General features: G+C 38.9%; 3 protein-coding genes across 4 annotated transcripts in view; all 3 read right to left on the bottom strand.

Moving 5' to 3' along the window:
* Nucleotides 1-19,068, bottom strand: part of dus1l (dihydrouridine synthase 1-like (S. cerevisiae)) — a 43,112-nt gene extending 24,044 nt beyond the window's left edge. Inside the window, exons 1-9 of the mRNA XM_028818795.2 lie at nucleotides 18,940-19,068; nucleotides 14,745-14,991; nucleotides 11,257-11,365; nucleotides 7,370-7,420; nucleotides 6,091-6,203; nucleotides 5,467-5,549; nucleotides 5,011-5,114; nucleotides 1,618-1,762; nucleotides 898-994 (exon numbers count right to left, since the gene is read on the bottom strand). Of these exons, the coding sequence (XP_028674628.2) occupies nucleotides 898-994; nucleotides 1,618-1,762; nucleotides 5,011-5,114; nucleotides 5,467-5,549; nucleotides 6,091-6,203; nucleotides 7,370-7,420; nucleotides 11,257-11,365; nucleotides 14,745-14,981 (939 nt within the window). The 5' untranslated portion in view covers nucleotides 14,982-14,991; nucleotides 18,940-19,068. The remainder of the gene's footprint in view (nucleotides 1-897; nucleotides 995-1,617; nucleotides 1,763-5,010; nucleotides 5,115-5,466; nucleotides 5,550-6,090; nucleotides 6,204-7,369; nucleotides 7,421-11,256; nucleotides 11,366-14,744; nucleotides 14,992-18,939) is intronic.
* A 16,025-nt stretch (nucleotides 19,069-35,093) lies between these two features.
* fasn (fatty acid synthase) lies at nucleotides 35,094-114,984 on the bottom strand. 2 transcript variants are annotated; one of them, XM_051936481.1, is made up of 42 exons: nucleotides 114,628-114,984; nucleotides 92,647-92,786; nucleotides 91,255-91,407; nucleotides 90,549-90,722; nucleotides 89,332-89,532; nucleotides 86,980-87,102; nucleotides 84,069-84,184; nucleotides 83,458-83,592; nucleotides 82,073-82,535; nucleotides 80,201-80,388; nucleotides 79,633-79,822; nucleotides 78,905-78,999; nucleotides 78,507-78,641; nucleotides 77,226-77,429; nucleotides 76,242-76,357; nucleotides 75,730-75,905; nucleotides 72,770-72,961; nucleotides 72,600-72,680; nucleotides 71,204-71,389; nucleotides 64,083-64,262; nucleotides 63,344-63,547; nucleotides 60,047-60,357; nucleotides 59,542-59,928; nucleotides 57,096-57,260; nucleotides 56,716-56,834; nucleotides 56,468-56,622; nucleotides 54,101-54,304; nucleotides 52,896-53,046; nucleotides 50,200-50,378; nucleotides 48,806-48,925; nucleotides 47,655-47,773; nucleotides 46,792-47,019; nucleotides 46,466-46,667; nucleotides 45,999-46,150; nucleotides 45,815-45,906; nucleotides 45,331-45,728; nucleotides 44,420-44,608; nucleotides 41,921-42,148; nucleotides 40,687-40,907; nucleotides 39,743-39,841; nucleotides 39,108-39,359; nucleotides 35,094-36,585 (listed from the first exon to the last, which is right to left on the bottom strand). In XM_051936481.1, the coding sequence occupies exons 2-42, from the start codon at nucleotides 92,771-92,773 to the stop codon at nucleotides 36,448-36,450; spliced, it is 7,548 nt and encodes a 2,515-aa protein (XP_051792441.1). In that variant the 5' UTR covers nucleotides 92,774-92,786; nucleotides 114,628-114,984; the 3' UTR covers nucleotides 35,094-36,447. The 2 variants fall into 2 exon arrangements, with proteins under 2 accessions (XP_051792441.1, XP_051792442.1); XM_051936482.1 differs by having other exon boundaries at nucleotides 114,632-114,984.
* An 11,995-nt stretch (nucleotides 114,985-126,979) lies between these two features.
* ccdc57 (coiled-coil domain containing 57) overlaps nucleotides 126,980-144,179 on the bottom strand; it is a 92,661-nt gene continuing 75,461 nt past the window's right edge. The window contains exons 17-20 of the mRNA XM_028819228.2: nucleotides 141,929-142,047; nucleotides 139,876-139,986; nucleotides 137,377-137,542; nucleotides 126,980-127,468 (exon numbers count right to left, since the gene is read on the bottom strand). Of these exons, the coding sequence (XP_028675061.1) occupies nucleotides 127,275-127,468; nucleotides 137,377-137,542; nucleotides 139,876-139,986; nucleotides 141,929-142,047 (590 nt within the window). The 3' untranslated portion in view covers nucleotides 126,980-127,274. The remainder of the gene's footprint in view (nucleotides 127,469-137,376; nucleotides 137,543-139,875; nucleotides 139,987-141,928; nucleotides 142,048-144,179) is intronic.

Raw genomic sequence — 144,179 nt, 5'->3', positions numbered from 1 at the left:
CAACCTGGAATTGTCTTTTTATCTCTGCAGAGGACACTGGGATTTGGCATGTATTTAAGAAGTCAAATGAGGACCCGTAGGGTGTTTGTTTCTCAAACTAGACTCTACAGATGTGCTTATCCTGTTATGCAGTTGTGCATCTGTGCCTTCCCCCATCTTTTTTTATCCTGCTTAGATTCAGTTTGCCATCTTCTCTCAAGACAGTAATGGACACCTTTGTAATGCATCGTCAGTTTCTTGGAAGTCTGTCACATGGTATAACCTTCATTCTGCAAAAATACAAGAGACTGACATGTTTCTTGAGAAAGAGGTTTCTTTTTGGCCATTTTTAACCCAAAACTGCACGTTAGGGATGCCAGTAGCTTGCACCACAAGGAAAGACAATTTACTTGCTTTATTTTCTGTCCTCCCTGGTCATAGGACCTTACTTTATTCTTTGTTAATTAGCATTGCCAAATTTTTATATTTTTTCTTTCTTCGTCTTGTAAAGCACTTAGAGCTACATAATTTGTATGAAAACATGCTATATAAATAAATGTTGTAGTTGTTGCTACTGAACAGAACAACAGGTTTCAGCAGTGTTGGTGTAGTCAGAGGTTTCTGTAATAACCAGTCAACACTTAAGCATGATTAATTAAGGATAATGTAAAGGAGTATACCATTAGGACTGTTGCAGAAAATGGGGCTTTGCACTCATATGGTAGTAATATATTTAAAATCAGTCCTTTCAAGCAGTAATATCCATTAGCAACATCAGTAATGTCTTGGCTGTACTTCTAAATCAATTTATTGGTGTCTTGATAAAAAGGTATCAATTTCTTTTAGAGAAATGAACATTTCTGAATGAAGTGTGTGTATATTTACAGGATGTCTTGATAACGCATGTGGATTCCGTACCTGACAAAGTTTTTTTAGTTCTCTGTTAACTTCTATAATTCCTTCAAGACTTTTCGCCTTTGCCAGCTCATCTCGAAGTGCCTGGTGAATCTGCAGCCTGAAAAGTAGAATGTAAATAACAGAATGTAATGCTTACGTGTCTAAGTACTTTATGAAGTATTAGTATAGCTTTATATTTATGGTAGATGGGAGTCATAAGATTAAAAAGATATGGTGACTTTGCTACAAAGTAAACACATGGAGTGATCTTCAAAAGAGAAATTCAAGTAATAAACAAGTAAACCCGAGTCCCCCAAACCCCAAATACAGTTTAAAGCTGCACTCTCCAGAGATACGAAGTAAGCTCCTCTGTATAATTGTTCATAGTCTTCATTGGCACAGGCTGGGTGGGTGCATATGTGATTGTACCCTGCAACTGACTGGTACCCCTTCTTGCACATTTTGCTTCTGGGACAGTCTTCAATGCACAAAGGCAATGTAAATCAAAAAGTTTACATACTGAATGGATGAATCAAGATAAAAACGATAATAAACCATCTGTTGAATGCAACTGTAGCTCATGACGTGTTGCTAGCTGACTAAATACAATTTAAAATATCTGCACTACAAATGTAGCTCTGTAGTGTGGCTATTTTAATAGAAGCACACAGAAAAGCATAGAAAAATGTAACAAGTGAAGATGACAGGATAACAAAAAAGCACTGCAACGTTAAGACTTACGTGTGGTGCCACAACTTGAAAAGGTGAGCCCGGACATAAGAGAGACTGCAGGGGTATTTCTGGACAACTTCCAAATATTCCTCAGCCATTTCCCAAACAGGAGGATTTCTCCCCTCAAACAGGGCTGGATTATGAAGATTACCTTCTGCAGAACCAAAGGTGAGGCTGTTGAAAACATGCTTAAATATTATAGAGGCATTTTCTACTGGGCAGGGTGAAAGCTAACAATTCTGCCATCACTGATCCTCAACACAGCCTTCACAGACAAAGGGAGCATTGAAATGGCAGATGTTGTGTTCTGCCAAATTTCAAAAGTGTGCAAAAGTTATGGCAGTGGTTCACACATGATGATGGTCTTAACTAGAAAAACATTAAGAAATGCTAATCTTAACTATCACCTTATTTGTTTTAATTACACAAAAGACTCAAATGCCTTTTACCAAATATTAATGTATTATGACAATGGCTATCATACTAATTTAATAAAAATATGAATTATTGTAAAGTATAACCTCACAATCAAAAAAGCAATGCTATTATGTATTGTTCTTTTAAAGCTTTCCCTATTTTCATGTGGGGTCCCTACCATGTTATTATTATTTATCCTGTAAAAACAGATTTGCATATGATATTCTTTGCTTTCATTTTCTTGGATAGAAAAACTGTAGTAATTTTACCAGGAAAAACAAATATAAAATTAACAGTAATGCTATTATAGCAAATGCCACAAAGAAGTGTATAATCATCACTTAGTTGCTAATAAAGATGAACTTAACGAATTGACATGGCCTTGAGCCGTCAGTTTTTATTATTAAATATTCAGGATGTGTCTTTACCCAAGGTAACTTATAAGATCAAGATGCATTATATTTGTTTACGACACATATTGGTTTTCACAGTCTGAGCACAGGCAGATAATCTGCATTGAAGGCTGAGACATCAACAGTACTGTATGTCTCTTGCAGCATGTTTACACTTATACATTTTGCAAAATTGCTGAATACCACTTCTATACTAACTGATCATTTTAGTTTAATTATGAGTCTTGTCAGCTTATGGAGTTAACCACCTGTGAAGAGTACATAAAAGTAAAATGAAACTGAAGTTCAGAGACAGACAAAACCCTCAGCATCACATAATAGTGAATGTTAAATAAAAAGTAAGTCTAATTCTACCATAAGGGGTGTTTTTGTTATTATTAAGTTGGAAGTTAAATTGCCATTTCTTAAAATGATTTTTTTCGCCCAGAAGTTAACACTTTTGTGATTGCAGAAGCATTTAAGATTCTCGATGGTTACAGTTACCGTTCAGCTGTAGTTTTAACTCACATTGCTCTTAAAATCGAGGGGGCAGCTTGATAGTTTACAAAAACAGGGAGAACGCAATTTAATTTAAAAAAACAAATTATATGATTACAGTGCAAGGTGTGAGAAAAGAGCAAAAAAATCTATATACAAAAACTGCCTTAGACACCCTCTATTCAGGGGTCTCTTCAAGAAAGCAGGTTTAGTGCAAAATCCGGTTAAAGTAAGTCAGGATTCATGGACAATAGGCCAACTCCATTCCAGAAAACATGAATTTAGTCAAATCTGTGTTTCTGGAACAGCTTAAGCCAGAATTACGTGATCCGTGAGACCAAAGATGCAAATGCTTTTGGAATGGGTTTAGGATTTTTGCCTGATTACTAGAAAGAAAGATTTGATGAAACCCAGCTCAGTCACTGGGGCAACCAATGCCCTGAAACTAACCTGCAAATAGCAGGTTTAACATGAAGGATTAACTTTTTGAGGTTGTAATAATTAAGAAGAGCATCCAATCAGAAGATCAAAGGTTGTAAATGTCTGGTCAGAAATGCTGATCCCAACTGCACTATTTAAGAATCAGAAAAAGCAGACGAAATGTTGAAAATGTCATGTTATGTAATTACCAGATAATATGCGGTTCAGTGAAGAAAATACAAAATCTCTCACGGTCATTACTAGAACAACCCTATGTATGCTAACACTTAATTTTGTGGGTCTTAGGCCTTTTGCTATCATTGATATTACAAAAATGGAATGCAACAATTTAACACAAAGTTTACATGGATTTCACTGATCGGTTGATTTACACATTTATTCTTGCAGTGATATCCCTCCATATCATCTCCCTTTCCTTGGCAGATGTTGCTGCGGTAATGCTTCTCTTTTGCCAGATATACAGGTCATTTTCATGAACCACCACCAGCACCGCTTGCTCTGCTGGCTTGTCAGTTTTTCCTTCACAGACTTGTCGTCCATGGTTGATCGGCTGTTTAATGCTTGACTCATAAGGGCTTACAAGTTTTGCCATGAATGCACACATATATTGAGAAGAACCTATCTGGGATTGTGTGAGCGAACCGAAATCCGGCGTTCTGAAACAGACTAGTCTACTGGTATAAAATCACGCTAAAGTATGTTGTAATTACTTCTGAGATCTAGGATTATTTAATGTCTGTTGTTGAAACAGGCACTAGATCTCCTTTTATCTAACAATAATGACAAAAAAATGTAATAAAATGCGAGATCTGTAGTTGGACTGCTAGGTAATTACAACAGACAGTATTTGCAACAGCCATAGCTAATCAGATTGTCATTGTACAAGCTGAATCTAGAAAAAAAAATTGATTGGATTAAAATGGCTGTCAGCACTTCAGAAATAATTGTGCTGCCTTCAGTGAGCTGTCTTCTTCAAAGTAAAGCAATTACTTAATTAAGTTACTCTTCCCACATGTTTCTACATGTAAGCAGAAAAAGTTTTGTTTTTTTTGTTCTTGCTGAATTGTTCCTCTGGAATATGTACTGACTGTAGCTTAACTTCACACAATGAAAAGTAGAACTTATTTTTATAATGAAAAATAATCAAAAGGTATGGTTGGCCGAACAACTTCTGCAAATGTCTATTTTTTTCAGGTGTGGTAATAGAATCTTATTTGGACATAAACCCAGAATATGCAAACTTAAGAACATGTTCATAATAAATAAAATTTACAACCAATACCCCACCCCCCAAGCACACTGACTTAGCCCCCCACCTAATTTTTTGCTATATATTGCCTTTGATTCTTGCAAGTCTAAGCATTATCCTCTGATGAAGGCGCCTGGCAGGGGCTGAAAGCTCAGGAATAAAAACTTTATGATACGTGATTCATTTTCTCCCTATGTGGATCTCCAGCTGCAAATATGTAAACCGTATCACAGACCTTCTCTTCCATAATTTTATATATATTATATATATATATACATATACACACACACACACACACACATTATATATAAATAACAAAGAATAGCAGTTAAACATTCACATTGTAGTCAGTGATGACAGCCTCCTACACACAGCACATGAGGATTCACTAAGAAAAAGATGTACCTGCACTCATTACACCCTGAACCCCAGTCTCCTGGAGGCAACGCTCCACATCAGAAAGATACTGGATATTACCATTTGCAAAAACCGGGATATTCACTGCTTTCCTGAGAAGATAAAAATGTCAAACACTTCTTTATTTGGTTTAGACTACTGCTAAATTTAAAGTTACAAATGATGAACTTTAAAATTACAATTCAGGGAAAGGAGATAATAAAACTGTTTAAAATATTACTACTGTGCAGTCAAAAGTAGAGACAGTGAACATTGCAGATTCACTGCTGTAAATTTATCTCCACAAAGAAAAGATTAACTTGGGGCAAGTTAACCAGCACTCCTGTGAAAAACCCATGATAAATTAATAAACAGCATTTGTTAAATAGAATGATCATTTACGTATTCATTTATAATTCTTTAAAAATCAATGAAAAGTACTGTAAGTGGTTAGCTGAAACACACCTCACAGCTTTAATATGATCCCAACTTGCCACTCCAGTTAATGGCCCCTTCTGTTCCTTAGTTCGTCCATGAACTGTTAACAACTTCATGAAACCAAAAAAAATATGAAGAAGTTAGAGCTCAGTCAGATTCCACACAGACATATGTAAAAAAAAAATAGTTTATTAGAAATTCTAAATTGAACCAATAGCGGCAAGTGTGGGTTTGCTATGTGACCTATCAAGGCCCTGTCCAGTCCGCCATGACATCTGTTGCTGACAGTATAAACTCTACTGGATATGCAGATTCAGAAAATGGGTGGATGGAGTTATATTTTTATGTGATATACGGGCCAAAAAAAGCAATATTTCAATGCTGCATTTTTGATAAGGATTAAAAATGTAAGATGGAATATAAAAATGTTCAGTTGCATGTGGGTATGTTTACAGTGGTTCTGAAAGGAAGTGAAGTTCATGATCCTATTAGAAAACAGAACAACATTCTATAAGTCATAAAGGAAATGGGACTAACAGTCAAGCATGCTTGTGCTGTTGATGGTGTGACAGTGCAAAGTCAAAGCCTTACAGGTAACAACTGCTCATACTGGCACAGTCCAGGTAATCTCACAAGAGAGTAATACTTTACCTGGCATCCAGCTTTTTCCAGCATTTTCGCATACTGCACAGTTTTATCAATTTCTGGAAAGACTCGAATTTTGCAAGTGACAGGAACAGAGAGCTTCTCATTGGCAACTGTGACTAAAAAATACATAAAAAAAGAGTGAAGACTACAGTAGTGGGGGAACATCTCTCCTTGAAGACAAACGAGAGAAGACAAAAGGTTCTGTAAATATACATATAACTTGCCAAAAATTAAATATAAGAAAAAAAACAATTTCATAATATCAGTAGGAGGTATAAATAATTTAAGTACAGACAAGTCAACATTTGGATTTGATCACACGCACATACAAGTATACTATATAAACTTATTTACAGATTATTTTCATCTTTTATTCTCAAATTGTCAAGGCAACTGTTAAAAAATGTATAAAAAAACACAAACAGGAAGACATTTTGCATTAAACTGGTTTGTCTATCACAGTGCACTTTCACAAATGCTCCTGCAATCACTTATGCCAGGTCATCTTAGACCCTTAACCTTAAAATTAAAACCCACAAAAATGTTGGGACAACATAAAAATTACACACAGGCAGTGACCAGGCCTTGAGTCAAACCCAGTTGTCTGGAGTCAGAAGACGTCAGCACAACACACTGCACCGCTCTGTCACTTTAGCTATTTCTCTTGACTATTTATCCTGCATTACAGATGGCAAAAGAAAACAAAACAAAAAACTACATTTAAGATATTTCAATGTACATGGGATTAACTAACACACTGCCCATGAGTTCCCTTCTTTATACAGGTGTGTTCCAATACTACCATCACCTACGCAAAACAAAATTAACCTTGTAGGATTATTCAGGGGCGGCACGGTGGCGCAGTGGGTAGCGCTGCTGCCTCGCAGTTGGGTGATCTGGGGACCTGGGTTCGATTCCCGGGTCCTCCCTGCGTGGAGTTTGCATGTTCTCCCCGTGTCTGCGTGGGTTTCCTCCAGGCGCTCCGGTTTCCTCCCACAGTCCAAAGACATGCAGGTTAGGTGGATTGGCGTTTCTAAATTGGCCTTAGTGTGTGCTTGGTGTGTTTGTGTGTGTCCTGCGGTGGGTTGGCACCCTGCCCAGGATTGTTTCCTGCCTTGTGCCCTGTGTTGGCTGGGATTGGCTCCAGCAGACCCCCGTGACCCTGTGTTCGGATTCAGCGGGTTGGAGAATGGATGGATGGATGGATTATTCAGAAAAAGGAGTGTATTAACACTACACTGAGAAAATTAAGACAGTTGAGTGGGGAAAACGTGAAGCTTACTCATTTTATGAAGAAGGCTCCATTCATCTTGAAGAAATGCTCCATAGTGTCCTATAAACAGAAGACAAAACAATATTAAATGTAAACTGACCATTTCTAATTGGAAAAAACACACACACAAAAAAAAAAAAAACCTACCTTCTTTATCTGAGTTTGAAGAAAGGGGACTGATATAACATTCAACTAAAAGAACGTGACACCTTCCTGCTCAAAACTAGGAAAAAGACAGCTACTCCTCACATTCAAGCTGTGCTCATTGCTCAACAATGATTAACATGATCACTAGACAATGGTCAATTTCAGACTAGGTCTCTGTTACACATAGAAAAGAATTTGCTTTCTTCCACAAAAAGAGAGACGGTGCACTTCTTAAGCTCAGACAAAATAAGCACAGACTGCCGGTGCCAAACATTTTACTGGAAACTTTGCAATTGCTAATAGCAAGTCTCATTATTCACCGTGCTGGATAAACTCTCAGAGAAATGTGTGAAAGTAAGCATCTCTGACATGATGAATCAAGCTTGTTTAGTTTAAAATTAACTCCATGGTTTGTATGTTTGGCTCAACCAGTTCACAAAGACAAACCCCTCCATCTTCTAACATGATTGTTTAATTAATTGTAATGGAGGATGGAGAACAGGACGCTTTGGGTGCCTTGTGGAAACTGATTTCAGACAGGACACTTGTCTACTGCTGGAAACACTTGAGTACACACCTTTACTCTGTAACACTGCTCTGTGAATCCAGAGGCCGGAGTTTAAATCTTGCACTAGTTACTGCTGTATGGAGTTTGCATATTTGATCCTGTTTCATTGCCATTTCTTTTGATATTCTACTCTCCTGTGACCTCTCCAGGGTTGTTTTCTGCCCGGCTCCCATGCTGCTAAGACAGACACTTTTCCTCTGTGACCTTGTATTTATTGCATTGTCTGTTTAAGGCAGTTTTGTTAGGTTTTTTATAATTGCCAATATAAAAAAAAGTTGCATGCCAGACACCTTGAATTGTATCCATATGTAGGTAATCCACTTTGACAAAGAACATATGAAGTCTAATTTGAAACTTGGTCTGTAACTCTTTCAAAACAAACAGATATCAAAGTTATTTTCTAGGAAGCTGCACTAATCTTAGCTTGATATCGTACCACTCACTTGTGGTCTTAACTAAACTAGACCATTTTTTTTTGTATTTTTGTAAAGCAGGGCTCTTCAGGCTACTCTCTAATAATCAGATAATTATTTGTAACTTGTTTTATGCACTTCACACAAACTGCATTCAGAAGAAAACAAAAAAAGTCATAGGTTCACTTACATTATTTCTGCACAAGTAAATTAACAAAAAAAAGTATAAGAACCAATGTTTATAGTTAAAATGTATTGTAATATTTAACAAACTGCACTTTCGGTTCACAAAAACTTTCAAGTAGCACTCAATGCCAATTACCGAGTAAAAGCATTTTTTTATTTTGAGTTATGGATCTCAGATGTTGTTTTTACAAATGACAGAGATAAACAGTCTATCAAACCAGGATTCATTAACCAAGAAATACTTACCTCAGTATATAGATATGATCTTTTTTATTAGAGAGGAAGCAGAATGCTATTTTGGGCACATAATGTCCAAGTGTTCCTTATCAAGGGGGGCACTCTAAATCTAAATCAGGGACTGCCCAAGGTCAGAACCAAAAAAGCTTAATTGAAATGTGGTATCCACTGCAAGAACAAATCAGTAAGTTGCCTTTACCAAACCACGGCACCTTCAAAAGAAGAAATAGGACACCTGAGGTAGCAGACACCTAGGTGGATAGCCATCTGCATAGACTAGTGGGAATGGGCAGCAGAAGTGTAGTTGGATGATGAACACCTGCACGGATACAGGAACAAGTAGTACTGTGAAACAAAATGATGATGGACATTTGCTTCATGGCAACTCAGTCCAAAGCTGCTGGAATTATGCTGGGTCTGGACGACAGAACAGGTCTATTGATTATGCAAAATTTATCCCACATTCATACAACGCTTTTAATGTCCTCCAGGAACCCACATATTAAAAACAGGTGACAGCTGAATCGAAACAAATGAACAAAAAGAAAAGCTCTACACTAGATGTTTACTCATGAATGTCTATTTTAGCTAAGAAGCCATTACCAAGTCACATTTTCTTTGGAGTTAGAACTTGACTTTTTATGTATTTTATGTAAGACAGGAGTCATTTTTTTATTCATGGCTTATGTATTTGTATATACTTTCACATTTTAAAAAATAAATGCTCTAGCTGCTAAACTTTTATTCCTACTTAAATTAAAAGGACTTACACTTGGATGGGCCTAATTTTCACCTTCAGTTTGGACCACAAGAATGATTAAATGTTTTGTAATATATTTTTTTCAGCTCTAAGTACTGTTTAACATTTCAGTCTGTTTTCTATAAACAAAGAAGAAGAAGAAAATTCTCTATTGGCTCTGAAATGCCTGGAAAGACTTAAAAACTCAAAACATGCACACTAAGTTAGACCCAATTCAATCTGAAGATTATATTTAAGAATGCAATGGACAAGGCCAACTCTCTGTCTCTAAATATTGCTCCGGAACATCTTAATGAGACACCAAAATTAGGGTGTCAGTTGTTGACTCTGCCTTTAACACAATTGCTTTTTTTTCCTCTAATCTGTCCTAGAAATGTAGATAATGTATCTGAAATCATCTTTGAGTAAATCGTGCATTTTCTAATGTGAACTCATGCCACGAGCATTTGGGCCACTGCAGTTGTCTGATGGCTTCACTGATGCAGGGTCTATATACAGTATGTCTTGTATTAAGTATATTACATCTCACATTGGTTAGTACAGTTTGTAACTTTATTCTCTCTTTATACTGAATATATCTCCTTTTAACCTCTTCTTCTAATACTGTAATTACTAAAAAAATTTACTTTGCTGGTTACAAAAGGCAAGTGAAACTTAGCAAGACAAAGAAATTTACTGTACACATTAACAGGCATAGAGAGAATGGCCTGCCAGAACTGCAAAAAAACACCCTCACCAAAAAGATTTCGGTTTGGGTACTGAAGAAGCGCCCCTAGAAGTCATTAGGCATTTTAGATGCCAGATCTACAACAAATTGGGACCCACAATAACAGCTCAAAGTGAATAAAGCTCGATAAGCACCTTCATTTAAGAGGTGCCTGAGGAAACTCAGAATGACTATGATGGTACTTTTGGATTTTTATTGCTACACTATAGAAAATGTAACACAGCCACACAGGACAGAGAGGAAAATAATACATTTAATATATCTGATCAGAAATAAAATCATAGCATGTAACTTTACTTCAGATACTGAGACCTCCGATTCCTACTACTGCAACCGAGACTAAGTCGCTATGATTCTAACCTAATCAAGAACAAACTTGACCTCACATTTACAGGCTGGCAAGCCACAGCACCAGAGCCAGACCACTGACCCATTAACATGGTCACGTTTGAAGGTCATACTTTGTGCTTTTTTTTTTTTTTTTTAAAAACATTCTCTCCTATCCGGCAACACCAAAAGATTCAAATTTCCTTTTTATTTAGTACTAAGAGAATACAGACTTGTAAGACAAATGGTAACTAATTAAACTAATATCTAATATAATGATTGTGCACATGTATATACTTATTTATGGATACCTTTTTTGAAACATCTTAACATTATAACAAGCTATCAAAATTTAACTTTCTAAAATCATACATGCAAGTACTGTAATATAATTGGACATCTGAATACAATGAAATACAAATGTTAACATTTTTTTTTCGTAACGGATTAATGAAAATCCAAAAGTTAAAAATACTACTGATGATAATATGGTGGAGTCAAATGTGCATAATTTATTTTAATTTGTCATACCTCGCTTTGCAATCATCTGAGGACAACCTATATTGAGGTCGATGGCATCACAATAATCCTGGGCTAAAAGAGCTGCCTGGACAAACACATCTGGGTCGTTTGCACAAAACTAAAATTAAACATAGAGATGTTAGTGAAGCAATAAATTGCTTATTAAACCTTGATAAACATGACCACAAAGTGCTTGCAATAACGTACATGGAAAAGCACATTTTAAAATAAAACAAATAAAAGGCTTCTAAAGAGGTTGAGCAAGGAAGACAAAGTCAACTCAAAGGCAGTATGACAACTGCCAGGTTTAATTGTTGTACAGTTCAGTTGCTCCTCCAGTAGTTAAGAAAACCCACCTCAAGCATATGAAATGTATACAAAAAACGGATATTCCTCTGGCCATGTAAAACACACCTCAACCACATAAACTGCAAATTCAATAGTCATAAACCTCCATTTAATGAAGCCCACATGAAGTGTTGTTACAAGAGATTTTTGCTTCTCAGTTCCCTGATGTGATACTTGGTGTCACTGCTACATTGCCAAGCTACTGCTCCTACCCGCAGAACATTCAACAATAAAAGGAATTTATCTTATTCTCATTACATCATATATGTATTTAGATGCTCAGGAAGATAACAGAGACCATTTGACCTAGGTCATCAGAGCTGTGGCTTTGTCAGTGATTGTGTCTGTCATAGCAAACTGTGGACACCTTTGAGGTTTATTTTCTTAAAGAATGTTGTTAACAGAGTATTTGTTTTACTTCCCCCCACTGTCAACTGGCCATATAAAATGATGTTACTGAACATAAAATGTTATGATTTGCTTCTATGGCTTATGTCTCACTGTACATAAGCATAAAGAAGAGGGACGCCTCACGCCTGGACAAACTGGTGAGGAAGGCAGGCTCTATTGTAGGCACGGAGCTGGACAGTTTGACATCCATGGCAGAGCGACGGGCGCTGAGCAGACTCCTATCAATCATGGAGAATCCACTGCATCCACTGAACAGGATCATCTCCAGACAGAGGAGCAGCTTCAGCAACAGACTGCTGTCACCGTCCTGCTCCACTGACAGACTGAGAAGATTGTTCCTCCAACACACTATGCGTACTCTTCAATTCCACTCGGTGGGGGTAAACGTTAACATTATTCAAAGTTATTGACTGTTATACAGTGCATCCGGAAAGTATTCACAGCGCATCACTTTTTCCACATTTTGTTATGTTACAGCCTTATTCCAAAATGAATTAAATTCATTTTTTTCCTCAGAATTCCACACACAACACCCCATAATGACAACGTGAAAAAAGTTTACTTGAGGTTTTTGCAAATTTATTAAAAATAAAAAAACTGAGAAAGCACATGTACATAAGTATTCACAGCCTTTGCCATGAAGCTCAAAATTGAGCTCAGGTGCATCCTGTTTCCCCTGATCATCCTTGAGATGTTTCTGCAGCTTCATTGGAGTCCACCTGTGGTAAATTCATTTGATTGGACATGTTTTGGAAAGGCACACACCTGTCTATAGAAGGTCCCACAGTTGACAGTTCATGTCACAGCACAAACCAAGCATGAAGTCAAAGGAATTGTCTGTAGACCTCCGAGACAGGATTGTCTCGAGGCACAAATCTGGGGAAGGTTACAGAAAAATTTCTGCTGCTTTGAAGGTCCCAATGAGCACAGTGGCCTCCATCATCCGTAAGTGGAAGAAGTTCGAAACCACCAGAACTCTTCCTAGAGCTGGCCGGCCATCTAAACTGAGTGATCGGGGGAGAAGGGCCTTAGCCAGGGAGGTGACCAAGAACCCGATGGTCACTCTGTCAGAGCTCCAGAGGTCCTCTGTGGAGAGAGGAGAACCTTCCAGAAGGACAACCATCTCTGCAGCAATCCGCCAATCAGGCCTGTATGGTAGAGTGGCCAGACAGAAGCCACTCCTTAGTAAAAGGCACATGGCAGCCCACCTGGAGTTTGCCAAAAGGCACCTAAAGGACTCTCAGACCATGAGAAAGAAAATTCTCTGGTCTGATGAGACAAAGATTGAACTCTTTGGTGTGAATGCCAGGCGTCACGTTTGGAGGAAACCAGGCACCACTCATCACCAGGCCAATACCATCCCTACAGTGAAGCATGGTGGTGGCAGCATCATGCTGTGGGGATGTTTTTCAGCGGCAGGAACTGGGAGACTAGTCAGGATAAAGGGAAAGATGACTGCAACAATGTACAGAGACATCCTGGATGAAAACCTGCTCCAGAGCGCTCTTCACCTCAGACTGGGGCGACGGTTCATCTTTCAGCAGGACAACGACCCTAAGCACACAGCCAAGATATCAAAGGAGTAGCTTCAGGACAACTCTGTGAATGTCCTTGAGTGGCCCAGCCAGAGCCCAGACTTGAATCCGATTGAACATCTCTGGAGAGATCTTAAAATGGCTGTGCACCGACACTTCCCATCCAACCTGATGGAGCTTGAGAGGTGCTGCAAAGAGGAATGGGCGACACTGGCCAAGGATAGGTGTGCCAAGCTTGTGGCATCATATTCAACAAGACTTGAGGCTGTAATTGCTGCCAAAGGTGCATCGACAAAGTATTGAGCAAAGGCTGTGAATACTTATGGACATGGGATTTCTCAGTTTTTTTATTTTTAATAAATTTGCAAAAACCTCAAGTAAACTTTTTTCACATTGTCATTATGGGGTGTTGTGTGCAGAATTCTGAGGAAAAAAATGAATTTAATCGATTTTGGAATAAGGCTGTAACAACAAAATGTGGAAAAAGTGATGCGCTGTGAATACTTTCCGGATGCACTGTACCTGCCTTGCACTTTTTAACTTGTACTGTGTTTTTATCACTCTTTAATTTAAAATTGTTTTTATCAGTATGCTGCTGCTGGAGTATGTGACTTTCCTCTTGGGGATTAATAAAGTATCTATCTATCTAATATATGTTGCCTTTCCTATCTATCTACCTATCTATCTGTCTACATTTAGTGTAATTTTCATGTTTTTGTGTATAAAATTACAATTTACTGTCAGTACACTACACTGTAGATGGAAATATGTGGAAGCACTGCGAGTCTGAAATCCGTGAACAGTAAAACGATGTACAGGTACATGGCTTTACAAAATAAATAGCACTGAAAATTGTCCTGTATCAAGTCAAGAAGTAACTTTTCTCCTTAGTGAACATAACCATGCTAAATGGACAGCTAAAATAATCTGAAATGTGAAAAGTACAGAATAATGCAAAAAAAAAAATCTAATATGAGTAAAAACTATTTATAGCAGTAAATGTTTCCAGATGCTTAGAAGCACAAGTAACTTCTTCGCAAGACAAATAAAATGAAGCCACCTTAAAACGGGTACCAAATTCTAAATTTTCCTATGGAAATAAAATGTGCTAAACAATTCACTGTGGAGCACTGCTAAAAATACAAAAAACAGAACTCTCAAAACAGCTTGAAATGTGATCTAGATACAAGCAGACATACTCACCTGAGCAATGAGGGGGCGATCCTCTGCACACACCTCATTGTAGAGGTTTGCTTTCCGGTAGTTGCTGTCACGTATAAATACTTGGGCATGCAGCATCGGTGTGTAGCACAGCTGTGCCCCATGGCGTCGGCTGAGCAACCTCCAGGCAAGCTCACTCTGATCCACCATTGGAGCAACTATGTAATGAGCCTCCTTCAGTGTGGTTCTCCAGAAATCAAACCCCTGTAGTTTTGCCATGATGTCCAGGCTGTTGATAACAATACATAATAAATATACTCTCAGTAATATTATATATATATATGTATGTTTATATATATATATAAATCCGAGAGAGAGAGAGGCTGTGGGCCGAGGGGAGGGGGAGGCGGGACCTCAGGAGTGGGGAGCCGGGTGGGGTCCTCCTCACTCACGCACCAGCCTCCGTTCGAGTCGCTCTACCTCTCTACATGTGTTGGAGAGCACCTCGCCTCCGCTTACCTAGCGATACCTACTTGTTCAGTAGACAGTATCATCTAGAGATTGTTAAGGAGTAACGTTTGACATTTTTGAGTGAGAGATCAGAGCTACGTGTGATTTAGAGGGTAGCCGCTCATTGGCAGAGATATCACGGCCATGTGCTTTTCTCCCCACGTGGGGGACGCTCTCCCATCAGAGCTGAACACGATCAGATACAAGGCCAATGTTTGACCTTGGAGCGTACTGTACCTACCTTCCGCTTGGCCAGAGATACCTTATCACCTTTTTACATTTTTGGCAAAGAGATCACAGCTACATTCTCGCCCCTGATATCAAAACCAAAAATATTGTATATCAAGAGGACCTCGGATACAAAAGCTATCAATATAAAATCCTTCTCAATACAAATTATTATAATTTTTTTATTGATTTTTAAAGTTTCTCCTGTTTCACTACTATGCAGGTGGAGTCATGGGGGACAGCTAGTAGGTTATATAGTTACTTATTATAAAATGTAACATGTTACGTTTTCTTCTATTTCATGAAAAATTGAATATTTCACTGGCCAGCATTTGTTATTAAAGCCTAAGCCCAGAGCCGATTCATGGCAATATTTTGATGTGTGAAAGCAAAAATTAACTACAACTTCACATGCTGAAAGAAGGAAAAATAGATGTTTTTTTACACTGCCGATTGATGAGTCACCCATAGTATGAGCTGGCATTCCAGGCCAGCTGTAGAGAAGCCTACACAAACAGCCAGCCTGTCCGAATAGCATTAGACTTGCAACTCCTTTGCAGTAAGGAGACTGTGGAAGATTGTGGGTTCGCTTCCCGGTTCCTCCCTGTGTGGATATCGCTTTGAGTACTGAGAAAAGCGCTATATAAATGTAATGAATTATTATTAATTATTATTATTATTATTAACTTGTGCATCAACATGGAGTGAGCTACCAAAAAGAACAACGTAAAACCGCAGTAATGCACTGATACTTGGCATTGGCAAGCACCGCAGCGGCATGGCACTGCAGTATCAAATAAGTCAGTCTCAATGCTTGTGCCTTTGTGATTAACACTTGAAAGCAGCAAGATGTTTATTACAATTTCTGAACAATTTACCATGCAGGTGAGCTGCACATACTGTAATTTAATTTTGCAGTATGACAACATAAAGAACATTATAAAATAATAAATCCATCCATTTCCTGTAGACAAGCAGAAGACCCTTAGTGTTAGGAAACCTCTGACTTGTGCATCTGTCGTGGGGTAATTAGGTGACCCAGTAATTGCACTAATTCAATTCTATTGCCTTAATTTGAACTGACCTGCTATTTAAGACTCCGTACCCTTCTTTATTTTCTCTTTAATTATCAGCCAATAAATAAAAAGATACAAAACTCATGACCACCTAACCTACGTTCAATACTGTATACAATGTCTGAAAATAAAGAAAGGTAAAGGTCACAGTAATGTTGATCTGCTCAGGTCATCAAAACATTTTGATGGTGCTCTTAGGAAAAAGAAAAACGAACAGTTTTGGAAATGTCTGCTGTGGCAGAATTATAGCACCAGCAAGTCATGGAATTAAATAACGGGTTTAATTAACAACAAGAGCTGGCTTCTAATTAAGAAACTGGTTGCAGTTTGAGGCGCCAACTTAGCTGGTCATCTGTGGACTAACTTCACATCTCATTTTTGTTTGGCTGCTATTTAAGGAAAAAAGAAAAGAAAAACAAGTCGGAACACGGAGTCTTGAAAAACGGGAATTAAAATGAAGGGAAACAAAGTAACTCAACAGCAGAAATTGGTCACGGATTAAGAAATTGGCAGGAAGGAAATCCTGCAGCCCTCCAGAATCAGAGAGGCACACACCTGAACTAAGTATTTCACTACATATTGCACCGTGTGTTTGCCAAATAAAATTTGATTTGACGCGACTTTCATAAACTTTGCCCTCAATGATTTTAAGGCTCCTTTAGAAAAATGAATGGGGGCGTCTCCAGTAATTTCTGTCAAGCACTTCTGTCTGAACTCAACGTGTAACCTAAGTAGCAGAACTTCTCTACAATCTTCAAAACAATTGCATTGCTTCTATACAAATTTTCACTCAAATCATCAGCATTCTGCATCCAAATATACCTGTAATAATTCCTGAATAAATGTATGATCAGTCATGTAGAGAGAACTTTATTTGTCCCCAGAGGGAAATCTGGCTTTTGACAGATGCTCAGTAAAAAAAAAAAATCAATAATATCATTTGGACAAACAACAAAACCGTTTCAAAAATTCACCAGAATGACAAAAAAAGCAAGTAAATTCCTGGCCTGGCAGTTACACTCATAGTGATGCTCTGCACAGGTTGGTATTAAGGAGCTCCATTAGCATTTCTTCACACTTCTGATGAACACTTTGATGGCTGAAAGTATTCAGTGTTAGTAAGTCAGAGTGTGGATGTATAGCATTGTTCATAACTGCACTCATTTTGTCTTCTTTCTCTTCTTTGCTACAGCCTCCAGGGGGTACAGAGTGTGTCCCATAACTGAGCCTGCCTTTTGAATCAGTTTGCTGATTTGGTGGGCCTCTACTGAAGTGATGTTACTGAACCAGCACACTACAGCGGGGAAAATCGTACTGGTCATCAGAGTTTAAGAATATGAAAATAATGTCACAGCCAAAAAAAGAGTCTGCTCTTCCCTTTCTTGTATTGTCCCCTCTTTGTTACAAGATCAGTCCGGCCTGTCATTGATGTGGACCCCCATGTACTTGCAGCAGTGCACCACTTCCACATCCACCCCCTGATCAGTGACTGGGTGTACAGGCTCTTTGGTGCAGCGAAGGTCAATAATCAGTTCCTTAAGTTTTGCGGACGTTAAGTTGCAGACAATTCTTTCTAGATAGATAGATACTTTATTAATCCCAAGGGGAAATTCACATAGAAGCAAAGTTCTCCACCTGACTCCTATTCTCTGTTTCATACACTCTATAAATACATAATCATCAGTAAATTTTTGTAAGTGACATGACCTGGTGTTATATTTATAATATTTATATTTATTTTTATAAATTTATTAAAATTTATATTTATAATCTGATGGGTACAGAGTGAAGAGAAAAGGAGGCAGGACTGTTCCTTGTGGTGCTCCATTGTCTCTCATATCCACAGCCTCATACATAGTTTCAATATATGACAATTAAATATATTTAACTTGAATATAAAAGCCAAAACTCTTTCACCCATAACAAGAATGCTTCCCTTAGGACGTCGCTAAATTTCAAAGCGTCATTCTATAATGAGATTTCATAATGGATATTCAGCTCTCATCAGTATCCTAGGCAGACGAAATTTGCACATGGGCTGCGTGGAAATGCAACGAAATGTCATGATGGAATAACAATCCTTCGGCAGAGAAGAAAACCATTTCAGTAATGACTCGAACTAACTACATATATGAAACTCCGATCACCAGCCTGACTCCTTGTGACCCTCACTAGAACGGTTTTATTTATTTTACTTCTTCATTTAAGAAAACACGCTATGCGTCAAACTACACACACAAGCACGCGCTTCTGCGTCATGTAAAGTTCAGGAACACAAGAACTCGGACAGTGAACAGAGAATGTGCCGATGCTAGTTATCATGGCTCCAAAACTACTATCACAGTTCACCGCTATGTGTCTACTTCTCCGTTCTTCACACCGCACCCCTCATCACACACCAACTTGTCCCCAAGTCTACTCACCAGCCCGAAATTTGACGACGTGCGTCAGCGGAGGAGCTCGACTACTCTGAGTCTGCGCACACTCACGCCGGGCGCTCCACCTGCGCTTCTGTGTTCCTGGTTTCACACTCCGACTTCCCGCCCAGCGTAGGGCGCACCGTCCAAAAGCAGCCGGGCGGAAACTAACAGCTTCTTAGTGAGTTTTATGAGATGGGTTTAACTTGGGTGGAGTATTTCTATTGTTTTATTCGAAGAAAAAAAAAATCGGCGAAGGATAGGTGCGTGTTCGCATTAAGGCTCAATCATACAACGTGATAACGGAAATACAAAAACATGGTTCACTATATTTTTTATGAACCTTTGTAATTGTGAAAGTTTAAATATTCTCGATTGCAACAGAAATGTGTCATTTTTCACCCTTGAAGGTTTGATTCCTAGTAAAGGATCAAAAATAACTTCATATTCTTAAACCACTGACCTTGAAACAGTCTAATATGAAACGTCACATGCTTTTGTTTGAAACATGTCATTTTTAATCCTTTGGGGGCTCTTAGAGGGATAGGACCACCGGTAAAGAATCAAATCTCAAAAAGATGATCATATTCATGACCACCTCGAAACAGCATAAAATGACCCTCCACGCGCCTAGATTGCCGATCCACATTTTTTTTTTAAGTTTTATGAAAATGAGTAAATTTGACCCCTAGCATCCCTTTACGGGGTGACCCACTGGGGTCGGTTGTTTTTATGCACAACTTTATAGTCTTTCTGATCAATTTTGCTGAAGGCATCTATTGGTTTACTCTTGATTATAAGAGTTTAATTTTCCTGAACAAAATATGTTAAAAATGGCATAAAAATGAGGGTTTTCGGGTCTATAGAGCCAAAAATGGGGGGAATCCAAAAAAGCCTCGCACTAGACATCCGGAGGAGTCAAACATTATATCATAGGTGGAAGTTTTCTTGTAACAGTGACTCGGGTTATTTATTAGTAATTTTTACAGTATTATTGCCATATAATATTCTTTCTTTAACCATACTTAACTTTTCCTGTGTTTGGTTTTCAGTGCAAGGCAGAAACTAACCTTGGGCTTTGGAGGAATATTTTGGACAAAAATAAAGAAATAAAATTGGCAATAAAAGTACTGTGAAATGTGGCAAAAATAACAAATAAAATGAAATGTGAGTACAATTACGTGTCACGAAATATACATGTTCTTTATTTCAGTGATATGCACGCAACATGAAACGAAAACTGTCACTTTCACTCGTCAAAGTTGAGAGGGCGGGCTCTAGCAAGTACTGTTTTTTGATTGGTAGATTGACTGCGGAATTCATGCGTGCTCTTTGGTTGACCTGGGAATCCTGCGGCTCATATATAACTGTGCACGTCGGAGACGAGTGCAAGGAAAAGTTGCCCAGAATTAAAGTGTGAGTGAATTAAATTGAAGACTTTAATTAAAAAAAATTCTGAATTCATCATTAGCAGTTTGTATCTAATGTGTCTGCGGAGTATGTGGCACTTGATGGCCCTTGAAGGTTTACATCCAATCTGCTAATGAATCACCATTCGAAACACAGTCCTCACTAGAGCCCGCCCTCTAAACTTTGATGAATAAAAGTGACAGTTTTCATTTCATGACTTATTTCATACTAGCTGAAATTCCTGGCGTTCACCGGGAGGAAAATAGTGTTTCTGTGAAAATTATAATTAAAAAAACACAACTTAAAAAAAATAAGAAAATTAACAAACAATGAAGTCGCACTAATGTGCTTGTCTTGCGGTCTTGTATGTATGTTATCATCCAGTTGAAGCTCGGAACTGGCCAGCTCTTTCATTTCAACAGCAACAGGCGGGCGCAGTGGCGCTCAAACATAAAGAATGCTGGCATTCACCTCCAGTTCGCCCTCTGGTGGTCGCTCCGAGTGTCAACTGGATGATAACATGCATGCAAGATCACCTCCCACCCTACCCAGAAGGGGGTGGGTTAGGGTTGATTTCACCCCACGGTATTTTTAGTCGACCGATGAGAAACACGTGTACCAAGTTTCATGAAAATCACTCCAGCCGTTCGGAAGTGATGCTGGAACATACATACATAGACTTTTATATACTTTATATAGATTGGGTGCGATGTTGTTAAATAAATGAAGAAATTCCTAAAGACATAAGTAACAAAATAATTTATACTCATGTTTCATGTTATTATTTATTGTCACATTGCACACTACTTTTATTTATTTTGTCCAGAATATTCCTCCATATTGGACTTGTTATGGGCCATCATACAATATACACACACACAGTTAAGAGTGTCCACCCATTTGAGACATTGGAATACTGTAAAGATCCCCCCCCCCAACAGACATGAGGAGATGTGCCTGCTTGAGCTCCCTTATTTCAGTTTAAGTAGATCTTTACAAAGACACAGCTCCCCACACCTTCTTAGGAGCAGCACATGTAGTGTCAGTGTCTGCTCATTAAGACCAGCCGTTAAGCTCTAGTTGGCCTTCCAGCCCCACGTGGAGTAGTACAGGTAGTGAATTTTCGTGAAAAGATATAATTGATGATTTATGCTCTTAACAGTCACAACACAGAAACCAGGAAGCAAGAAATTTTAAACAGGGAAATACTTTATATTACAGGCATGTATTGAGAAATTGGCTGTAAAGAAAAGCTAAAAAATTGTGAATGACAACACTAAAAGATATTTTATTCTGCTGTTTACTGCGACCAGCCAGCTAGGATATTTTTAAGATAAACTCGGCCCTCTTGTGCTGTTTAAGTGCTCACCTAAAAATGTGTGGTCTTTACATGGCACTCTTAGGTCATCTCTGAATTAACAATGAGCACCAAGGAGGGTTGAGACTAACATATCAACAAAAGGGGGTTTTGTTGCTAAAATAAAAGACAGAGAAAGTACAGTATGACATAAAGAAGAAAAGACTTTACATTACGTATATTGAAACCCTCTCATGGAGAAACTGGCTGGAATGAACAGCAGAAAACGTCATATTTGATGTCCATAATTCAAGCCACCTTAGGGTCCCCACAAGACAATCAATCCTGCCATTTACCACTCCAGGCCAGCCAGGACAGTTGTTTTGTATCATTGGGTATTCAATTATGACAGTCTGAATATTGGCTTTTGGGGGGCGCTCTTGAGTCATCCTCCAAATTAAGGATTATAAAGACTAAACTAAACAAGAGTGCTTTACTAATAAGACTAGGGGGCTTTGCCCCCTGCTCACTTCGCTCATCAACCCCCTGTGCCCGTGCTACTACTACCCTGTTTGCGGTTCTGCCGCTCACATATGGGAATGTGGATGTACAATTTAAACAGATTTTATTTTTCACGTTACATTTGCATCATCGTGACGTACAACTGCCTGTGATTGCATTTAGTTTCTTTCTCTCTATTAAATTAAACAACTTTTTCAAATGTTCAGCTCTGAGATTTGTTAATTGTCTTTGCAAAAGCTATTCTAATGGGAAACTGTTAACGTTTTAATACGAATAGCATATCAAGATCTCCTTTGGTGTCTAATGTTATCCACTGGAGATGTACCACATTACCGTTCTTGGATACGTCCTTCTTTCTACAGTAATTTGTGTGGTGGAAGACCAGATGGTGTTAACAGTTGTAGATATTCTTCGTGATAATGTAATTTGTTGTTTTCATCTTCCGCACCGTCACCACCAACTGTTTCAGGATAGTCTATTGATACACTTTTAACCAATTTGCTGTGTAGCCAATCAACATTTGTGACGTTAATTCGTTTGACTTCATCGTTTCTCTGTGCTAGGATTGCCTGTGTACTCATTGTTTCTGTTGATAACCCTTCATGATGAAATTCTTCAATAAGATTTGGACATAGTTAGTCTTCTTTAATTGGGAACTTAAAGTGAGGAAAACATTAAAATTTATAAGAGCTGAGAGCGCAGGAAGTGTGTCTGACAAAAGCATTCAGAAGACTGAGAGGTGAGAGGACCATGAAAATGGCTGATAGGAGGGCAGGACTTGAAGGAATCTCATGGCAATATTCTCGTCTCATGGGACTTGAAAAAATCTTTTCCAAAAAGTCTTGTCTCCTAAAAAGTTTTGTTGTGTTGAAAGATTTTTTATATAATAGAGACATAAGAACACATAACACAGGCACATAAGGCACAGTAAAAAAATAAGGAAAATACGACTTTACATTACATACGTAAAAAAACTCTCAGAGAAAATGGGTGGAATGAAAAGCAAAAAATGCTGTAACTGATGTCCCTGATTCAGGAAACCCTGTGGTCCCTTCCACTGAATCACTCCTGCCGTTTACTACAGCAAGCCAGCTGGGACATTTCTAAGACAAACCCATACTTATCGTACCATTATGTACTCTTTTACAACACTTTGACAATGAGACCTTTAGATGGTGCTCTCAAGTCATCCCAGAATTAAAAATGAGCACCAAGAAGAACAAAGTATCATCAAAAAAGCTATTTATTATATAAATGACAATGCAAGGGGATGAACCCAGATGGAACACAAAGTCACAGGTAAGAAAGCACTGAGTTTATTGCCTCTCTGGTGCTCACCATTGAGGAGTGAACTTGTCTTAATGTGTGGGTTTCCCAGTGATACCGAGTGGCCTTGCACAACACTTAAGTATTAGAAGTTACACATCGATATTTGAAAGCAAGACACTGCCAGGTTAACATCCAGTACATGAAGCTGGTTACACTCTATCAGGAGTGGGAATGCTGGAAGTGTCTGTGGGGTTTTACTGCAATATATGCTTTAAATTATTGAGTAAAACCCATCATACATTACTATGGCAGACTGCTCTGGGCCTTGGACTGGCCAATTTAGGATAGTCATCCTCATCCACCTACGCCCCACAAGTAAAGCAATGCATGGCTCTTTAGTAGAGTAAAGTCGGGGTCAGTTCATTAGTCACATACTCTTAATTCCACTGTGACCGGTGCCTCATGCAATGCTGCCTCACTTTTTATTACCTTAAGCCTCTCTGTGCCAAGTACGCCATTACGTTACCCTCCAGCCTGGATGGCAAAAACACAGAGAGCTCAGCTCTCTTGACACTTTCAGTTGATGGAGAAATATTTTTTTTCAAATGGATTCTGTTTTCTTTCTTTAGAGAATTAACCTTCTTCCAGGTTCCCTGGATGTTCTTCAGGACATTCCTGCAACAGAGAATGACACAAATGATCTGTAGTGTTAACTTCTGTATCTGTAAATCACAATCTACATTTGTTTATGTACTTCTCGCTATGCATACAGACATACTGCGGCGTCATCTGTCAACCGAGAAACTGTGCCATGCTTCTGTGATGGTCAGCATACTTTCCTTTCAAACAAGAAATTTGGGTTGAAGTCCTGCCTATTATGGTTTGTTTTTTTCCACCAATCAGGTATTATTGTATTAAGAAGACTGGCGTCTTCTTTCTTAATTGGCGTAATCCGGTATTAAGAGGACTGGCATCCTTCAACATCTGCAATAAGATGCTGCAGATGTTCTATCAGACGGTTGTGGCAAGCGCCCTCTTCTACGCGGTGGTGTGCTGGGGAGGCAGCATAAAGAAGAGAGACACCTCACGCCTGGACAAACTGGTGAGGAAGGCAGGCTCTATTGTTGGCATGGAGCTGGACAGTTTGACATCTGTGGCAGAGCGATGGGCGCTCAGCAGGCTCCTGTCAATCATGGAGAATCCACTGAACAGGATCATCTCCAGACAGAGGAGCAGCTTCAGCCACAGACTGCTGTCACCGTCCTGCTCCACTGACAGACTGAGGAGATCGTTCCTCCACCAAACTATGCGACTCTTCAATTCCACTGGGGGGGTAAACGTTAACATAATTCAAAGTTATTGTCTGTGTGTATACCTGCATTTTTATTACTCTTTAATTTAATATTGTTTTTTGTATCAGTATGCTGCTGCTGGAGTATGGGAATTTCCCCTTGGGATTTAATAAAGTATCTATCTATCTATCTATCTATCTATCTATCTATCTACCTTCACTGTTTTGGTCATGGTCCCAGGCTCAACAGAGTTCCATCCATCCTTTCATAATCCAACCCGCTATATCCTAACTACAGGGTCACGAGGGTCTGCTGGAGCCAATCCCAGCCAACACAGGGCGCAAGGCAGGAAACAAACCCCGGGCAGGGCGCCAGCCCACCACAGAATTCTTATTCATTCTCATTATATTTTGTGTTGCCCTTGCATGTGGCATCATAGTTTATCTTTTTGTATTTTGTGTTCACCTTGTATGTTGCATCAGTACTACCAAGACAATTTCCTGCCTCACGTTAGTGTACATGGAGAATAAAGTGAATTCTGATTCTGAACTTTGACGAGTGAATGCAACAGTCTTTCGTTTCAGGGCTTATTGTGTTCATTATTTGCATTTTTTTATTTATTTATGTTTGTCCAAAATATTCCTCCGTAGCCCAAGGCTGTTTTCTGCTTTGCTCTTAAAACTGTCATCATGGATTCCAGCTCCATAACCTAAACACAGAAAAAATTGAGTACAGTTAAAGAATGAATGTTACACAGCAATAATACTGTAAGAATTACCAATACACAATTTGAAATCATTCCGTTTTTTTCCGCCTGGCAGGCACTTCCCTTCTCACCAGTATGAGAAAATCCCCACATATGACATACTCTTGGACATCTTGTGATGGCTACTTGTGCAAGACGTTGGGCCTGTTGGGTTACCCCCTATTTTTGGCCCTCTAGTCCCAGAAACACCCATTTTAGGCATTTTTGGACCACATTTTGTGCATGAAATTACACCCTTATGACAAAGAGTAAAACAATAGATGTCTTCAACAAAAATGATCAGAAGGACTTGAAGATGTGTGTGCCACAACAGCAGACCCTAGGAGTTCACCCTCTAATGGGATACCAGAAGTCTAAGTTACTTTTACAATCACAAAACTTCCAAAAAAAATTAGAAATCAGTAATGTAGGGGTATGTGATGTTGTTTTATACTGTTCTGAGGTTGCTGATCACAGATATGGCGATACCAGTAATGGCGCAGTGCACGATAACGTGCAGTGAATACACTTGACTTGAACATTCCTAGTTTTCCTCCTCTTTCTCTGTACGTTTATCATTTGTTTGCTCAGAGGTTGATGCGCTTGCTGCTTCCTGAGCAGCTCTTCTGTTCTCCACCTTAGCACCCTACCCTTTCACGTTAAAACTGATTAAGTCAGTTTGTGTTGCAATTACTTAGTACGTTTTCCTTAATTTTTCACTTAAGCTGGCATTTAAGTCTTCAATCTGCCTCAGGAATGATTTAAGATATGAAGAGGAAAGGGAAGTGACGGTGAAGGTGGTAGGGATGAGAATGGCGCCCGTACACATGCGCCACACGCCGCCCTGCTGGCCGCTGCTGAGAGTTGATTCTACAATAAAATAAAAACAGGAATAACCTTGGGGGTCACTCATCACCCCGAAAGTGGATAGTAGACGTCACGTAGTATATGTGTACCAAATTTCAGGTCAATCGTTCATACGGTTTGCGAGCGACAGGTGATTTAAAGTCCTGGACTGACAAACGGACAGCCACGGTAGCGTATTATATAAGATTATTGATATTTGACCGTTTCCCAGTGTTTCTAGCCCCCCTAATCGATACTCTCAGAAGGTTTAAAAATTCAAACATAAACGTGTGGAGTATTGTTATTTCAGGTCTAAGTCAGTGATAATGAATAGGATGTTATTGATCCTTTGCTAACCCTCAATGGACTTCTATCAAAGAGTGAAAATGACCAAGTTCTGTTACAATCAAGAATATTTAGACTTTAAACTATTAAAACTGAAGCATGCATGTCAAATATATGATGTAACTATTCTTTTTTTATTACATACTTCTACCTCATGAAGTAAATCATTATATTCCTTATGAAAATCCCTAATTAGATTGGATTACGCTAATTCGGAGTTTTTTATGTTGCCTGCTGTGTCAGTGAAATAAATACAAGAATAAATAAATACATAAAAAATAACCCTGCGGTGGGTTGGCACCCTGCCCTGGATTGGTTCCTGCCTTGTGCCCTGTGTTGGCTGGGATTGGCTCCAGCAGACACCCGTGACCCTGTGTTTGGATTCAGCAGGTTGGAAAATGGATGGATGGATGGATAAAAAATAACCAACAAAAAACATTTCATGACACAATTATTTATACTCACGCTGCATGCTGTTGTTATTTATTTATTGTCACATGTCACAGTACTTTTATTTATTTGATTTTGCCTGCAAGAATCCTCCATAGAATTTGGGTCTAACAGTCTAGACAAGAGCGGGCCATTCAGCCCAACAAAGCTCGCCAGTCCTCGCCACTTAATTCTTCTAAAATAACATCAAGTCGAGTTTTGAAAGTCCCTAACGTCTTACTGTCTGCCACGCTACTTGGTCGCTTATTCCAAGTGTCCATCGTTCTCCGTGTAAAGAAAAACCTCCATTTTGTGTGAAATGTCCCCTTAAGTTCCCAACTGTGTCCCTGTGCTGTTGATCAACTCGTTTTAAAATAACATTTTCGACTAATTCGCTTCATAGTTTTAAACATTTCAGTCTCACTCAAAAATATCAAAGCAATGCACTAAGCAAGTAAAACCGATATCTATTTTTTGTAGATAGATAGATAGATAGATAGATAGATAGATAGATAGATAGATAGATAGATAGATAGATACTTTATTAATCCCAAGGGGAAATTCACAAATACAGTTTAGAAGAATTGTAGTTGAACTGTTGTTTGAAACGATGCGATACACACTTCGTGCATTTAGACTTTTTGACGTTCATTATAAAAGTAGAAAATATCGATTATTATGTTGGGTCGATGTTGCAAATCAATAGCGCCTTCGAGTTTTTACACAAACTGTAAGTGAAAATTGATGTGAATGGAAAGAAGTGGATTTAATCAGTGAAAACTCTAAAAAAAACTCCATAGCAGCGTGAAAGCAGCATAAAAAATAAAATGACATACCGGGACTGTACGTGCAGCGGGCATCACCAGCGCCGAGCTCCGCAGGACTGCGACTCTCCTGTCCACTGGAAGTTCCGCGGGCGGCGGGCGAACTGCTCTTCAGTTTGGCGCCGAAGAGAACACCCGCCTTCCTAGGAGGTGAGCTCTTTCTGATTGGCTAATTCGCTCTTCCTCTTGCTATTGGCCCAAAGTCAAAATGACTGACATTAATATTTACCAATAAAACAAAGAGTGGCGTTCTCCAGGCGGGGTCCGTCTTTGACAGGTCCTATCGTGGTCCTCCACTGTGAAGTGTGTTGGGATTCTCCCGGCCAAGCAGCGCGACAACCTTTGAAAGTCCATCCGATCAGCGTACGTCCTCTAGCTTACGCTTTCCGCGTCGCTCCACTAGAGGTGTAACAGAAGCGCCGGCTTCACCCGCATCCTCTTCGTCACTGAAATAATCACCATCGTCGTCGTCATCGTCGTCGTCAAGCAAAAGTTCTCCGATAAAAAGTATCAATTGCCACAAAAAACATATGAAGGATATGAGGGTAGGGATGGCCATCAGAAGAACCTTAATCTCCCACAACATTTGCAGATATGCATAGACGTTCAAAGTTCCTCTGGATTTCTCGTCAAACTCTATGTTGAGTTGACCCATTATTTCCCTCAGTACGGCTTCTCGTGTCTGCTTGTTTTCGAGTCCGTTTGAATGATCCTGCTCGACCCCTGCAAGAAGGGGGCGCTGTACCACTCCGGTGAGCAGCAACACGCAAACAACAAGCAGACTCATCATCTCGTACGGAGCAGCCAGGAAACCCGGAATTGACTACAAAAGGATCACACGTAGGAAGTGCAGTCCTTTAACTTCGAGAAGATCCCCTTCTGACAAGGTACCCCAAAAGTGATGGGCGCGAAGCGTCAGAACGCTTAGCTGTTCGACATGGGCGATCCGTTCTTCAGCTGCTCGAAAATCGTACTGCTCGCGTTTTGCACCTGCGTTCACTCACACACTCAACTCGCGATCTTTGTGGCGTGCTTGTGACGTAGTGATGACTACGGCGGCATTTGGGATGAGGAATTCTAGGGCAGGACGGTGGGCGCCGGACCGATCGATACAAGTTAACGTCGCCATTGGCTACACAGAAAAACTGAGTTGGTGTTCTACAATGAAGGAGGTGGTAGCAGATTTGTTTTTACTCTAGAAGGGTTGTCAGATCAATGAGAAAACCGCAAATTTAGAGCCGGGGGGTTTGTGGTAAGGGGGGATAGTTTCATGAGGGAACCTTGCTGAGGGAGGATATATTTTTGCTGGGTTTGCAAGTGTCGAATCTGGATTCGTCATTTGAACCTGAAGCTGAGAAGATCCTCCGAAAAAAATGAAGTGACTGAGTTGGGTCCTCGAGAGTTTCTTAAACTATCGGTCGCGCGGGTTGTCGCCTTTGGGTCGCGAATTCTTCTAACGTTATGTGGGAATGAGTTTGCGAAGTGTGTCGCGGGCGGTTAAAGCATTCGACGTTACTCCTGCTTTGATGATTGGGGGAAACGATCGGCGTGTGTATTGAAGCCACCAAGAAGCACAAGACCTGGGCTTCCAAAAACAAAATAAATAATAAAGAACCCCTGCTCCAGACGATTCGAGATTCTGCGACATACGTATTGGAGTAATGCTGCGCTCCAGTTAATGCGGATGCCGGCGCTGGAAATGACGTCACATCCGAGTTGATTGCGTTCAATTTTGGAAAACCAATGTGGATGCGTTCAGGATTGCCACATCGGAATAAATAGCAGGTGATACGATATTTTGCATATCCAAACATCGTAACAACACGTCATTTTGACAGTATTGTGTGTTAGACTGATTTAATGAGACACGCACTGACCGAGGTGCTAATAAACAGTATAATACAACTACAACGTTTTCCTCATGTTTGCAGTGTACGTCGGCATTTTGAATTGACGTCATGATCTCAAGTCGGATGTAACGGACCAGGCCAAGTTTACGAGTTGGGATTAGGGGGGCATTTCCAGTTGAAAATACCGATTAGGAACTCGCAAATTCCGAGTTCCCAATTCCAATTTGAACCCAGCACAAGGATCATCACAGATTAGACACCCCAACTTTTAAGAACACATTCCGCGGAACGGGGTTTCAACTTTCATTGAAGACGGGAAGTTTTTTTTCATTGCCCCGTGTGTGTATGTGAGCGCGAGAAAGACAGAGTGAAGCGTTTTATTAATTGGAGGTGTTGATTAAAAAGGCTTTAAACTCATGTAAATGAGTAAACAATACTTTCTTTTTTTAAAATTGGGGTTGGTTGGCCTGCCGATGGGAGATTTCGACTGTAGCACCTGGCAGCCTTGTACTGTAGCACTGCATTGCGGTTCCGTGATGGAAGATGCTCAATGGAGTGAAGTGTCTTTACATTAATCAAATAAAGCACACCGTAAGAAACCTTCTGCAAACTGTCCTCGGAAAATTCTCGAAACAGCTAGGGACGGACGGTGAGTAATTTTGGTAGAAGAATGGGCGGATGTGTCACTGCGCAATGCACTGCGTTGGATTCCGATGTCTTTTGTCAGTTCGACCTGAACACGCTGAGCGTATTCACATCCTCATGGTATCTGCTCCTGATCGGCAATTACTGCTCCGCCCACTCATTTCAAAGCAGGCATGTCATTGGTCAGCAGTTGGAGCGGCCTGAGATTGACGGCTCACCGGCTGCGTATTGTGGCTGCTGTAGTCTGCGATGTGCGTGTGAAGGAATGGAGGAGTCTGCAGCTACCGCGCTCCGCAGGAATTCAGCCGTAAACGGGGTGCCGAAGAAGGGTTTGCTGGTAGTGTCTCTTGTTTTTTAATTGATCTTCTAATTTTTTTTCGCTTGGCAGTGAAACTAATATTTTAGGATAAACACTGTTTTGTTGTTCCAAGTTAAAATTAAACTGTTCATATTAGAGCACAGAGTGTGTGTATATGTTTATAGTGTCTCCTATGAGATATGTATATGCAACTTTAATATCTTTGTAAACAATGCATCAAGTCAAATGTTTTAACTTTTAATTTTTTTTAAATTTATTTTGTTTTAATAAAGTATCTATCTATCCATCCCGTTTTGATAACAAAAGCTGCCCCTCATATGAAAGTCAAAGGATTTTTCTTCAGAATAATTAAATATTTAATAATTAAGCTGGGGGCGGCACGGTGGCGCAGTGGGTAGCGCTGCTGCATCACAGTTGGGAGATCTGGAGACCTGGGTTCGCTTCCCGGGTCCTCCCTGCGTGGAGTTTGCATGTTCTCCCCGTGTCTGCGTGGGTTTCCTCCCACAGTCCAAAGACATGCCGGTTAGGTGGATTGGCGATTCTAAATTGTCCTTGGTGTGTGTGTGTGTTTGTGTGTGTCCTGCAGTGGGTTGGCACCCTGCCTGGGATTGTTTCCTGCCTTGTGCCCTGTGTTGGCTGGGATTGGCTCCAGCAGACCCCCGTAACCTTGTGTTAGGATTCAGCGGGTTGGAAAATGGATGGATGGATAATTAAGCTGGTTCACTAACTAGCTTCAGTAACAGAGTTTACTTGTAACGTGACAACACTTTTCTTTACAGGAGTATAGTGTTCATTTATTTTTTTTCAAACTTTATGTTTATTAAGTGTGTAAAAGACTAAACAATAGTTAATTTTTCAAAATTTGGTAATTAGCTTGCCAGTGGGCGATGCTGACCGTAGCGACCTGGCTGTCCTGTGCCTTAAGACTGCATTGCGAGTTCGGGTAGACGTGCAGTGAAAGGCGCTCTGCGGAATGAAGGGTCTTTGCACCCCTTAAATAAAGCCCCTCTGTGCAAAACGGGCCGGGCAGTGGGGACGTTTGGTAGCAAAATGAGTGGATGTGTGACTGCACTGTGCAGCTCTTTGAATCTGTGATGGGAACGTGGCTTGTGACTTTGGACCGATTTTGATCGTCTTGGTCTCCTGGTACACAATCTTGAGGTGTCTGTGGAGTTTGATTTTCCTCCCACATCCCTGAAGTTGGCTTGATCAGAGACTCCAAACTGGCCCAGTGCCACTGTAGGTGTGCTTGTGTGTGCATGAGGGGCATCAGTGATAGACTGGCACCCTGGCCACAGATGCTTCCAACTTTATACCAAGTGCTGCCTGCAACTTCTGCCCCATTGCAGCCCTGAATTTGGGTTGAGTGAGTTTGAGAATGTTGTGTTTTGAAAACCGTAGCCGTTTGCATTGCATTTTCCGAGCTTCTTGTACTTTTATATCACTACCCATTTGCCAGTGTACTTTCACAATTACGAGGCACAGGTAGCACTTTATTTCTCCCATGGGGATGTTTAGCCTCCACAGAAGCTGAAGAAATCCCTCAGTCCATTGTCGAAACCCGCTTATCCAGAGTAGGGTCAAGAAGAAGCTGAGGCCCACCAAGGACCGGGCACAAACCCGGGCCCACTCATTCAAACACCAACACACAGCAGGTCTGGTAGGTCCAGTTAGCCTAACATGGGAGGAAATCTGGAGTACCCACGTGCCACAAGTGACAATGTATGGCTTTTCTATTTCATGCCAGCCAAGCGAGTGTCTATAACTGACAATGGCCTGAATTTACAGTATCTCACAAAAGTGAGTCCACCCCTCACATTGTTGTAAATATTTTATTCTATCTTTTCATGGGACAACACTGAAGATACGACCCCTTGAAACAATGTAATGTAGTCCGTGTACAGCTTGTGTCACAGTGTAAATTTGCTGTCCCCTCAAAGTAACTCAACACACAGCCATTAACAACAAAAGTGAGTACACCCCTAAGTGACAAATGTCCAAATTGTGCCCAATGCCTGTCATGTGACTCGTTAGTGTTACCAGGTCTCAGGTGTGTTATCGCTCTCACACTCTCATACTGGTCACTGGAAGTTCAACATGGCACCTCATGGCAAAGAACTCTCTGAGGATCTAAAAAAACAGAATTGTTGCTCTACATAAAGATGGCCTCGGCTATAAGAAGATTGGCAACACCCTGAAACTGGTGGCCAAGACCATACAGCGGTTTAACAGGACAGGTTCCACTCAGAACAGGCCTCACCATAGTCGACCAAAGAAGTTGAGTGCCACGTGCTCAGCGTCATATCCAGAGGTCGTCTTTTGAAAATCGACGTGAGTGCTGCCAGCATTGCTGCAGAGGTTGGCCTGTCGGTGCTCAGACCACACGCCCGCCGCACACGGCATCACATTGGTCTGCATGGCTGTCGTCCCAGAAGGAAGTCTCTTCTAAAGATGATGCACAGTTTGCTGAAGACAAGCAGACTAAGGACATGGATTACTGGAACCATGTCCTGTGGCCTGATGAGACTATCCATCCATCCATTATCCAACCCGCTGAATCAGAACACAGGGGTCTGCTGGAGCCAATCCCAGCCAACACAGGGCACAAGGCAGGAACCAATCCCAGGCAGGGTGCCAACCCACCGCAGCTGATGAGACCAAGATCAACTGATTTGGTCCAGATGGTGTCAAGCGTGTGTGGCGGCAACCAGGTGAGGAGTACAAAGACAAGTGTGTCCTGCCGACAGTCAAGCATGGTGGTGGGAGTGTCGTGGTTTGGGGCTGCATGAGTGCTGCCGGCACTGGGGGGCTACAGTTCATTGAGGGCACCATGAATGCCAACGTGTACTGTGACATACTGAAGCAGAGCGTGATCACCTCCCTTTGGAAACTGGGACCCCAAACACACCTCCAAGACGACCACTGCCTTGCTAAAGAAACCGAGGGTAAAGGTGCTGGACTGGCCAAGTATGTCTCCAGACCTAAACCCTATTGAGCAAACGGAAGGTGGAGGAGCACAAGGTCTTGAACATCTACCAGATCCGTGATGTCGTCATAGAGGAGTGGAAGAGGATTCCAGTGGTGACCTGTGAAGCTCCAGTGAACTCCATGCCCAAGAGAGTTAAGGCAGTGCTGGGAAATAATGGAGGCCACACAAAGTATTGACACTTTGGACATTTGTCACTTAGGGGTGGACTCACTTTTGTTGCCAGCAGTTTAGACGTTAATGGCTGTGTGTCGAGTTACTTTGAGGGGACAGCAAATTTATACCGTGATACAAGCTGTACACGGACTACGTTACATTGTGTCAAAGGGTCATATCTTCAGTGTTGTCCCATGAAAAGATATTCTAAAATATTTACAAGAATGTGAGGGGCGTACACACGCTGGTGAGATACCGTATGGCCACTTCGTCTGCTTACCAACATGCATGGAATTCTGCCCAATTGGAGCTTCTCGTAACATCAGAGGACTTGAGGCCCCTGGATGCCCGGGTCTGGCCCAGCGTCTGATGCTGCCAGGACAGGCTGTGGTCCCCGAGATCCTGAATTGGATTAAATGGGTCTGAGTGTGTGAAGTGGTTTGTTTTTCAAACCTTTGGAGTTTAAAGACATTTTCTTATTCGTGTTTTTTTTTAGGTCGAGTCAGTCAACAAAGAGCTGCAGAGAAACAAAGACATCCAACAGCTGATTTGGTTATGTGGACATGAAAAATGGAGGACTTACTGACCCGTCCAACCTCCCCTCCACAATGCTGAATGCATTTATGACACCCCAGACTGGATTAGGACCGTCACGTCACATTAAGTCACGCGCTCCAATAACGGCACCACAAGTGGTTGGACTGAAAACCGATGGAAACGGTGGCACTTCACGATCAGGTTTGACGACTTTGGGATGACGAGCCAAATTATTTAAAAGGTAGTTTATATTTAAGGAGGAGCGCACAGAAAGACAAAGTTAAATGAATCTGAAGTTTGTGCATCCATATGGATATATAAATGTAATGAATTATTATTATTATTATTACTTGTGCACAATCCGTCAACTACGTCCAACTGGCTTTCCAAAGAGCCCAGCGTATCTCTCAGTCCCCTTTAACATACAGCAGAATACAAAAATCAATAAAACATTCAAGATCAATAGTAGTCATATCACTTTATTTGGACTAATACAATAAATACTTTTAAAATTACAGCACAGAATTTAAAAATAGAATATAAAAACAACAACTACAGAGGAATGGATCATTACGCCTCCTCTCCTACTGCATTACACTCTACGCACTTTTGAAAATTACAAAAGATCTGATGATTCCTCACAGACTTCATTAAAAATCTCCGACATCAGACCTGCCCAGTTCTCGTGTTTTTCCGTTTCCTTTCCAGCGAGGTCACTGTGACTAGTAAGGCAGAACGATTTCCAAGCAAACTCAGCAAATGCTTCACCGGTGGTCTCATTTGGTCTCGACGGACCCCAGCACTGCTTCATGGCTTCGCTTTAACCGTACGTTCAGAAAACTCGGAGGTGCAGGGAGATGTGCCATGTTAGCTGTGCAACTCTTCTGAACATTTGGTAATGTGGGTGATTATACGCTACAATCGAAACGTCTCCACAGGACAGAGAGGTGGCACATGCCGAGGGGCACGCTGTTCTTTTTTAAAACAAAGATGTTCACGAATGCTTACACTGCGAGGTTCACAAATGTCTCCAACAATGTGAAATCTGAGCCTAAAGTGACACAATCTGCAATTTAAAAACAAGAATATATGAAAAGGTGTCCACTCGTCTTTGCTTATTCCGTCCTACGTTGAACTCAAACACTACTTGTCCATTTCTCTAATACTTTAATACTGACTCAAAAGAAGCACCGTCCAGCGGGGAAGAAATAAAACAATTCGGCATTTTTTCACAAAACTCACTAGGAACCCTTTGTTTTAACTCGGGTTTTCGGGTCTGACAGACCATAAAATTTAAAGGCATGTCACAGAATTTTTGGTTAGTAAACATCCCATAGAGAACAAACAGTCAGATAAGTAAACGGCTGAAGGTACAAAGACGGGAGGATTCTGGGCGTCCGTGTCCAGCGCCAGCGAGTGACTTAGCACTCTTTCCCAAAGATATTTTTGCTGTTTATCGTTCCTCTACGGGGTGAGCGGAGTACACAGTGCAACAGGTGACGCTTATGAAAGCTTTAAGGCCATCACGAAGTCCCATTTCTTGATTAAGTTAATGCAAGGAATTTGAACTTTCGTGGTAGGAGCTCTGATTAATCATTTTAGGTAATAATTAATGAAGAGTATTAATGCTACCTCTCTTTCTGAAGGTATACGGTATTAGGGCAGAATTATAAAGATTGAGAGAAACAAATATATTTATACTTTTTTTCATAAATTATTTCTCCATTCATCCACTATGAACACCTGTTCCTTCCCGTGGTCACATTTTGTTTTTTTCAGTTTACAGACACCTTGATTTATCATTCTTGTTACTTTTTAAAACTTTAGATTAATCTCCTAAATATTAACGTTAGCTCCGGTTCTCAGTGTTAAAATAAAGACCCTGAAGTGCATTTGCGTTGTTTTTTCCTCCAGGCATTGAAAGCTAAAAAGTGTTGGGAGATGAAGGTGTTGTACCAAAAATAAAAAAAACAAAAAACAAACACCTGCTCCCCCCCCCCATACCCCATCCCGCCGAGGTGTCCATGAGCACCCAATGACCTTTAACCCTCTCTAGCACTGACTCGGGGCTCTGCCAGTGAGCTGAGGATGATGCCGGTAATGGACTCTGCGCCCTCTCCCTCCAAAAACGTACGATGGTCTCCTTCAATGACGTGGACTGAAACCTTCCCATCACACACCTGCAGGGGGGAAAAAAACAAGTCACTTGAAAGCTCGGGTTTGGTTTTTTTTAACAAGGAATCGATAGAACTAAACAGGACAAGGGAATAAAAGAGCCATTGTAACCAATGAAACAAATCATTCAATTAAACACTGAAAACGTCACCCAGTTTATGAGAGGTCAGTAGCGCCGACGGCGCTGTCCACTTCTCCACATGTCTGACCAGTGCACAATGACTCTGCTAACTAACGGAATTTGGTGTATAATTCAGCGAGCAGAGCCGACCCTCGGTGGCAGTGGCACAGCAGGCTGAGAGGAGATCAGGCCCGCTCTGTTCCAGATCTCATTTAAATACTAAGCAGTTGTATAAGGCATTTTATTTTCTCTTTCATCATTTGTTTATTTCTATTCAGTATGTAATCATTAGATGCTTCTAATCTTTAAACAGTTAATCTGTTTAAAAGGTTATCAGGTTTACAGACTCTTTATTGTCACTGGTACACAATGCCGTGAACATCTTCCTTGCACGTGCCACTCAACATGTCTACTCTCAGTGAAACAATCCTCCGTTGATGTAGCCACTTGACATGCCAGGGGGACAACTGCTGACTTTAACATCAAATACTTGAATGCTTGGGTATATCAATAAAATGTTTCTAGCATCTGCGGTGGGTTGGCACCCTGCCCGGGATTGGTTCCTGCCTTGTGCCCTGTGTTGGCTGGGATTGGCTCCAGCAGACCCCCGTGACCCTGTGTTCGGATTCAGCGGGTTGGAAAATGGATGGATGTTTCTAGCATTTTGTGATTTTTGGCATACAATACAAAATGTTATTTAAATTTACCGTATTATTATTACTTCTCCACTATTTAGCTGATGTCTTTATCCAAAGTGACTTAAAACATCTTAGAGACACAACTGATTGCATTTCTTTTGTTTTTCCAAACTGGAGCACAGCCAGGTGAAGTGACTTGCTCTTCGTCACATGGTCTTGTGTCAGTAGCGGGATTTAAACCCACAAAGCCCTTCACCGCTGTACCACATTTGCATTTCAGCAATAGTCTCTAACTGCACTTTGTGTTTCTGATGACATCCAAGTCAAAAACCACAAGTGGTCTCCCCTCGACTTTCTCATATTCAGGTATGGGGATGGATATTTGAGAAGTAAACCACAAGACATCCATCCATTATCCAACCCGCGATATCCTAACTACAGGGTCACGGGGGTCTGCTGGAGCCAACACAGGGCACAAGGCAGGAAACAAACCCCAGGCAGGGCGCACACACACACACACACAAAGCACACACATTAGGGACAATTTAGGATCGCCAGTCCACCTAACCTGCATGTCTTTGGACTGTGGGAGGAAACCCACGCAGACACGGGGAGAACCTGGGAAGCAAACCTCCATACTGCGAGGCAGCAGTGCTACCCACTCTGCCACCATGCCGCCAACCACAAGACAATGATTATATTTTTATATTATGTACATTAAAGGACCATCAACAACAAATCAAATTAATAATATATTGAACAATTATTATAAAAGTTTAATAAATTGGATTCTGCAGCTGCATGAATAACAGGTAAAGTACCACTTTTGGTTAGCGGAAAGAGCTCAAAAGTTGATAGAAATCTTTGTTTTGTGCGTAATAGTTGTATACAAAATTTGGTTGACCAAAGTAGTGAGAAGTCAAGCAAAATGACACCTTTAATTGGCTAACTAAAAAGAGTATAAGATGCAAGCTTTTGAGGCAACTCAACTAGAACAGGCCTGGGTTGCCTTGAAATCTTCCATATTGTAATGTTTTTAGTTGGCCAATAAAAGGTATAAGTTTGCTTGACGTCTCACTACATTCATAATGGCTAACACGGTACAACACCCTAGTTGACCTAAGTGAAAGTATACTCAAGATATCGTGTTTACATACATAGACATATAGACACACACACACTCCAAAAATTGTATTTTTGGACTCGGGGAGGTCTAAAATGCTGAGATTCATCAAAATCTCAAGGTCAGATCTTTGGATGATTACAATACTTTCCCTATACTTCATATATGAGAATGTAAAAAGGATCAAATAACATTCCAAAAGTTTTAAAAGTAACCCGATAATATGAGGTACTCGATTGTAAATGGTCTACAAAAATCTCCCTAAAGTAGCTTTTTTTAGCACTGTTTTTAAATGACTATTAAATGTACAATCACGTTCCATTTTTTATGGAATTAGAAGGTGATTTGTTTTTGTGATATTTGAGAAATCATAACTTGTTTATGTGATTTGGGGAGGATACTTTTCTAATGCTGGTTTTGACTGTTGAGAATTTCTAGCTTGTAAGTACGTAGAACAGTAACCTGTATGTCAGCTCATTGATCCTTTATCTTATCATTATGAAAAACCATAAATGCAAAGTTCTCTCATGATTAGATTTCTATCCCTTTTCACACTTATTTTACTGAATTCTGAAGTATAGATTATTAAATATAACTGTATGTAGTTAACGAATGGTAATGTTGGGTTTAGAGTCAAAAATGTACCTCATGAAGTCTGTAGTCTCCCCCAAGTCCTTCTCCATATTCACTGCTGGTCTTGGCTCGGAGCAGTGTGACATTGCCATGGTATTTGGAGGTGGGCACATACTGGTCTGCTGCTTTTAGTTTGTAATAAAAGGATGAGGCAGCAAAATGTAGCGAGTCACGACTCATATTCTTGTGGTTAGCAACTATAAGGTCCACGGCTGCATTGACACGGGCTTCCAAGTCCGACAGAGGAAGCAAGGTCTCTAGTAGCTGAGAAGACAAACCAAAGAAAAACAATACAAGAAATAATCTTCTCAACTTGTAAACTCATTTATTAAAAATGACTGCAGTGAGGTAGAATACACTAACAAAAAAACAGTGCAACAATTAAAGCTAAATGATGTGCAGCAGTCATCTTGTATGATTTCACTTCTGTTGCTATAAAGAAATATCTGGAAATGTTTCCAAAGCCTAAGTGCTGATATACAGGGAAAGATTTCAGTGCAGGAGAAAAGAAACAAAGCTTACAAAACAAAGAGATACTACTGTTTTAAAAAAACAATACACAGAACATTCAGTGGCATTTTTAAGTTAAAGATGCACAGTGCCTGATCTCTTGTGAAATGTGCCAGAGTGGATCAAAAGCTCCTTACCTTATTGTATTCTGTCCCTGTGAATTGCTGAATAAATGCGCAAAGAGCTTCTGTTTCAGCTTCGGATTCTTTACCAGGGGTCAGTTTTGCTCGGTAACTCTTCATAGAATCAAAAGAAGCAAAGATGATTAATGAAAGAAATGCTTCACGGCCTACTTTAATATCACAGAGCTCAGAATCTTAATACATAATTTGCCTGCCTCCTCACTCACTCACGTCCATCCAAAGCCGAATGCGCAGTCGCCTTCTGCGCAGCTGCCCGAAAAACCTTACGAGACCGACATCTAACATCGCGGCAGGCGGCGGATTTACGGCCGCAAAAATTCAAAGAGAAAGGCGACTTCGATTAAAGCTCTAGAGGCCTGAAAGGCGATTTCGACTACAGCTCCAGGCCTAATTACGCATTCTGATTCAATACACCTATATCAGGTTTGTGGTGCTTATACTTATTACTATTCCATATTGTACTAGAACATTCATCATTCAATATTATACTATAGGCCTGGAAAATTCATCAACTAACAGTACAAGCCTGTACAGTAATGAGTAAAGCGGACTACAATCATTATAAAACAACTTCATCGTTACTTATCATTTGTTCTTCATACACTGCTGACACAAACTCGTGCCCGTTTCATCTTACATTGTCGAAACAGGCTCTTTGTTTAGTGAGTTCATAATTTCAATATTTTAAATACTCAATATACACTTATTGTGGAAGAACAAGCTATTATCCAACATTAGAAAAAAGTGTTTGTTATGGGCCTTTATAAAAGAGCATCAAGCAACCATCTTGTTGCTTTTATGATACAGATGTCAAGCTCTTGAAATAAGTTGCACATTTAAGCGATTATTAGGCTGGCTAAGGTTGACTGGAATCAAACAACAAGAACAAATGGTGCAGTAAGTAAGTCCGCATTTACAGTGATAGGATAAGGCCCTACCTGTGTGTATGCAGCCACATAAGAATGAGAGCCATCAAAAAGGAAAAGGGACTCCATGGGATGTGAATCCTGCTGCACCGCTTGGAGTTGAGAGCACATCTCAAAGGCCACACAGGCCCCAAACGAGTAGCCTGCGATCCGATACGGCCCTTCTGGCTGGACCTGCTTCACACATTGAATGTAATAAGAAGCCAAGCTTTGAATGCTGTCCAGAGGAGCAGCTGCAATGACAAGAAACAAAAGGTAGACAAAGATGGAGAATGAGAGATAGTGAGAACATCACTTTTATAATTTCTGACAAGTTATTAGGAAAAAGTGAAAACACAGACATTTTGGAGGTGTGCTAAAACTGGCCATGCCAAACCCCAAAAAATACTCAAGACAGCTTAAGTAGAGAGTTACATAGAATTATTATATTTTTAACACAACTGGGAACACTGCTTATTGCTTAAAAATGTTTATCGTTAATAGTTTGCTGCCTATTTGTGTTTTAAAAGTGTTTCTTTAAACATTAACATTTACAACTGTGTAAATTTCACAAAGTAAACTGAAGTATCTTTTATTTTTGCTTTACATCTGTCTGTTCTCAACATCATGATGCTGTTTGAAATAACAATATTTGAAGTTCTGAGTTAATTTGAGTTGATTCAAAAATATGCAAAATACCCCAATCTGTTTGAAAAGTTAAATATATAATGTTGGATTAACAAATGAATAATCTGAAAGCAACACATTTTGTTTAAAATGGACGTTAATTTGCTGGATCTTTAAAGTCACAAATGAGTTGTTTAATAAATGACTAAAAGTCACTATATTCCAGCCATATATCATTGGAAGTGATTAAAAGCAGGCTGAGCTCGCTGTCCCAAAGCCTTTGCCAAGATACAATGGAAGGCAAAGAGCTGCAACTATGAAAAAGCCAGCTAACCTCTAAGCTCAAGTGACTAAGGACAGTCTGGGAACTTGAGAGGGGGAGAAGTTTTTGCTCATGCATAGCAGGAGTTTGCTAAAGATGACCAGATCAGGACAATTGAATAAAAGGTTTTATTTAACAATGCATGTGTTCTTTGCTATAGCTATTTTGTATTTCCCTGTGCAGCCAACAGATGATTTGTTTGACTCTTCTGTCAAATTCTTGTGTGCTGTAACTGGTTGCTCCACACACTAATCAAGCATATGCAATTAAACTTGAAATAAAGAAAGAGAAGTTGTCAGTAGTAATAAAATGAGTTACCTCTAGTGCACTGTAAGCCATAGCAGGGCACGTTAAGTTTAGAAGTCAGGGTCCGGAAGGCTGCAATAGAGCCCTCTATGGGATGCACAAGGAACAGTGGCCTCTCTGTACCCTCTACGTCATTCAGACACTTGATAGTTGGCTCGTCTGGATTTACAAGGAGGATGCTAAGATCCATCTCAGTGAATGGCACAGATCCTGCTTTCTTCAGTGGAGAAGGTCGGGACTCTACAGAACAGTATGCACAGTAAGCTTAATGGAGGATTAGAAAGTAAAGCCTGATTCTTGATGCATGACAAAACAATCAGCTCTTGATTTCACAGAGTTCTAGGGTAAAACAAGAATGGCAGGACACTTCAATTTTGGAATGAAGTCAAACCTATTGTAAGCCCTACAAAGAAAGCTACAGCAAACACTCAAATTCTGTCTCTTTTAATTACTAATTTATCTACTGTTTTCACCTCTTATGAATATAAGACCACAGTTAGAATAAACCAGGAAAACCAAAGTAACAGAAAACCGAGTATCTGCAAAAAGAGGGTCCAGATTTGAGCCTGTGACTCCTAATAGAAGAGATGTCTGTTAAAACCCACAAGGAAGGCTTCTCATTACTTTTTTAATATTCTGGACAACACAGAAGAAATAAAATTGGCTCTAGTGTGTGGTTGGGGTGATGTGTGTGTGTGTTCACCCTGTGATGGACTGGCACCCGTGTCAAGGTTTTGTTCCTGCCTTGCACCCTATGGTGGCTGGGACAGGCTTCAGCAACCTCCCTACGACCCTGTTTAGGACAAAGCAGTTTAGAAAATGACCAATTGACCTTTCTAAGCATGAAACTTGTGAAATACGCCTTTTATGTTTCTTGATCAGGACATTTGGTCCCATTGCAAATGCCATATGGAGAGGGTAGTCTGATTATAGTTATCCAGTATTTTACTACTTCTAAGATAAATTCCAGCTTCTTCCTTGTCAGAGAAATTACATTCCACATCTCAAGGGCTAATTTCCACTGCCAAGATCAAGAATGTGTGGGTCGGCCCCAGTCTTGTCTGTCACATGGCTGGCACTGCAGCTGAACTTCACCCCTCACTTTGCATGTGTCGAGTCCACATGGAGGCACCATATATGTTTATTGACCAAACCGCTGTGCTCTTTGGGTCACTTGACTGCTGGACACTGACTAGTGAACCCCACTCTCAGTCCTGGCTTCAGGGTCCAAATATCTTTGAGTTTAGTTGACCTACATTTCAATTAGGACATACATAAGGGGTACTAACACCACACACTCACAGATCTCTCTATCATATGAAAAAAATCCTGAGACGAGACAAGACTTTTTTCAAGAAACTTTTTTCCCGCCCTACTCTCAACCAAATTTAACCACACACACAGTCCTCTCACCTCTCATTCGTGTCAATGCTTTTGTCAGACGCAGTTCCTGCTCTCTCAGCTCTTACAAATTTTTACGTTTTCCTCACTTTAAGTTCCGAATAAAAGAAGACGTATTATGTATGAAGAATTTCATCACGAAGGATTATCAACATAAAAATGAGCACCGAGAAATGAGGAAGTCAAACAAATTAACGCCAAAAATGTCGATTGGCTACACAGAAAATTGGTTAAATTCGTATAAAAACACTATACTGAAACAATTGGTGGTGATTGTGCATAAGATGAAAACAACAACTTACAATATTCTGAAGAATATCTACAACTGTTAACACCTACCAGGCAACAAGAAAGGTAATGTAGTACATCTTCCGCAGAAAACATTAGACACCAAAAATCTTGATATGCCATTCGTATTAAAACATTTACAGTTTCCCATTAGAATAGTTTTTGCTATGACGATTCACAAATCACAGAGACAAACATTCGAAAAAGTCGGTTTATTTATTAGAGAGGAAGAAACGAAATTCACTCACAGGCAGTTATATGTTGAGTTGTCACGATGTAACTCCAAACATGGAATCAAAATTCAAAGCGATACTGACGAAAAGTTAATTCCAAATATTTTTAATGAAGTTTTACAGTAAAAGTGTAAGTTTAAAAAGTATTTGCGTGTTAATTTCAAAGCCAAACAGAACGAAAACGTATAACGCAACGAATACCTCTAACGCAACATGAAACATAATTTTCTTTCAATTTATTACGTTTTACTCTTTTTTACTTTGGTTAATTACTCGCTGTAATGTAAAATAGTTAGGTCTATTATGCATATGTAACAATTCCAATGAAAATAACAATCTGTTTAAATTGTACATCCGCTTCCCCATACGTGAGCGGCAGAGCTGCATAGTGGCTGGGGGTTGACAAGCAGGGGGCAGAGCCCCCTAGTTTTAAATAAAAAAAAAAATTAATCAAAACAATGTAAGTTAGTATTCTTAAAGATGTTTTTAAAAATACATTATTCAAGTATGGTTAAATAATAGAAGATACTGGCTTGCTTTTCTTTATAGTTCCTACATTTTGGTTGCTTATCTCTCTTCCTCAACTCACCCTCTACGCTGGTTTGCTTCTTTGACAATTCTCGCAATTTATTGATGGTGAGCTGCCGGATATCCCTCATCGCCATTACAAGATCATAATCCCGCTCAAGCATCTGTCGCACTTCAACTCCCATCAGCGAGTCCAGTCCCAAGTCAGCCAGGGAGGCGTCAGGATTCAGGCTACTCACATCACGTACCCCTAGAAACAACCAAAGGGGTAGAAAACAAATTTAATGGACACAGAAAACCTCTAGTCATTTTTAAGCAACTTCTTTTCAGGTAGTAAAAATAATTCATATCCACGGCACAGCAAAAAACAATCCCTTTGGCAAAAATGCATTTCCATAATTTTAAACACATGTCCTTGTTTATCACCCATTTATGTTTGACTGTTTCTTAAATTTGGGAAACTGTGTAATCCTATGCAGCATCCCACCTGCAAAACATGCAGTGCTCAGAGTAGCCCCAGACAGAGCTTCAGTCCATAACCAGTGAAGCACACAAATGCACACATCAAGGTCATTTAGCAATTAAAATCAGATTCAAAGAAAAACTGCCTAAGCCTATTTGCTCAAACTCTGTCATCCCTAACAGGCCCCAAAATATTAAACACATTGCTACAGAAGCCAGATATGACCTTAGGCTGAAGTAGGTAGTCCAAGTAGAAAAGCAGGGACAATGAACACCCACGCCTACATTAAAGGGACAGCCACCACAATTAAAAACTGTGAAGTAAAGACAGGGTGCTGCTTGTACAACAGCAATAGGGTTAATTTCAGGACTCATTCCTTGACCTTATGGGATCTTGTTTATTTTCCTACAAAGTGGACCAGAACCTACTTTCCATTCTGATTATACTACAAGGTGAAATAACTGTCATCATATACCGACTTATCATATGGTGTGCATCAAGTCACTTACCTAGTATGTGTGCTACAGCATCAACCAAATCTTTATGACTCTTGCTGTCACTTTTCACAGACACAGTCTTCTCTGCCAGTACAAAACTTGACATGACAGGATGTGTCTGGTTGAGGAAACGGTCCAGGACATCCATACATGAACTGATTCTCTGGGGCAGAGTGCCTCCAATCACAGAGTCATTGCCGCCCATGGTCTCCAAAACTACGCCCACATCGCCGATGGCCCCCCACTGCACTGCCAAGCCAGGGAACCCATCGTATTGCCTTTTTTCACAGATCCGTTCCATTGTTGAGTTGGCAAAGCCATAATTACTCTGTCCAGCATTTCCACGGCCACAGCTCACAGATGAGAAGACAACAAAATAGTCCAGATGAGGACACAACTTACGGGTCATCCTGAAAGCAGAGAATTACACAATATTTATCATTCACTAAATCCTCAAAATTCAGCATGTTTTTAATAGTTCCATTTGGAATCATACCTGTCTAAGTGGATAGTGCCAAAGAACTTTGGTTTATTCACTTCAATGAAATCATCAGGGCTGAGATTTTCCAACATGCCATCCTTGAGAACCTAAGCAAGTACAAAATAGTAAGTATTTGACCATTTTTTAAAAATCCAGTCTTACAGGATGTCTCTGTGTTATCAATGTGTACAGCACTCACCATGGCAAGGTGAAACACTCCCCCTACTGGCCCCAGCTGAGCTGCTTCTTCAAGGAGTTGGGTGGCTCCATCCAGAGTGCTAACATCATTGGTAGAGACCAAGACCTGAACCCCCGTCTCTTTCCATTCTCTCACCCTCTTTGCCTGGTATCCTAAAAGACACAGAAAAGGAGTTGTGATTATATTTCAACACAAAGTACCTGTTCAGTTATGTTGCCATATATCAGGGGCCAAGACTAAACAAGAAAATGGACATAATAAAAGTGGGAAATCTCCAAAAATAAATATGAAGAATACAACAAGTGAGACAAAACATTCAGCTTATATAGAGCGTTAACTGTCAATTACGTTAGTGTCCGGGAAACTACTTGTTTTCTAGATATTACAATTTTACTGATTTCATAAATTGATGACAACTTGAACAAGAACTCATTTTCTTTGAATTAAAATGTCTTTTTTTGGCTTACCATTACGTATTCCAGATCTTGAGGTCAAAATAAGCTTACGAGCACCACGCTCTATCAGCCAGTGAGCTAGCTCCAGTCCAAATCCACCCAAACCCCCAGTGATGATATAAGATTTAGAAGCTGGACAGGCAGTGCGGGAGATGGCAGACAGGGAAACAGAACTAGAATGTGGACCAGCTGTAGTATGTTTCTCATTACGGATCTAAAAAAACAAATATTAAGTATTTCTCCGTTTATACTTTAGCCAACTGCATCATTCAGAAAGGGCTAGGAAAGAAAAACAAAATGTGGCATTCTCATGCTCTACATCTCAATGCTAATCTTACCTGCAAGACAACCTTCCCAATGTGTTTGCCTTGTGCCATGTAACGGAAGGCATCCTCCACCTGATCACGATTGAAAACAGTGGTGCGGAGTGGCTTGACCACTTTGGTTCGGATTCCTTCTTTCAACAATTCTGAGACCTCTTTCCATTCCCGATTTCCTTCCTCAAAGAGAGCATCAAGCAGGATGCCATGAAATGCAACATTCTTAAGGAACAGAGCCATGCCTAGGTAAAAAAAAAAAAAAAAAAAGTACAGTAGGTAGACAGCAAGACGAGAAGGTTCATGTTGGTCAGCAGTTGAGATCCTTATAGCTTGCACAGAATCCTGCAGTCTTCAGGGAAAAAAAGTATCAGGGTGAGGAGGGAAGTCATACTCATTTGATCCAAAAGGAGGCTTTTAGTTCCTGACACATATTATATTAAGCACCATATTGTCCATTACATTAAATCTCTCTGTCCATCGTCTGTACCTGCTATATTATATTCAGGGCCACAGGAGACAGCAACTACGCAAGTGGCATCATGTACAAGGAAAGTAAAAACTAAAACTGGACTGTAGTCCATCATAGACAACACACATACATCTTTACACTCACTAATACTTGGTCAATTTATATTTGCTAACCTAATTCACATAGTTTTAAAATGGGGAAAGAAAGACTACATTAAGAAAACCCCATATAGACGACAGCAAAATGTGCAAACTCTACACAAAGATTCAAATCTTGCCTACTGGAACAATAAAGCAGTAGTGTTAATCACTGCTGTGCACTGCACTTCACTTTGTTACTGTATTGTGTTACTCTGATTAAATTGCAGATTTCTTAAGATCATTTTATTGCCCAGTGGCACATACTCACCTAGAGGATTATTATTGGACAAGTCATATTTGCCAATCTCTAAGAATCTCCCATGACGGGCTAGGCAGCGTAGACTGGCCTGTAATTTCTCTTCAGCCAGGGAATTTAGAACAAGGTCGACACCTTAAAAGAAGTGGAAATGTAAACAACATGTATATATGCAGAAGTTTTGGGAAGCATAAAGTGTATCAAAATTCAAATCACAAGGCTTGCTCGGGGTATACTTACACTTTAATCAGTACTACATACAATGCGCTGTAAACTTTTTAGGCCACCCAAAAATATTTTGTTAGCTAGTTATCTGGGTAGTAGGAGTTTTGTTTGTGTACACACCATGTTCACTACACTAAAGAAATGTTAACAATGGACAAGTCTCTTGCAGGGTACTATATATCATTCCTGTTCATTTATTTTCTAAGCTCCCATTTATAACACATTCCTTGTACATAAAAAGAAGCAGTTTGGTAAGAAAATACAGCATGATAAACTACTGTAAGTGAGATAATAAATTAAACAGAGAACGAGAAACTCCACACAGATAATGGAGGCCAAGGTATCACTGTATAGTAATAAAGTAACTACTCTTGTGCTACATATGTACATGGCATAGTATATACACAATATATATAGCAAAAATACCGGGACAATACAGTTATTTTGTTATATATTTATGTAATATATACTCTAGGTGAAAAGGTAAATATGAGACAAAATAAATATAAGAGCACAATGACAGCTTTTATTTCTTGGTAATGTTTTATATATAACATCCATCCATCCATTTCCCAACCCGCTGAATCCGAACACAGGGTCACGGGGGTCTGCTGGAGCCAATCCCAGCCAACACAGGGCACAAGGCAGGAAGCAATCCCGGGCAGGGTGCCAACCCACCGCAGTTATATATAACAATATTGGAAAAAATGACATTTGTTGCATTTACTCCCCTTCAATGTAAGGTGAAAAGTAATGTTTATGACAAACACTGCTAGCTCAAATAATTTATGTTATTTAAAATTTTTAATTGGCGATTTTGATGGTACAAAATCTACAATTTGCATGAATACACTTCTTTTAACACACTGCTAACACTAATGACTAAAAACCCACAGTTATCTTAATAAGATATTTGGAATTGACACATTGCTCTGTACTTACCCTTCCCAGAGGTGGCACGCAGGATATGCTGCTCAAAAGAGGTATCACGTGAATTAGCAAATGAATCTTCACTGAGCTGGGGAAATCTCTCTTGAAGATAAGCTCTCTTCTGAGATGACCCTGTCAATTCAAGGTAAAAAGGGAAATTATAACCTTTCTAAGAATCCATTTATCATTCAGAATGATAGAGGAGGTACAGTAACTAAGACTAAGCAGAACTTCAGTTCAAAATGCCCTTCATGGTCATTGTGAACAGAGCCCAACACTGGTTCCACTGACATCAGTGCCTAATGTTACATAACCAAGTAGTTTTATTTACTGCACGCTCCCAACCTAATACTGAGTAATATTTAAAAGCTTCATAAGAAATAATCAGACACAAATATGACAGCTGAAATAAACCACAATACCATATAAAATTAATGAACCATGAAAATCCAAATGTGTCATGATGATTTGAAGGAACTGTTTAATAAAATCAGAAGGCCTGATCAAGATTTAAGATCAAAAAAGGTGACTGATTTTAGAAAAGAAACTGAAAACATGAGAAATTACTTGCATTGCACTTGTATAGAAAAGGCATCCTAAATAACCCTTCAAATTAACTAATTATGGCAGAGTTTGAAATTTCTAAACTTGATTTTTATTTTTTAATGAGGTGAGGGCTCTATATTCTTAATTGAAGTTAACTCAAGGACTGCAAGCAGCATGTACCCTAACATAACAAAGTGCCATCAAATTATAATAATAATTCATTACATTTATATAGCGCTTTTCTCAGTACTCAAAACGCTATCCTCACAGGGAGGAACCGGGAAGCGAACCCACAATCTTCCACAGTCTACTTACTGCAAAGCAGAAGCACTACCACTTCAGCAAACGTGGCTGGCAGTGCTCACTGCATGTTTAAAAACAACAACATATTAAATAACACTAAGTCATTTTTCATAAACCAATGTGTAGAATTCAGTACAAATACAGAAAAATAATTATAGATGAATCAAGAATTTAATATTCCTGGTAACCAAATGTGCTTTAAAATCTCTCTCTCTCACACACAGCTTGCTTTATGCTTAAAGTGACATTTTGTGGTTTGTCAAAATGTGTTTTAATTGAATGCTAACATATATACGTTATTTAAACAATACATCTGTAAATATGTGTAGGACTCTGAACTTGTAAATGGCTGTATCATTAGACAGAATTTCAAAACTGAACTGAACTTAGAACTGTAATTTTATTTTATTAATTACCGGAGAAACACACACTAAGAAGTTGAATAGTGTGTATAAAAAGCACAAAAGGATAGAAAGTGCAAGCAGGAAGAACACTCCAGTTCACCAAGGCTTAACACCGCAACCGAGCTACGGCCTGGGCTGCTGGAGACTACTTACCCACAGTGGTGAAGACTCTGCAGCCAAGACTTAAGGCAATGGCAATGGCTGCCTGTCCCACTCCACCTGAGCCTGAATGAATGAGAACACTCTCACCACTGCGCATGCGGCCTCGTACGATTAGCGCATAGTAAGCAGTAGTGTAGACTACAGGAACCGTGGCAGCCTCTTCTAAAGTCCTGAAAAAAAACAAAGCAGAAGTCTTATTTTTATCTTATATTATGTAATTGTACTTGTAGAGCCAAATCAAAAACGTGTCACTCATAGCACAAATGCGTAAAATAGCAGTATACAGTCATATGAAAAAGTTTGGGAACCCCTCTCAGCCTGTATAATAATTGACTCTCCTTTCAATCAGAAAGATAACAGTGGTATGTCTTTCATTTCCTAGGAACATCTGAGTTCTGTGGTGTTTTCCGAACAAAGATTTTTAGTGAAGCAGAATTTAGTTGTATGAAATTAAATCAAATGTGAAAAACTGGCTGTGCACAAATGTGGGTCCCCTTGTCATTGTGCTGATTTGAATGCCTGTCACTGCTCAATGCTGATTACTTGCAACACCAAATTGGTGGGATGAGCTCGTTAAGCCTTGAACTTCATAGACAGGGGTGTCCAATCATGAGATATAAAGGTATTTAAGGTGGTCAATTGCAAGTTGTGCTTCCCTTTGACTCTCCTCTGAAGAGTGACAACATGGGATCCTCAAAGCAACTCTCACAAGATCTGAAAACAAACATTATTGAGTCTCCTGGTTTAGGGGAGGGCTACACAAAGCCATCTCAGAGGTTTAAACTGTCAGTTTCAACTGTAAGGAATGGAATCAGGAAATGGAAGGCCACAGGCACAGTTGCTGTTAAACCCAGCAGGTCTGGCAGGCCAAGAAAAATACAGGAGTGGCATATGTGCAGGATTGTGAGAATGGTGACAGACAACCCACAGATCACCTCCAAAGACCTGCAAGAACATCTTGCTGCAGATGGTGTATCTGTACATCGTTCTACAATTCAGCACAATTTGCACAAAGAACATCTGTATGGCAGGGTGATGAGAAAGAAGCCCTTTCTGCACTCACGCCACAAACAGAGTCGCTTGTTGTATGCCAATGCTCATTTAGACAAGCCAGATTCATTTTGGAACGAAGTGCTTTGGACTGATGAGACAAAAATTGAGTTATTTGGTCGGAACAAAAAGCGCTTTGCATGGCGGAAGAAGAACACGGCATTCCAAGAAAAACACCTGCTAACTACTGTCAAATTTGGTGGAGGTTCCATCATGCAGTGGGGCTGTGTGGCTAGTTTAGGGACTGGGGCCCTTGTTAAAGTCGGGGGTCAGATGAATTCAACCCAACATCAACAAATTCTTCAGGATAATGTTCAAGCATCAGTCACAAAGTTGAAGTTACGCAGGGGTTGGATATTCCAACAAGACAATGAATGACCCAAAACACAGTTTGAAATCTACAACGGCATTCATGCAGAGGGAGAAGTACAATGTTCTGGAATGGCCGTCACAGTCACCTGACTTGAATATCATTGCAAATCTATGGGATGATTTGAAGCAGGCTGTCCATGCTCGGCAGCCATCAAATTGAACTGAACTGGAGAGATTTTGTATGGAAGAATGGTCAGAAATACCTCCATTCAAAATCCAGACACTCGTCAAAGGCTATAGGAGGACAGCGTCTAGAGGCTGTTATATGTGCAAAAGGAGGCTCAACTAAGTATTGCTATAATATCTCTGTTGTGGTGTCCAAAAATATGCACCTGTCTAATTTTGTTGTGATGCATATTTTCTGTTAATCCAATGAACTTAATGTCACTGCTGAAATACTACTGTTTCCATAAGGCATGTCAGATATTAAAAGCAAGTTCAGCCAATGAGAAACAAAAATCCAAAGAATTAAGAGGGGTTCCCAAACTTTTTCATATGACTGTAGTACTTTAATAAATCAGGGCTCATTCTGATCTCAAACTAAGACAAACACAAAAAATGTGAAGGTTTATCAGTGATCTTTTTAAATACATCATCATTTCATCTCAAGGAGGCCATATCAGAAAAATACACAAACAACAGAGCAACATAAACCCACACTGGTTGTGACCAATATCCTGAGGGCATACAGCAAGGGAAGGAAAATGCTCTACTATATTTTTGGGCTAAAATGGGAGTATAGAGAAGGTTAAAAATTCTTTAATATTAGTGTGCTAGATACTATTGCTGAAAGTAGTAGTTTCAGATACAATATATAGTAATATATTAAATAGGTAACCCAATAATATGATAATTGTACAAATGAGTAATGCCTTGTAATGAAGGCTGATGATCTCTGTAATTAACAAATCTAACTTTCACTACCTGTCAGGCAAACTTCCTTCACATTATATGATTATGTAACCGCAGAACCTTAATGTAGCATGACTGCCCGTGATCCAGTGTGGCAAACTGACTTTTGTATCAATCCACATAAACACAAGAATTTAATGTGCAGTAAATAAAAGCAGAGGTTTGAAAGTTTGCCTTAACTATTTTAGGGAGTGAGAGCTTTTGGGTTTGAGGTATATTTCTTTGGATAAGGTGTATCTCTTTAGTATGACCATTAGGCAGAATTCATGAGAGGATCACATTGGAATTGGCTGTGGAATAGCCCAACACACAGCGTTATCTCTAGGGCTACTTTCTATTTAATAAGAGCGTACCAGGTTGAAGGAACATCCCACAAAAAGCGTACATCAGCATCAACAACTGTTGCGAGACCTTTGGCTGGAAGGAGTCCCATAACACGCTTGCCTTTGGGGTCATGCCCTGAGAACTCCATTCCTAGCATGCACTGTTGCAGAGCAAGATCTCCTATAAAGAAAAAATAATACGACTGATAACTTGATGGATAAATTACTGTCAAACTCTCCCAGTATTAACCACCATGTGTGACTTTACGCCAACAAATTAAAGTAAAACACAAACATGCTATCATGTTTAATAATAAATAATAAAACCTGCTGGACCCCATGCAATTGATACTATTATCACTTATTTCTATAATTAATGGATTTATTATTAGCGTATGGTTAAATACTATAAAGGTGCTCTCTTTTGTGCTTCAAAGATCAATGGGCTTTGTAGCTTGCTGCATAACTGAACTCCTATATTCAAAACTGAGATAAATACGTAGTTAGCCAAAACTGGGCACCTTTTCGGACATTTCTGCTTCTTACTACTATGAATGTCAACTTACCCAGCAGCATCAACAATGAAGATGCATATAAAAAGCACAAAAGCAAGTGCTGATTTAAATTTACATGCATGGCCCATAACAATCTAGATAAAGGCACCAGATAAGAGCAGAGTTTTTCCAATGAAAAAACTGAAGACATGAGTGCCATTTCACTTCTTTTATCGCAGCACTGGATAAAGAGTTTGGGCACACCAAGTTGGCCCACAGAGTGCTGTGCTGTGTCTGTACAGTTTGTCTCTGCAAGAAAACTTTCTATTAATAGTGAGGTGCAGCTGGCAAGCAGATTGCTGTTGCATCAGTATTTTCCTGGAAATATATAATGCCAAAAAAAAACTATTTAGAGAACTTAATTTTTTTAACACAATCTGACAGAACACCTGTAGGCAAGAGTTAAAAATAATCTTTCCCATGTATTTAAATTTAAGAGCATCATGGGACATAGATACATATATAAAACTTTATAGTATTTAACACATATGTGGAATTTAAGCCTCGCTGTATATTTATTCTTATACTGTATTAAAATGATGAAATAAGGCACAAAGTTAATATTAAGACCTAAAAAAACAGGTCAAGCAAAAAAATGCAAAGAATACGGAACTAAAAATACTTTAGTAAATTAGAAGTCACCAATAATTCATAAATGAATTAATTTCAAATGAAGCTTACCTGGGATAGCATCTGGTGGTAACTTTCCTGTGGCTAGCATGATGTCTCGAAAATTCAAAGAGGCATAGTAGACGTGGCACAGTTGAACATTGGGATTGGTGGTTTTGAAATGACGGAGTGGTGATACAATCCATCGAAGAGACGACAGATCCCCCCTGGTTAAGACATTGACATAGGCCTGCTCTGTGGGCTCCTCATGTGGTTCTGTAAGACGGAGCAGATTATAATACTGGGTAATTTTTTGTGGACTCCTAATCACAGTCAATTTACGTGGGAAAATTACAAGTACAGACGACACTTTACAGTCATAAGTTGAATCTCTACAAAAATAAGGCTGGTATAAGAATGAGGACTGACTTTTACATATATATAAATGAATAGGAAACAAATGGCTACTGAAGCTTGCTAGTCTACAACCACATACTTTAGCACTTTACTAGAGCAGAAATATACAAGTGCACTTTTTGCGATCACAATCTAAGCCAACTACAAGCTTTATTTAACAGAAACTGAATCTTTCAATATTCTTGCACTTACACCATACCGGATTTGAATGGGCATCTTACTCAACATAGTGGACTAGGGATGTAAGGAGATTGTCTACAGAAAGTGTACACTTTTCCACAAAATTTTGCTCTGACAGCCTCAAATTCTGATTTCTACCTATCTACAAAATGGACTTTTGATTGTTCCTCTGGATATTGCAACAACCACCTGTCCATACATTCATTTTATAACACACTTGTTCAGTTTAAGGTCACTTGCAGTTAGTGCCTAAGGCAGGAATGGGTGGGAAGCCAGTCAGTCTCAGATTGCAGTCTTGCACATGCACACCCTTGCTACCTTATAATGGGCTAAATTAGAGATGCAAATTTTTGTGTGTCTTTTGTGTTAGGAAAGGGTTTGAACTCCACCCCTGACCCTTCACTTTACCTGCCATTCTCTTGTTTGGCAATGTTTATTGGGCAGCAGTCACATGATGGAATATCAAAATTAGAGTTTAGGATGGTGGTTTTGCTCTTGAATGTACATTTGTGGCTTTGAAACAGATATTTCCTGCTACTCTCCTTGTGATTAAAAAATATGAGACACAATGAGCTTGTGTTGTATTGTTTATTTTTATTTTTTTTTTTCTGTTTTGTTTAGTGCTTTAATTAGGGCTTGAGTTCCTGTTTTTGATCTTTATGCCTCTCCTGAAGATTTATTTTTTGTATTGTGCCTTTGGAAATGTTTACCAGCATCCTTTTAGCCTTCTTTGTGTATGACCTCCTGCATTATTTCAAACTCTGTTTTTGAATTACAGACTTGTTAAATAATGACTTTGCCAGTAATGTGTCTGCTTCAATGTGAGCTTGCCTGGATCGGCTTTTCCACTTTGGGTTTACACTGCCTGTTGTGCTTTAGAAGATGTGCTGGAAAATCCAAGTTTCTGAGCCAGAACTTTCATGTGAACACATTACTTTTCAAGTTGTGACGTAACACTGAATTTTCACCTCAGTGAATTAACTGTATAAAATAAAAAATGTAACCTGGTAAATCAGAAGTGGTATTTCTGTGGTCAAACTGCATTTGGGGAAATACAATACACCTTTAGTATGTTTAGTTTGCTTTTTGTTTTCAAGAAAAAAATATTTATGGTTAATTGTTTTTTGAAAGACCAAGTAACAAGTCAGGAGCAACCTTGCATTTCTCCCAAAAATCCACCTAGAAACTCATGTGAACACACTGAAGTGGGAAAGTGAAATTTTACAAATCAGAGCTCTGAAAACTCCTGATAGCATGTGAACACAGAATTAGCATGCAGGAAGCGGACCCTACACAGACACCCACTATCAAATAAGTAATAAAAGCATTTTTTCATAATTAAATGCTCTGATAATAGATTTGGTGATGAAGGTACACATAATTTTTAATGTAAAAAAGCTTGCTAGGCAGACACCTTATGTAAAAGTGATTTAGTGTCCCTATAAAGATTTTCAATAAAATTTTTATATGTTCCTTTATGGTTAGCATGGTGCCTGACAGCTCCACAGAGCTGGGTTCAATGTTCAGCTTCATCACTCTCTATGTGATGTTTAGATGTCGTCGCTACTTAGAGTTGTTTTCTCTGTGTACTGCAAATTTCTTCATCAACTACCATATGTAATATTGAGTAACTGGCATCTCTAAATTGACAATGCAGGAGTGAGCGTCTTGGTATCTTTCTGTTGCCCAGTAAAATATTTTCTTGTAGACATCTTAGTGGGCATCCTTAATGCTTAGTTTTACTGATTTCTTAGTCAATACATTTTGAGGTTGCCTCAGATATTTGAACAAGATTGTACTGTATAGTATGTTATGTTTTAGTACACGAATAATGACACTCACCTTGTGACAGCATGACATGTCTAAAGGAGCCCCACTGACCACTGCGAAAGATGTTCATAGTCAGGTCGTGACAGAGAATGGTTTGCATCTCCTTGCTAGTAGGACTGAGCGAAGGACAGACTGATGACTGGTCTAGGCTGGTCACAAACACACACCTGTATACAAAAGGGAATACACCTAAATAATCAATAATGCTTTTAGCATTCTGTATGATATACAGTATCAAAGATTGTAAAAGGAGTCCTCACCTTATTCGGTTTCCTCCAGGCTCCTGTCGAAGACAGTTCACCATTCCAATTATGCCAGAGTTTGCTCGTTTACATGCTGATAGCCAGACAGGGCTACTTGAGGACTCAGCCAAAATGGCCTGTGAGGGGATAGGATAAGTCACTTGTTTTTTTTTTTTTTTTTTTTTTTTACACAAACCTAAAAGAAGAGATGCCAGGTTTCCTCTGAGATGTTGAAGCCTCTATTATTGGAAGATGGGACTTGACAATTCCACTTTAACAAAATCAACTTATTCGAGTGAACAAAACAGAAATCTGTGCTGGCCACCTTTCACCTTCTTGCATGTAAACATTAATTATTAACACTATCGATGATTTTTACAAAGAAATAGATGTAGTACCTTTAGGGGCTCCACCCATTTGAAGTTCGGATTATCCACAGAAAGGAAAATAGGAGTCTTGCTTGGAGCACGTTGACGACACAGGAAGATGACTGAACCATAAAAGGATCTTTTCCGAGCCACCACATCAAGAGATTCAAGTCTAAACAACTCCTCCCACTCAGCCTGGCAATGTGGCACAAAGGATAACAAAGAGTCATATCAGCAAAACTAAAGGAAATGTTAACTGAAATCCATTTCTGTCTGAGAAATTTCCTTAATAATGTTTTGTGTCTGAATACCCCTAGTCTTTCCTTTTCAAGCCCTCCCTGAATAGCTAAAGGTCTTGTTATTATTATGAAAACTCTCTCATTAATATCTGATTCATCTCTCTGTATATTATACTAGGTGCATACAGTACATCCAGTTCTCTGTACATTTGTAAGCCCATATAATTCCAGTAATAGTGTTACAAGGAGTTGTGGCCTATCACCGCAGCAGCAAAAGTAAGGCAGAAAACAACATTTCACAGAATCCCAGTGCATTGCAGTTTTAGAAAGAGAAATGAAACACTGGAGATGGAAATATGCATGTACATATAGATGCAGGTCAATAAACAACACAAAACACAAATCTAAGACGAATGATTTCTTCCTAATTGTATTTCCCATCTAACTCTTGTCCATAGAATTGTAAACTGTTTATCTGAGTGCTTTTTCAAAGTTTGTGGTCTGTTAGCAGAGGAGTTAAATTAACCTTTGTCTGGTTTATTTGGTATGTGAATAGAACAAATGCATTTGGCGTTTCTCCTCCATACATTTCTAAATCCAGTTTCCAAAAACTAGAGTGAAGGTACAGGAAAAATACTTTACAATGTTTAATGGGTCATGGACTGAAAACATTCAAAAGTACAAGAAAGCCTGGGATAGTATTCGTAAATAAATTCCTAGATAAAGATCTGAACTGCCACCTGAAATTCTTAATAGTGGTATTATCAAAGACTTATTTACCAGTAAACTAGACATGATTGTGAACTGGAAAACCTGCTTCAAAATGTAGTAGTACTGGTCTGAACTATACATAATCAGACCTTACACACACAGGTTTAGTTTAGGTTTAACTTGATAACCGATTGTGAAAATCTAAACCAGCACTTTAAAATTAAAATTGCTATGTGATCCTTAAATGCACTTTAACCAAAATGTAATCACTATACTTATAGAACTTATTCACAGAATTATTAATACTTCTTTATTGACAGGAACTGTTCTCATGAGGTGTCATCATCAGACTTGATAAAAAAAAAGTCACACCAGAATACGTCTGATAATTACAGACATTGTGTCGTTTAGATCAATGAAAAAAGAGCTTTGCAATTTTAATCATATTTAAATACTATTAACCTACCTATGCAAATTTATATCTATCTATCTGTCTATATAGATTTATGTACATTATGTAAGCTTAACTAAACACAGTTGTTTCTGTGGATGACTCTGGGTGTAACTTAAACTAATTTAAAATCCTGCTCTTTGCAAATACCAAAGTTTACAGTCAATAGGTGAGTTGGTGCAAAGGGACAAACAAAAAGAGAGAAGTCTGGCCAAAGAAATTAGCAATACAAGGAAAGAGTGATCAAGTGGTGAGTAGAAGACACTACTGGTGGTGTTTAAAAGATTGATGTATGAGTGAGCCATTGACATATTCAGCTAGGGGTGAATTGTATCATTAGGTTTAATGACATGTATTTGTGCTATATTTAAAATATCATTCACACTTAAATAGGCAAATGAAGATGTAGTGCACAGGACTACAGCTATGAGTGTTCTTAGAGCAGACACATACACTGAAGCTACATTTGTTTTATACATAACATGATACCACAGTCAATAATGGTAATGATACCAGGGCAGAGAGGATGCTTTAAGCTGCAAAGCTATTTGGTTACAATGTATTACAAAATGGATGGGAAAAATTCTTGAGGAGGCTCCAAGAGCTTGCATGTTCTCCCTGTGTCTGCATGGCATTTTCATACACGAAGATGGCTTATTAGATTAAGTGGCAGTTCCAAACCATTTATGTGAGTGGGCCTTGCATTGAATGGCACCCTGTGCAGAGCTACTTTGTGTTTTCTGATCACAGCAACTTGTTTTGGCTCTGGCCCACTGTGACCCTGAATTGGATTAAGCAGGTCTGAGAATGTTATGCTGTATACTTCTTCAGTACTTTACATCTGATTTGGGAAAATCATTAGGAGAGGCTGTATTATAAATGCCAAGAGATGGGGTTCCTGAGCATCCATACGACAGCTATAAAATTGGGTATCCGTGGAGCTATATTTAAATATGCCCCATGTTAGTGAAAGTTTGTGGTGGACCTGGAGATTTATGGTGGCTGGGATGCCTATACTCCTACCATAGATGTTTACATTACATGGTAAACAGTTGAGACTGGGCTATGGTATTACCTGTGAAAGAAGTCCTTGTGTCTGTCTCTGCATGGTGAGGAAGGCAATGGTTTCTCCCAAAATGTCCCCTCTCAACAGCGTATGTAACAAAATAAATCCTCCTTCTTTGACAGCACTTTTCAAATTAGAGACAAAGTCAGAAGGGCTGGTCACAGATACCATGAAGGTGTTGCAAACAACCAAGTCCACATTGCCAATATTTCCACCTGCAGGACCACTCAGAGGATCCCACTGGCCAATATCAATTCCTAGGTTTTGTAATGTTTCCTGGTGATCTGACAGTAGGTCAGCAGTCACATCTGTAGCAGTATAGTCAAGCTGTAACATTGGCTGAAGGTTTAGCACAGGTGCCACATGCGTGAACATGTGACCTTCACTTGACAGAACCTGAAAGGGGAATAAATATTTTATTTACTAATCCACTTCATGGTTTGCAAAGTGGTCTGTTATAATGTGCCAACTATGAGAAATGACATTTTAAATTAAACACTAAGTTAAGATTCACCTCAAGCACTTTCATTCTGCCTGGAGGGCTGTTCTCCAAGGCCATGTCCAAGCACGCCCTGAGGGCAGAGGAGTTTAGTAGCCCATTCAGCAGAAGGTCTTCATCCAGGCAGTTTTTCTCTTGTTGCACTGTTTGCTTTAACTCTGACCACAGGTTTCCATTGAGCTCCAGTCCACACAACACAGATAAAAGGTGGACTAGACCTTTCTCAGGGACAGCAGAGGACTGCTGTTTTACCTCCCTGTCCAGTCCTGGAATGAAGAATTTCACCTCCTGCTGTGCTAATCTTCTCTGTAAGTTTAAAATGAGACCTGAATGGAAGGGATGGTAAAGGTTACCCACTAAATACATCTAGACAATTTAAAAAATAATGTCTTTACAGTCGTATATGGTTGTTCCCATAAAATTCTTTCTACTACCAATGCACTTCTTATGATCAATCACAGAAACAGTCCATATGAGGCTTTTTGTTAACCAGTTCACTTTTCATATTTTGCACACTGTAAATTTCTGTGCTGATATACCATGTTTTAAACATATATAATACTGTAATAATATAGAAGGCTTAATCATACCTTTCAAAATAAATACAAGCTGCTCAGTAGTGTACACTGCTTTTTCAGCATGCTTTATTAACTGCATTCTTTCCAGGGGAATCTATATATATAATTCACTAAGTCCATGGCAAGCAAGACGCACGCAAGACAGCCACACCCATCAACTCACAGAGCCCCGCCCACCAACAATTCACTAAACCAGGGGTAGGCAACGTCGGTCCTGGAGTGCCACAGTATGTGCAGGTTTTTGTTCCAACCCAGTTCCTTAATGAGAACTCAATTAATGCTGATGAAGCACATATTGCTTAAGTGACATTTTAATGCTTCATTTTAGTGGTCTCGCTTGTTAAGGTTCTCCAACCTTATATGCTTATTTCAATCTTAAACTGCTGCATTCAGTGTTTTAATTGCTCCTTATTAGCAATAAGATGTAAAACAGGGGTAGGCAATGTCGGTCCTGGTGAGCCGCAGTGGCTACAGGTTTTCATTCAACCCAATTGCTTAATTAGAAACCAATCATTGCCAATCTCAGACCTTATTTAATTTTATGGCTTGTTAGTCTGTGCAATGTAAGGCTTTTATATCGTAGATTTTTTTCCTTTCCAAGGATATCATCCAAATGATTTGAAGCCTAAAACAGATCATTTTCAGTCTGTCACATTTTTCTATTAAGTGTTTTATTAAATCAAACCGTGCATGATGAACACACACAGATGTAATTGGAAAAAAGCTAGCTGGAGAACTGCTGGCTGCTTTGTCTTTTACATCTTATTGATCTTATTGCTAATAAGTAGCAATTAAAACACTGAATGCAGCAGTTTAAGATTGAAATAAGCAATTAAGGTTGGAGAACCTTAACAAGCGAGACCACTAAAATGAAGCATTAAAATGTCACTTAAGCAATATGTGCTTCATCAGCAATAATTGAGTTCTTGTTAAGGAACTGGGTTGGAACAAAAACCTGCACATACTGTGGCACTCCAGGACCGACGTTGCCTACCCCTGCACTAAACAGCCGACCATGGCACGAGAGTGAAAGCATTTGCCAAGAATGTGTTCATTAATCAAGAACGAAAGTCTGAGGTTCGAAGAAGATCACATACCATCGTTGTTCCGACCATACACGATGCCGACTGGCGATCCAGCGGCGTTATTCCCATGACCCACCAGGCAGCCAACCGGGGTAACCAAAGTCTTTGGGTTCCGGGGGGAGTATGGTTGCAAAGCTGAAACTGAAAGGAATTGGTGGAAGGGCACCACCAGGTGTGGAGCCTGTGGCTTAATTTGACTCAACACGGGAAACCTCACCCGGCCCGAACGTGGCTCACAGGTGCATGCGACTGAGGCGGTGTGTGGAAAATGAACAGTCAATGTGACTCACAAGTGCATGTGGACTGTACACAGACAAAAGCAATTCAGGTGAGGAGTTGGGGGCGGACACATGAGCAGGCAGTGCGTACTGAACGATGACTAAGAGATGACTTAAGAAATCGGCAGACTAGAATGGCGGGGGCGGAATGGGCGTCAAGACGATCGAACGTGCCTATCTAGAGGATGTAAATGTGCTAACACGGGTTCCATAGGTGAACCTGCGGAAGGATCATTACCGGTTGTGCCGACCCTTCGTCGTTGTCGGTTAGGACCCGAAACATCTCGGGCCCGCTTCCCCGCCCTCTCCCCAGAGTTCCATATTTGCATTCACTTACAGTGCTATCCTCAAACCCACCCCATTTGGACAACTGTGTTCACCCATCAATACATAATTATGCGGCATATGCTACGCCGCGGTTTGGCTAGTCATTAATAATCTTTAACTACCGTATATTCTATGAACACATGTGCCTACTTGGCCTTTAATGTTCAACTGTATCAGTCAGCTTAGTATAGCTCTTTAGTTGTTCTCCTTGTGCTTGAAATGTTTCACTTCTGTGTTTCATTGAGTTTGGCATAGGAGCTCTTATGACAGTGACAATTTAGTTTATTATTATTAGTATTGGTCATAGTAGTCATCATGGTCACAGGAAGCTGGTATCTGTCCTGGCAGCACTGGGTGCCATCACAAGGCAGGAATCCGCCCTGGAAAGAGCACCAGTTCTTCACTAGGTACAGGCCATAAACACTACCACAATTACTCAAACAAGGCCACTTTAAAGTTATGAATTAAAGTAACACACATAATCATGAGTATTAAAAACAAGAGGGCTTCAATATTCCACACAGGCAGAGTATCTCAACACTTTCACAATGCATCCTGCTCTGTATCTTTGTATAATCTTATTTATATTATTGCCACGTTTCCTTTACATGTTTAATTGAATTTGTACTTTGTGATAATACTTAATGTGATGTTTTCTAAATAAACAAAGTATTCATTTAAAGACATTAATATAAACTACTTAGTATACACTGAATTACTGTATTTTGCTTTTGCAATAGCAAAATTAAGCACACTTATTTACGTTACTGTGACTTATTTGCAATGAAAGTAAAACAACAGTTTACTCTTAAATAAAACTTTTCAAGTAAAGATACTAGAAAGCTTAAGTCTTCCTTGATAACACTGGTTACAGTACAGAGCTATATTGTAAACAGGGTGCCAAGTCCAGCATGGGGTGTGTTATATTAGATACACAGACACATAAAACATCAATACACAGTCTACAGAACTGGAATTTTTCCATCGTTGTGAATAGTAAAATGAAACTTGGATTTTTTGGAGAAAATGTCATTTAACACAGACCTTTGCAATGCTCCAAAATGGAATGAAGGTTCTTATTATCGCTCAAATATTTATCCTCAAAATGTGGCACAAAGCGGAATTCTTCTAGTGTGGGTGGTGACTGCTGCTGTTGACGACGAGGTGCCACTGTAGCATGAAGACTACATATTTGAACTCCACCAGCAATTATGTGGTCAAGACAGTGATTAACTATAACATCAGCAGCTGTGAATACAAAAGGGAAAAGATGTGACCTACTTTGTTTTTTTTTAAATTGTGGAGTTTTAAGTGATGATATCAGAATTTAACACAATAAAGCAGATTTTGCTGACTCTAGATAATTATTTGTTTTAACCAAGGATAAAACACATTCAGCAACATGAAAAAAAACAGATGTGCACATACAGTAAGTCAGATTATTGCTGTTCTTTGTTGGTGTTCTGCTATTTCTGTCATTTGTAAACAAAATTAATAACTTTATTAACTTGATTAATTACAACAAAAGAATGTGCATGTACTGCAGACAAATACATTTAAAAATAAAACAACTGCATACTGATTGGTAGGCACTGTGCAAGTGTAAGAAAAATCTCCCCAAAAATGGATAAATCATTATATTATTTAAATAATAAGTTACCAGCAATGCACTGTACCCTACCAGCATTCTCTCTCAAAGTGAGTATATCTTTTGTTTGTTTTTCCAAGGCTACACACTTTTCTTTAAGCTAGTTTTCAGCCTTTAAAGTGTGGTAAACTGTACCTTTCTGTTCTCCAGAGTACTGCTTCACTCTCTCCTCATGCAACCTTGGGTCAATGTAGACTGATCGAATTCTTGTGGGAAGACGAAGACTGCGTCCAGAAAGTCCCAACACCATCATCTGCAACATTGTATCTAAGAAGGTCACCCAGTTCCCATTCCACTTTAGTTTTCCATGATCTCCTGGTTGAGGTAGTGGAAAAGATTTAAATTTACTGTCAGCAGAATTGCAGCCTGACCACATGCTCTCCAGTACTGTAAGGCACTTTTCTTTTTCTCTTCATTTCACAGTATTTTTCTTGATTGATTTGTACAGCATTTAATAAAAAGTGGCATAGATTATACAATGGCTAAACTCTGGGATTGATGTCATTTGATGCATTTTGAGGAGGATAGTTTATAAAGAGTAAATGGATTGAAAAAGCAACAAAATTACTTACAGGTACAGTGCATCCGGAAAGTATTCACAGCGCATCACTTTTTCCACATTTTGTTATGTTACAGCCTTATTCCAAAATGGATTAAATTCATTTTTTCTTCAGAATTCTACACACAACACCCCATAATGACAACGTGAAAAAAGTTTACTTGAGATTTTTGCAAATTTATTAAAAATAAAAAAACTGAGAAAGCACATGTACATAAGTATTCACAGCCTTTGCCATGAAGCTCAAAACTGAGCTCAGGTGCATCCTGTTTCCCCTGATCATCCTTGAGATGTTTCTGCAACTTAATTGGAGGCCACCTGTGGTAAATTCAGTTGATTGGACATGATTTGGAAAGGCACACACCTGTCTATATAAGGTACCACAGTTGACAGTTCATGTCACAGCACAAACCAAGCATGAAGTCAAAGGAATCGTCTGTAGACCTCCGAGACAGGATTGTCTCGAGGCACAAATCTGGGGAAGGTTACAGAAAAATTTCTGCTGCTTTGAAGGTCCCAATGAGCACAGTGGCCTCCATCATCCGTAAGTGGAAGAAGTTCGAAACCACCAGGACTCTTCCTAGAGCTGGCCGGCCATCTAAACTGAGCGATCGGGGGAGAAGGGCCTTAGTCAGGGAGGTGACCAAGAACCCGATGGTCACTCTGTCAGAGCTCCAGAGGTCCTCTGTGGAGAGAGGAGAACCTTCCAGAAGGAAAACCATCTTTGCAGCAATCCACCAATCAGGCCTGTATGGTAGAGTGGCCAGACAGAAGCCACTCCTTAGTAAAAGGCACATGGCAGCCCGCCTGGAGTTTGCCAAAAGGCACCTGAAGGACTCTCAGACCATGAGAAAGAAAATTCTCTGGTCTGATGAGACAAAGATTGAACTCTTTGGTGTGAATACCAGGCGTCATGTTTGGAGGAAACCAGGCACCACTCATCACCAGCCCAATACCATCCCTACAGTGAAGCATGGTGGTGGCAGCATCATGCTGTGGGGATGTTTTTCAGTGGCAGGGACTGGGAGACTAGTCAGGACAAAGGGAAAGATGACTGCAACAATGTACAGAGACATCCTGGATGAAAACCTGCTCCAGAGCGCTCCTGACCTCAGACTGGGGCGACGGTTCATCTTTCAGCAGGACAACGACCTTAAGCACACAGCCACAACCTGATGGAGCCTGAGGGGTGCTGCAAAGAGGAATGGGCGAAACTGGCCAAGGATAGGTGTGCCAAGCTTGTGGCATCATATTCAAAAAGACTTTAGGCTGTAATTGTTGCCAAAGGTCCTAGAAATTTGATTCTGTTCATCTGGACAAAGTTTTTAAGTGGGAGAAATATTTCAAGACTTATCCAAGTCTCTTCCTCAGTCTCAATTGACTGCAGGTTTCCCCAACCTTATAAACAGTACCTTTGCTTAATCACAGAGACTAGGACCATTGACAAAGGGCCAGTTGATCAGTGATATGCAAATTGTCCACTGATTAGTAGACGTGTGAACCATTCATAGAGGGTTGAGGAATGGCTGCAATCACAGCATTGTAAGATGGCGACAGATGTACCCTTAGGCCCCCTCCTCTGTTCAGAGATGGTCGTTCCTTTTTCACGTAAATGGCCTCCTTGATTCCTCTCTCAAACCAGCGCTCCTCCCTGTCCAGGATGTGCACCTCTTCATCTTTAAAGGAGTGACCACTATCCTGTAGATGTAAATAGACTGCGGATTCCTGGCCTGACGAGGAAGCTCTTCTGTGTTGTGACATGCACTTAGCCAGTGGCTGCTTGGTTTCCCCGATGTACAATTCACGGCACTCCTCCTGGCACTTAACTGCGTAAACTATGTTACTCTGTTTGTGCCGTGGGACCCGATCCTTGGGATGGACCAATGTTTGGCGTAGCGTGTTTTGGGGTTTGAAAGCCACTGAGACCCGGTGTTTCGAGAAAATGCGCCTCAGCTGTTCCGATACTCCTGACACATACGGGATCACTAAGGGTTTTCGCTTAGGCAGTGGATGTCCTTTCTCTCTCATGAATCGCTCGGAGCGTTCTTTAGGTGTCCTCCCTGCTTTGACAAAGGACCAGCTGGGATATCCACATTTACTCAGGGCCTTTTTAACGTGGTGTTCTTCTGCTTCCCTGGCCTCTGAGTCTGTGGGAATGGTGTTAGCTCTGTGTTGTAGAGTCCTAATGACACCTAGTTTGTGCTCTAGTGGATGGTGAGAGTCAAACCTTAGATACTGGTCCGTATGTGTGGGTTTACGGTACACATCCACTTTCAAATGTCCCCCGTTGACGATGGAAATTTCACAGTCTAAGAAGGCTAGCTTGTTATTTTCCATATCCTCTCTGGTGAACTTGATGTGTTTGTCCACCCCGTTGATGTGGTCTGTGAACTGTGGTACCTCCTGAGATCTGATTTTCACCCAGGTGTCATCCACATATCTGAACCAATGGCTCGGTGGTGTTCCAGGATAGGATGATAGAGCCCTCTTTTCCACTTCTTCCATATATAGATTGGCTACTATAGGTGAAACAGGGGAACCCATCGCACACCCGTGCTTCTGCCTGTAGTACTGGCTTTTGTATATGAAATATGTTGATTGAAGACACAGTTCCAAAAGCAGGCACACTTGGTCTGCGTTGAGAGAGGTTCTTTTACTGAGAGTGGGGTCATTCTGTAATCTCTTACGTACTACCTCCACTGCTTCAGTCACTGGGACACAAGTGAATAGAGATGTAACATCAAATGAGACCAAGGTTTCTTCTGCCTCCATAATGACCTCTCTCACTTTCTCCACGAAATCCAATGTGTTCTGAATGTGGTGTTTTGAGCTGCCTACCACCGGGTTAAGAACAGCGGCCAGGAACTTGGAGATGTTATACGTGACTGAATTGATCATGCAGACAATGGGTCTTAAAGGAGCACCCTGTTTGTGTATTTTTGGTAAACCATACAGACTTGGTGTAGATTCCCCTGGGTATAATCTGTGGTATGTGGTCCGGTCAATAGCATTGTCCTGAACTAACTGCTTAAGACAATCTATCACCTTTTTCTTGTAACCACTACGTGGATCTCGCTTTAAGGGCTCATAAATATTTTTGTCACTGAGCAGAGACAAAATTTTCTCATGGTAGTCTGTCTGGTTTAGCACAACTGTGCATCTCCCCTTGTCCGCTGGAAGGATGATGATGTTGTTGTCCTTGCTGAGTGCCGTGAGGGCCTTCCTCTCCTCAATGCTGATATTGGATGCAGGGGGTTTTGCATTGCTGAGACATGCCGAAACTTTTATCCGCAGTTGTTCTGCTTCCAAATCAGCAATGTTGTTGTTTCTGATAGCAGATTCTGTGGCTGTAATCAGTTCCACTAGCGGGATTTGTTTCGGTGTGACCGCAAAATTTAACCCTTTAGAAAGGAAGTTTTTCTCTGCTTGGGTGAGTTGTTTGTCAGACAAGTTCTTCACCCATTTGTCCACATCTTTAGTTTCTGTCTGGCATCCTTCTCTCTGCTGGTTGTGGAGGACACTCCCCATAGTGTGCTGGTGTTTGTGGCGCACAGCAAGTAGATCAAACTTCCTCTTTTGCCTGGTTTTAGACTTTTCATGCTGTGCTAGACGAGCCTTCTCAGTGAACTCAAGCACCTGTTGAAGTGTTTTCTCATCTAGAAGTGAAGAAAGTCTTTGGTGGATCTGCTCCTCTTTGGATTTTAAAACATCAATAGTGAAGTTAGTTTGTCTCACCCGTTCATTTAGCAGCTGACTCTGTGCCTTCTGGAGGATTTTGTTAGCTCGCAGACCTTTTACGGACGATTTCATCTGTAGACTTTTAGGAGTGATCCCGCTCTGTCTACATCTGAGGCTGAATCTCAGATGGTTCCTGTAGTCTGCCATCTTGCATGCTGTTTGCTCAAAGGTGCATCGACAAAGTATTGAGCAAAGGCTGTGAATACTTATGTACATGGGATTTCTCCGTTTTTTTATTTTTAATAAATTTGCAAAAACCTCAAGTAAACTTTTTTCACATTGTCATTATGGGGTGTTGTGTGTAGAATTCTGAGGAAAAAAAATGAATTTAATCCATTTTGGAATAAGGCTGTAACATAACAAAATGTGGAAAAAGTGATGCGTTGTGAATACTTTCCGGATGCACTGTATGTAAGGTTAACTTTAATCCACCACTGTATTCTAGTTGACTTGTAAATAATATAATGTAAACTGACTATGTCATATAATAGACATAAAAGAGGAAAATCTTAAAAAAAATACAGGTCACGAGACTTCAGAAATCTAGGGTCAACAGCAGAAAAGTTTCAGAAATCAAGTCAATTAAAATTTACAATTCTTTGAACACCTCAATAAAGTCTAATTTTTGCATAGGGTAGGGTAACTGTTGTATCATGCAAAATAACCATTTTGTGTACAGCAATTGTTATCACTGGTATTGTGGTTATTCTCAAGATAATTCCAGCTAAGTGACTCATACCGATATTACATTTTTTCAGAATAAGGAAATCTCAGAATTTCACTCACAAATATTACCACAGATGGACTAGCTGTGAGGCCAGGAGTGGTTTACTATCTGACATCCAAAACTACTCACCGCAGTGTGTTTTAAAAAAAGGATGGTGTTATCACATCTGTAACAAAAACACTATTTTCAAATTCAGATGTCTTTTGCTAGAACAGTGAGTCTCAAGTTTGGGGGGGGAGAGGGGGGTCTCTTGTGGCAGTACTTTTCATTCCAATCAACTTCTTCTTTTAATTGGATTTGTGCCATAATTATTAATGACCCTATTTGCCATTTTTTCAACTTTTTATGTACATTTTTAAAATGACACACTAGGCTCAGTATTATGTATAAAAAATTAGGAAGCTTTTATTAATTTGTTTGTCATGAATTAATTTTCTTTACCTTGCTTTGCTCTAAATTAAAAAAAAAAATGCTCTGGTTATTTAATATGTTGATTACTAGTGAGCACACAGTTGGATACAACACTGAGATAGTGGCTCCACTTCAGTATAATGAAAGGAACACATTTCACAGGAAAAAAATAAAAATAATAAAATGGCAAAAAGATACATAAGTATTAAATTGTGGGTTCGCTTCCCGGTTCCTCCCTGTGTGGATAGCGCTTTGAGTACTGGGAAAAGCGCTATATAAATGTAATGAATTATTATTATTACTAGTCATTTAGCCTGTTACAATAACGGGCGCTAGAACAGTAGTGCATAAACATTAGTAGGAACAGTCTATATTAAATGGCAAGGGACTTTGACCTCATTCTTTTTGTTGGTCATATTTTTCTTTCTTTCAGCCTTTCTTTTGTTGATGTTTACTTGCTGAGCTGACCGTTCTTTGTGAGCTGCCGCCGTGTATTGCGTGTCTTTAATTTTCTGTAACAGTAATACTGTCTTGTACATCCATAATATACCTTTAATTTTCTCTGGCGGTAATACAGGCGTGCGCGTCGGTAATATGCCTTTAATCTCCTCTGACAGTAATACTGGCTTGTATGTGGCTGTAATATGCGTCACTGTATTGTGTACCTTTTATTTCCTCTCCGTAGTAATACTGGTTTATATTTCCGTAAAACGCTTGTAACTTTCTCTGACAGTAATATCGCGCATCGCACCGTGTCCAGCGCTTGCGCACTTCACCAGAAGACACACACACACACGGACACCTGGATGCACACAGGGATTTTATTAAAGAGGATTATTATTAAAATGTATGGCAAAAAATACACACTTCTGTATACAGAGTAAGAGCAGAAATATGCCAGTCAATTAAATGATGAGATTAAAGTGGGAATATTACTCACTGAAACAGTGACATGGTGATTAGCACTACTACCATAGACCTTGAGAGTTCAGGGTATGAATCTTAGTCCTGAATGCCAACTCTATGGAGACTGTACATTCTCCCATTTTTCACTTCACATACCAAAGGTAGGTTAATTTACTACTCTAAAATGACTCGGTATGTATGAGTGTGACTGACTGCAGGAGATCACCCTGGCCATTGCTGACTCCCATTATTCTTAAATGTTTAAACAGGTTAGAAAATCTACATATGGATGGATGGCTCTATCTACTTCTTAAAGTAAAAGTCACTGAAGACTGTATACAAGTGGTATTTCTTCTTGCATGTAAAAAAATGATTTACTATTATATAATGCAGTTACTGACCGTGAAAAAAAGACATTACAGTTAAAACTTAATGACAGCCTAAGTTAAAAAAGATTAGGAGGAGATTGGGAGCAGGCATTGATAGCACGTTGCCACAACCACCACACAACAAACTGCCTGGACTGGGACCCGATTGCAGTGGGTGACACCTCAGCATTACACTGGAACAGTGTGAGGTTTTTTATGGTGGCTGGGGTGCCACCAACCTCTAAGTTCTTCCCTGTAAGTTGGAGGACCTGCTTGCAGGGCTGGATGCAGAGTAACATCATATGCAGGAAAAAGCAATTGCAGGTTAAGGGCCTTGCTCAAGGGCCCAACAGAGTAGAGTCACTTCTGGCTTTTACAGGATTTGAACTGGCAACCTTCTGATTGCCGGCACAGATCCCTCAGAGCCAACACTCCGCTCTAAAAAAAAAGATTAGTTTCCCTCTTAATGGTCTGCTTTATTAACCTTTTTTTCTGTAACTATTTGACATCTAGTTTAATACCTAAACAACAAGTCCTAAAGTTTTACCTGCATTGTTAGATTCCAGGATGCCTTGGAAAGTCTTGCCATAGTCATATCCTCGGAGGCGTAGTTCTTTATAGATGTCACTGGCTGTGAGCTTCAATTTTGGATCACAATCTGGGCTTTCTGTAGAGTTATTAATTTGCTTATGGAAATCCTCTAGAGCAGCCTCTTCAAGAATACAAATTTTACCTAGCAAAACAAACAAAAATAAACTTCATATTTGTGAATAGTTCAAAGAGCCACATGGGCGGCAGGGTGGTGCAGTGGTAGCACTGCTGTCTCGCAATAAGGAGACCTGGGTTCACTTCCCGCGTTCTCCCCGTGTCTGCGTGCGTTTCCTCCCACAGTCCAAAGACATGAAGGTTAGGTGCATTGGTGATCCTAAATTATTCCATGTGGGTGTGTGTGTGTGTGCCCTGCGGTGGCAGGCGTCCTGACAGGGATTTGTTCCTGCCTTGCGCCCTGTGCTGGCTGAGATTGGCTCCAGCGGACCCCCGTGACCCTGTGTTCGGATACAGCAGGTTGGACAATGACTGACCGACTGACTGAAAGTGCCACACTGTGTTTTTTTTGTATTGTGTCTTCAATACAACAACAACAACATTTATTTATATAGCACATTTTCATACAAAAAGTAGCTCAAAGTGCTTACACACAATACAAGCATTGAGCACACTGGCATCGTCTATAACTGCAGTAAGACGATGTAATGGACGATGACAGTGTTAGGTTACATTATGGCGCCATGGTAAAAATACTAATGACTGGTAAAATTAAACAGAAATAAAATACAAAAATTTAGGAAGACACAATATTAATAAATATTCACTACATCAGTATTTTAAATCTGCAGCAAGTGAGGACTCGTTACTTTTACACATATATACTACTGACATAGTACATACTGCTTTGTCACATTTCTTGTGAATTAGTTGTGCTATTTGTTTTGATTAACTATTACTATTCCCCCACCCATTTTTTACTTTTCCCAATGTCTGTAGTGAAACTTGCTATGCCTTGGTGTGGATTTATTGTTACAAATGATGAACTTACTTTTAGACGTGTTATTTTATACCATGATATAGATGTATTGTTACAAATGATGAACTTACTTTTAGACAAGTTATTTTCAACAGAAACAGCTGTCATTTGCTAGCAGGGCTATGTCGTTCTGAATATAACTGTACAGCTTTGCATATGCTGCACTTTTTTTCTCTGTGTTTCAACACCATGTTTTGTGTTATTATTTTGCATGCTTCTTAGTAAAACAGTATCTGAAATTATTGTACTTCACAGTGAATTGTTATATTCAAATGTGATAAACCAAATTAATTCCAATAATGGATAATCACCTTATGTTGTTGACTTATGTAGAGAAATAAAAAATATGTTTACATACCGCTAACTGCAAGACTCCCATTCTCTGACACTTCAAATTTATTAGAGGCCGGCATAAGACGCACCTCCAGCTGTACGGAGCCTGTTAAACACAAATGTATAACATGATTAGTCTAAACTTTTGCCAGATAATACCAATATTCTCTCAGAAGAGTATGCTCTGATCCTCACCTGTCTTTGGAAGAATTGTAGCTCTGTGAATTGTCACTTCTTCAAAAGTCACAGGGGTGTTCTCTAGCACTGCTCCAATGGACCTCATTAGCGTTCTCCAGGCAAGGACCAGGTATCCAGTTGCTGGATACAAGACACGCCCATCAATGCAGTGTCCCACCATATAATAATCCGGAGACTCAGGATTCATATCTGCCATAGGAAAGAAAAAAGTACATGCAAGAATAAGCAAACAATCAGCAATAGTCGTGTATTATTTCAGTCTGATTCGGGACGTACACAGCAGCAGATTGTAAGGCTCTGCAGTGGGTAGATGAAGAAGGCCCAGTTCATTATTAATGCCATGCTTTCATACATAGAGAGCACTTACCATCAGCGATACCCAAAGAAAACACTTTACATTTGCTTAGTCACCACACCACCAAGCAGCAAAATGTTTAAATTTTTTCCATTTTACTGTATCATCTGTTGCCAGTGTACTTTTTACCTAAGGATTATAGGCTGCTAATTGATGTACTGTACAGTCATGTACTTGATCTGATCTGTGACTAAGGCTCCATTGTTAAAAACATCTATACTACAAATTTGTCTGTAATACTTAATCTAAAGCAAGACAGGCAGTAAATAAAATCATCAGACATACTCCCAGCAAATGAATAAATGGAAATAGAAAAATATTACATGCCAGTAGGTGAAACAAACAGCATCAAAGAAAAATCCTAGCTAATATGCTTGGTTAAGTTTGAAAGTGAAAGTCTGGGAGGATTAGGAAACAGTGGAACCTGACAGCAATTTTTTTTTTTAAGATTGTTTTCAAAAAGTGGTCATTTGAAACACTGTTCTGGAAAACCTTTGTATATGATTTATTCTATACTGTTACATTAATATTTTCTGATAAAAATTACTTTTAGTAACAGATATTGTACTTTAATCATATTTGTGGGTTTTATTAGCAATGTATTTATCTATGCTCCGTGGTGTCAAGTTATTAGTGAAGGTGAGCTTAAGAAACCGTGGCAACTAACTGGGAAATTTGAGGCCTGGCAGCTCATTCAATCATGAACTAGTAAGTGATGTTGATATTTTCATTAAATGTATGCTGTGGAAGTTTTATCACCTCAGCTTGCTTTACTGAAAGCAACTGTGAATTAGAATTATGTTCTCCTGAGCTTATATATAGCAATTAAGCAACTATTGGTTTAGTTTTGTTTATTGTCCCACATTAAGTAAAAGGGGACAGAATGTGGCCCCTGCCTTTAAGGAGAGAAACTGAGACACTCCAACTAGTGATTAAGCACCTGAGAGGCTTACCTGGAGACCAGCCCCTTTTATGAAAAACAGAATGGTACAATGACGTCATGAATCGCTGAAAAGAATCTGTACCATGGTGTCGATGTAGCAGAAGTTCTGGCTTATCTGACCCCCAAAGTGATTCTTGAACTTAGGCAGGAAGGACCTACACAGTGTATTTAAAGTGCCTCTTGGACAGTGCCAATTTTATTCCAGAGCTGGAAGTGAAGGCTCAACAAGTGAGAGGATGAGAAGTAGCGTCAAAAATGGTAAAAGAATAATAAAGCCAGGTAGTTTTTGGTACTGCAGCCGTGTACACAGCACCCCATTTCATTGACAGCTATTCGGTATCTGGTTAGGAATGCCTGAAGAGGCAGTAATGTTGTGGATTTACACGGTTTACTTGTACAATTATACTTTCTGCTACTTCACAATAAAATTACTAGGTGCTCTGGGATGGGTAGAGTACCACAATGCAAGTGCAACTGCACGTAGTTATAGTTATTATTATAATTACTTATAATTTAATCCACTATTATTATTCTTCTTTCGGCTGCTCCTGTTAGGGGTTGCCACAGCGGATCATCTTCTTCCATATCTTCCTGTCCTTATCTTCTTGCTCTGTCACACACATCACCTGCATGTCCTCTCTCACCACATCCATAAACCTCCTCTTAGGCCTTCCTCTTCTCCTCTTGCCTGGCAGCTCTATCCTTAGCACCCTTCTTCCAATATACTCAGCATCTCTCCTCTGCACATGTCCAAACCAACGCAATCTCACCTCTCTGACTTTGTCTCCAAACCGCCAACATGAGCTGACCCTCTAATGTCCTAATTTCTAACCCTGTCCATCCTCGTCTCCCCCAATGCAAATCTTAGCATCTTTAACTCTGCCACCTCCAGCTCTGTCTCCTGCTTTCTGGTCAGTGCCACTGTCTCCAACCCTTATAACATAGCTGGTCTTACTACCGTCCTGTAGACCATAATTTAATCCACTATAGAGTACCTAATTTTATATTATAAAGAAGATACAGTACATCTGTAAAACAACTATAATACATGCTACCATATACAAAAAGTAAATATACCTTGGAGTTCATTCCTGAATTTAAAGATACTGCTTTTGCTTCAACAACAGGGTTTATGTCACCAGTGGGTGTAAGGACATTATGACATATTATTTACCGCTTTCTATTGTCTGGATTGTGTAATTTTCTGTTCTAGTTATTTTTTGTTGTTCTGTTTCCATCACCATGCTGCTCTTTCAAAATCATTTTGTCTCCTGAACGATGACATTGTCATTACAGCTTTACTGGGTGTAGACATACTGTTGGTTGTGTGCATTGCTTGGTGCCTTACCATAAAAAGGAAAAAAACAACAAACCAACAAACAAAAAGAAAACAAACTAATTAGTAAGGAAGGGAAATGATTGATTTTGTGTCATGAACCTGTCCTTGGTTTTTGGACAATTTTTTTTTTAATTTGTTATTTCATTTTATAACACTTGCCTACATTTACATTTGTGTCATTTATGTCTTAACCTCTGCTCCTTTTCCAGTTTGTCCTCAAAGAAAGCCCTTAATCTCCTAGTCTAAAATTAAAACATAAGCCCCTCAGACCTGCCATTTAATAGCTTGTCCATAACAGTTTTGCTCTTTAAAACTCTTACCAATATTATAAACTGTTGCAGAAGTTGATCCCCCAGAACCAGCTGGAAAATGGTCAGCGCTAGGAACATCCCAGGTCTGGCTGTGATCCCACAAAATATGGGGTGAAATTAGTGGAGTTCCAACAGGCACTGGATAACTTACTGACGGGTAAAGCTTTTTGCAATCAACGTTAATCCTGGAAAAAAAAAATATTGTCTTTCAAAAAGTGCCACAATTTTTCTAAACGATTCACTTGAATCCTAAAGTGAACACTGTGGATTAAAGAAACAAAATGGCATAGTGACTTGCCTACATACACTTCTGACTAGCTAACCTTCTATATTATAAGTATATTGACCATTGAAATGTAAATGTACAATAAATGTGTATTAACAACAAATTGCATTGTTAAAAATGAGTTAAAGTGGCAAAAAACTGATACTTTTCTGATACAGTATATGAGGAATCACATAAGCCATTTAAACATGACTCAAACAGTATTCAGACCAAAGAAAAAGTGTTTTATGCTCACCCATTTAAGTAGATTTTTCCAATATTTGTCAAAAAGAATTCCAAGTTACTAGCATGATCTCTCTTCATTAGTGGTAAGATGGTGCATGTAGGTTTAAGACTGCGTTTTAGAATGGCCTATAATTGAAATAAGTGCTTCCATTAGTAATCAACAAAATTCAAAGCAAATGGTAATGTATTGTATTTAAACCAAAGTATTCTGTTCACATCAGTTTTAACAAGCTTTGACTTTCCACAGGGGGTTCTAAACCAACAGAATATAAATTTCCACATAGGTAACTAGACTAATGTGAAGTAGACCAAAGAGTAATAAAAATAAATAGTACATATCAACAGTGTAAAATGATTGTTTTATATTGTTAATATTATACATTTTAAAATGATTTAATTTGTGTATCTGGCTAAATAATACTTAGGGAATGTAAACACAGGCAGATAGGGATTCCAAAATTAGACTGCATTACTTAAAGTCATTGATACAGAGTAACCTGAGAAAACTTCTAGTTGTTTATTAAACTTTAATGTCAAGAAGGCAATCATGGTAATGTGTCACTGGCTGAAAGAAGCAAGCAAATGTAGCTGCAGTAGAAGACAGAAGGGGAGGTGAGATGGGGACACTGCTTACGAGTGCCTCTGAATTTCAGCTGTAGATAACTTTGGTAGGCTTCTATAGCTGTTGCTCCATACGGTAAACAATGAATGGCTTTTACATTTGCTTTTTTATTGAGAATGTGACAAAACTCTAAAAAAAAATTTTTATTAATTTTTATACTGCCTCAGAACAAAATATATGAATGTGTTTAAAATATTGCTTTTCATGTTAATCAAGATTAACTCAACTTTCTTGCAGTCATACTAACAAATTGCTCACTCCTCATTTTTGTTCATACATAATCATAAAAGGACTTTATCAATAGAACTGTTAGTGTAAGCTATTGAATAATTCAGTAAATTTGTTATATACTGCAAACTTAATTATACATACCTGCAACAAAGCATGAGGTGCAATCTCGACGACAATGGCATTTTCAGGGATCAGTCGAAGTCCCTCCTGGAACAACACTGGGCTTACAAGGTTGTTGACATGGTATTCAGCGGAGGAGTATGTGGCAAGTGGAGAGTCCCACTCTGACTGGGCGATAGAAGTACTAATCCATCTTGGGGAGCGAGGTTTTGGGCTCTTAATCACCTGAACATTGCAATGGTTAGAAACAAAAATGTGTAAAGATAATTACTAATGCAAAACTGCTCTAGTCTTTCCAAATCTTCAGTTGTCTTTCATTAACTGAGAAGTTATAAACACAAAAACATTCAAAGAACTATTCAAGCAAATGTTGTTCTCCTTCGGGAGAGAATTAATAAAGATCGATTGAATTCTTTCCACATCTCACTGGTGGAATGAATGAATGTTGTTGAAATTAATATTTTTTCTAAACTCTTCTACTGTATCTGGAATTTCTTTGTATTCCAGTATATATATATTTTTTTTAAAGGATGAAGATGCCGTTAGATAAATACATAACTGACATATATAAAAAAAGAAGTATCCTTGCCTGAGGAATTAAATAATCAAGAGTTTAAAAAGTACAGAGGTTTGGACATACCATACTTTCAAATATCTAATTGAGTATCAAAATGCAACAGTGCTATTCTGGTACAAAATGTGTGCCTCTCAACCTGTGCTACGAGTTATTACAGAAAGAGAATCTGCCATCTTTTCCTCATTTCAGGTACTACTCTTTGTGCGCCAGTACTGTACATATAATCATTCAAATAGATCTGTTGTAAGTACAATGGTACATTAAACACTTTGTTTATTCTTATATTGCTCATTTTCTAAAAATGTCACCTTTTATCACTACAGAGTCACTGTTACTAAATGACCACAACAGATAAAATTAAGTGCCATGAGCATGAAAAAGGTGCTATATAAATAAAGTGTATTATTAATATTATTATTATTATAAATCTTATATTTTACAAACACTAACAAGGGATATCACATCCACTTTCTGTTCATTCTTTGTCCAGTTTATAGTTGTAGAGAATTGACACCATACCTGCAGCACTGGGTGCAAGTCAGGAACTAAGCCTCTTAGAGAGGGCACCATTGTATCCTGACGCATGCTCACTCACATGAGGACAGTTTAGAGTCACTAACATCTTCTGGGTAGATCATAGGTGCATTAATGACCGAGCCAATTCTCTTTTCCCTAATTAACTTGATTTTTTTTTATAACTGCTTATATAAAATATTATCTATTACCTTTTTGAGAGCATCCAACAAAGATGGTGCAATGGAAGCCATGTAGTATGAATGGAAGGCTACACCAGCACTTCGCACTTCTTTGGCAAAGACTCCATCCTCCTTCAGTTTGGCCACAAACTCCCTCACAGAATCCTGAGCACAATAAAGTAACAGGTTAACATAACATTTTTAAACCCAATTAACTCAATTGAAGATTGTGGTGTCATAAGCCAATCCTAGCAGCCCTGGGTGCAAGGCAGGTAAAAATTCCTGGACAGGGTTCTAGTCCATCGCAGGGCTTTACAAATATCTTTGTTATATCTAATTGAATCTTAAAACATCAACTTGCCTTTAGCAATAATTTATAGTTAGGAGCGGCAAGTTTATTTTACGTTTATAACCCTAAATATTCTTACCCTTGGACCAGAGATAGTGACCGTATCTTCAGAGTTATGACAAGCAGGAACTACCCCTTGAGGACACTGAGCTTTACATTCCTCCCATGTTAACCCTGTGAAACAATATTTGAAGAGTTTTTTCATGTTACTAACAACTGAAAACTCTCTTGCAGAGAGTATAATATACTGTAAACTTTGTCAACAATGTAGCATTCTAAACGTTGTATGGAGTTTAATGGTGATAAATAAAAAAACAAGTCCATCTTAAATATAATCTATGACATACATAACTAGCTTGTGGATGTTAACATTTATAGTGTTATAAATTTGGACTTGTATTTAGAATGATAACCTTCTCTAGTGGTTGCAAGCTTGGGTCTGGAACAATTATCTGGCTACACACTGGTATTCTCACCAGTTTACACTGGCACCCTGTTCCAGGGCTGGGTAACACGTTATACCTAATGCTGTTGCATCCATCAGAAATGGAAGGATAATCGGATAATCACTGTCTTAACTTAACACTGCTACCTTACTCAGCAGTTTTTTTCTTCAGTTTAAAAGTAAAATACATTATTAAATTATTTTATTCAAAGCCTGTAGATTAAGAATTAGTATAAATAAAATATATATATATATATATATATATATATATAAATAACTAGAACTAAACACCCTACAACAGCTAAATTAAAATATACACTGCCTCTACACCAGCTAAACATGCTTTAAAAAGTGTTCCTCACCAACGGCTGCCATTCCACCAGCTGGTAGTTTGGCTTCCTTGATGCTTCGTCCTCTCCAGTAAGCAGCGAGAATAGCTTCACTGTGACTGAGCGAACCGTCAGCATAGCCACATGCCAACTCTCCGACTGAATGCCCCAAAATTCCATTTGGTTGCAGGCCCATCTTCTGCATCAAGTCAATCTGGGCAATCTTGATTTGGAAAAACAATTTCCTGAATAGTTCAAATCATAGTCTAGGGTCTATTGAATTTAATTGACTACTACTAAGAAATAAAAATGGGTTTGGTCTCAACAGGACATCACTGGTTCAATCAGACTAAACAAACAAACAAAAATATGCTGCATTCTTTACCATATAGAACAGGAAACATCGCTCAATGAAAATTTCTCAATTCAATTAATTTAAATACATGTTATCCAGCATGGTAAGACAGGGTAAAAAGTATACATAAACACAAAATCTGTAGGCCTCAACACTGTTGCTTTTAACTGTCATTCTAAAATGTATTTACTTAAGTTTTCCCTGTTCATCATATTTCTTCACATTCTAAATAAAACCGTTACTTACCTGAATAGCAGCAAGGCCAACAAAAGCGTGAACTGTATCTTCAAATGTGTTATCATCCGACTCCATGAGAAGTTTGGAGACTTTCAGTCCTGTATCCTTTAAGGCCTTGTCTGAACGAAGGATTGAATCTCGAAATTCTTCAAGCTGCATTAGACTCCGTCCCATGCCTGACCACTGGGTACCCATACCTAGAAATGCATATCAAGTAAAAGGATAGAAGACTTGTCTCATTACTGTTATCCATCCATCCATCCATCCATCCATTTTCCAACCCGCTGAATCCGAACACAGGGTCACGGGGGTCTGCTGGAGCCAAACCCAGCCAACACAGGGCGCAAGGCAGGGACCAATCCTGGGCAGTGCGCCAACCCACCACAGGACACACACACCAAGCACACACTAGGGCCAATTTAGAATCGCCAATCCACCTAACCTGCATGTGTTTGGACTGTGGGAGGAAACCCATGCAGACATGGGGAGAACATGCACACTCCATGCAGGGAGGACCCGGGAAGCGAACACAGGTCTCCTTACTGTGAGGCACTAGCGCTACCCACTGCGCCACCGTGCCGCCCTATTATTCTTAAGTTCTGCATTATGTTATTTGAAAATGTAATTCACAACGTAACCCTTGAATGGACATAAACATACGTTACATCTCTTAAGCAGAGCCTTTGACTTCCATCCCAGATTAAAAGAACATTATTTAATTTTTTTTTGAGGATTTCTGCCATTACTCTGGTAGTCAATGACAAGCTTTAATGTGTTTAAAGATATTGAACTGCAAAAGCTTATTCCCATCATTCAAAAAAAATAAAACAAAATAGTGCTAGTTTGCAAAAGAATTGTATTATATTGTACCAGTAACAGCGCACTGCACGAATACACTTGACTTGAACATTCCTAGTTTTCCTCCTCTTTCTCTGTACGTTTATCATTTGTTTGCTCAGAGGTTGATGTGCTTGCTGCTTCCTGAGCAGCTCTTCTTTTCTCCACCCTAGCGGCCCACTTCTTCTCTTCTTTAATCGGCATCTTTTCGCGTTAAAACTGATTAAGTCTGTGTTTTTGTTGCAATTACTTAGTACGTTTTCTTTCATTTTTCACTTAAGCTGGCACTTAAGTCTTCGATCTGCCTGAGGAATCATTTAAGATATGAAGAGGAAAGGGAAGTGACGGCGAAGGTGGTAGGGATGAGAACGGCGCCCGTACGCATGCACTGCATGGCCGCCCTGCTGACTGCTGCAGAGAGTTGATTCTACAATAAAATAAAATAAAAAGCGGAATAACCTTGGAGGTCAATCATCACCCAAAAGCAGACAGTAGATGTCACGTAGTATATGTGTACCAGATTTCAGGTCAAACAGCCACAGTAGAGTATTATATATAAAGATTATTTCCAATAATTATTGCATTATTATGCTCTCTTATTATTATTATTTTGTCCAGTTCTTGTTATTTGATTGTATGCTATGCACATCCGTAATCTATTCCTGACTAGCTGTCACAGGACATCTTGAACATGTACATGAACAATGATGCAGACCTCATCAGGCAATACACATTGTTTTGTTTTGTTTTTTTTGAGTGGTGGGAATAAAATTCTGTACTAAACTGACCTCAGTGTTAGACCAAAACACTGCTAGATGGGATAATTTCAGTTTATAGGTATCTTAGATCTGGCTAAGACATTCAGCTTAAGTACAACTGTTCTATCATTTGCAATCATTCTAAAATTTATTTCAGATTTACCTTTGCCATCCTGTAAAACAATTGTTTAAGAACTGAATGTACATTTTTAGGGTCTTATGATAGTGTTCAAGTTTCCTCAAGCTATACTTAAAATGCAGGTGTAAGAAAATAACTAAGACTTACCCGAACATATGTACCAGAGGGGTCTAGGTGTAGGTTGTGTTTGTTGGATCTCCATTATATTAGACTCAGTGCCAGTGAGGGCATAACCTCTGTAGGGCATAGCAGCAGTTGGTATGCCTGATACCTCATTAAGAAGATTCAGGAAACTGACATCGCCAGCATGTTTCCTACCCTGTTCAATTAGGGTATTCACAGCTTCCTCAGTCCGACCACAGGACAGAACAAGTCGTGGTGGAGCAGGACTTTCTAGAGAGCAAACTGGCTGGGCACTGGGTGGCCGCAAAATAACATGGACATTTGATCCCCCGAAGCCAAAGGAGTTGATACCCACAATTCCTCCTATAACCGGTACGGCCTCGGACACCACCTTCACTTTCCCATTGGTTAGTGCAGGAATGTCAGGATTGGGTGTGTTATAATGGATATTGGGAGCCCAAACACCATGTTCCATTGATAGCAGTACCTGGTAAACAAATACTTAATATCAGTATTTTGATCATTCAGTTTTGCAATACATAGTTCATCCAGTAAATATTCATCAGTAACATCTCTGATATCAATGATGATTATTTTATACTATCATAAAGAATGAATATTTCTTAATGTATATACAATATTGTCCTTTAAACTGTTTCTTTGTCAATAATGGCTAATAATAAGTAATTTGTGTCTTTAACAAGCCTTCCTATATTTATGAAATATTTGTAAATGAAACTTAAACTTGTTTGGTGTAAAGACTCAAGTTTTTCAACAAACTGTAGGGTAGTGTGGCATACTGTTACTGAAAAAGTACAGAAAACAAAATTTTTATAATGGTACCATATCAGCATTTCAGTATTATTGGTACAGGAAGTAAATGATAATTTTCAATGACCTCACACTCAGCTATTGCCTATAGCTCATTTCATTTTTCCGATACCCAACCCCATTTCCTTAACTGCCCTTTGACCTGCTGGAGGCCCCACCCTCTTCAGTGCGCAGGAGATTTAATGGGGAACCCTCCCAACCCCATCCCCAGCTTTTGTAAAAAGACTCCATAAGTGAACCACATCTTGTATTGATATTGACAAGGATGAGGGGATTATACGTTAATTCCTTTGGTATCATTTTGGTACGAGTACTAAGGCTATAAAGCTGGTATCCATCCCAAAGTCAAAATTTTACCACCGATCCAACACTACTCCACCATATAAGCCATTTTCACTATATCAAACCAGTGTTTTTCAACCTCTCACATTACTTCTGGCACCTTCCTGCCAGAGAAATTCCACATGGCATGGACTAGTACTTCAGCATCTGGTTTACACATGCCTGCTGCGCAACTACTTTCATTCTCCACTTTTCCTCTCTCTTTGCCAACACGATAAGACTGATGAGGCCCTTACCTTGCAAAGTGCTGCGAGACCAGAGGCAGGCTCTGGATGACCCATGTTGGATTTAGTGGAGCCAATCAACAGAGGTTTTCGTTCTGTCTGGCAGAAGACATTAACAATCCCATTTACTTCTTGAGGATCACCAACCTACAAAGGTAAGGTATTATAAAAAAAATATGTTTTTGAGCACATAAAGGCAATACCAAAAATGCCTATAACAACAAAGCTTAGGCTTGTACTCCAAGATGGAATAATGTTGTATAGTTGTTTAATGAAAATTTAAGGAAACTAAATAGGAATTACATTTTCATTGAATCAGTCCTGTTGGATACTATGTAGTTAGATTTTTTTTATACTCAGATAAATAAATCTTTCCTTCATACCATATTATGGTTTTCCTGTAATATCCGTAATTAAGCATGTTAGCAAGTTAAAGAGGGGACAAGCTGTAACTACTTGTCTTTGAATACACAAAAAGCAGAAATTAATGAAACACACAGGATTGGCATTGATGTCCCACAAGCAAGCTCTCATAAACATATGAGCTTTTAATTTGATTTCACCTTTCTATTCTCTGTAGATTTGTTAGCCAAATAATATACTGTATTCTAATATATCCCCACCTTGGTTCCAGTGCCATGAGCTTCAATGTATTCCACCTCCTGAGGAGCGATGTTTGCTTCTTGGTACAGTGACTGAACTAAACGCTGCTGCATCTCTCCTGAAGGAAATGTGACACCTGCAAAGTGCAATTCTGATAAGAATCTGAGGTCTAGATGTCCCATAAGTGAAGCTTTACCCTGCTCTTTACTCTGCAAATTATTTTTAACTGGCAAAATTGTTTCTTTGTTTATTCCAGCAGTTCAAAATGTAATCACATTTACTTTTGTTTACCATGTCAAGTGAAATGGAAGATGTGTAAATATCAATACCTGTGTTACCTACAAGTGATGAGCCCTGCATTGTTTTGAAGACCACTGATAGAAGACACTGTTTTGTTTTGCATCATTTAAGTACAGATAAAAACAGTTAAAGAAAACATGATAGACAGGTGCTGGCATAAAACAGAACAGTTTTATTTAAAACCACTTAAAAATGCCAGGAAATGTAATTTTGATATTGATACATTGTAAATTACATTGTAAAATCAAAGAATAGCTCAAGTATTGTATGTCACTTTAAATAGAGCACTTTATGGGAAAATATACATTATTAAAAAAATCTAAGTAATAGATGTAAAAACAGATACACTGAATATTTAAAACAGAGATTTTATATTGTGTGCATATGTCAAAATAAACGGCCTTTGCCCTGAAATTACTGATCCCTAAATAATTATATTTTTTAAAATAATTCATATTACACCACCTCTGGATATAAAACCAAAGCACTGCATGAAGAGACATGCAGTTCCTGTGAATTTACCCACACCTTGCATGATTACTTGGAAAAATATAACTGTTTTTGAATTACAGTGCACAAATTTATAAGTGCAGCATAATTTAACTAGCTACATGTATTTAACAGATAACCAATTACAATCAAATACGCTGTCCTAAAATGAATTAAAATACACATATATTAAAAAATACACCATAGTATAAGAAACTGATTGGCCAATATGCCCTGTGACTATCAGTAAATGAGTTTATCCATAACATAGAAATAGTTATATTAAACTTAATAAAACCTAGGCCAAAATTTCCAGGAGGCTCCATAATGTGTTATGCCTTTTATTTTGCTGATGTAAGACACCCTGGCATCCCCAAAAATAACTTTCAAGCTTAAAAAAATTCTTTCACTACTGTTGATAAATATCCTGAGAGCAAACAGTGCCAAGTGTTACATGAGTGAGTAGGGTAAAGGTCTAGATTCTTTCAAGAGAACACAGGAGCATTCATCTGCTGGACTCTCAGGACAAAGAATTCAAAACACTTTACTATGGACAAGTGCCTACGCCTTTATTTGCAATTGAAAACAGGTCAACTTATTGATTCCAAAAAGTGAAAATGAGAACCAATGAGTGTTGCTTCGCAGAAACAATAATGCAAAACGTTTGTGATTAAATTAGTTAGAATTTCATGCCCAATGTTTTAAGGCTTTCCTCTGTTTCACTCCAATTGTCCCATGTTACAAATTTCAGCACCCTCAGCAGACCCTATTAACAACTACTTCCAACACCACATTTACTGTATTTTTGTTGATGACTTTTAAACCTTTTTAAGCTGTCGAGTTATCCTTTTCAAAAACCACTGTGCAGTTTTCAGGTATGGCTGTGCTGTATAGGTGACAGCAATATAGGTGACAAATGCAAATGATGATCCAACATTTAACTGAGAGACAAAAGGAGAATATACTAGACAACCGTCAATGGTGCGCAAAGCGCTAAGCAACATGGAAAAATGCTAAATGCAACCACCTCAGAAATTTACAGTTAAACATAACCCGCGCACAAGGAAAGATCTACACATTATTCCCCAAGCAATTTACACATGCACTGGTATTGACAATTTTATAATGATGTTACTTGAAAAAAATAATGGCACTGGAATATGAAACAAGCATACAGACTTCTCTCCTGCAAGTAGTACACCCACTATTTTACTCTCGAGAATCACTGTCACCTTGTACCCCCTTTATACCCATGTTAAGATATAGGAGGATGTCTAGTAAGGAAGGAATTACCAGGAATACAGAGGCAACAGGGTGGTGCAAGACATGACTAAAACCCAAGAGGGGATTGAATGGGAGAATAATCCAACCACTGGCAAAAAGAGAGGCCCCTCTTCAAGCTAGTGTGGATAGGCAAAGGCTGTCACTTCAGATATATACCCTCCAAGGGCTCCAGGGAAAGGGATACACTAGCAGTATGTCTGTCATGCTCTCTGCTGGGACTATTAGACCTTTTTATTTGTTTCTTTTGTGTTGTTGTGTACTTTATTCCTCTTCAAGGTTTTGTCAAATAAAAACTATTTTTATATATCTTTAACTGCAAAATTATTATAGGTTGAGTAAACATATATGGAGCATTTTTACACATACAGTGTGAACTGCTGCATTTAATGCTCTTATTAGACTGACACAAGTCACTACATCAAAAAGGAGCAACCTGATACAGTATCCTTTTATTTCACCAGTTAATTACATTCTCTCTTAAAAGAACCCTTGCAATTCCCATTCTTGCAGTTTCCTGCATATAATACACTGGATACATAATCTTTTGCTGAAGTCCAGAAGCCCTAACAACATTTACTCTAGTTATTGCACATCTCTGCTCACTGTCCTGGAATGTATTAATATATGATTCACAAAGGATTCTCCTTTGGACTTCTATTAGTTTATAGATTACAATTTCTTGCAAACAACTACTAAGGATGCTAGAAAGGGAACATGTTAGTTATGTATCATTCACATATTGCGTAAGTGTGCTGAAGTAAAGGGAATTCTATAAAATTTGGATTCTTCTCTCTTTTCATATGACTGCTAACTTGGATGCTCAGAACTCACAAAATTGACTTCAAATGAAAGGTTTACCTTGCTCTTTATAACCATCTGTGTTGTTGCCAGCATTTAATACTGTAGCATAAATTCTTCGTGCCATTGATTTCTTGGTAATCAAAACAGCAACAGCGGCTTCTGATCGACAATAACCATCACCTAAAATGCAGATCTCAGTCAATAGATAATATAAACTTTCAACCAGAGGGCATGAAGTTTACTTATGCTGCTTATTTTGCCATTAACAACAAAAGTTTCAGCACTATGTAATGGGAGAAGGTAAGTAAAGGAAAAATTAATAATACTATATGTGCATATAACATATATATACAGTCATATGAAAATGTTTGGGAACCCCTCTCAGCCTGCATAATAATTAACTCTCCTTTCAACAAAAAAGATAACAGTGGTATGTCTTTCATTTCCTAGGAACATCCGAGTACTGCGGTGTTTTCCGAACAAAGATTTTTAGTGAAGCAGAATTTAGTTGTATGAAATTAAATCAAATGTGAAAAACTGGCTGTGCAAAAATGTGGGTCCCCTTGTAATTTTGCTGATTTGAATACCTGTCACTGCTCAATCTTGATTACTTGCAACACCAAATTGGTTGGATGAGCTTGTTAAGCCTTCATAGACCGGTGTGTCCAGTCATGAGATATAAAGGTATTTAAGGTGGTCAGTTACAAGTTGTGCTTCCCTTTGACTCACCTCTGAAGAGTGACAGCATGGGATCATCAAGGAAACTCTTAAAAGATCTGAAAACAAAGATTGCTGAGTATTATGGTTTTGGGGAAGGCTACAAAAAGCTATCTTCTGAAGAGTGACAGCATGGGATCATCAAGGAAACTCTTAAAAGATCTGAAAACAAAGATTGCTGAGTATTATGGTTTAGGGGAAGGCTACAAAAAGCTATCTCAGAGGTTTAAACTGTCAGTTTCAACTGTAAGGAATGGAATCAGGAAATGGAAGGCCACAGGCACAGTTGCTGTTAAACCCAGCAGGTCTGGCAGGCCAAGAAAAATACAGGAGCGGCATATGGGAATGATTGTGAGAATGGTGACAGACAGCCACAGATCACCTCCAAAGACCTGCAAGAACATCTTGCTGCAGATGGTGTATCTGTACATCGTTCTACAATTCAGCGCAATTTGCACAAAGAACATCTGTATGGCAGAGTGATGAGAAAGAAGCCCTTTCTGCACTCACGTCACAAACAGAGTCACTTGTTGTATGCAAATGCTCATTTAAACAAGCCAGATTCACTTTGGAACAAAGTGTTTTGGACTGATGAAAAAAAAGAGCTTTGCATGGCGGAAGAAAAACACCTGCTACCTACTGTCAAATTTGGTGGAGGTTCCATCATGCTGTGGGAATGTGTGGCTAGTTCAGGGACTGGAGCCCTTGTTAAAGTCGAGGGTCAGATGAATTCAACCCAATATCAACAAATTCTTCAGGATAATGTTCAAGCATCAGTCACAAAGTTGAAGTTACGCAGGGGTTGGAAATTCCAACAAGACAATGACCCAAAACACAGTTCGAAATCTACAAAGGCATTCATGCAGAGGGAGAAGTACAATGTTCTGGAATGGCCCTGACTTGAATATCATCGAAAATCTATGGGATGATTTGAAGCAGGCTGTCCATGTTCAAATTGAACTGAATTGGAGAGATTTTATATGGAAGAATGATCAAAAATACCCCCATCCAGAATCCAGACACTCATCAAAGGCTATAGGAGGTGTCTAGAGGCAATATATTTGCAAAAGGAAGCTCAACTAAGTACTGATGTAATGTCTCTGTTGGGGTGCCCAAATTTATGCACCTGTCTAATTTTGCTATGGTGCATATTGCATATTTTCTGTTAATCCAATAAACTTAATGTCACTGCTGAAATACTACTGTTCCCATAAGGCATGTCATATATTAAAAGGAAGTTGCTACTTTGAAAGCTCAGCCAATGAGAAACAAAAATCCAAAGAATTATGAATGGTCCCCAAACTTTTTCATATGACTGTATATATATATAAAATTGTGTAAGACTTTGGAGAAGTAGTGGCTTTGTGGAAAAGTTATGTTGCAGTATTCCTACTCAGTTTGCATTCACCAATAAATATGGAAAACATTTTAAAAGGCATACTACGAAGAAATGCCAAGATGAAGGGAAATCTGTTAACTACTTTTATAAAGTAAATCAGATTTGAAAAGTTAACTTATAAAAAAAATACAGACACAAGTGGTACAATATGACCCTGAAAATGAAGAAAAGGTAAATATAAATGTAAAGGTCAAGGGACTGATAATGTTAAGCTTAGATGTATAAGACTGTCTTAAGTTTTTTTGACAAAATTTACAAAAAACTCAAATAACTCCAAATTTTCAGAACCATACCAGAGGCATCAAAGGACTTGCATGAGCCACCAGGACTAAGCATTCCTAATTTCATGAACTGCACAGATGTGTTTGGTTTCAGAAGCAGGTTGACCCCTCCAACCAAAGCAGAATCACACTGTCCACTGCGTATGGCATGGAATGCATTTTCCAAGGCAAGTAGGCTGGATGAACAGGCTGTGTCTATGGCAGTGCTTGGACCTTTTTTAAAAAAAGAGAAACATTTTAAATGTTTGCTGAAATATTCCAATCACCCAAACTGTATTAAACTAGTGGATTTGTTAAACAAACAGCCTGCATTCTTCACTGCAATGCTACAATCTTGCAATCCTAACCCTTATTTTTTATGTTTAATAAGATAGCAGATAAGAAGTTATTCCTTAAAGCATGAGACTACAGATTCAATCCTCAACATTGTTACACAATAAAATCCACTCACATGCCAATATTCAAATAGTATGAATACCAAAAAGATTGTGCTTCAGCTTATTAGATAGGTATATAGACACTGATTATGTAAAATCATGTTTTTAATATTAGGTTAATGATTTTAATTCTGCTGTACTACTAATGTAAAGAGAGGCAGTGACACAATTAGCTATGTGTAAAATGCAATTTAGCAAAGTGCAATAGGTCAACGATTTCATATGTGCTCAACTTCAATCTAAATAGGATAATTATTTTCAGTAGTAATACTTCCAAAGTATTTCTTACTTTAAACAATATTATGAGCTCCCATTTTGTAAAAAAAAAAAATCTGTGATCAAATTATAGAAGGTTCAGGAAAACAATGGATTAAGACAAAATTAAAAAACAGCCTTGCTTTTGTATCATTATTTTGATTGATATGAAGGTAACATGATAATAGTATAATTATAACATTGCACACTCATTCATAATTTGTAGTCTATGTCTAAAAATTTGACTACTGCAAACTGTAAATTTTATTTCATATAAAAAAGTCAAAATTGATCCACTAGTACTAACATAGGATGAAACTACATTAAATTTACAAACTATAAAACAAGATTGAAAATGATATTTTTTGAATTCTGAAAAGCCCTACCTTGCACTTAGGTTCTCAGAGCTTAAATATCTACAACTATATTCTCACTTAGTGTATCTAACATGTCAGACATTTAACCAAAATTGCATCATAAGTTTTAAAGCAACATTTTAATAATGCATAATAAAAGAACAAATTAAAAAATAACAACCTTTGAAGTCAAAAAAGTAAGACAGCCTGTTGGCAAACATGGCACGCTGACACCCTGTCATGCTGTATCCCAGCAGCTCTTCAGGGTCACGACTGAATGCTTCTGCTGCTTCTGAGCCGCTGACACCAATGTATACTCCTGTATTGGAGCCCCGCATTGAGACTGGATTAATACCTGCAAACGCAAATAACAATTATGCTGAAAACGATTCGCAGGCTTATTTTCACACTAATTTCTGCTCAGGTACTAGGATAGTGGGTTACTTTAGGAACAAAGGAAATAAAATAAATTACAATCATATTTTGTTTTCTTATATACCTTCTTATATATAATCTTATATACCATAGTGCATGAAAGTGTAATTATCAATGCTGCTATAATAGGGTTCAAATCTGATCCCAATCACTGTCTGTGAAGAGCTTTTACATTTTATGGATCTTCTCCATATACTGTAGCTTCCTCCCTCATCACAAAAATGTACACTACTTCACAAAAGGAAATTGACCCTTTATGAATATGAGTTATGCACATGAGCCCATGTGAGGCCTGTAATGGACTTCTTTACACATATTGCTGTTAGGATAGTCTTCAGCCTCATGATCCTTGATTAGAATATGTGGGTTCATAACAATAAATGAATCATTGAATAAGTAAGTATAACAGAAGTGAAAACTGAAGCAAAATCTATCTCCGGTGGGGTGCTCACCTCCATCCAAAATCGCCTCATATGAGATTTCCAGAAGTAAGCGAAGCTGTGGATCCATAGTGTGTGCCTGTTTGGGATGGACTCCAAAAAAGGGGGCATCAAATTTACTAATTTCCTTCAATTTCCCATTTCTGCGGGGTAGGCCATACAGTCCTAAAAGAAGAAATGAAGTCATTGAGCATGCACCTTCAATTAGTTATACGACATTAAGCCACCAAACAAGATATTATTAAATAAGGCCACTAATTGGTTACTCTAAATTGCTAATAAAACAACTCATATACATACGATGAGCACCAAAATGATTCAAAATTGCAATTAATTAAAAGTATTGGCATGGTTTCAGATAGAAAGTTTGGATTATTATATATTATATATAAGACGTGGAAAGAAAATGCATGTTGCCAACCCAACTTTTATCTGACCACTGACTTTGTCCCAATCTTCTTGTGTGTACTTGTGTTACTACCAGTGTTTTAAGAACACCTTCTGAAGTTCAATTATTTGCACCACAAACTCTGGTAAGGCACTGAGATGCTCAACATTGACATAAGACAAAAGATCTAGAAGAAATTTTGCTCTGGTGCATGTGTAGCCAAAAAAGAGATTCAGCAATCATCTGAAGTTATGCAGATGGAATAAAATAAATTAATAAAGCCATGATATTTCCTTTTAATTGTCTAATTCTAGAGGTTTCTACATTATGTAGAAATCAAGCAGGAGTCAATTATCTTCAATTATTCAAGTAGTATGAGAATCAAGAGTCATAATACAAAATTATTTTATATAGTGCCTTGTATAATGCTTACTCTAACAAACTACAATAAGAAGCAACAAAAACTCACAATTAACCCTTCTTTTCTACAAATGATAGCATCAAAGGACACTACAAAGAAATTAACACCTTAATGACACAAAAATGATGAAATTATACTTCATAACAATTAGATGACTTTTAATTAATTCCACTTTTTTCACAATTTCATGACTCATTCCTATATAGCATTGCACTTTTTCATGCAATTATTTATGTCATCATTTTTTTTATCTGTTAAGTTTGGCACCAAATGGTGTTCCAAAAGGGACAAAAGCAAGTGTAAAATTCAAAATGTACAATAAAACAGATTCTAATTCAGATTGCTAAAAATCTGATCAATAACTTCAGATTGCTAATTAGAATAGTACTACAGTAGCTAATCACATGACCATGACAAGAGCTGTCACCTCCAAATTAAAATCCATTTTTGCAGACACCATACTTCTAGACTTGTTTGGTGACTTTAAGAAGCACTAAATTTATTTAACTTTTTAAATATCAGAAGAGTTACTTTAATGACTACTGACCATCAAATATTGACCTCTGAAAATGGAAATGATGAAATTCTACTTTACCTGGCTTCCATCTTCTGTCATCTTCTGTTACCATGTCAACTCCATTGATAAGGTTTTCCCAGAATTCCTGGAGGTTATGAGACTCTGGCAGTCGTCCTGATATTCCAGCTATGACAATATCTTCCATTTTTTTGTTTGTCCTATAGGCAGGAGAAATAGAAATGATTTGAACAGCTAAATACAATTCTAAATTACATACTGTCAAAATCATCCAGTAATAACAAAATTTAAAAGAGACAGAAGTTTATGCTAACCTTTTGTTGATTTTCAAATGAATTTGTGTTATCTTTCACAGTGCAAATTAAAAATCTAAATCTGATGTAATAAAGAGAGACTGGATGCAAGCTGCTATCCACACATAATAATTTAATGCAGATAGGCTGTGCCTTTGAGAGAAACAGTCAAGAGAAGATTAATACAAAATGCAAATGAAAATATAAGCATTCCATCTCTCCAAACAGGCATTATTTTTAAACATATAATATCCCTTTTATATAAGTAGCTACTGGCTAGCCTAATTTGAAAAAAAAACACTCATCATCACATTCTACAAACATGTCTCTAAGTTCAGCTAATTCTTCCCGAGAAATTGCTCAAACTGAAGCAATTTTGCAATTACTGATACCCAATATCGAAAACAAGGAAAGGTGGAAAAATATTACTGAATGTAGCCTAAGTTCTAATGCACTATAGTCCATATTTGAAAAACTCAAAAAACTAACCAAAATTGAGTCATACTCATTAACACTAACACCATATTTTTAATATATGTATAAGGTCAGTGTTTTTGCCAGGTTTCATTTCTGATTTTACATATGTGATCTGCGTATTTCTCATTGTAAAACATTCTACTTTAATTGCAACACACTTGCTCATTACCACACTAGTTAAAAGGCCCTTGGCAACGATTCAGCCATGCCAGCATTTGCCAAACTATGAGCACATTGTAGTTGTGCAACTGCAGCTCCAACTATCAGTAATCCCCTACAGCTCTTAGCAGTGACCTTAAATATCTTTATATATGTGCAGGACATTTTTGTTGTGTTGCAACATCTGGACCAGCAGTTCTTAACCTAATAAACTGTCAGAGCTGCACAGATTACTGAGGTACCCATGACAAAGTTTAAAGTTTGCCCTATGTTTAAAAAAGGACGTACTCTGTACAAAATAATTTATTTTCAAACTGAACAAACTAGTCAGAAAATAAATTCCAAGTGAAAAAATGAACTACTTAATTCATTCAGTGTCCAGGCAAAGAAAGACAGCTGCTTCTAAACAACTGAATTCTAACGTAACAGTGGACAATACTGTGAAGTCACTATAAAAAGTTCCTTCACTTCAAGAGAGAAACATAACTTCCTAAATGAGGCTACTCTCTGAAATCTAACCCTCTGTTTGGATAGCATATTAATTATGGAAAATAATAGGAAAATCCAGGAATATATGATGTACAGAGAGGTCTATTATAGCCAATCTAGGCTATTTAGCTAAGGCCCTTAGGCAAGGAGATTTATAAGGTCAAGATACTTTCAGGTTTTGAAGTGTACACTACCCTACATAAGCCTTCATATGTGCCTGGAATGAGACAATTATCTGCACAAGATGCAAATCATAGGAGACAATTATCTGCACAAGATGCAAATCATAGTCCTACAAATATTTGGAACAATTTAATTTAGATATACTAATCAACTAGACCATGTTTTAGTACAAAGGATGGCGCTGGAGTGCTCAGTATATACTCCATACAGTCCATTTCCTTTAACCACTGATTGCACCCATTAAAGGGTTAAAAGGACTCCAAGTCCTTCCAGACAGCAAACAAGTCTGAATAGCGTACCTCCACAGCAGGGGTGTCAACCCGGAGGGCCATAGTGACTACAAGCTTTTGTTTTAGCCACATTCTTAATTAGTAACCAGTTACAGCTGCCAATTTATCCAACTTATTTTTGCCTTAATTATAACTGATGTTCTTAATGGTGTTTTTTTTTTTCTCAACCGGCAGCCAAACAATAAAGAGATGCAAAGTAAGATAAATGATGGCCTTCTAACTCAAGGATCTCAGACAGTTATGGAGGGCCACCATTTTCACTCCAATAAATCCCCTATTTAACTGTTAATGAAACTCTTTATTTAATTTTATGGTATGTAAGCATTGTCATTCTGCCACGCCAGCCACTGCCAAAACTGATTTTCTAAGTTCACAATCCAAATGCTTTGTGGTGTAGACCAATATTTTATTGAGACAGATATTGTATTAAAGACACATATGTAAATGGAATCAAAGTTAGCCTAGTCATCTCTTGGCCCACTTTGCATCTAATTATTGTTCGGCTGCTCTTTAAAGGAATAAACATTTAATATGCAAAGTATTTAAAATCAAGGCAACTCAGCATGTTCCATTAGCATTAATAATTCATGTACAAATAAATTTTCAAATAAACCTTTACACTGTGCCACACACTTTATTGTTTGCTTTCTATTTGCATCATCTACACCGTCACACTATTCTATATCTCATTCATACATCACGCTCTTTGTCATTCCCAACACCAGGGGTTGGCGAGCGAAGCGAGCAGGGGGCGGAGCCCCCTAGTTCATTAATAATGAAGAAAGCAGTTGGAATCAAAACCTGCAGCCGGCTGTGTCCTTCCAGGAGCTCAGTTTGACGCCCTTGAACTACAGTGACCAAGATAGGAAATGAGCAATGACAATTCCATTTCATGGCATACTACACATCATTTCCTCTTTGTATTTTATAAACCAGGCTTTTAACTTGCCTAAATTTGTGTTAATTAAGAAAAAAAAGTTGGCTGAACAAGCTATTTTTAAGAACGGTTCAATATAGTAATAGTTTAAAAGTAAATAGCTTAATAGTTTGATGCAGCAATATGGTAGTGTTTCAGATTTGAAAAACAGACTTTGCTTACTAGAGGTCATATACAAAACTCTTTGTACTATCAAGTCACGTCAAGTTGGGGAGCATGCACTGGTACAGTGTGTTACCGCACCCACTACACGACGAAACAACTTGGGATCCCGGTTGGCAATCCCCCAGGCAGACATACAGTCCAATCCCACCCTCTGGAAATGACCCTCTATCTGCCGCAGCCAGGTGTTACGTGGGCGACCCCTTGGCCTGGTCCAGACACTCGGGTCCCCAACAATGAGGATCTTACAAGCCGGATCACCCTCGGGGAAACACGCCACATGGCCGTAGTGCCGTAACTGATGCTCCCTCACAATGCAGGTAATGTGCCTCATTCGGGACTCCATGAGCAACACAAGGTCAAACCAACGGTACCTAAGAATTTTCCAGAGAGACACAGCACCAAAGGAGTCCAGTCTTTGTTTCAGGCCACTGGACAGCGTCCATGTCTTGCAACCATATAGCAAAACGGGAAGCACCAGGACTCTAAAGACTTGGACCTTCATCCTTTTGCATAGATATCGGGAGCGGCACATACCCCTTTCCAGCGATCTCATGACCCCCCCATGCTCTCCCAATCCATCTACTGACTTCATAGGAAGAGTCACCAGAGACATGAATGTCACTGCCAAGGTAAGTAAACCTCCCGACGAGGTCGACACTCTCACCGCAGACAGACACACTGCTGATGGCCGTGCCCAAGAGGTCATTAAAACTTTGTACTATATGCAATTTAAATGTGGAAAAACCTGCAAGTTGGCTGATAGATACAGTGGTCTGTGCTGCTACAACATGCAATACCAGAGTCATATATTCTAAACCATGTCTAGATACCATTTCTCTCCATGTGGATGATGATCTTTCTTGAAGGGCTTTGTTTTTTCACTCAAATCCACAGAAACACATGGCAGTTTACCTTACAACTCTAAATTATCTCAGTATGACTGAGTGTGAGTTACGTATGTACAGTACGTGTCCTGTGAGGAACTAGTACTACGTCCAGGGCTGGTTCCTGCTTTATACCTTATCCTTGTCCCATAAACCTTAAACCTTATAAACTGCATTCCTTTAATGTGGATAACAACATTTTTCACAACTTCTACAACTTTGTGATGGCCAGTGCAATTTTCTATGCTTTGGTGTACTTGAGTTGGTAACACCACTTGAGGTGAGGCCCATTGAATCAACAAGTTAATTAAAAGGGCAGGCTCAATTGTGGGATGCACTCTGGGCCCCCTGGAGGTAATAACAAAGGAAAGAATGAAAAAAAGAAAAAGTGCCATCATGAACAATGCTGCACATTTTCTTTATGATAGCACAACACAGAGAACTTTAAGCCAACAAATTATTCAGCGGAAGCGTTCCAGGAAACACTTCGGCAGCTCCTTTATACCAACAGCAATACGCCTTTATAGAGCTTCACTGTGACTGCCAAGTCAGAAGCTTTTCTTTCTTTTTAATTTTCTATCTATATAGCCATTCTGGTGTGTGTACATCTACAGGTATCTAAACTTGAAGAGAATTTGAAATACAAATGAAAAAACATTTCATGGATGGTACAACTGTTAACTATCCATTGGTACAGATTAATCTTTCTTTAAATTAATAATTGGTCTCCTGAAAAACCTGTTTTTCTCACTTTGATACTGTTAGTGAAAAAATAGAAATAAAGACCTCTATTGGCAATGAGTTTCTAGTATGGTATACTATTATAAACTAGGGGGCTCCGCCCCCTGCTCGCTTCGCTCGCCAACCCCTGGCGTTGGGACATGAGAAAGAGTCAGATGTATGAATTAGATATAGAATAGTGTGCAGCTTTGGATGATGCCCATAGAAATAACAAATAGAGTGTTTGTCATATATTAATGTTTTATTGGAATATTTCTTTGTATACAACATTAGTAGTAAAGATGGTGTCTTGTCCTTGAATGAGTCTTCCTTGGCATGGATTATTTAGAATTTTAACTTTAACGTCAGATGAACGGCGAACACGTGAGAAGGCAACATAAAGTTGTCCATGTCCAAAAACGGGCTCAGAGAGGTAGATGCCAACCTTGTCCATGGTTTGTCCTTGTGATTTGTTGATGGTCATGGCAAATGCAGGTTTAATGGGGAACTGTCGGCGTTTCAATGTAAAAGGTAATTCTAGCTCAGAACTTGTAAGGTCAATTCTAGGAATGAGAACAGTATTGTTAGCATGTGATCCTGTAAGAACTGTCGCTTGAATAACATTGCGTGTCATGGTGTTGACGACTAACCGTGTGCCATTGCATAAACCCTGTTTTGTGTTAAGGTTTCTTAATAGCATGATTATTGTTCCGTTTTTAAGGGCAAGGTTGTGTTGTGGTAATCCGGCAGGGTTAATAGTGTTCAAATATTCTAAGGGGAAATTTATATGTTCATTGTCGTCATTGGACATAATACAGTGCGTTGTGTTAACAGGGGTATTTGGTCTAATGTGATTGCTGTTCCAAATATCTCTTTTACTAAGTCGTCTGAGATAAAGGATTGTGGAATGGAAATAATATCTGGGTGAAGTCCATCTGTATTTGTGAGTGTACCATTTCCCAGTTGTATTAGCCAACTGTTATATTCTGGATCTGGACATCGCATGTTTTGTACCAACTGTATTGTTTTAAAGCAATGCCAATTGTCTGCGTATTTTAAGGTGGACTGAACAATAGCTGAGCGCATGGCATGTGGAACAATAGCTAAGCATTGTCTAAAATCTCCTCCTAATAAAAGAACTTTTCCTCCAAAGGGAATATTATTATTCATCAATGTTTGTAGAAGTTTATCAATGGTGTTGAGTAAGTGACTGGATGCCATTGTACATTCATCAATAATTATCAGTTTTGCAAGACGGATGTCTCGGGCATTGCTACTGTGAATGTTCATAGTGGATACTGATGTCTCTGTGATTGGGACCGTTATTTTGAATATTGAGTGACATGTACGACCATTTATTAACAGATTTGCTGCCACTCCGGAGGGTCGCAGTCACTGTTAATATGTTTCCTTTTCTGCAGTTGAACGGTTAATAGTGCTTTATTGTAAGGAGATCCACCTATGCTGACACCTATGCTGTCTAGTGTGAAGGTGTTGACGTTCACTTTAGAATATGTGGCTTTGGGTGTCACTTCTTATGGATGTGTGTGTGTGTGTGTGGGGGGGGGGGGGTGAGGATTGTTGTTGCGCGAGCGTCTTCTTTCTTTTTGTGTTCCTGTGTCTTGTTTGAATCCCCCTCTTTGTGTGTGTCCCGTCCGTTGCTTGTAGGGTCTGTGGGGTGGGCTTCACTCGCCAACCCCTGGTGTTGGGAATGACAAAGAGCGTGATGTATGAATGAGCTATAGAATAGTGTGACGGTGTAGATGATGCAAATAGAAAGCACACAATAAAGTGTGTGGCACAGTGTAAAGGTTTATTTGAAAATTTCTTTGTACACGCCGTTTAAGTGTAAAAGGTAATTCCAGCTCAGAACTTGTAAGGTCATTTAAGATGGTTATTGTTGTGATCAGAGTCAAGTTTGTCAGAGCTTAGAAAGAGTTGTGTCTCTCCAGGAAGTAATGGAATGACTTGGGTATTTATGTTTTCCACATTAATATTTTTTGGACATAATATAGTGCGTTGTGTTAAAAGGGGCATTTGGTCGTGCCTTGCTATTGTGCGCTCGTCTGTTCTTTTTTTTTTGGTGTGTTTAGTTTCGTGTGCAATGTGTTTCATGCTTTCCCCTCGTTTGAGTGCTCTTTAATGTTTTTTTTTCCTTATTTTGGTGCTTGTTGAGCCTCATTTTTGTGACTCCTTTCTGTATGTGCTCACTCCTGTTTTCTGTGCTCTTGTCGGACTCTTTTTGCGCCTGCGTCTCTCGCGGACCCTCATCCGCCTCTCTCGCCCTCTTTTGTCCGCCTTTCTCGGGTCCTCAGCCGACTCTCGCGGACTGTTTGTTGCGCCGGCGCAGTACGTCTTTTTGCAGCTACGGCCCATGGCCGGATGTGCCTGCGTCCATCATCCGGTTTAGCATTCTCGGTTAGTAATATGGATTTCCACAGCATTGACAATGCTGATATTAATTTGTCTAATCAATTGAGATGCATTTCATCAAGCACATAATATACATCATTTTGGCTCATTTTGTGGTTAAAATATATTAAAGCACATCACTGAAATAAAAAGCAAAGATAACCACTACATGTTTCACAAACATGCTTCAAGACTTTTAATCACACATGCATATTACATATTCACTGAAATTACCTTAAATGACAACTACCTTTTAACCCCATCAACGAGAACATGTCAACAATACTCAACAAACCCTACCCAAGAGGAAACTAGACCCAAAAGCCGGATAGTAATACATGTTACAGGCCATAAGGTGTTATTTTACTTCATTTCACTTTCTACCTGCTTTTCCTAGTGAAGGTTGTCATGGCCATGTGCCAAGCTGACAACTTTTCTCAGCTGTTCCTGCAGAATTCTCAAAAGCTCTCAGGTCAGTTAGGAACTGTTGGATGTGTCCCGGATCTGTCAGCGCTCCTCCGAAGGTGCTCTGGTGGCCTCCAAGCTCTACTCGCACAGAGAATCAGCATTATTATTCCTCCTATATTCCCGTCATCTACAGCGAGCCTACCAGTAAGCACAGGACATCCATTTCAGTCTTTCATTACCCAACACTGCATGGGGGAGGATGGTAGTGTAGAGTGACCAGTAAATCAAAATCTTCTGTTAAAATGATGAGGCAAAATGTACAGACAAAAAAAGAATACAATACATATCACTCTGTAGTCAACCAAATAAGTAATGCAAAACAAGTATACGAGTCAGAATGGAAAAAGTAGAGGAAAATGTAATTGGAAATGATTACCTCATGAATGGTCTGACACACAAAATAACATAGGACATAAACCTTGCACTAGCAGAGTTTAGTGTTTTGTTTTAATCTATTCTTGTTCAATCTCACAACCAAATTAATGTTATGACCTGCTAAAGCCTTATGAAGAGCACACACTAAAAGTAATTACACGTTTTCACAAAACACAGATATTTGAATAACACTAGTTGATGAACAGCCATGCCTTTCCAGAGTAAACACAAACACACATACTAATGTATTCACAGCGATGCACAAAATGCACAAGACACATATCATGACCATCAGTTCAAATTAAACAACACCCATTTTTAAAACCTGCAGCATCAATAAATTGAGGCAATGACAAGTAATCCAGGACTTAGGAACAATTAAGCATTGTCCTACACAAAACCAAACAGCTTCCCACGATCCTACATGCATTAGCAGAGGAGTGAAAATTACTAATTGATGGGACACATGTTTCAAATTAAAGGTGTAAGGAAACATTGTGTAGCTAGTCACAATTTGCAGCTATCACAAGTTTCCACACTTAAAAAGAACAGAAGGAACTCCACAAAGAATCTGTTTATGTAGACAATTATTTTTGTGCTTTACAGGTAGTAGAATACAAATCTTTGTGGCAGAAGCTCATGTCCACCACAAACATTACTTGTAACGTGTTCCACAACTCTAAGTTTTGGTCAAAAAATAGCAATGCCCAAAGACACCCTTCATATGAAGTCCTCGATTCTGGAATGAGAGCATCTGTAAGAACACAATGCTAAAATAAATGATAGCTTGATTGTCAGTGCAAAAATTAAACTCGCTCAAGATTTACATTACATACATGTTTAGACTAGAATGTTTTTACTAAAGTTGTCAGCACATGTGTCACGTCATAGTTGGACCTGTCATACTGTATTTCCAAAATGAAGCTGACAATATACTGTGTACGGAAATGAGCTTCTAAGAGTCATTATGCTGAAGCACCAGGTGGTATTCATCTGTCAAAGCATTTATATTTAAATAAGATATATAAAAACAGGAAACAATATATAATATGAACAATATGCATATTTATGGCCCATAAAACAAAGTAAACAATCTATATCTTCCTTCAGACCTGATCATTGTAAAAACCTGCATTTTTATTTAACTAAAATTCTGTTATCTCCAATAGTATAGGGGGTAGACCAACACTTCCCAGCTGGCAGCTACAATGTAGTGGCAGATGCAGGTCCTAATATGTTGTACTGTTTTCTAGAGCTTCATAAACTACATGTATCAAATACAGAGAAACTGATGAAAACAAAGAAAAGCTTCCTATTCATTTTCACAATATTCTAAAGCTTACTTAACCTAAATAAGGGTCACAGGGACCAGGGCCTATCCCTGCAGCATGGGACAAAAGACATGAAGCAGATAACGAAACCGTCCATCACAGGGCCTACTACTGCACATACTCACACCGGTCCAATATGCATTAACCAATAAACCTAACAAGACCATGCTTTGGAACATGGGTGGAAAACCATATAGACACAAGGAAAATATGTAACCTTCAAACATACAAGGAACTGAACACAGGATTCAAGCCAAGAACATATGATCCATGGGGCATCAGCACTACCCATCAGCCACCATGCCATCTGCATTTGAAGTTTTCATCACTTTCTGCCATCCACATTAGTTCTTTAAACATTTCCCCATAAATAGCTTACTTTACAAAAACACATACAATGAATTTCTCAGCTTTAACATACAGAAGGGGGAGTTCATCTTTCTCCCTAAAAACACCTAGTGAAATTTCTTAAGTAATCAAAATGTATGCATTGAAAGCAAGATTCTTATAATTAATTGTTCAGTATAATGAATAAATACAAGAGGGCAATGGGAACGTACTGCCCATATAAGAACAGAGCAGCTTTGAATAATGGATGTTATTACACTTTGCTAGTCCACTAATAAATGCTATAATGAGGAAGGAACAAAAGGGAATGTGAAGCATACGGTGTCTACTGTTAGGGATAAACAATTTAGTCAATGCGGCTACAGCTGTTTGCAGGTACTACACACTTAATCTGTGACAATTTAATGCCTGTAAATGAGCTCCTTGCCTAATTAGTGTTACTGTATACCTACCGTATTTCTTTAGAATACCTGTCTGAGGGTGTTTTCTGCTTTTCAGTAAATTAATACTGGTCTAAGTTGTATGTTTATATTTTAAAATCACAAGACAGTATTCAGTCTCTGACATTTGAAAACAGCAGTTTACTTGTGCCTAAAAACATATAATGGACTGCCAAACTAAATCATTCTCCCCTGCCACTTATCATAAAAGCTGGTATCTTATTACTCCCTATACAGTTCCAAACACAGGTCAATTATAAAATGAAGATTAATTGTATATGGGTATGTAACAAAATAATGCAGAATATAATAAACAGATGGAAATATTTCACAGAAAACATACTTTTAATGTGGAAGAGATTTTTTTAAATTCAAAAATACGAAACAGTTAAAAGGCGCATGTTAATTAATACATTAATGTGGTGGCTAAAGTCACATCTGTGTTGTTTGGGGATAACTTGATGATGTTTCTCTCTTGTCCTAATCAAGACTGTGATCTCTGGCATTTACTGTAGCGGTTATCAGGCGAGTGTGAAGTGGATGGGATTAGAGTTAACACTTCCAAATATGAGGTAATGGCCATCTCTCAGAAAACAGTGTCTTGTTCCCTACAGATAAATGAGCACCAGCTGCTTCAAAGTGGAAAAAAGTTCATGGATCCTGGAATCTCAGTCGGGGTGGAGGTGATTATCAAACTGGCCAACAAATTGGTGCACAGCAGTTTTGTGGACATATTTCAAGGACCTGGTGGTTAAAATGGAAACTAGGTCCTGGGACCAACCTTTTAATTTACCAGTTGATCTACAGTACATCCTCTCTTCACAAACAATCACAAGTTCTGGGTATTGACCAATGAAACGAGACTACAAATATAAGCTGCCAAAATGAGCTTGCTACACAGGGATTTAGGGCTCATTCTCTGTATAAGCCTTAAATACTCTCGCTCCATCTTATATTTCGGAATGTCTTACACCTTACACTCCAAATCATAACCTTAGATCTTCAAATGAGTGTCTGCTTATTATTCCGAGAGCTAAACCTAAAAGAAGTGGTGAGGTGGCCTTCTGCTGTTATGCACCTAAAATCTGGAATAGCTTGCCAATAGGAATTTGCCAGGCTAATACAGTGGAGCACTTTAAAAAACTGCTGAAAACACATTCATTTAACATGGCTTTCTCGTAGCTTCATCTTAGTTTAATCCTGATGGTCTGTATATTCAATTAAATATCATTATTCATGGTGACTCCAAAATCCGTACTAACCCCTACTTTCTCTTCTGTTTCCAGTTTTCTGTGGTGGCGATCTGCACCACCACCACCTGATCAAAGCACCGTGATGTCCCTACATTGATGGATTAAAGGCCAGAAGTGCACATGACCATCATCAACAAATTCTTCCATGAGAACCCTGAATACAATGAGGTCATTTATCTTAGGTAGAATGCCTAGAGGGGGCTGGGTGGTCTCGTGGCCTCAGACCCCCTGCAGATTTTTTTTTGTTTTTTCTGTCCTTCCTGGCCATCGGACCTTACGTTTATTCTATGTTAATTAGTGTTCCCTAATTTTAACTCTTATTTATTGTTTCCTTTTTCTCTTTCTTCATCATGTACAGCACTTTGAGTTACATTGTTTGTAAGAAAATGTGCCATATAAATAAATGTTGTTGTTGTTATAAGTATAATTCAGCAATATGGGAAGACCTTAGAGTTGAGCAGTTGCTTTCATATTAAGAAGAGCTGTTCGATATGCTTTGGGCCTGTAGTGAGGATGTCCCATATGCACTATACACATCAGATAAGGCCCACTGGAATAAGACCAAAGATACACTGGATAAATTACATGCAGTATGTACGGTTTGTCTTGCAAATGACCGAAAATTCCCCAAGAGGTGTGAATAAGGTGGTCTGGGGTGTCTTAGCTGGCAGGTTGCTACTGCCAGTAAAAGAATATAGAATGAGATTAGATGATGATAATCAGACACAGATTAAAAACCAGACTGAAATATTGCCTGCTGCCACTGACACCCTTCACTTTGAGACTTGATCATCCATGGTCCAAAACTACTATTTAAACTTTAAATTAAATGGATCTGAATAAGTCAGTAGGCAGAGGGAATGAGAAAGTTATGATTCAGTGAAGTTCCTCTAGAATTTGAAAATCTGTTAAACATTTGGAGGAAGGGCAACGTTTAGTTCCATGTAACTAAAGTATGAAGGCTGCAAGACTTAATGAAAGGACACCTGTGTATAACATGGTCTTTATAATCATTACCAACAAAAATATTCTCATATCTCCCGAAGCCACAATATCAGGTCAGGATTGTGAGGGAAAAAAAAAACAATACACTTCACTTAGAGGCACAAACATATGATCATTTACTTAGTTACAAGGCCAGCTACAATAATAAATCTGCCATCTAGACTCAAGTCTGTTCATAGAAAATGCTAAGGCAACATTTAAGTCGCATAAGGGTGGTGGATTGTTTGGCAGGACTCCAAGTTAGTGATTGCTAAGCTCACACGTTTTTCAAGGTGTGGTTGTATTGTGCATGTCCTTACCTGTCAAAAATGTATTGAACAACTCAGAGAAAAGAAATTAACTTTTTAAAATATCAGACACTGGCTTTATAAAGAGAACACATATTCAGATACTCAGGCTGCCTTTCCTTGGATATTTACGCATTAGTACATATCTGTTTAAATAAAGCCTCTTATCTAAACAGTCCTGGAAAAGAACACAATCTAATAGTGGCAGCCTACAGCATAAATGAGATATGAATTTAAACTTTTTAAGTTTTAAGAATTATTTATTAAAAATAATTTTGCCATTTTCAAGACTGTTTGTTTCACTGTTAAATAAGATTATTCTATTAAATTAATTTACAAATGCTTAATGCTAAGTTTCCTGACAATCATACAGTATTTCATACATCTAATATATACACATACAACATATGTTCTTATACCATGTCCACAGTATGCCACCTTGTCAAGAGCCTTCTCAACAGCAAACTACTTGGAGAAAGAAGTATATTATGGGACTGTGAATGTTGTCAATAATTGCTCAAATGAGGAAAAGCACTAGGAGAAGAACAGATTTTTTAAATATACATGTTGTAAGATGCACGCATTCTTTTGTTTGCACAAGGAATAAAGGGTGTTTACTTAACAAAAAGGTTTTAGGATAATCGGAAAGAGACAAAAGAGAGCCTCATGCCTAAGAAGAATGTGTGGCTGCAATTTAGGTCAGCCTCAGTTCTAATGCGGCAAGATGACAAACAAGCCGTTTCAACCCTGTGCAATCCAAATAGCTAATGCAGCTCTCATAATAGATCTCTGAACAGTCTGCTAACTCTGAAAGAGTCTACATTAAATGATCTATGAAATTTTGAAAGTAATCAGGTTGCCAAAAATGGAAAAAAAGTTAAAAACATTAATATACTTTCTTTAGCATTTATAAAAATGGGCTGGAAATGTGAAGTATGAAGAGGCAGCATAAAAACTAACTTAACTGTTCCAGAACTAGGTGACAAATGAGCACATTGCCACTTCACCCTTCCTCACTATTTGCTGTGGATATAAAAAGTTCTCAGCTTTCTTGGAGTTTATCCACATTTCAATGTGTTGCAAATTGGAGTTATATATATATTTTGCTTTCAAAAAATGTTCAGTGAAATAGTGAAAAAAAACTTTACAAGAAATTCTAAAGAAAACATGAAAAAGCTTAATCCTGTAAGTTACAGTGCATCCAGAAAGTATTCACAGCGCATCACTTTTTCCACATTTTGTTATGTTTACAGCCTTATTCCAAAATGGATTAAATTAATTTGTTTCCTCAGAATTCTACACACAACACCCCATAATGACAATGTGAAAAAAGTTTACTTGAGGTTTTTGCAAATTTATTAAAAATAAAAAAACTGAGAAATCCCATGTCCATAAGTATTCACAGCCTTTGCTCAATACTTTGTCGATGCACCTTTGGCAGCAATTCCAGCCTCAAGTCTTTTTGAATATGATGCCACAAGCTTGGCACACCTATCCTTGGCCAGTTTTGCCCATTCCTCTTTGCAGCACCTCTCAAGCTCCATCAGGTTGGATGGGAAGCGTCGCTGCACAGCCATTTTAAGATCTCTCCAGAGATGTTCAATCGGATTCAAGTCTGGGCTCTGGCTGGGCCACTCAAGGACATTCACAGAGTTGTCCTGAAGCCACTCCTTTGATATCTTGGCTGTGTGCTTAGGGTCGTTGTCCTGCTGAAAGATGAACCGTCGCCCCAGTCTGAGGTCAAGAGCGCTCTGGAGCAGGTTTTCATCCAGGATGTCTCTGTACATTGCTGCAGTCATCTTTCCCTTTATCCTGACTAGTCTCCCAGTCCCTGCCGCTGAAAAACATCCCCACAGCATGATGCTGCCACCACCATGCTTCACTGTAGGGATGGTATTGGCCTGGTGATGACCGGTGCCTGGTTTCCTCCAAACGTCACGCCTGGCATTCACACCAAAGAGTTCAATCTTTGTCTCATCAGACCAGAGAATTTTCTTTCTCATGGTCTGAGAGTCCTTCAGGTGCCTTTTGGCAAATTCCAGGCAGGCTGCCATGTGCCTTTTACTAAGGAGTGGCTTCCGTCTGGCCACTCTACCATACAGGCCTGATTGGTGGATTGCGGCAGAGATGGTTGTCCTTCTGGAAGGTTCTTCTCTCTCCACAGAGGACCTCTGGAGCTCTGACAGAGTGACCATCGGCTTCTTGGTCACCTCCATGACTAAGGCCCTTCTCCCCCGATCGCTCAGTTTAGATGGCCGGCCAGCTCTAGGAAGAGTCCTGGTGGTTTCGAACTTCTTCCACTTACGGATGATGGAGGCCACTGTGCTCATTGGGACCTTCAAAGCAGCAGAAATTTTTCTGTAACCTTCCCCAGATTTGTGCCTCGAGACAATCCTGTCTCGGAGGTCTACAGACAAATCCTTTGACTTCATGCTTGGTTTGTGCTCTGACATGAACTGTCAACTGTGGGACCTTATATAGACAGGTGTGTGCCTTTCCAAATCATGTCCAGTCAACTGAATTTACCACAGGTGAACTCCAATTAAACTGCAGAAACATCTCAAGGATGATCAGGGGAAACAGGATGTACCTGAGCTCAATTTTGAGCTTCATGGCAAAGGCTGTGAATACTTATGTACATGTGCTTTCTCACTTTTTTTATTTTTAATAAATTTGCAAAAATCTCTAGTAAACTTTTTTCACATTGTCATTATGGAGTGTTGTGTGTAGAATTCTGAGGAAAAAAAATGAATTTAATCCATTTTGGAATAAGGCTGTAACATAACAAAATGTGGGAAAAGTGATGCGCTGTGAGTACTTTCCGGATGCACTGTATATCTTCTTTTGCTATGACACACCCAAAAATAGGCTCTTATGTAAGAGGTTGACTTTAAAAATAACATAATTAGCTTCACTGCAGAGAAGGTGTTTCCAGTGACTTCAGGTGAAATACACCTGTGCCGGGTAAGTTTCATAGTCAGTCAGATCATCACCCTCAAAAATACTTTTAGGGTAATATTCATTGAAAAGCAGCAGTAAGCATGGAAAAAGGTAGGAAAAAATAGGTGGAAGAGAAATTCCAATGCAAAGAAAATCCTTTAAACCTTTCTGAAGTCCACTAAAGGAAAATGGAGAAAATGTGGTTCATATGTGAAATTTATGTACCAAAATTCATCCTCAAAAACTCATTAACCATATACGCCAAGAGGCCCAGTATAACTCGAAAGAAATTACAGTCTTCCACAACTCAAAGGGGAGTATCTATTCAGATATCAATATTTTTTACTCTGTGCTTTACAAATCTACACAAGTATGTTACATTTCCCCTTGGTATTAATAAAGTATCTATCTATCTATCTATCTACATCGACAAAAGCAAAATTCATTAAAAAATGTTAAGTTTACATTATATCTCAACAAGTTTTCTCTTTTCATATTTAAAATAAGGAGAAGGATGAGTAGAGAACTTGTAGAATTTTATGTTTAATTTCACGTTATAAATTTTAAGCAAAATAATACCAAAAAAATTACATTTGCTGAGTATGTATATAAAAACACATGAAAAGGTAAAGCTGAACAGGAATTGATGCTTTTTAAAGCCGATGTTCATCACCAAACGTAAAGTCTTCGTGCGTCTACTGACCATGGAAGATCTGTTTTAGAGGTGAGTGATTTTACACATATTCACACCTATTACGTACATTTTGGAAATTGCACTACTTTAATTTTCATTATCTTGATCAATAATCTTACAAGTACAGACGTTAATTACGTTAGCCACGACTGAAAAAAATGCTGGATTATTCGGGAAGAGTAGGGGAACTGATAAAGGCGAAGACTACAAAAATGATTTGAACATTTCTTAAAGCTATTAAAAGAATTGTTTCAAGTAAAAACTGACAAATGCATCAACACAATAGTATTAAAGGCCATAACTGTCCCCATATACAGGCTTTGTAAGTCACAGAACTTGCTGCAAGACATGCAAAAGGAGTGCAAGTTCAAGAACTTTTTTAACACAAACTGCAAGTGTGGTTTATGCCAAGACAGGATAAAAATTGCAACTCTATAAATCAAACTGATGCAGTTAGTTGATAAACATATTATGGTTGAATGGCTATCATTTACAGAGCACTACATTTATTTTCTTTCTAGCACATAAACCTATAACCCTGTCAACTCACACACACACATCTTTCCCCCTCTTACAAACAGGGCTACAAGAAGCAAGGACCAACCTATCTTTGTAATAATGTACCCAGGATATTGTGTCAATCCACTGCAGAGTATACAAACACTCAAGCTTGGATTTCCCAATAGTTGTTACTCAACAACAACAATGGCACATCTTTGATGTGTGGAATAAAAACTGAACTCCCTATCAAAAAAAACATTAAAGCACCCCTCCCCTGCCACTGAACCAAGCAGTGAACCCTTAATTTTCTATTGTACAAAATACTAAAGCTTTATGAGGGAAGAACAGCACTACAAATGCAATGATGGGGGTAATAAGAGCAATCACATTCTAATTGACTTGATAAGCTTCTTCCCTTGTGTACAAAAAGAATCATTCTGGCATGTCGGAGAGGTTCAGCCAGTATTAACATTTATATCATGTTAGAAGGCACATGATTTCATTGTAATATTTTAAACCAGCTCTAATTGTATTTCTTGTGTTAAACTGGCCTCTTGTTACATAAAGATGTCCCTTCCTATTTATTCATGATCTTATGTCTATCCATACTTCCTGGATTTACTTCAAGAAGTATTACACAACTACTTCAAATATAGCCACTGGAACCCCGAATCTGAGAGAAGGCAGTGATCACGTTACATCTTAAGCTGGCACATGACACTAGCTTCTGTCGGGTCTGAAAAACTCTGCTATTAACTTACAAAGGTGTCAATGCCAACACAACAAAATCTCTGTCTACATTGCTAGCCCCATAGAAACACACATGACTAACAATATTATTCTGGTACAGGTGTCCTTGCTTTTCTAAAGGCTTGCTTCAGGAATAATGATTCATGTTCACCTACGTTTGTGTCTTCTGATCACTGGAAGCAATTTCCTAGGTACATATACGGAATAATCCTAGACCAACTGCAACACTTAACTCAATACTGAAGGCCTCCAGTTTCAAACCCTTTCTCTGTCTCTTACAGTGCATTATTTTTTATTCTTGGTGTCACTTTTTTCAAGCTCATTTGTCTGTCAGTGCTGCCTCCTTGTTTCTTCTTGTACTGCATTATGAATTGTATTCAACGTAGTTTGTCAGTTTAACCATTCATCCATTTTTCAATCCAGTTACCTAGTTCAGGGTGACTGAGTGCCGATGTCAACTTAAAACTGTACAATTTTGTTTGTCAATCATATTGTGTGTTTATACCCTTTGTCTTATTTATCTTCTTCATCTCTGTTGCATATTAGCTGTACTGTTTTATATTCTGGTGATTGTCCTGTTCTCCCCTTATTTCTTAACCTTTAATCTAGTAAATGAGAGGTACAACATATCCCTTGCATTTTTATGCTGATATAAGCAGCTCGAAGCCTAATGATGATAAATGACTTAGTAATTTAATAAACTATCATTCGCATTACATATTAAATGCCAAGCAACTTTTAAAAACTTAATGGTGATAAGACTTGGATACTCAATATGCAGTGGACACCAAAGAAGTCGGAGAGCTGGGTGACAGCAACTTAGTTTTACTACCACTACATACTGTATCTCAGTCAAAGAATGTAGGAGTAATCATTGATTTTAGGTTTACACACCATTCAAATAATATTACAGTACTGAATTTTATCATTTCAGAAATATAACAAAAGGCAAGACTTTTATTGTCAGAAAGTCTTATTCATGCTTTTGTCACCAGTAGAATTTCAAAGCTCCAATTTATTCTGGCCTACCTAAAATACAATGTAATGTTGTGTAAACATTAATTATGTTGGAGTTTAACAGTTAATTGTTATGTACTATAATGTACAACATCTATCTATAATACTGTTGACCCATGAATCAATCAACCAGTTTGTAAATCACACACCTGGGGAATGTCTGTATCGAGTCTGCGTGCTCTTATCAGGTCTGCAAGAGTTTTTTCTCCAAGTGCTCAGGTTGTACTTTCACATCCCCAAAAGATGCCCCTTTGATTAATTGGTGGTCCCAAACTGGCTCCATATATGGGACATGTGATGGACTGGTACCTTTTCCGGGGTTGGATCCTGCTTTGTGCCCAGTGGTACCAAATTAGACTCCTAATCCCTAGGACTCTGAATTGGATTTAGTGGGCTTACATATTGTTTTAAATAAAGAAACTGCACATTGTTTCCTTGTACTTGAGAATTGATTTTAAGATTCTTTCATTAGTTTACAAAGCTCTAACATCATTAGCTCCTGAATATACCAACCTAAATGCATCTTCATTCTCAATGTGCATTGCTTTTAGTAATTCCCACAGTCAGTTTTAAATGCAGACACTGTGGAAATGTCTTGCCTCAGCATTTCAGTGGCTCCCCAACTCTAAGCAGCTTTAAATCAATTTTGAATTGTACTTTTATTGTTTGACTGAACCTGGATTTTATTTTTTCTTACGTAGAATTTATATAATGTCAATGCCTGTTTATCTTTTTATACTGGTGGATTTTATTTCATTTCTAGTGTATCTATTATAGTATCACTTTTATTGGCTGTAAAGAAGGTGCTGCAGTATATAAATGATTTGCCCGTTTTTATTTTCACTTTGTCAGGACATATATAAACTCTTCCCAGAAATAAAGTACATTTGCTTCCCATTGATTAGTATTACTCTTTACTAGAATTTATCTTTTGTTGCTTTCAATGCTTTATAAAAGTGTGCTGCGAGATAGTACTCTGTAAAAGGTGCCATGTAAAACTGAATGCACCTTTCATCCTAGGATTCCATCCTGTTTTATGACCTTGTGTTGATTTCCCCAGTGTATGCTTTTTAAAGACCCTTACAATGATAAACTCTCTAAAAGTGCTAAATATAATACATACCAACTCATAAAATACATTTCATCCTCTAACTCCAGTGATGCTGTAATCTACCTTGTCTTGCTTTTTGGTCAGCGATATTGCTTCACAACCTCAGAAGACTATGTGTACATTTTAGCTCAGTCACTTTCTTTTTAGGGTTTACATGTTCTCTCTGTGACTGAGTTGGTTTTTGTTCAAATCCTCTGATTTTCCTCCCATATTTCAGGATAACTGTCCAAAGTGCCAACCTGAGGACTGAATTCATGACTTTCTGCAGTGCAGCCAAGAAACGCCTCAATTCCTCCCTAACCTAAAATTGAATTAGATGGGTTTAGTAAAAGAATATATGTATGATCTTGACAGCATTTTCATTCTTGCATCCGAGTTATGTAAATAATGCCACTTTTTTAAGCTACTTTCTTATTTTAAGAAGCGTACCACACTGGCTAGAGATTCTGACATTAAACATTTATATGAATATTTCATTCCCTGCCTTTGAATTACTATGTGCCATGAGCAAGGCACTTATTACCCCATAAACATTTAAACCTACTTTGTCTCAGAAGAAAAAAAAGTATAATCTTTTAAGATTACATAAAATTCTAAAACCCACCTAACTCTAAGTTAAGGGGTGATGCAGCCCAGTTTGCCAGTATCAGTTTATGGCAAGAACTAACCCAACAGGCATATATCACCTGCACTTCATTGAATCTAAACATATCTGAGCTCGGCCAGTACTTGGATGAGAGACCACCTAGAAAAAGTTTGAGCTGCTGCTAAAAGGAGTGAGGGGGTGCTTACCCTGTGGTCTGTGTGTGGATCCTAATGCCCCAGTGCAGTGACAGGGACTCTGTGCTGTAAAAATGGGCACTGTCCTTCAGAGGAGATGTAAAACCAAGGTCTTGACTCTCTGTAGTCATAAAAAAATACCTGGGCATCTTCCAAAAACAGTAAGGTGTTTCCCAATGTCCTGACTAAACTGCCCATCGCAACCTGGTCATTCTGGCCCGTTAATCATACCCTGTCTCTAACTGGCTAACTATCTCTCTTACACCTTTGCCACCTAGTAGCTAATGTGTGGTGAGTGCACTTGGCACAAGAATGACCGCTGTCCATCTTGGTGATGGATGTTACACACTGGTGGTGGGGAAAGTGGCTCCCCATTGGCTATGTAATACGCTTTAGTAGGCTGGAAAGGCACTCTATAAATGTAATTATTAAGTTTATTTATTTAACGCTGGCATGGATGCCAGTCCATTCACTGTAAGGCAAACAATTATAAGCAACCAATTTACATTAGAAGATGTACTTAACACACCTGGAAGTCACTTAAATGTGTAAAAGACAATAAAAATCAACTGAAAGAACACCTTTCATTCTATTTGACTAAACTTTTCCATTGGTACTCCGCAAATACATAATGAGACTGTTTGTGGTCTGTATAAAGATGGACTGCCACTGCACCTGCTCTTTGAGCACCGTCTTTTTTTGTAACGTATTCGTTTTGTCAAAGCATATTCTAATCAAAGGCTACATGAATAGGGTTATTTGAAATAGACCCTAACTTACATTTTTGTGATACCCTTGAGGGATGCTCGCCAGCCCCAGGCTCCTCCAGTCCGGGTGAACGGCTACCTGATGCTGATGTTATCAGATTAGAGGCGTCCATTTTGTTCTGCTCCTTTTCTAATTGTCATTCCTCACAACTGCACTGCAGAAATGTCTCCTTTGGCCAAAAAACAAGGTTGGAATACAAAAGAAAACTGCGGCTTCCCTACGTCTCCCGTTTTGCCAAGTTCAACTTGGCCGGCCGCCTGTCAGCCACTTCGAGCGCGTGGTTCCTATTTCGTTTCCGTCGCAATGCGCCCGTTGCTTGAAATGGGAACTGCCATTTTATCGACGAGCTTTGCAGGCAGCACGTTTCTGGCCCCTCAGAAAGTGTAGGATTCATGGCAAAGGAGTCGGCGAATAGCAGGTTATGCGCCCCCATTTGGCACGGGTGGCGTTAAGTGTTAAAAGCCCAACTGGTGCAGCCGGCTAAGGGGTGACGCGCCCCACTTAGCGCGGGAGGGTTGAGGGGTGACGCGCCCCACTTAGCGCGGGAGGGTTGAGGGGTGACGCGCCCCACTTAGCGCGGGAGGGTTGAGAGGTTACGCGCCCCATTTCACGCGGGAGGATTGAGGGGTTACTCGGCGTAGGCCCGCGACAAAAGTCTCCTTAACTTCTTTATGCCGGATAATAAAAAAAATCCTACGATTTCTAAAACTCGCCTTTATCTTTTTTTTTCGCTTCTGTATCTTAAGTGTTTCATTTTCTAAGTATCGTTTTTCATTCCTTGCCACAGGTACGCTAGTCACCTTTGCCGTTAGATTGCGGCCATTCATTCTCTATTCACCTGAGCGTCACAATCGTCTTTTCGCATTTTCAGAAAAATGACGAACTCGACTAAACGCATACCGTTCACGTTATGGGCGACCAAGCTGCGATAGCGTGAGAGGAAAGACGAGGCATTTTTCCCGACTTACCTGTAAATGAAGAACTGTTGTCCAGGTAAATGGTCTGCCGTGAAGCTGATACACCTCTAGAAGATGAAAGCAATGGGCACTGCACTCCGGTAAGTGACTTTTTTAATCTATATATATATCTGACTTTCTATTTATCAATGCGTGCTGCGCCAGCGCCCTTAACAGTCCGTCAGATGCACCCCTTGGTTTCTCGCCTTTTTGATTCTCTTTCTACTTCATTTAAATGTCTGACATCCTCTCTGGCCACGCCACATGGGCTGACAGCTTGGCTCTGCGGCGCAGTCCAATGAAAAAGGAGGCAGGGCTCCCAGACACTGCCAGGGATGGGGTGATTTTCATCAACTCTTTGCGAATCAGAAAAAAAGGCTTGAAAATGGATTCAGAGGTTACTGTCGTTCACAAGCCGCAGAAGCATCACCACCACCACTCCTCCTCCTCCTCACTCGTTACAACAAACGATGCGGAACGCGGAAGAGCTTGTCCAGTCCACTCTCCGCCCGGTTGCGCAGATATGCCGCTTTCATCTTTCACCTGCACCCAGGCTTTCTAACACATGCGATCGTTCATCCATAGGATCGTCTTAGTTTCTGCAGGGGTTTGTGGCGACATTACATATGGGCGACGGCAGCAATCCGATACTTGGCTTTAGCAAAGTAGATGACACTTTCATTGTGTGATAAATAAAATAAGACACACACTTCTCAGGAAATTTAAACAATAGAAAACTTTATGTATAATTTTAACCAAATACCCGAAAGGAATGCAATTTTTGATGTCTCATAGTCGGGCTAGGACACTGACATATCCCCCCAAACCGCGTGTTACTTAATTTCTATACACAGTTAATCTAAAGTACTGTTTCGGTATAGCGCCATTCACAACACAGAATGTCGCAAAGCAAGTGCGTTAAATCGCTTTAAAATGTAACGGTCTCTTAATTATTTATGCATCGCTCTTTGATGATCAATTTAGGTTCATAGGAATGATTTTATTAGGGATAATGCGAGTTCGTAAAATGGATGGTGATCCTTTTCACTATTTTAAAACCTTTTTCTATTTCTAATTATGGACGTTTGTGTTTTAGTATGCTTATCTTTGCGCTGAGCCTTGTTATAGTAGAAACTGTCAAGGATGCTGTATAAAATTAAACAATTTTTAAATACGTGCTGTAATTTTTTTACCCTGTCTTATGTGCAACCAATAACGTATTGTATTCTTGTAAGCTTTAACAAGATTAAGTATGATTTTATGTTCCACTGCAAAATATGAGGAATACTGACTTTGTATGTTACACGTGGCTTGGGGTATAATAATTAAAAAGAAAACAAGAAGCACCAAGGGAATATTCTAAATAAAGAAGAAACTCCCTGTAGGTATAATAATTAAAAAGAAAAGAGAAGCACCAAGGGAATATTGTAAATATAGAAGAAACTCCCTCTACTATAATATCAAGAACAGGAAGAACTGCCTTCCCAAATCCGTAGGTCCAGTTTAACAGATGAGATCCGGGACAATACACGTGCACATTGGCGTTGCCACAGTAGCTGTTGCTGCGTAGCTGACGAAAGCAATAATTGACTAATCAGAAACTGGGGGTGTGTGGGCTTGCCCAATGAAAATGTAGGCAGGGGCGTTGCTAGGAGATAGGGTGATCTTAGTGGGTGGAGTTTACTGTTCAGGAAACGGCAGTGATGAAACCCAAAGAGGCCGACCGATGCGTTGGGGTTATTCAAGTTCAAGTCCAAGTTAACAAACGAAGGTAAAGGGTCAGTTTCAAACCCTGCAGGCACACTGTGGAAGTACACTGACACGCAGGGGTGGGCAGATTCAGTCCTGGAGGGCCACAGTGGTTGCAGGTTTTTGTTCCAACCCAGTTGCTTAATTAAAAACCAATCCTTGTCAATTATTTAATTGCATGGCTTGCTAGTGCTTTAACTCTGCCATGTCAGGTCATTCTCATATCCTAGATTTATTTTCCTTTCTAAGGATATCATCCAAATGATTTGAAGTCTAAAACAGATGAGTAATTATCAGTGCTTCACTTTTTTCTCTTCACTTTCCTTCCAAGTATTTAATTAAACCAAATAGTGCGTGATAAATACACACAGGTGTAAATGAAAACAAGCTAAATGGAGAAATGCTGGTCTCTTTTGTCATTTGCGTGGTATTGCTAATTAGGAGCAATCAAAAACCAAGAATACAGCTGTTTAAGACTAAAATAATCAATAAGGGTTCAAAATCTTAACGAGCGAGACAACTAAAGTGAAGCTGAAGTGTTACTTGAGCAATAAGGGTTTCTTATTAAGCAATTGGGTTGGAGCAAAAACCTGCAGCCACTGCGGCCCTCCAGGACTGAATCTGCCCACCCCTGGACAAGAGCAATAAAGAGGTTTATATTATACTTCAACCACTATCCTTTAAAACAATAGTGTTCTGAGGAATGGCACCATTTTTTATTTTTCATATTAAAAGCTTTAATGAAAACAATCCAGATTGTGCTGTGATTTTTAAATTACAGATGTATGTCCCTATATTATCAAATACGTATTTAAATATATGTTGTTTTAGATCTACTTTTAATTTAAAGTGTGTTTTATATTAAAAGATATTCATATTAAGCTCACCTTTACTTAAGAATCCAGTTTGCTATACTGTAATTCATCCATCCATTTTCCAACCCGCTGAATCCGAACACAGGGTCACGGGGGTATACTGTAATTACATATAAAAAATAAAAGATGAAATGCAACAAACATGAAACATAATTTTGAAATATAAACTGAAAAACATTATCATGCAATAAAAAAAATATGTATATATAGAGAATTTTTGTAAGTTCAGTTTATCAAGTCGAAATGTCCAAGGTAAGTTACTGTACATTCTAACAAATGGACAAATGATATCATATATGATGACTCGTTCACTCTTTTAGGCAGACTAAGTGCATACAGGAACACTGAAAAAAGAAAAAATGAAAGAAATTAGAAATGGAAAGTCAAAAACAATTACTACAAATAAAAAACAATATAAAACCATTATGAAACAATGGCAACCACAGCTCTAATAATCATATGCCTTAATAAAATGATAGATAGATAGATAGATAGATAGATAGATAGATAGATAGATAGATAGTTTATTTGTCCCAAGATGGAAATTTGGCTTTTTACAGAAGATATTGGCACACTTTGGCTGAATAATTTGTTGTCTGAAAGTCCTCAGTGGTGCTGTGTCACAGAGTATGTGTAGCATTGTTCATAATGGCACTCAATTTTGATTTAATCCCCTCCTTTGCTACAATCTTCAGGGGGTCCAGAGTGCCTCCCATAATTAAGCCTGCCCTTTTAATTAATTTGTTGATTCGATGGGCCTCTCTTGAAGTGATGTCCTCAGTCTTGTTTACATACTATGAATGATGGGTTTTTGATGCCCTGTAGCTTTTTATACTACTCTCGTTTACATTTGGAATTTTAAGGAGAAAAGTCTATACCAAGCAAAGCAGATTTAGCATTAGAGTAGGAACAGAAGTGTTAGTTACAAAATTCGACCAATAAAAATATACCAGATCAAAAACACAAAATTCACATTGACGCTATGTCAGCTCATCCTATGACCAGGACTGGACCTGCATGCCAGTACCTGCTCACACAAATAGGCCAGAGAGTTATTATGCACAACACCCAACTATTATTAATTGTAACCTCTAAGTAAATGAATCGTCCATTGTGACCTGAGGTTCAAAATATGTCACAGTTCCTCCTGCAGTCATAAAAGGCAAGTAGAGAATGCTAGCACCAGGTGTGGAATTCAGCTATAAAAATGTTTGCTCCCATACTTCCAAAGAGGGGGGAACCAGCCAACCCAGGTGAACCCAGAGAATGGTCAGAGAGAGTGAGAAATAAACGAACACAAAGCTGTTATCAAAAGATTCAGCTACACACTAAAAGTTTCAGCTACACCATTCAAGTTTCAAGATAGTGTGCCTTTAGACAGTGACAGACAACCAGAAGTGTGGTATGAATCATACAGTGGGTACGGAAAGTATTCAGACCCCCTTCAATTTTTCACTCTTTGTCATATTGCAGCCATTTGCTAAAATCATTTAAATTAATTTTTTTCCTCATTAATGTACACACAGCACCCCATATTGACAGACAAAAAAAAGAATTTTTGAAATTGTTGCAGATTTATTAAAAAAGAAAAACTGAAATATGACATGGTCCTAAGTATTCAAACCCTTTGCTCAGTATTTAGTAGAAGCACCCTTTTGAGCTAATACAGCCATGAGTCTTCTTGGGAAAGATGCAACAAGTTTTTCACACCTGGATTTGGGGATCCTCTGCCATTCCTCCTTGCAGATCCTCTCCAGTTCTGTCAGGTTGGATGGTAAACATTGGTGGACAGCCATTTTTAGGTCTCTCCAGAGATGCTCAATTGGATTTAAGTCAGGGCTCTGGCTGGGCCATTCAAGAACAGTCACAGAGTTGTTGTGAAGCCACTCCTTTGTTATTTTAGCTGTGTGCTTAGGGTCATTGTCTTGTTGGAAGGTAAACCTTCGGCCCAGTCTGAGGTCCTTAGCACTCTGGAGAAGGTTTTTGTCCAGGATATCCCTGTACTTGGCCGCATTCATCTTTCCCTCGATTGCAGCCAGTTGTCCTGTCCCTGCAGCTGAAAAACACCCCCACAGCATGATGCTGCCACCGCCATGCTTCACTGTGAGGACTGTATTGGACAAGTGATGAGCAGTGCCTGGTTGTCTCCACACATACCTCAGTGCAAGACACATGACAGCCCGCATGGAGTTTGCTAAAAGACACCTGAAGGACTCTGAGATGGTGAGAAATAAGATTCTCTGGTCTGATGAGACCAAGATAGAACTTTTTGGCCTTAATTCTAAGCGGTATGTGTGGAGACAACCAGGCACTGCTCATCACTTGTCCAATACAGTCCCCACAGTGAAGCATGGCGGGGATATCCTGGACAAAAACCTTCTCCAGAGTGCTAAGGACCTCAGACTGGGCCGAAGGTTTACCTTCCAACAAGACAATGACCCTAAGCTCACAGCTAAAATAACGAAGGAGTGGCTTCACAACAACTCTGTGACTGTTCTTGAATGGCCCAGCCAGAGCCCTGACTTAAACCCAATTGAGCATCTCTGGAGAGACCTAAAAATGGCTGTCCACCAACGTTTACCATCCAACCTGACAGAACTGGAGAGGATCTGCAAGGAGGAATGGCAGAGGATCCCCAAATCCAGGTGTGAAAAACTTGTTGCATCTTTCCCAAGAAGACTCATGGCTGTATTAGCTCAAAAGGGTGCTTCTACTAAATACTGAGCAAAGGGTCTGAATATTTAGGACCATGTGATATTTCAGTTTTTCTTTTTTAATAAATCTGCAACAATTTCAAAAATTCTTTTTTTTGTCTGTCAATATGGGGTGCTGTGTGTACATTAATGAGGGAAAAAATTAATTTAAATGATTTTAGCAAATGGCTGCAATATGACAAAGAGTGAAAAATTGAAGGGGGTCTGAATACTTTCCATACCCACTGTACATAGAGAATCAAATTAACAACTAAGTGATGGAAAAACTTGAGTTTGTATAGTAGAAACCAAACAGTCAGGTGACTGTATACCAACAAATGAATAATAATTAACTCAGTAACTCTAAAAGCTGACATACTAACATATAGCCTGTTTGAAAACCAAATTATTTGTACACAGTAACAAGAACAAACCCTTTATGAAAACATTATTTCTTACACACTTAAGCATTTCATACTTGTACTTTGACTTTGTTGAAGATTATAATTTGACCATTACACTTTAGAATTTGTTAGATTACAGAAATATGTAACTGCCATGTGCCTGATGTTACTAGGCCTGATTTAGACTTACCATGATCATAATTTTGAAAAAGAAAAAAAAAAAATCAGGCTAACATAACCAATTATTTTATTTGTCCTTGCATGCAGTAGAACCATACTTTTAAAATAAATTTCAAAACAAAATGTCAATATGTTTTTTTTTTTTATCCCTTGCCACTTCATCTGCTAGGCTTTTAACTCGATCTAGTCAGAGGGTGCATATTACTCCCATCTTGTATGAACCGCACTAGCTTCCAGTTTATTACAGAATTTGTTTCAAAATTTTGGTGCTTACCTATAGAGCTCTCTGCAGACAAGCCCCTGAGTATATCACTGGCCTCCTGCACCGCCATACAGCCTGTCAGGCACTTAGGTCTGGGCAACAAAGACTCCTAGTCATCCCTCGTTTCTGCATTTCAGTCTGCTGCGCCAAGGCTCGGGAATGGTCTTCCACTAGCGGGGTGCACAGCTGAGTCAGATGAATCTTTTAGTAAGCAAATTAAAACATATTTTGTTTAAGCAGGCTTTTGAACACAACCAAGTAGTCTCTGCTTGGACGTTTAAGTTTGAGTTTTGTTCTTGTTATTTTTTTTTATTTTTCTTGTTTTGTTAGGTTTGGATGGCACTTTTGTGAGTTTTTATTGTTGTACAGTGCTTTGTGATGTCATGTCTGTATAAAGTGATTTCTAAATACATTTGACTTAACTTCTGTTTGGTCATACAACAGTTTATTAAAGAGATCCATTCCATTATTGTAATAACCTTAAGTGGGAAGTATTCGGCCAAATAATACGCAATTGCACATGGCTACAGTCACCCAGGAATGTCTATGTAAAGTCAACACAAATCTCTGAACAGCTATGTCTCTGACAGAACAGGTGCAGGACATTCTGGGATACTGTATCTTTATAGACTGTTCTGATCCTGGAGGATTGGTTGCACAGCGCTTGGTTGGTTCTTTGTAAGTGCCAAGTAGGTTAAATGGAAAATGAATTTGGCCTGAATGATGCAATTTCACTGTACTCTGATCACAAGATAATAATGACCCTATAAACTGAGGTGGTTGCTCTTCTTAAAGTTATAATTAACTACATTTTTACGTTTTATTATAATTACTTAAAAATGTTTATAATTCTAGGTAAATTTCAGATACATGCCACCATTCACAAAGCATTATCTTCTGATTTGCATTGTACTTTTCAGGACACTGACTGGATTGATCCTAAGCAATTCTTATGATAAATATGTATAAAAAGTAAATCGCTCTATTATAAAAGAAAATCTTGAGATGAGACGAGGCTATTGCCAAGAGATTTTTTCAAGTCCCGCCCTCCTCTCAACCATTTACAGTTAACGGCCTACGCCCGCGGGTCTCTCACCTCTCATTCATGTGAATGCTTTTGTCAGACAGTTCCTGCGCTCTTATGAATTTTTACGTTTTCCTCACTTTAAGTTCCTAATTAAAGAAGACTTATTATGTCCAAATCTTTTGAAGAATTTCATCCCAAAGGGTTATCAACAGAAGAAATGAGTACATGGGCAATCCTAGCACAGAGAAATGATGAAGTCTAACGAATTAACGCGAAAATTGTCTATCGGTAACATTGCAAATTGGTTAAATGCGTATCAATAGACTATGCTGAAACAGTTGGTGGTGATGGTGCACAAGATAAAGACATCAAGGTACAATATCCCGTAGAATATCTATAACTGTTAACACCATCCAAATTACTGTAGAAAGAAGGATGAATCGTAATGTTATTGCGTAATTTATGTCTGAGTGATGGGCTGTGCAATAGGACAAGATTAGTTGTATTCAAAATTGGTTGAACAATTCTAACATGTAAAATTTTAACAGGTGACAAGAAAGGTAATGTAGTACATCTTCAGGGGATAAAATTAGACACCAAAGGATCATCTTGATATGCCATTTGTATTAAAACGTTTACAGTTTCCTGTTAGAATACGGTTTTGCTATGACAATTAACAAATCACAGGGACAAACATTCGAAAAAGTCAGTTTATTTATTAGAGAGAAAGAAACGAAATTCATTCACGGGCAGTTATACGTTGCGTTGTCACGATGTAAGTCCAAACATGGAATCAAAATTCAATGCGATATTGACGAAAAGCTAATTCCAAATATTGTTTTTACTTAAGTTTTACAGTAAAAGAGTAAGTTTAAAAAGTATTTTAGTGTTAATTTCAAAGCCAAACAGAACAAAAACATAACGCAACATGAAACAATTTTCTTTCAATTGTGGCACCCAGCTGGGGTTCCTACCTGGCCGGGATGCCCTGGGAGACAAGAGGAGGGCTCATGCCTCCTCCAGACCACGAGGGGGCAACCGCCCTGGTTGTATTGGGGGCCACGGGTACAGGGCTTGGAAGCTCAACCATGTAGGGGCGAGAGAGAGAGAGAGAGAGAGAGAGAGAGGCAGTCCGAAGAGGAGGCAGTGTGGTTGGTCTGGACATGGGGAAGATTGGGGTTTGTGGAGCACTTTTGGACATTGTAAATAATAGTAATAGTGTAAATAAACATGTGGTGGTGCAAAAGAACATGTCTGCCTGTCTGTGTCTGGGGCTCGTTCCACACAATTTATTATGTTTTACTATTTTTTACTATGGTTAATTACTCGCTGTAATATAAAATAGTTAGGTCTATTATACAGTACATATGTAACAATTCCCATGAAAATAAACTTTTTAACTTGTATATCTGTGTAGCTCCAGCGTGGGGGTTGGCATGTAAATCGAGCAGGGTGCAGAGACCCCTAGTAAAACATAAAAAAACCACACACATACTCACACAGTAGAATATGCGGTTGTCTAAACAACAAAAAGCAAAATCAGTACATCATTTTGTGCTTAGGCTGCATAAAGGGATAAATAAATATGGTCAGATTAATAGGAAAGTAAAAAAGAAAATAAGACCACTTATGAAAGGCCAATGATGGGCTTTAAAACCAAAGTGCATGTCTAAAGATTTCCCAACAAGGCTTACATTGCTGCCGATTTCAGTCAGCAGTTACTAAAGGTTAAATTCATCTGAACTTGGAAAGCCGAGTTTCACTGTGATGTATCAGTATATCAAACAATGACTTAAACAGCACAGGGGGGAGAGAGAGGGACAGACAGACAGAGAGAAAAGTTTTATTCTGAAAGTAACAAAAGGTCAGGGTTACCCAATTATGTGGCACATTTCTCCAGTAGCAAGAGTTCATGGGAATCAATGTGGAAATAAGTAAGTGCCTGTTGGCTGGTAACACTGCACGATTGTTTTAAATTCATTCCATTGAGCTGTTTTCTAAACCTACTTTTTCCCATACAACATCATGAGGTGTTGGAGTCTGTCCTGGAAGTAGCAACTCTGTAGGGTGCACCAGTCCATTATAAGGCCTCGCTCATTCACCGTCACTCTAAGGTAATTTAGGGCCGTTGTTGCCTTTCATGTGAACTGCATGTGTTTGGAGCATGGGAGGAAACCTCTGTAAACAAAGGGAGAACTTCAAACACAAGGCACCCAGCCAGGAATGGCTCCAGGGTCCAAGCATTATTACCTGGCTGTGCTAATTGTTGTACCACCTGCTAACCTTGTTTTCAGGTTTTAATCGGTTGACCCAAAGAAAACATTCTGAAATCTGTTTATTGATCTCCTTCGATTCAATTTGAAGGTTTTGGGGAGATAGATATATCCCTGAAGCACAACTTAGACAGGGTGTCAGTCCATTACAAGACATACTAGACAAATTTTGGGTCACAATGCTCACCACCATAAAGAATAGGTCAGTAAGGGCTCATTTATACTTCACGCTCAGAACATGTACGTGCACGCATCTTGGCTGCCACACGTTCCCAGCCGAGCAGGTCCTCAGAAATTAAAGTTGCAGTACCAGCAAAAAGTCAGGGGGCGCAGTGTGATAAAGTTGGAACGCGACGTCAGAGTCTCTGTTTACTATCAACATGTGACAGAAAGCCTCTATGCGGATCCTAGTAGGATTAATTGAGCGTGCTTCGATGTTTGATAAATGGTTCGATGTGGTGAAGCAAAATGCAGACATACAGATGCATTCGTGGCGCTTTTATATTCAAGTGTCGCATATTCCCGATCGTATGACACATTTGAAAAGTCTCACATACCATCTTTTGTGCCATCTTTTTTATCTGGGGCTTCCCCCTCACCTGAGAGCAGTGGCAAACAGCAATAGATCACCACACTGCACACATTACACGTATCATATTCCAAAACTGTGCACATTTAGAATCCTTAGATTTATACTTGATATCACTTTTATTATGAAATACATTAAAGTATGTATGTTATATTTTACAGATAAATCATTAACTTAATTTAAATAATGGACACTGTTAATAATTACACACATGGGGGTGACACGGTGGCGGAGCGGTAGCACTGCTGTCTCGCAGGGAGTCACGTCACTGGTATTCTCTGCCTGGAGTTTACATGTTTTCCTGCTGGGTTTCCACAGTGTGCTCCGGTTTCCTTCCAAAGATATGCAGATTTGGTGACACTAAAATGACTCCAGTGTGTATGTGAGTGCTTGTATTCAGCTTGTGATGAGCTGATGCCTCGTCCAGGGATTGTTTCTGCCTCGTGCCCAATGCTAGCTGGAATGGACACATCCCTGGATTGATGGATTTAATCATTAAACATCCTTTTTCAGAGATATTGCGGTAAGGTGTCATCGGAATTTAATGGGTGTTCCAGGCAATTCACAACACAGCGAAACCGAACCTGTTCTCACCGTGATAATATCTCGCACTGCCACCTGGTGAATGCCTTCAGATTTACATAAAGTACGTGCACAAGCATAAACAGTACAACGCTTGCGTAGCAGGAGCGTCCGCTGCACCATGCGTTGCATCGCGTAAAGTATAAACCCGGCCTAACACTCTCAGGGCTGCTTAATCCAAATCACAGTTGATACGGATAGCAAAGATATTCCCAGCAGCACTGGGAACAAAGCAGGAAACAGCCCTAGATAGGCCAGTCCATTGCTGTGCCCTGTCATACCAGTTCCAGTTTTGAATCGCCAGTTACCTTAACATGCACATCACTGAGGATATTGCATGAGAAAAAGCATAAAGAGTGTATAGTCCATACAGAAACAGGGTGAAGATGCAAACTTCATTCAAATAACCACTGGACAAGCGATTTGAACCCAGGATGCTGAATCTGTGAGACAGCAAGGTCTCCTGCAGCACCACCATGCCACCTTTCTCTCTATATATAAAAGAAAATCCTGGAATGGAAAGCAAATGCAAGGCCACGATATGTGATAATCTCCAAAGACATTTTAAAGACCCGCGAGACCAAGGAGACTTGCCACGGTGCGTCTCGCAGGGACCGTAAACATGAGACTTGGTGCCAAGAGATTGTCCCAGGGCCGTAGCAAATAGGACAGCGGCTGTACAGGATTTAAAAAGATCGAAGGGCAGCGCAACAGCAGCTACCCCAACCAAACGCGAGCAGCGTTATACATCATGCAAGAAAGAATTCAACCATGCCTGGGGCCAGAAATAAAAGACAGGTATTGCTTTTACAACGTCACACGAGACCAGGCAATGAGCCATCATTTAAAACAAGTCAACAGACCTCTAAGCTAGCAGTTGTTGGATTGCTTTTGGCAGGCGAGCATCATGTGCTCCGAGTTCTTAAAACAACGACATGCGACAGGCAGAAGAGGCAGTTAGCAAGCAGCAGAAAGACAGCAAATGATCCAAAGGCATATCCTTAGCGTACGTTCAGTCGCAACGCCCTTCACAACACGAGCAGTATTATACGTCTGGGAAGAAAGAGCTGTGACTACGCGCGGGGCAGGAAATAAAGAAACAAGTACAAAAGTTTTTAAAGTAAAAGTGAAAATAATGCATATATAACAGTTCTCAAGAAAATAATCTCTTTAAATTGCAGATTGCCTGCCTAAGGTAAAGTCAAACCTGATGAATGGGGACGTGGGAATGAGGGGTCCTTTCATCGGATTAGCGCTATTTCAGATGTGGAATGGCAAAATGGGGGAGGCAGCTTGATGAATGAAGTCTCCAGGACTTAAAACAAATCCAAATCATATTATGTGATATCATCTAATGTGAAATTCTACTCCGTACTTCTAGAATGTTTATTGTTATACTGTACTGAGGATTTATTCTGTTCTATGTATTGTATTGTACTGACCCCCTTCTTTTTGACACCCACTGCATGCCCAACCTACCTGGAAAGGGGTCTCTCTTTGAACTGCCTTTCCCAAGGTTTCTTCCATTTTTTCCCTGTCAAGAGGCAGGGCCTGTTAAAGCCCATTGCGGCACTTCTTGTGTGATTTTGGGCTATACAAAAAATAAGTTGTATTGTATATCTGGTAAAACAAACACAGGGGCTGGCGAGCAAAGTGAGCAGGGGGCAGAGCCCCCTAGTTTTTTAAAAAATAAAAAACAGATGTGTATTTGAACATAGTCATTTGTTCAGGAGAAGGCTCCTAAGACAAAGAAGTTTAAACAACATGAAATACATTCTGACAGGGTGCTGTAATAGTGTGTGTATCAAAAGCAAAAATATACATACTGTAATACTATTTCAGAACGTTTTGTTACAATTTAAGGGAAACTTCACATGTTACTCTTTATGGTTCAACATTATTTTATTAAAATAATTCACATTATTTTCTTATTTCCTCATTTACAGTAATGCTGACTGTATTTATATTAAAATATAACTGTCTTAAATTAGAGAAAGCCAATAAAAAATAGGAACATGGTATCATTCTTTTATGTTATAGTTGCGTATTTTTGTGGTCTTTTTGGGTTGTTTTTGCTTGAAAGAAGATTCTGCTTTTGACTTCCCAGCCTTTTCCCTCCCCAGCAGGTCAGCTTTTCTTCCTACCACAACGTGACCGTCAGATCCATCATTTTTCAACAGACAGGTTTCCTTTCTCTTATTGCTCTTACTGATGTCTGTGCAAAAAACAAAATATTGAATGTTAGCATACAGAGATTTATAAGGTCATTTAAAAATAGTGTTATGGAGTGATGGCAGATTCATTAAAAAATAATCCAAGTTTATTTCTCAGTCAATACATGGACTGTACACATTTAGATATATTGGGCCAATTTGGAATCACCAATTAACATGTACGTCTTTGGAGATGGTTGAGGAAAACTGGGAAGCCCAGGGGGAAGATCCGTACAGACAACCATAGAAAGTGAAAGTGATTAATGTTGCTGCTGCTTTGTGAATCCAGTACCCAGTCCTTGCCATTGTCCACGTGGCAAGGTTGGTTGGTGATTTGAAATTGATTCCAGGGATTTGAGCCCAAGTCTCTGAAGTGGTGAGGCAGCATCCCTAATCACTGCACCGCAGAGCTGGCACTATATTTCTACAAAGAAACTTAATTCTGAAGATAGAAGTTAAAGGCATCAGTGGTGATTCAAAGCTGGTTACAGGTAAGGGATCTAATTTAGTGCAGTCCCTCATAGATCTGTGCTAGGAGGGTACAGAATATTTGTTCTAATATAAATTAACAATAAAAGATTCAGATCTATTGAATAAACTTGTGAAGTCTTGTAATAATAGCAACATTTGGTGTGGCAACAAATAATGAGGCTGCAAGAGAGAGGATGTGCAAGCTCAAAAATAAATTAACATTTTTCAAAACTGGGCATACACTTGCAAAATGCAATTCAATGCACAAGAGTAATTTGATATAAAAAGGCAAAAGAGACCATTAATTATGAATTGAGAATGAGTGTTGCTGACCTACAGGAAACTAAAGCTGGACACAGCATTCCAATACTAAAGCAAAGTGTAAAATCAATTAATAAGGGAAATAAAATGTTGGGTTATATAACAAAAAAGCACAGTATGAGTTATGAGATGTTATGTGCTAGGAAAGTGAAATTCAAGTACAGCAGGCAAGTCATCATGCTACAAAAACAAAATGTCTGGAAGTAATGCAGAGAAAAGCAGCAAAGAACTAAAATGCCTGTCCTCCTCCAAAAAGCTAACTGAACTGAAATTGTTTAGTCTCAAACATAGGCTGTGTGGGGATTTATCAACCATGTCTTTAAAATTCTCAAAGCTGTCAACAAAGTTCATCCAACAAAAATTTTATAGTTAAGTAGCGTACTTGAGTCAACCTTGTGAAGATTAAGGCAAAGGGCATTCAAATACAAATCTGTACTCACTTTCTCACACAAAAGGTTGTGGGACACTGGTACAAAATAGTCAGGTAAGTAGTTGAAAAAGAGCCTTAAAAAAATATCTGGATGAGATAGTGGGACAAGTTAGCTTCTGACCAGCTAAAGGAGTTGCACAGACTGAATGGTCTTGTGTAGTTTTTAAAATTTCTTATTTTCTTCTTCTTCATTGCACTGTTATCTTCTATTACACACAGTGATGCACTTCATAAATAAATGAACATCCACATTTGAAATAAACAGTCATCAACTACTGTCACCATCTGATTAATTTCTTTGTCTGACTGAAATCAAAACAGCATGATTAACGGTAAATGGAATGGTGTGTACGAGTGGTGAAGCTGTACATGTCACATTTCATGCCAAAATCTTACAACATCCCATATTGCTAAGTGGCTTAACTCCAACCCAAGTGGCTGCTCTCAGACAGTACGCCTTCACCCTGCAGGTTGGAGTGATAGCCTGAAAAGTTTAACTTTATAATCTCAGTTCCATTTCTGTCAGTTTTCTGTACCCACAATGTCTCCATTTTGGTAGTTAAGTTTTTTGTTACAATTTTATTCTATTTATTCTATTCACAACTTCCCCCTCTTGATACATTTGGTAATCTTTACTGTTATGCAAAGTTCTTTCAGAGGGCCCATGCTGTTCATGGTGCTTTGCAAAACAAGGATTGACTGCGTATTGAAGCACCAATTGGACTACTCATGATACATTTGCCTGACTTGGTAATAAAGGTACTGTGCTGCACAGATTGGGCAATGAAAGAGGCAGCATAATGCAAAACCCAATGCTAAACGATTTAATGATGTTAATGTTTAACAATGGATATTTGAAACTGGCAAATGTCTACAGCAGATGCCTGAAGTTGAAGAGCGAGTTAATATAAACCAAAGTAAACCTTGTTGGATCATCTTTGATAACCTCCGACCACTAAGCAATTGGTCATACATATCACTTGAAAGTCTGAAATGATAGCTGAAACCAAATGTTTGAAGTCTAGGGACAATTTGTACATCTACATACACCAAAAAATACTACGCATTAGGAAAATGTACTGTGTTATTCAGATTTATGTTTTATTGTTTAACATTCACTCCAATGTGCCTGTGCACTGTAAGTTACTGGCAACTCACTTTATGGTCAAGTGTTGATGTGTGTGCATGAAAAGATGCTGGGAACAACTGGTTTTCTGTCCAGGCTTGGTTTGTAGCTTGCACTTGAACATATTGGGATATTTGCTGGCCCCCAGTGACCCTGAAGTAGCAGGTTTAAGAATGTTACTTTAACATTTTATAAGTAATTAATTGTCCTGTGAATGGAAACATTTTGGATCATAACTTAATTGATCAACTCCTGCCCTCATCACGAAAAACCTCAGTTAAGAACCAGAATTATGAAGGTGTTTAAATAAGCATAGCTTTACATCCAGATTTACTGAAATTCTGATACCCTCACAGATTACAAACTCAGACTAGTGCTAATACACATTGATGTACACAATGCTTAAATTTTAACACTAAAGAGGCTTTAGATAAAGCAGATCTCTCATAATAAAGGTAATTAAAGTGAAAGAGAATAACCATACTTTAAAGCGGAATGGACAAAATACATTGTTTTTCATTAGGACTGTAAGATGCAATGACTGAAAGCATTAAACAGTATAACAAAATTCTGTTCAAGGCAAATGCTACTCCAGATTAATAGAAGAAAATATTAACAACATTGGAGTTTTATTTCAGCAAAACATAACAAACAGGACAAACAAATAAGATAATAGGAAAATTATTAATGCCTATATTCCAAAGTATACTCTGTGATCAAAAGATGCCAGCCTATTTAAAATTACCAGGCTATATAAAAACTACTGGAGCAGAGCCATAGGTGAGAAACAAAATTTTAGAGTGATTCGATATTAGTGCAGCCCTATTTATTTGCCTTATATTTTTTAAAGCAAAAACTAAGAATTTAATTTTATCCTTGCATATCCTTGCATTTACCAGTGAAACCATTCATATTAATTTTTAAAATAGTACCCAACTTTATGATTGACTGTTGTTAAGCCTTTCTTATTCTTGCTGTCTGATGGTGATGGCGTTACTGTGATCTTCACAAGATTTTCCTACTAATCTAGTACAGAATTTGCTGTCACCAATGATAAACCGGATATCAGACGTTTGTCATATTTCACCATATTCATTGACATTCACCTGCTCAGTAGTAAACTGCAGAATATTCATAAAGTGGACAAGTAAAAATAAATAAAGACACAAAGCATTTCTTTTAATCTCACCAAAAAAATGGCATAGCTTAAATTATGTGATAAGTGGTTTAGTTTCAAGTTTCTTACTTTCCTAGCAACTTTACAAAGTCTACAGGATGATTTACTACTTTTTAGCTGTCTTTCTTTTATGTGTCTATATAAGCTTAGGAATGTCTTTGTCTAGTCAGAGTGGCTATAAGTAGAAAGAAGAGTTCGCCTGTCACTCTCCGACAGATTTATCGTATGGATGGATGGATGGATGGATGGATGGATAGAATTTGGTATAGTAGGCAGGATTAGAGAGAGATAGATGTGTATATATACACTACAACTCTTTGCAGAATAACTTCTGCCAGTCTTCTTTGGGCTGCTTCGCCTGGCTGTCTAAGGGGACCTGAACACACTCTACTGTGAAGAGCGACTGCACAGGTATGGTCAGTGCTTTTCCAGCTTCCTTGTTTTGAATTTCAAATGAAGTGTGAAGTTGCAAGCATACAAAAGAACTCCAGCCTTAAGTCTTTTTGCCCTGCAAACCATATTTTAGTGATAATATCTATGTGTACTTTGCATGATGGAGTAATATGGTAACATTCTCCTTTGATCTATGAGGGTATTTTCTCTAGTTTTCCTTCATTCTAAAGACTTGCATTTTAGGTAATGATGCACTAAACCTTTAAATTCAAAGCATAAACCTAGTTTCAGAAAACCAGTCAGCCAAGTACTAAATGCAGTTATTCTTGGCACATTTGTATTTATGCCACTGCATAAGAACTAAATTAAAATCAATTTCACTTTTGATTTATGCTTGGCAATGAAAATGAATTATAAAAACGTAAGCTGCCGATTTTTTTTATTAATTGAAATCAGTCTTTTCAAACTGAATAAAGTTAAAAAAAAAAATGAGCTGAAAATGGACAGGTAGATAAATAAATGAATAAATGAAAATAGTAACAAAATGTATGTGGAGTTAGCTTGTCATTGTGCGTTGTCCATTCCATTGTTGACAAGTTGTACAGATCCACATTGTTTATTAAAATCAACTTTTTTTTTTTTTGCATCCTAATTTAGTTTGTCCTGGCATGATCACTTCCACTTCTCCTCTCCTTTGTTCATTTTGTCTTACAGTATGTCATCACTTTTCATTCCTCATTATAAGCAAACAAGTATAATTCCCTACAGATGGTGTCCATGCTGCACAATGCAATGCGGTTTGACAGAACAGTCATTCCTTAATAGTGTGACAGGAAGCGCTGTTTTAAAATGTGAAACATAAATTTCTTTAGCATACTGTGTTATGCGCTGATTAACATTTTTACTCATTCGGCTGAATACCAAGTGTACCAGTTTTCAGTAGCCAGAAATTCAGTGCATTCCTAATGATAGAGCAAATGGTGACTTTAAACTGGTCCAGTATGACCATTGTAGATGTGTGAAAGGACTGCGACCCTACTTAGGATTGGTTGCTGAACTGAATTAAGCAGGTTTAAGGATAATATGCTATATCTGAAGAATAAAGATTAGGTTTTTGTGATTTACTGCGTGTTATTATTTTAACTTTAGTATATTCAAAAATACACACAGTGCTCTAAGCTTAAAAATGGAAGTGCATTATACAGGAATACATTAAGTTGAACATTTAATTAAAATAACTTATTACTAAAACATTGAAGTGTTTTAAATATTGCAAAAGTTTTAAATATTGAGCGTTATTAAATTAATAGATCTCTGTTCCGAATTTCATCAGACATGGCAGTGCTAAGTCAAGATTGAGTAATTCCACAGACTGATTGCACTGAACACCTGTAATTGCCAAAGGCCTTTAGAACTGTACCTGCTGATCTTTCCAGGCAAAAGGTAGTAATGCCAAGTCAGCATTTGCGCTGCCAAATAACTCAATTTACCAGACAGCATTAACACATACTGCAGAATTGTAGTAATGTCACATTGGGGCATTAGTGTCTCAGTGCCTCTGTTGCAATTTGGAGTTTGTAAAATAGAAATTACACAAAAAAAAAAAAAAAAACACTAACCACACACAGATGTGTGTAAGAAATCCTTTCATATGCTAATGCATTTAAAAAAGCAAAGCTCTACTCAAAAGATATCTTGCATTTCTTTGTTCAGTGTCTTGTGGCTGTTCAGTTAACGAATGACGTAAAGCCAGCATCAAACGTCACGACTTCCAGTTGGACAATATATTATACTAAGGGGTGGTTTATACTTCCTACTCAGAATGCATACGTGCACGCATCATGGCTGCTATGCGTTCCCAGTGTTCGTTTGACGTGTCCTCTGAGCAAGTCCTCAGAAATTCATGCAACGTGTACACGAGTTGCAGTACCAGCAAAAAATCAGGGGGCGCAGTGTGTTCAAGTTGGAACATGACATCAGAGTCTCTGTTTACTATCAAAATATGACAGCACGCCGCTTTGCAGATCCTATAGGATCAGTGTGTGTGCTTCGATGTTTGATGAGTTGAAACAAATCATCAAATTTAAATTCTGACATATAAATGTAGTTGTGGTAGTTTTGTACATATTCCCCATCGTAATGATGCAATACATCTTCTGTGTGTTTTTGTTTTTTTTTTTTTTGCACAATGGGAAAAGAACGTATGTTTCGTGATTAAAGTGAAAAACTTTAATCTCATAATTTATTTTGCCATTAAAGTAGAATGTTGTAAACGTCATCTTAAAATCGACCCAGTTGTTAATTGCTAAGTGCTTCTGGGGCTTTCTCCTGCGCTGACAGCAGCGGCAGGCAGTGATTGCTCTCTGCACATTTAGAATCCTTAGACTTGATATCACTTTCATGATGAAATCTATTAAAGCATGTATGCTACATTTTACAGATAAATCATTAACTTCATTTAATTAATTAATGCTGTTAATAATTACCCATGTTGGGGGTGGCAGGGTGGCGGAGCGGTAGCCTAGCAGCGAGTCACATCCCTGGTGTTCCTTGCCTGGAGTTGTATGTTTTTCTGGTGGGTTTTGACGGTGTGCTCCAGTTTCATTCCAAGGACATACAGGTTTGGGGGTTTGGTGATGCTAAATTGACGCTAGTGTATGTGTGTGCTTGTATTCACCTTGCGATGAGCTGATGCCCCATTTAAGGATCATTTCTGCCTCACACGCAATGCTAGCTCGAATAGGCGTGTCCCTGGATTCATGGATGTAATCATTAAATATCAATATTTTCAGAAATATTGTGGCAAGGTGTCCTGGGAGTTTAATGACTGTTTCCGCCAATTCACAACACAGCAAAGCCGAACATTGTTTTCTCACCGTGATGACATCTGATGGAATCCTCCAAATTTACATAAAGTAAGTGCTTGTGTAGCAGTAAGGTCCACGCCACGTGAAGTATAAACCCAGCCTGAAGGGCTGCTGTTGCTGGATCTTGTTGTCAGATTACATGACTAGAAATCGCAGGCGATGACAGGTTGCATGATTCCCTCATGACTTCTCAGCATGGTTTTCAAAATATGCGACTCTGCTGTATTTTCATAGCCAATTTATAAGTTGTCCGACAGCTCCACTAGCTGTATGAGTGTTTTTCAGGTATCTTCAGTTCATCCACAATATCGGCCGGTCTTTTTCTTTTTTCCATACTGTCATGTTACAACAAATGTGAGACACTGGACAGGGAAGCCTCTCTTCTGTTTGAGCAGTCCAAAACACACACGTTCCTTCTTTCCTTGAGGACAAATTGTATGCATTGAACTTCCAGGTAAATACTCATTAGTTGTCAACTCTTGTACACACAGAAGCCTTTCCCTATGACAAGTGACAAGACGTTGTGGCTCGTTGTGAACAGGTATGATGGACTCACTGGGGATTTCATAGTACATGATTGGCAGTGGCACTTTGCATCACCGTCTACAACCTACAAAACCTACTTCTATCAGGTATTAGCAGCATAGTAACACTATAGGTTACTGAATAAAAGGCCTGCTCTTCATTTTAATACTTTCTTTCCTAAGACATTCAATCATGTCAATCTTATGCAGTTTTTAATATGAAAAACGTTAATGGACAGTTTCATTGATGCTTCTGAGAATTTTGAAAACCAGAATTAGGGCCTCACACAGCCTTTTCTTCTCAAGAATAAATGTATGTAACTTCCTTAGCCAGTCACTGTAAATACAGGCCCTTTAGTCCCGAAATACAACTGGTTGCTTTTCTCTACACAGTTACTAGTGCTGGAGTGTCTCTTTTGTAGCAGGGTGACAAGAACTGCAGCCAACACAACAGATGTGCTCATGAGAACCTCCTACAGTTGGAGCATAATGTCTCTTGATTTATGATATTCCAACAGTTTTTGCAATATAACCTAACATTTTATTTGCAGATGACATGGTCCTGTTCGCTTCACCAGGCTGTGAACTACAACATGCACTGGGACAGTCTGCGAACGAGTGTGAAGCAGCATGGTTGAGGATCAGCACTTCTAAATCTGAAGCCATGGTCCTTGGTAGGAAAAAGGTGGACTGTCCTCTCTGAGTGGGAGGTGAGTTACTGCCTCAAGCAAAGGAATTTATGGACCTCGGGATCTTGTTCATGAGTGAGGTAAAAAGGGATGGCGAGAGTGAGACAGATAGGGGCAGAGAGTGCAGTTATGCAGTCACTATACTAAACCATAGCAGTGAAGAATGGGCTGAGCCTGAAGGCAAAGCTCTCGATTTACCAGTGGATCTATGTCTCTACCCTCACCTAATGTCATGAAAGAAAGAATTAGCTTGCAGGTACAAATGGACAAAATAAGGCTTGTCTGAATGGTGAATGTGCTCTCCCATAGAGATAGGGTGGGAAACACAGACATCCAGGAGCACTTCAGAGTACAGCCCCAGAGTATGAGTTGGCACGTGTGGCTGGGGAAAGGGACGTATGGGCCTCACTGCTACGACCGGAGCCCCTGCGACCCAGTCTCAGATAGGCAATGGAAAACGAATGACTGCTTTTGTACATTAGCTAGATAACGAGAATATTGCTTCAACATAAACTCTTAAATCACTTCCAGAGGTTTCTTCACGTTGTACAGTATATACAATTATAGTGAATTTTTACAATTAAACTTTATTTGAAAATAAATTGGGTAACCAAACTTTTGCATATCATTTTACTTTTAGAGTTGAAGAGGCTGAGCAGGTGGTTCTTGGTTTTACCCATTATTCATTAAATGTTGGTCACAATTGTTTATTTCGTTCTTATTCTGTTCAAGTCAAAAACAAAATGGGTGAATAACTATAGGGCTCCCAAACTCTGGAATTTTAGAAATTCCCCCATTCCATTTAAATAAAGAAGGTAGTTTCATTTTTTTAGCACAGCACATACTCTTGTTAAAGCTGCTGCTAAGACGGTCTGACTGCATTGCACTTTAGTAACTGTGTTTGGATTGCCTGTTTCTGAGTCTCCTATCTTTCTCTTCACTATGTCCTGCGGTGCCATGTTGTACCTCTGCCATTTTGATCAGGTGTTACCTACTGGCATTCAGAGAACACCTTAGAGTGAATGTTACAACAAAACTCTGTCATCAGTTTGCAGAGTCACTGACCTTTTCTTGCATCATGGTGGATTTTTGAAGTTCTACAGAAAGGTTGAATCATCAGATGGATACGGATCTCTTCTTTATTGCCAGCTGATTGTGCCTTAATACTGTATGATTTATACATTTCCATTTATCACTATATACATACAGTACATACATAAATTTACACGCATGAGACAAATTTTAAAAAGTAAACTCCATTTTTCACTTCATTTTCACTCTACAGTACTTGCAAGGATAAGTAAATTGAAAGTCAAAGTCAAATGAAAAATGTAATTTTAGTTACAATAATGTAACTATTCTCATTCATCAGTTTTCAATATGCTTATTAATTTCGAGGTCAAAAGGAGCCACAGCCAATTCCAGCAGCACTGGACAGAAAGCAGTAGCCAACCCTGAAAAGGACAGCATTCTGTCACAGAGCTGTGTCACACAGGACCAATTTAGAAATGCCTAGTATCCTCAAACGTGTATCTTTTTCGGCAGAAAACATGTAAACGCCACACAGGGAATGCCTGGGACGAGGTTCAAGCCCTGGACGCTGCAGTTGTGAGGTCGCAGCACTAATGACTATGCCAGTGCATCATGTATTCTCACTACACTATACAGTATATGTAAATATGTTCAGCCCTCGGCACATATTATTATAATAAGCTTAAAAATCAGGAAAACGTCAAAAAGAAAAAAAAAAATACACCATTAAAAATAAAAAGTTTAGTCCTTATAGAACTTGACTCCCAAAAGGTCAGAATATCAGAATTACATTTAACAGGTTTTATATACAAGCTTAAGAATTTGTAATTGTTTAAACTTATGATATTTTAAGGTGTTCATCTGCAAACTCACTCCTTACCATCTCTGGGTGTGCAGGCAGAGAGATTAGAGCTGCTGTTCAGCATCAGCCAAATATCTTCCAGACCACTCGACCCTCCAAATTCTTGGCTGGATAACAGTCTGCTGCGCTGTGATTGGTTCAACTCGGGAGGCATATTCTCAGTGTCATTTTCAGGACGATGATCCTTAATAAGTAAACAAGAAAAAATGTTTATATAAAAAAAAAAAAAAAATCTCCAGAGATGCGCTGCAAACAGTGGATTAAACAGTGTAGTAAAACTTCTGGTACTCCATCTTTATTCTCGTCTTTCCCTAACATATGAGACCCCAGTGGTTTCATCAGTATTTTTTCCTATTCCCATAGTGATTACATTTCTACTCCGTAATTTTATGTTCAACGTCTACACCACTTAAATAACACACTAACTATAGACATGTTCATGTTCTGCAGTAGCGATGGATCCAATTCAGAATCTATACTTTAGAAACTATCAAAAAACAGTAATAGACAAAGTTTTGACTGATGCAAAATGATCTAATGCTACCTTGTGACCTGACCTGATGGCCAATTACCTGGATTAAAAAACACCACAAGTGGCCATTACCATGTAAGTACTTCCCTAAACCCCCCTAAGTTACAAGCTCTTCCCTTACAACCCTTATAGTTAAGTGTGTGACACACCCATAGACCTATGCAGGGCCTCTTGAAAGAACAAAAGAAATAATAGAGACACAGCGTATCCTCAGAGGTGGCGCAGTGGTAGTGCTGCTGCTTTGCAGTAAAGAGACTGTGGAAGATTGTGGGTTCGCTTCCCGGTTCCTCCCTGTGTGGATAGCGCTTTGAGTACTGAGAAAAGCGCTATATAAATGTAATGAATTATTATTATTTTATTATTACCTGTTCAACAGCTTAAGGAATGATGTTCATAATGGCTGGTATTATATAAAGATTGACTGCTTATAACATAAGAGTGCAAATGTCTTGGCACCATAAGAAAAACAGGCAGGAGGGCTAACATTACTAGAGGACTAGATAAGAGTTGTGTGATGGAAATATTACAAGTAATACACCGTTAGGAAGTCAAAATGGAGGTAGCTCAGTATCATTGTTAAGTCCCCCTTTTACACTAGTGGTTTACTCTGGACCTCAGCACGTTCTACACATTTGTAATTTACTTATTTCTAGGATGTAAGGGCGGGCAGGCAGGGGTAGAAGTAACAAGGCAGTGATGCAACAGTTTCCATATTTAAAAGAGGAGCCACTCTGTTAAATGGAGGAACATCTCCAAGGGCTACTGGGTAAATCATCTTTCAGGGACCAATAAGTAAATAGACTGGTGCCCTGTTCAGCACTGGTTCCTGCCTTGCTGCTGGAAGATGCCCTGGGTTCTCGTAACCCTAAACTGGAAAAAGTTGACTTGGAAGACAAACAGAAGCATGGATACTTTACAATTGTTTCTACTGTCAGAAAGTGAATTGTTTATAATATTAAGAGGCTAATGAGAATGACAAAGTGGTGACTGCTGCTAACAAGGACAATCTGCCACTTCCACCTGTGTCTTTGACCTCTTAATTTATTTTTAGGCAGAAGGGACCAGCCTCAAGTAGAATAGATGGCACACTGCATTGTGATTGGAGATGCTAGAAAACAACACGAGAGAAAGACTCCTCTGAACATGAAATGAGGCAAACAGGAAAGCTAATTAGACAAGGCTCTCCCCCTTTGGTATAAATTAAAAAGAGAGATTGGAATCATTGAACATATGCAGTCACTATAGCACTCCAGGGCTGCAGAACTTGATTTTCTCAGACCTAATAATTAGGTAAATAAGAGACAATGTCTCTAACATAGCTACGTGTTGCAGGAGTTTATTAAATGTTCATTCATTTTCAAAAGTGTTTGATTCAGTGCAAGGACATGGGAATCTGTAGCCCAGTTAAAATGTTAGTGAACTTCACATTGTAAAGTACTACCTGTCTGTTGTATCATGAATTTAGAATCTGTCTTTCTATGTATAACATGTAGTGAAAAGTCAAGCAAAAGGACACCTTTTATTGTCTAACTTAACAGATTACAATATGCAAGCTTTCGAGGCAACTCAGGCCCCTTCTTTAGGCAAGATGTAATGACATGGTGAATTTCATATCAATCTAACCATATATTATATTTTGCATTTCATATCCAACTATTACATTGTGCCTTTAAAATCAACTGTATATTACCTTTAATATACAATATATATTATATAGTACCTTTGTCATTGATAGTATTATACATTAAATATATACAGTATTATATAGCACCTTCTGTTTAATATGGTGCCTTTCAGCTTTCTATCAATATGCCATTTTACTTTTACCTTTTCTTTCATCCATCTATCCATCTCCTGATGTTTAATAATACCTTTAAAGTCTGTCTGTCTATAAGGGGTGAATTTAAAGTTACACTTATGAGTACATTCACCTTCATCAAGAACACCCAAGTGCAGTAACTACATGTGTTTAAGTAGAAACACACCTTATGAGTAAATGTCTGAAAGCTGTGGCTGCTCCTGTCATGTTTTTCCAAAGTGGCCGGATGTAGACGTATAGGCCTTTTATAGTTCTCCCTCTGTGCATACTGTAGCTCCTGTCAGAGAAGACAAGGATAACATCACTAGACCTTCATAAGATGAGTGTCCAACAGCAGTGCTTCATTCAGTGAATCATTTATTTTTGGTCTTTTGTCACCCCCTAAAGGAAAAAGTTGGTCTGTGCAAATAAAATAAGTAGCCACAAAAACAGTGCTTCACCGACTTTAAATGAAAAAAAGGGTTGAGTCTACAATGTTAATTCTTTAAAAACAACTTTGTAGTTGCCATGAGATAAATGCAGGCTTTAAACTTTTGGCAAGAACAATGAGAAAGCAAAATCAGTAAAGACTTTTTACAGTTATATTTTTAGCATATTTTATCCAAACCACAAGAACAGTGGAATAGCTTCTATATTTCAATAATGTAGGACAGCACTGTGGTGTGGTTGATTCAGCTGCTGCCTCACAGATCCAGTGTCCTGTGTTTGTTGAATCCCATTCCTAAATGTTACCCATGTGGAGTTTGCACATTCTCCCCAATTGTGCATGAGGTTCCCTTACAGTCAGATTACGTTCAGACCCTAAACTGGCCCGTGTATGTGTGTGGGATCTGTGATGGGTTCTGGCTGCACTCTACAAGGTTGTTTCCTACCTTGTACCAAACTCTGGGTCCCTGTGATTCTGAATTGGGTTAAGCAGATTTGAAAATGTTAAAAATATTTTATATATGGGATTCACTGGCATAGGTGTGAATAATTAGTAGAATTGTCTAAACCAAGTGTCCCAAGGGACAGCACGCTTACACAGCGTTTAGCTCTACTGCTGCATGATCCTGTCTTCTAGTGTTCCAAGTCTGTGTCTGGTTGTGGTCAAAGTTGAATTTGCATGTTAAAACCATGGCTGCATGGTTTCCCTTCAAGGGATTATTCTTATCTTCCAGCATCACTACAGACATGCTTGTTAGTTTAATTGTTTTTTTCGAGAATGGCCCCTGTGTGGGTTAGTGCATGAGTAGGCCCTATGATGAACAGGTGCCATGTCCATTGCTTATTCCCACAATGCATCCAGTACTGCCAGGCTAGGCTTCAAACTCCCATGATCCTGAATTTAAGCAGGTATTCAATAATTAACATTCAGTATTCACAGTGTAAATAAACAATAAATTGACATAAAGGAAAATAAATGGGCAACTTTTGTGCTTTACAATTTGCGTGTTCTCTCTTTCGAGCAATTAACACAATTACACAAACAGTTGATTAGAAAACAAATTGCTCTCATTAATGACCTACACGGACCATGTTTCTGACAGTTCCTCATCACTGGGTGGACCATGCCAAGTGACAGCTTCTCAAACTCCTCCTGGACTGATCAAAAGTTGATTTTGTTTGAGACAAACTTAAAACAGCTGCAGGAGAAATGTACATCAGTTTTCTAACTTGCAGGAGGCCAGTACTTATCCTGGTAGGTGGTGGGAACAAGTAATTTTAGATTTTTACACTGCCTTTAATTGTAAAGAAATCTTTAATATCAATTTAAAAAAAAAGTTGTAATTTGGTTTGATTGCTAGACTGAATTATATCTCATGTACTCTAGCCACTAGTTCTATGACCAAATATCACAGGAGACCATGACGACTCCTGGCGATATAAAAATGTAATCTACTTTGGGATCCTGAGGTGTTATGTGGTGGGTGCGGCAATGTGCTGTATCAGTGGATGCTCCCAGCCTATTCCTTCTCCTCCTCCTGCTGTGATGAGTAAAGAGCAGGTTTGGAGAAGATTAGGTTTAAGGGCTGTTCTCTCTTTTCTGAACGCCTTTGTGGCCTGTCCTCCATCTCTGGATGGGCATGCGCTCTTCAGTGTCCCCAGTGAAAATACTGTTTGTGTAGGAGTGGTGGAGAGAGGAGATGATTTCACATTTAGAGTAGAAACTCATGTTTCAACACACACACACATGCTGTAAAGACACAAATGGCGAACTACTTGAATATCTGCATTACCTGGTGAGTCAGCTGGTACTGGAGATCCTCGATGACCTTCAGGCGATTCTGTGCGTCTTGCTCCCATTGTTTCGAAGCCTGAGGGAGAGCTGGAGCAGTAGTGGAGGTCGACTCTTGACCTGCAATGGAGTCCGAATACTTGAAGTCATGGCAAAGAATCACTGCAGTGCAAGGATGTTTACTCCAGAATACAATCTATGAAGGTTATAACATCATACATTTTGACCCACTACAGTAGAATCTTAAATACAGTATATTGTGATGTAAAGGTGATATACACTGGAGTTCCAAAAGATGTTCCATCAAACAGAATAGAAAATTCTAGAAAACAGAAGAATCTTTATAAAAAAAAAAAAAAAAAAAAAAGGGCTGCAAAACATAATACTCTGCCATCTTACCTGCTGTTATTGATGGGCTGTTGAAACTGATCACTAGCAAATAATCAGTAATTTAATGAGGCATAAAAATGAATAGACTAGAATTCTGTTTACAGTTGGTTTGGCCCTGTAATCAATGCTGCCACCACGTCCAGCAAACGCTAGTTGAATTAACCAGGTTTTATGATGTTAGGATATAAACTTAATAATAAAAAAAAAAAGATTAAATAACTGCTCTGAGGTAGGGTAGATGTATGTGACAGCATGAGGCACAAGTGCTTAGCTGATACACAGTGTAACAGTTGAGGCTGGTGTCGTCCTCTCGAACCCTCAGGTAGTACACCAAACACAAGGTAAAAGTCCAAGACTTTTTATTATTATGATAATAATGTGCACTAAGCACCCTCCACACTACACATACAAATACGAATAATCAATAAACCAATACAATAATCACTCCTCCTCTCCCAGGCACTTCGCCACCCTTCCTCCCAGCTCAGCTCAATGTCTGGGCTTTCCCAGAGTCCTTTTATACCCCCTGACCTGGAGGTGTTCCTGTCCCACAATCCACGAGTCCTTATTACTTCCGGGTCAGGGTAAAAGTCAGTTTCTTCAACCTGGAAGCACGTCGTTTCTTCTTGTCATGTGATCATGACGCACTTCCGGGTTATAGGGCACGTAAGAGTCTGACAGCCTCCCTACAGTGACCCCCCGTGGTCCCCAAGGTATCCATCAGGGCTGTGTATATACAAACTACAAGGTCCATAAGGCCCTGCTGGAATTCGGGGAACCTCCATGCTGTTGGCAGGGCTCCACCTGGCGGCCTGGAGGTGTGGGCCGGAATATTTAGCCGGCCATCCATCACAACAGTCACAATAAGATGTCTGTGTTATGGTCTGGTCTGGAATCTGCTAATGAATCCTGCACATTATGTTACTTTTCCTTCACAACTTGTTAACTCATTTATGGCCGAGTAATGCTCTGCTTTAGTCCCCCAACTCTGAATCTGTGGCCATCAGAGCTTTTATTAATTTAGCTCCAATTATAGTTGGACACCTGTTACAGAACAGTCCTCGTCCTTAAGAAGTTCGACAATCTGCAGTAACAGAGTTAAGGATTCTTGGTCAACCAACTTTTTGTACATTGAAATCCGTGTAGGGGGCTTTATCACAGTTATCCTTTTTTTTCAGTTCTGTCTTGTTTTGTAAAATATTACTGAACTACCTTAGTAACATTCCTTGAATAGCTTTTCTTTGTTTCTTGCAATTAATTATGTGTTTGTTTAGATTATTAGTGAGTCAATAAGTCTCTTCTTGCTAGGGGCATTCTGTCATAGCTTGGTCTGGCTTTGCTCATGACTCTTCACTTAAATACAAAAATAATTATTTAAATTTCTTTTATTTTTCATGTGACAGTTGATAAACACTGTTATGTCACACTGATGTCAAAGAAAATACAGGATCCACAACCCAAAAAATAATACACCAATACCAAAGGGACAGCCAGAACTCACTGTCACTAGTAACTAATAGGTTGAAACAGATGTCACAATAATAAACCATAATCTCAAAGTCATGTGAAAAAGTAAGTAGACCCCCAAGGAAAGTGTTGACGTTTTAACATACAGGAACAGGCAAACACTGCCTACAGATAATGGTGATATACTTGAATAAAAAACACAGGAAAAATTAGCCTTTCCAATCATTTATTCAACAAAAATATTAACAGGTGTGATGGTCTACTGGGGAAAAAGTAAACACACCCTTGGCCTCAGAAGCTGGCGTTGATCCCTTCAGCAGAAAAGACTTCTAGTAGGTGTTTTGCATAACTGCCCACCAGTCTCTAATATGGGTTTGTGACATTTTTGCCCACTT

The sequence above is a fragment of the Erpetoichthys calabaricus genome, chromosome 14 (assembly GCF_900747795.2).
Source record: "Erpetoichthys calabaricus chromosome 14, fErpCal1.3, whole genome shotgun sequence".
Taxonomy (NCBI): Eukaryota; Metazoa; Chordata; class Cladistia; order Polypteriformes; family Polypteridae; genus Erpetoichthys; species Erpetoichthys calabaricus.
Note: the sequence above shows the minus strand (reverse complement) of the source record. Positions and strands in the feature narration are given on the sequence as shown.

Excerpts from the sequence above, each read along its gene's own strand:
- fasn (XM_051936481.1), bottom strand. The coding sequence starts at position 92,773 with ATGGAAGATATTGTCATAGCTGGAATATCAGGACGACTGCCAGAGTCT. Across the intron at positions 54,305-56,467 it reads ACATGTCATGCTGTCACAAG|AACCACATGAGGAGCCCACA; the intron begins GTGAGTGTCATT and ends TCCGTCTTACAG. Across the intron at positions 46,668-46,791 it reads TTGGGAAGGTTGTCTTGCAG|ATCCGTAATGAGAAACATAC; the intron begins GTAAGATTAGCA and ends TTGTTTTTTTAG.